General features: G+C 36.4%; 9 protein-coding genes and 1 pseudogene across 18 annotated transcripts in view; 8 read left to right on the top strand and 2 right to left on the bottom strand.

Annotated features, from left to right (window-relative positions):
- Positions 1–14558, bottom strand: part of LOC113055995 (dual specificity mitogen-activated protein kinase kinase 6) — a 26016-nt gene extending 11458 nt beyond the window's left edge. Inside the window, exon 1 of the mRNA XM_026222423.1 lies at positions 14033–14558. Within this exon, the coding sequence (XP_026078208.1) occupies positions 14033–14120 (88 nt within the window). The 5' untranslated portion in view covers positions 14121–14558. The remainder of the gene's footprint in view (positions 1–14032) is intronic.
- A 1713-nt stretch (positions 14559–16271) lies between these two features.
- On the bottom strand, positions 16272–21856 carry LOC113056531 (BTB/POZ domain-containing protein 17-like). Its single transcript, XM_026223307.1, has 3 exons — positions 21634–21856; positions 19549–19819; positions 16272–17605 (listed from the first exon to the last, which is right to left on the bottom strand). The coding sequence occupies exons 1-3, from the start codon at positions 21725–21727 to the stop codon at positions 16519–16521; spliced, it is 1452 nt and encodes a 483-aa protein (XP_026079092.1). The 5' UTR covers positions 21728–21856; the 3' UTR covers positions 16272–16518.
- Positions 21857–28029: 6173 nt separating this feature from the next.
- LOC113055994 (probable G-protein coupled receptor 142 pseudogene) lies at positions 28030–33787 on the top strand (annotated as a pseudogene).
- A 1944-nt stretch (positions 33788–35731) lies between these two features.
- Positions 35732–45715, top strand: LOC113055993 (G-protein coupled receptor family C group 5 member C-like). Of its 4 annotated transcripts, none has more exons than XM_026222421.1 (6): positions 35877–35933; positions 36063–36129; positions 40291–41339; positions 43955–44055; positions 44261–44371; positions 45130–45715. In XM_026222421.1, exons 3-6 carry the CDS (start codon positions 40304–40306, stop codon positions 45154–45156), a joined length of 1275 nt encoding a protein of 424 aa, XP_026078206.1. In that variant the 5' UTR covers positions 35877–35933; positions 36063–36129; positions 40291–40303; the 3' UTR covers positions 45157–45715. The 4 variants fall into 4 exon arrangements, with proteins under 4 accessions (XP_026078207.1, XP_026078204.1, XP_026078206.1 ...); XM_026222420.1 differs by having other exon boundaries at positions 35881–35933; positions 36058–36129; XM_026222419.1 differs by having other exon boundaries at positions 35741–36129.
- A 5885-nt stretch (positions 45716–51600) lies between these two features.
- Positions 51601–55748, top strand: LOC113055991 (oxidoreductase-like domain-containing protein 1). Of its 3 annotated transcripts, XM_026222417.1 has the most exons (3): positions 51601–52283; positions 53396–53656; positions 54548–55748. In XM_026222417.1, the coding sequence occupies exons 2-3, from the start codon at positions 53621–53623 to the stop codon at positions 54914–54916; spliced, it is 405 nt and encodes a 134-aa protein (XP_026078202.1). In that variant the 5' UTR covers positions 51601–52283; positions 53396–53620; the 3' UTR covers positions 54917–55748. The 3 variants fall into 3 exon arrangements, with proteins under 3 accessions (XP_026078202.1, XP_026078203.1, XP_026078201.1); XM_026222418.1 differs by lacking the exon at positions 51601–52283 and having other exon boundaries at positions 53001–53490; positions 54583–55748; XM_026222416.1 differs by lacking the exon at positions 51601–52283 and having other exon boundaries at positions 53004–53656.
- A 2618-nt stretch (positions 55749–58366) lies between these two features.
- LOC113055990 (retinal rod rhodopsin-sensitive cGMP 3',5'-cyclic phosphodiesterase subunit gamma) lies at positions 58367–60827 on the top strand. Of its 2 annotated transcripts, none has more exons than XM_026222415.1 (4): positions 58367–58486; positions 59584–59784; positions 60030–60070; positions 60343–60827. In XM_026222415.1, the coding sequence occupies exons 2-4, from the start codon at positions 59639–59641 to the stop codon at positions 60417–60419; spliced, it is 264 nt and encodes an 87-aa protein (XP_026078200.1). In that variant the 5' UTR covers positions 58367–58486; positions 59584–59638; the 3' UTR covers positions 60420–60827. The 2 variants fall into 2 exon arrangements, with proteins under 2 accessions (XP_026078200.1, XP_026078199.1); XM_026222414.1 differs by having other exon boundaries at positions 59469–59784.
- A 1709-nt stretch (positions 60828–62536) lies between these two features.
- LOC113055989 (nuclear protein localization protein 4 homolog) lies at positions 62537–74106 on the top strand. Its single transcript, XM_026222413.1, has 17 exons — positions 62537–62691; positions 63458–63538; positions 65749–65858; positions 65978–66205; positions 66431–66479; positions 67300–67394; positions 67476–67599; positions 67800–67979; positions 68377–68463; positions 68997–69068; positions 69160–69286; positions 69494–69654; positions 70166–70237; positions 70562–70654; positions 71623–71745; positions 71944–72046; positions 72364–74106. Exons 1-17 carry the CDS (start codon positions 62677–62679, stop codon positions 72519–72521), a joined length of 1878 nt encoding a protein of 625 aa, XP_026078198.1. The 5' UTR covers positions 62537–62676; the 3' UTR covers positions 72522–74106.
- A 1265-nt stretch (positions 74107–75371) lies between these two features.
- Positions 75372–105406, top strand: rnf213b (ring finger protein 213b). 3 transcript variants are annotated; one of them, XM_026222410.1, is made up of 63 exons: positions 75395–75856; positions 76625–77386; positions 77477–77638; positions 77834–78000; positions 78085–78353; positions 78447–78691; positions 78869–79057; positions 79156–79366; positions 79470–79525; positions 79626–79788; positions 79869–80012; positions 80205–80303; positions 80389–80517; positions 80700–80859; positions 81051–81218; positions 81307–81456; positions 81922–82538; positions 82630–82789; positions 82870–83087; positions 83271–83414; positions 83589–83741; positions 83909–85097; positions 85443–85627; positions 85751–85900; positions 86005–89907; positions 90154–90290; positions 90383–90481; positions 90589–90722; positions 90813–90929; positions 91245–91294; positions 91414–91570; positions 91692–91827; positions 92066–92254; positions 92339–92472; positions 92590–92765; positions 92861–93064; positions 93267–93445; positions 93535–93655; positions 93863–93963; positions 94184–94366; positions 94498–94643; positions 95816–95915; positions 96232–96343; positions 96679–96877; positions 96994–97184; positions 97298–97420; positions 98323–98424; positions 98653–98895; positions 99193–99277; positions 99370–99404; positions 99502–99750; positions 99936–100101; positions 100586–100671; positions 100784–101020; positions 101152–101284; positions 101384–101467; positions 101740–101920; positions 102070–102271; positions 102375–102452; positions 102602–102799; positions 102922–103011; positions 104092–104267; positions 104874–105406. In XM_026222410.1, the coding sequence occupies exons 2-63, from the start codon at positions 76653–76655 to the stop codon at positions 105007–105009; spliced, it is 15234 nt and encodes a 5077-aa protein (XP_026078195.1). In that variant the 5' UTR covers positions 75395–75856; positions 76625–76652; the 3' UTR covers positions 105010–105406. The 3 variants fall into 3 exon arrangements, with proteins under 3 accessions (XP_026078197.1, XP_026078196.1, XP_026078195.1); XM_026222411.1 differs by lacking the exons at positions 96679–96877; positions 96994–97184; positions 97298–97420; ... (13 more) ...; positions 104092–104267; positions 104874–105406 and having other exon boundaries at positions 75375–75856; positions 100784–100995; XM_026222412.1 differs by lacking the exons at positions 94498–94643; positions 95816–95915; positions 96232–96343; ... (18 more) ...; positions 104092–104267; positions 104874–105406 and having other exon boundaries at positions 75372–75856; positions 94184–94370.
- Positions 105407–105873: 467 nt separating this feature from the next.
- Positions 105874–124177, top strand: LOC113055986 (centrosomal protein of 131 kDa-like). 2 transcript variants are annotated; one of them, XM_026222408.1, is made up of 26 exons: positions 105874–106041; positions 106924–107118; positions 107685–107779; positions 110012–110123; positions 110315–110442; positions 111228–111332; positions 111471–111647; positions 111748–111961; positions 113043–113196; positions 113356–113453; positions 113543–113722; positions 114182–114373; positions 114462–114599; positions 114758–114883; positions 115537–115653; positions 116004–116033; positions 117090–117192; positions 117880–118081; positions 119410–119517; positions 120006–120123; positions 120999–121073; positions 121915–122057; positions 122498–122675; positions 123538–123734; positions 123844–123904; positions 124019–124177. In XM_026222408.1, the coding sequence occupies exons 1-26, from the start codon at positions 105889–105891 to the stop codon at positions 124088–124090; spliced, it is 3471 nt and encodes a 1156-aa protein (XP_026078193.1). In that variant the 5' UTR covers positions 105874–105888; the 3' UTR covers positions 124091–124177. The 2 variants fall into 2 exon arrangements, with proteins under 2 accessions (XP_026078193.1, XP_026078194.1); XM_026222409.1 differs by lacking the exon at positions 116004–116033.
- Positions 124178–129165: 4988 nt separating this feature from the next.
- Positions 129166–140796, top strand: LOC113055985 (alpha-N-acetylgalactosaminide alpha-2,6-sialyltransferase 2-like). The gene is made up of 10 exons (XM_026222407.1): positions 129166–129430; positions 131569–131932; positions 134925–135207; positions 135925–136090; positions 136710–136884; positions 137145–137283; positions 137516–137619; positions 137815–137898; positions 138603–138702; positions 139700–140796. Exons 2-10 carry the CDS (start codon positions 131781–131783, stop codon positions 139868–139870), a joined length of 1374 nt encoding a protein of 457 aa, XP_026078192.1. The 5' UTR covers positions 129166–129430; positions 131569–131780; the 3' UTR covers positions 139871–140796.
- Positions 140797–144179: the final 3383 nt, after the last annotated feature.

The following is a 144179-nucleotide window of genomic DNA, read 5'->3' as shown; positions in this document are numbered from 1 at the left end:
CTGACTCAAGCAATGTGTTCCGTGTTGAAAGCTCTAATCCTTAAAATCACACATGCTGACACATTACAGGCAGAAACCCGATAGCTTTCTTCAGGCTGATCACATCAGGGATGAAGGGAAAAGCCTGGTCTCAGTTACTGACTTTGCTAACTTTGTGAAAGCTGTTGCATAAGCAGTAAAAAAAAAAAATAGCCACTTAAGGTACTCCGAATATAACAAGTGCCCTACTATGTCACAATGCTCCCATTAACTACTGCAATTAAAGCCATAAAGTGACCAGAAGTCATTTGTTTTTATCAAGAGTTGACAATTAACGAAGCAGCTTGAGTGAACGTTGGCGATGTGACAAAGTTGAGCTGAGTAAAATAGCAAACAGTCCGGGACTATAGCGAATCCACAGCCCACAGCAATTGAAATGCGTCAATGGACAGACAAAACATAAAGGGAGATGCAAAGGAGGCTCTATCTACTGGAACATGTTCCGGCTTGTTGTACACACTGGAGAAGCTCTTTCATCCATGCTGAAGCCACCATGAAAATTACCAGCCGCATCTAGAAGAACTAAACACATGCATGCAGATAAACACATATTGCATTTATTTTGGTCACATAAACAACTCTGTTTGTAAATAAATCCTGCTGTTGAAGTGGTTGGCAATTATTGTTTGCATAACTGAGATAAAAAAGGTTTCATATTGAACAGAACCACTGTACAAATTGTAAAACTGAAAGGCCATGAGAAGTTCAAATTAGGGCTGTGCAACAAATTGACTAGTCACAATATTTGCAATGATTTTGCTGGCAATATTAAATTAAGTGAGCAAATGACAACAGTGTTATTTTGCATTAGCATTGCTTTGGCCAGCAAAAATGCAAAACAAAGCTGGATTCACAGTTTTGCATTTACAAGTGAATGCACTTAAATATATCAAACTCCGTGTTACTGTAGAATTATTTATATTATAGCCTATTGTATTACAGTACAGTAATCCTTATAGTATAACTTTATTAATATTTGAATTAAAGCTGCAGTCGGTAACTTTTGACGCTCTAGCGGTTAATAAACAGAACTGCTTGCGTCTTGCGGAAGAACATCGTAGCCGGAACTACTTCTCTCCGTTTATGTCTATGAAGAATCATTAAGGTACTGGGTTACTCCGCCGCGGTATCCCCGAAGCGATCTAAAATAGTCAGAATATAAACACTTATTATAGGTGCACCCTAGTGATTCAGGACAAGCTAAAAACACGGTTTGGAAAATGGATTCATGGTGTACTCACTTATTATATACATTTTTCTACATTTTGAACACAAACAAAGTTACGGACCGCAGCTCTGATTGGTTGTTTCTTAACGGGAGCGATGGAGTTTCTGCAAATGGCAATAGGACCACTGGGAGGAGCCAGAGGAGCTTGATTTTTTCACAGATTATCTGTCTCATATTCTACTGTCAGGACATAATGACAGGTTTAACAAATAAAAACATAAATTAAAAAAATATATTTTTTTACAAAAGTTACCTACTGCAGCTTTAACTTTTATATTTGCTATTTTAGTTATAGTGCAATTTAAGTTAGCTTAGTTTATTAATTACTATATAATTACTACATGTATCAGCTTTATTTTTTCATTTCAGTCAGTGAAAAGCTGGTTGCACTTTATTTAAAGGTGTCCTTGTTACAGTGTACTTATACATACAAGTACTGAGTAATACAATGTAATACATGTACTTACTATATGGTTAGAATTAGGGTTACTTGCATTTTACAACGCATAATTAATTGTTATTTTAATAGTAAGTACATGTAACAAGGACACCTTAAAATAAAGTGTTACCAAAAAGCTTTAATTATTGAAAAACAATTTTTAATAGATTTAGTTTCCTATAAGGAAATGCATTCATTGTTTTATTTCATAATTTTTTTTTAAGCTAGTCCAAACTCCAGGCTAACCAAAAACCACTGTTCCCATAGCAGTAAACAAGAAATGAAAAAAAACTAAACAAAAACAAAACATACACACAGGACCGAAAGCACACAATATCAGAACATGTGAAAGTGCTTGCTTAGAGAGAACAAGACAGTGAGAAAAGAGATCAATAGATTATATAATTACCCAGTATTGGCAGGAAACAAAGGTATTGTTCAACAAGTACACCAAGTAAAAATTGTCAACTATATAAAAAAATTTTTGCAAAAAATTGTAATGTGAATGCGAATACTAATATTGACTTAACATCATGTTGAAGGGTAGAGCAAGCGCACACACTAATTCTCATTTTTGCTGAACTGCACGCAGTGTCCAGGTATGTCAGAATATGCTTGCAAAATCTTCAAAACATGTATGAATAAATCAAATTCATTGCTTCATTTGCACCAGAGAGGGTTTGGCACAGAACAGCCACTGCCGATGTCTGACCGATCCTTTAGCGTCTGGTCTCAGGTGAACGTTAGCAATGCGAATCAGGCACAATTGCCATCGTGTTTCACGCTATGGTGTAAAATGAACTTTACTGCCCCCTAAGACCCCCTAGCTGTAGCTTGTTTGACTTGTGGTCGTCTGCTCAAGACCGTGTTTACCGTCCACAAAACCCAAGTCAAGCAGTTCTAGTCCTTCACTATCCCACTCCGAATTCCAACAATCCCAAGAGTTTTTCAATGGAATTTCAGGGACCCGGCAGAGGGCGAGAGAGAGAGAGAGAGAGAGAGATGAAAATAACTTCTCTTGGGCTGCCGGTTGACTGCACTGGCTGTTTGTAAGACACACTATATTTCCAAAGATGGCAGACCCTTTGGGTCACAGCAGCTGGGGACACAGCTTTAGAACGAATGTCGTCATTGCTTCTCACTGTGCGTCCTCTAATGCTTTCCACTTACATAGACAGTCCAGGAATGACATGTCATCCTCAGAGACAAATAAAGGCCAGTGCCTGAAAGTGTGCTCATGCATGTAAAACATTTTTTATTAAACATACAAAAATTTGAAGGCAGTAAAGATTTGTAGAACTTAATATAAACAATATTATTAATAACATATTAAAATAAAATAGAAAGACATTTGTTGAAAAAAAAAAAAGAAAAAAAATTAGGGCTGCACAATTAATCAAAATTAAATATCAAAGATAATAAATTGCGATTAGGCAGAAGCTGCGATGGTCATGTGCATCTTTCAGTGAAGCACAGTTTTGTGATCAGCAGTAAATCTCCATCCAAATTCTAGAGAGCGCTCTCATGCAGAAAATCCAAATATGCCCCAAAGAAGAAATCCAGGAATTCCCTATGGCTGCAGCTGATTTAACTGCTTCCATTCATTCAACGTGACTAATAAACACACGACTATGGCAATATATGGTTTATCTCTTATTATAATTAATTTTCATCATAATAGTATATCTATAATGATATGCTAATCAACATTATCACTGCTTAGAACACAATGAAATGAAATATCGTGTGCCTTAATTATTCGGTTGTAAGAAGTCACATCATCTCACAGAATGATTTATTTCAAACACTCAACTTACGTTATGAAGTGAATTTGGAGTTAAAACGTTATTAAATGTGGTATTTTCACGTGTTTTCTGATGGAGCAGCATATACAACACAGAGCTGTAGTTCACGGAGAAAATACGCAAACAGCAAAAGGTGAATGTGATTTTGCATAGCTTGTCAGAGAACTACGGCTCTGTGTAGTAAATGCTGCTCCACCTGAAAGCAGGTGATGGAGATTTACTACTAATCACAGAACCGGCTTTACTGTCAAAATGTGCATGACAATCGCGATTGATCGTGTTTGATGGGGGGTACTGTATTATGGCCTTTAATAATAATAAAAAGGAAAACAGCTGAAACGACTGAAAAACTAAAGAAAAAATATAAACACAAATATACATATACATACACACACACATATATATACACATACATACATACATATAGAGTTGTTCCGATTCCGATACTAGTATCGGAAATATCTCCGATACCACAACAAATTCTGGCATCGGCATCGGCGAGTACATGAACCCATATACCGATCCGATACCATTTTCTTAAAAAAGACCTAGTTATGACCGCAAGCTTTGCCTAACCGCTGCACGGTTCTTCTTCGCTGCTCAAAATGCATTGAAAACACAGGAAGTTGTGCTGTGTTGCCACAAGCAACCCCTGTTTAGAGCAGCGAAGAAGAAATGAAAACGCGTTAGCAGCCCTTATCTATATATGACTGGATCACTCATCACATTCTAAACTGCCAAAAGACAGTGAAGCCGCTACTATATTATAGATCAGTGGTTAGCAGTATGTCTCTGTAGTACCGGTAGTTACAGACTCTCGAGTATATTCAGTACCGGCAACTGCGTTCAGTCGCTTCCGTGTAAGTCAAAACGCAGGGCTCCAGACAGTAGCCGAATATATACTAGTGTCTGTGAATATTAAACTGCAAAATACTATTTAAATATTACTCCCGCAAAATCTACATCTCTGTGGGTGACTGGCACAGATGCGCGAGAGCTCGCTGTTTTGTAGTCTCTGCTGTGTGTCATGAGGACACGAACGCATAAACCGTCACTTCATGAGAATTTACCGTTTCATTTGAGAATACTGTCATATCATAAACACAGACACTCAAAGATCTTCATGACAGCCCATTAAAATAAATGTTTGGTTTACATGAGTAAATTGACAATATATAAAGCTACTGTTGTAGCCTACAGTAATAATAATACATCTCTATAATAATAATAATTATGCCTAGATGGTTGCTTGTTTTTTACTTGTTTTTTACTTTATCTGATTATCTGATTAATAGATCTTTTTTTATATTCCTAGACTTATTTGTTGCAGTTTTTTTATACAGTTATATTGTAAAACTTAAATACCTTTTTTAGTTTGCGGTGTTAGATTTTTGGCTGCATTTGAAGTTCTTTTTTGCATAAGAAAATAAATAATACTGTCAAATTCATGTTAGATAATAAAAATACTGTAATAAATACAGTAGTTCACCATGTATTTGTTCATGTTTTATTGAGGGATCTGTCTGAAGCACACCATAAAAAAATTCTAGCAATTTACACAGGGCTAGTAGTATATACAGCTGTATATACAGATATACACCCAGGTATCGGATCAGTACTCGGTATCGGCCGATACCCTGAGCCCAGGTATCGGAATCGGTATCGGGAAGAGAAAAAGGGTATCGGAACATCTCTACATACATACACACACACATACACACATATATATGCACATATACACACATATAAATATACACATACACATATATTAATTTTATATATATATATATATATATATATATATATATATATATATATATATATATATATATATATATATATATATATATTAGGGATGCACAATAATATCGGCACAACATCGGTATCGGCCGATAAAAGCTTAAAATGACCATCATCGGTATCGGCCAATATGAATATTTCTCCCGATGAGCCAAACCGATATTCTCAAAGTGAAATAATTGGCCTGTTTTTCAGGTGTGAATGTCTGTCTGCATTTGTAAAATAATACATTTATGGTAGAATCAGTACAGAAGAGATACATGGATTTATCTTCAGTAAAATTAAAGTTTAAATATATCAGGTGAAAATTTTTATATATATCGGTATTGGTATCGGCATCGGCCAAAATTATTTTGAAAATATCGGCATATCGAATATCGGCCAAAATCCAATATCGTGCATCCCTAATATATATATATATATATATATATATATATATATATATATATATATATATATTGGGGGGGGTGGTTGCTGCAGTACTGAAAACCTCAAAGAGTGACAGTGGTACTGAAAAAAGTATTTTTGCATTTTTGTAAAAACACAAATTATGCATTTGAATGGAAGGGAGGTGGAGCGGAAGGTGCACAAACTAAATTGGGAGCGCTTCATACTAAATGCTTTAACGTAGATCATACAGCTTTGTATGCTTTGCCGTGTGAGCTCTGACAGACTGCTGGTTGAGAGAAGTTATTCACAGTGTATAACTTCATACTGATATATTGCTGTAATTGTAGATGTTATGAATTCAAATTTTAGTTTGTTGTACAAGCATTACATTTGTACACAACTGCACACTTGTCTGACTTAAAGGGTGCATGGATGCCATTTGGTATAGGAGACCAGCCCCAAAACTGCAACACTGGTTCAATAAACCAACCTGTTTGAAAACAGTTATTTTTGCAAGAGCAATTGGTGAAGTTAGTGGCAGATAAATTTACCTTTAATCATAAACTGCAATCTAATAATTTTGCCATACTTGCATCGCATACCACCATTTTAGATGCATGCATCTTAGGATAAGAAACAAGCCCAACAGAACAACACTGTCTCAATAAACCAACCGGTTTTGTTTTTGCAAGTTAATTTTGGTGATGCTTTGTGTGCACATATTTTTGCATGCACATATTGCATGCCACCATTTTAGATGGATGAAGTTTGGGATAGGACAGCAACCCCAAAGAGCAACAATGCCTCATTAAAATAACCTGTTTGAAAACAGAAATTTTTGCAAGTACATCTGTTGATTTTAGTGGCACTTAAATGTAACTTTAACTGCAATCTAATAATTGTCCCTGCATATTATGCAGGCAAACAAGTTAAACTCTTGAATGAAATGAGCCATGATGTTTTTTGGATGATATTCTCCTCCAAGCATGGGAGGATACCAGGAGGTGTCCCAATTCCACAATGCATGATCCGGTTGGCAGAATTAGAGCAAGGCAAAGTGCTACCAGAGGGTGGAGTCCTCAACCTGTTGCTGTTGACACTCAATCTCTGCCCTGACATCTTCCATGAAACACTTCCGCAGTCACACTAAGTGGTTGGTATGAGATGCAAAATATTTTATTCTGCACTTAGCATAATTGGTTGTGACATACGCCATTTTGAAAACCAATCAGAAATGTTAACATAAACAAGGGCATCAGAAACCTTCACAACAACTACATAAGGTGTTTATCTCACCATTTTTAAAGATGCCACCTTTTTTAATTTAAGACACAAGCTGCAGCCTTCTGCAAATAATTCCAAATTTTAAGAAAAGCATATTGAATGTTACAAGCTTTATTACAAAATCTGTAAGGCTTTAACGAAACCATAAATTTCATAATAGTCAGTTTGAACAGAGATTAGCATAAGAAGAATCATTATGCACCGCAAGAATGAATGTGTCTTATTTGCAGAAAGAGATGTGAGAGGGTTTTTCACAAATGTACATGTGGAGCCAAGTAAGTGCTGCCTTAATATCGAACACATTTTGGCTTCATTGGATGACAACAGAAAGAGGTTTACTGCCCCCCGCAGAGAAGGGGCCTCCCTTGGGTGCTGTAAACTAAATCTTTTTTTAAATAATGATACATGACCTAATCACTCTCTACAATAGGATAATCACCAGGACCTTCACTGGTGCAGGATTGGGGGTATTGTGAATAATTTAATTGTTCATGGTGTAAGAAATTTCTGTACACTTTTTCAGCAGCCATAACTCTTCAGTGTCACATGATCCTTCAGAAATCATTATAATGTTTATTTGATGCTCAAGAAACATTTATCATCATCAATGTTGAAATTAGTTGTGCTACTCAATATTTTTGTGGAAACAATAAAATAAAAAAAAAGTAGGTTTCTGTAATCAGTAGAAAGCTCAAAAGTAGGGATGCACCGATCGATCGGCCAGGAATCGGAATCGGCCGATTTTCCTCACGATCAACCCAGATCGGTGACCGTCTTGCAGGCCGCAACAATAAGGACTGCCTGATGGCCTGGGTCACCGCAAAAAGACGTTCGGTACAGTAGACGGATTTGTCTCTTGCATGATCGGGAAACTGCATGAAAAGTCACGACATTTTATCATTTGCACATGTTTTTAAGTCTTGATAAACTTAAATACATTCAGCACTTCATACAAAACACAGCACGCTCACAGTCAGCCTCGTCATTGACATGTGTGAGCCGCCTGGATGGGCAAACACATACAAAAGTATACAAAATACCCCTCTTGGCAAGTAACTTTGCAGCTTTAATAATGATTAATCTCTATTTAATTTATACAGTGGAGTACAGATGCAGCAATCGAATGTCCATTTTTTATTTTTATTTCAAACTATCTTTTGTTAGGTGCATACACACACTGAAGACATTTTCCCAAATGCCATTTGTGTGGAAATATTACATTGTTATTATAATTAGTCTGCAAACGGCGGTTGCCAGATACTATGAAGTCAGACACAAAGAGGAGAAAATACTGCAGCAGTCAGAGCAAGATCAACGTTCACGATGAGTGAAATGTAGAAAAAAGACAAAACATTTAATTTTATACGAATGTTTTTCTGAGGAGAATGGGACTGTTTGCATAAATGGCGTTTTCTTTTCATTCTGTGTTGCGAAAAAGAAATGAGTGTTTAGTATTTAAATTAGTGTTTATAATCGCCACCTGCTGTCAGAGAGTGAATCTGCCTCTCATTCAGCCCACCTGCTGTTTCTATTTCATACAGATGTTTTATGTAACAATTTCTCAAAGCTTAAGTCAGACCACTCTGTTTTTGCTTCAGTTTTTGAAATTTTACAGTCTAATAAATTAAGTCTAATTTATTGTTGTTGTTTTATCATCATCAATTCATGATTAAAATGCAGTGGCTGCTTCTAATTTCAAATGGTCATGAAAAATCAAGGTGCAACACAGAGTGAACATTATGCAAATTGTGATAAAACCTAAAGCCTCATCTTTGTGCTATAGGTCTATATTTAATTGTGCTACTACTTGTAATTTGTTCACTTGTTTTTATTTACTGGCTGTCACTTGTCTTTAATGTTTAAAGAGCCAGTAAGATGAAAATTCTAAGCTATTAGAATGTATAAACCCTGTCCAACAGGTTTAAGTCCATCCAAGGTTAAAAAACATTGTCATTTTGTCAAAATATCATTTTAAAATTACCTCAAGTTTGAATCTGAATATCGCGTTCATCGCAGGGGCGTGGTCACATTAGATATAATGAAGGGAGACATGGAAAACAGACATCGCATTGTTTTCATATGGATTACTTTATCACAGAATATCTGTGATATTTTCGGCAGCACTTGTTTAGTTTTAAAGTAGACATGTCAAGCTTTCTATAGATATCTCTCTAATGTCTCTTGGTTGAGTATTCACTGAGTTACACTTCATTTTAATGACGTGTTTGTATATGAAGATCAGCGCAGACAAAAGCTGCAGACAGCACACATACAAAAGGGATTTGTTGTACTGCTCTGGTATTGTGGTAAAATATTACAATCTAAAAACAAATATAAGGCTTTTGAAGCAGAAGTTAAATTCACTAAACTAAAAATGAAAATAAATGAGAACAAAAGCACAGAGTTGTGTTAGGCTATTTTGATAACCCCATTATGGTCACATTACAGTCTTGTAAGTTAAATCCTACATCTCACATTTATTGTTCAACTATATATTATATTTCAGGACAATTTACATTTTAGTCAGAATTAATCCGCTCCTATTTAATTGAGCCCTGTCTGTTTAGTGCGCATGTGCACGTATGGTTTACTGTCCATGTCCAGAAAGGTATGAGGGTCAGTTAGAATTTGTTGAAGCATCGAAAATAACTGACCCTCTGATGTCACATGGACTACTTTGATGATGTTTTTCATACCTTGCTGGACATGGACAGTATACCTTACATTTTCAATGGAGAGACAGAAAGCTCTCGGACTAAATCTAAAATATGAAGCTTGTCACATGTTTAGAACAAACTGGATTATGTACTTTCTCCGCAGCAGTTCAGTCCGTGTCCAAAGCTGTTTTCAGATGCACTCATATCAAACTGCTGTATATCGATGTAAACAGTATTGCCTCATTTCAAATCGCTTATAAAGAAAATATTGTATATCATACAAACTCAATATACCGCCCAGCCCTACTTTATATTTATGTTTATTTTTGGCTAGTGATTTTTGCCATGGTATCAAAATTGAAAGTTTATTTACAGAAATTACTTTTGATAAAAATTAGATTCATATCTGTGGTATTTCTTACCTAATTAAAATCTTACTTGACCTCATAGCTCTCTTTATTCTATTGCATTTATTTGTGCTATTTATTTGTTCTTATTTTACTACTGACTTAATACTTTTTTTATGAAACTTTGTTTTGAAGAAAAGTAGATTTTTGTTTGTATAGGCTCTAAATTATATCTCTTAGAGAAACAGATTCTATACAGGTTATTTTATTTAGCAAGGGTGCTTTTAATTTATTTAAATGTAAAACTTGGAATTAAAAGACATTTATAATTTCAAAAGATTTCAAGTGCTTTTTAGTAGAGATGCACCGATCGAATTAGTTTTTTTTTTAATGATTTTTTGTTAGTATTTTTCAGATGATGGCAATAATGTGTAAATTGTTTAATCAACAAATGCATCATTTGAGTAAAAAAATTTTATTGCTTTAAAAAAAAACTACTATTTGCCCCAATATGAGGCATCTGAGGAGGTAATCTCCACCCTTTTTAGACATGTATTTCACACCCTGATTGCAATAAGCTAAAGGCGGTCCTTTCTTGGAAAGCAATACTGTTAGTAATGCTATGGTAAGAGACACCCTGGCGGCCTTCAACAGAAAACCCTAAAAGTAGTCAATTATTCAGAAGTCTGCAATAAGATGGATCAATGTCAGAATGCAATTCCTGCGACCCAGCATAACTCACGGCCCACAGGAGAGAGAGAGAGAGAGAGAAAGCGAAAGAGCGAGAGCATGAAAGACAGAAAAAAATAAAAAAAGACAGACAGAGAGGGGCCTCTAGACAGGGCCTCCCAGAGAGCCAATAGAGTCATCATACTGGTCACTCCCAAGCAATTCAGAAGGAGAACACTCCCAGGCTTGACATTACACCAATAAACACAGCTTAGCTGTTTAGAAAATGCATGCATTGTACTTCTTTCATTGATAAAGAGACTGGAATGCAAGCTTACCAACTTGCAGTCAGTGATTCGCATGGAAGAATAGTGGAGATTCCATGCCTTGAATTGCAACATGCATAAATTCATGGAAAAGCATGCTGAAGAGATGGAACGGCAACGTTTTTTTCTCCATGCACACAGCCAAAAAGTGAAAGGCCTGGGGGGGATCAGCTGCACAATGCTTGAAACAATCCTCATGCTATTGCATCAAAACATCACAGCAAGGCTGGACGGTCACCAACAATCGAGCAGTCGCATATAGGGGATTTAGTATCTCTGTGGTCTATTAGCAGGACAAATGTTACAATTCTGCATGACGGCAGCAGCACGCTGCATGGTTGCATAGCGGGGACATCACTTTGCTGTGTGTGCCACCAGGGCCAGAGCAAACTCCATGAACCAGGGACCAACAAGCACAATAAAGACCCCCACTGACATAAGTAGGGCTGCTCTTCCAAGAAAGCACTTCCAACCAGGAAAAGAGTTGCCAACTTTTAAAACAGTCTACGTGCATCCTTTTAAAAGTGTTTGTAATCAGTTTTGGAATCTGACTTTCAGTTTTCATTATGAGCTACGCATCTTTAAGGTATTTGACACTTCAGAATGCAGCTTTAGCATGCAAGTATGCATCATAACAACAAAAATATAAGCATGTATACGAAAATTAAGCATAAATTCTTAAAGGAATAGTTTTACACAAAAAAAGTTTTACTCTCCCTTAGGTCAACCAAGATGTAGAAGAGTTTGTTTCTTCCTTGAAAGAGGTTTGCATTACATCACTTGCAGTGAATGGGTGCCGTCAACAACAGTCCAAACAGTTGATAAAAATAAATAATAAAAAAATCACAATCTACAACACAACTCGAGTCAATCAATTAACATCTTGTAAAGTGAAAAGCTGTGTGTTTGTAATAAACAAATACACCATTAATAACTTCCAACTAAAATATGAATATCTTATCCATAACATTGCATTCTCAAGTGAAAAAGTCATCTTGTCTGGATCCGGAGAGAAATCTGCACAGATCAAGCAATGTTTAGTGTGAAAAAAAAAGTGAAACCATATATATATATATATATATATATATATATATATATATATATATATATATATACACACAAAAAACGCAGAAATTCGTTTAGGTTTAAAAGTACATGAGAGTGAGTAAAACACTGAACATTGGGTGAATTATCCCTTTATGCAGTACCCATTCAATACATTTATATTTAAGTTTAAACTAGTTGCACTATAAAGCAATAGCAAGCAGCCCTTAAACATTGCCCTTCATAATCCATTGCTCCTCGTGCAAAGGTAAAGGTAAAGCTATGTTTGTTTGCCTGGCGAAGGGGTTGGTTCATAAGGATTTAGTTCCTCAAATGCTCCTCAGGTGTGTCACTGTTACACAACAACACAATTACTGCTCTTTCAACGATGCACAATCACCTCATTAGGGCGTCAGAATAAAACATTCTTCAGCCTACCAATATATGATCCATGAGTGTTCTGTTCTCAGAACTGAAATGCTCCTGTGCTGCAGTCTGCCTCTCAACTTCGGTTGTGGATAGGAGTGGACCCAGTGTAACAGCTGCTGCCATAGCTTTAATTTGGGCTTGTGCATGTATGTCAATTCAGCCAAAGGTGTGAGAAACCTCACACATGGGCTCTATACAGAACTTCCGTGAAAAAGCAGGGATACTAGATATGTTACAAAGGCTCCATGACTTGTAATTAAGGGGTCTTAGCATGCGGAGCTGGGAACAAGGTTTTTTTGTCAGAATCATTATTATTATGCTTCTTTCAATGCATGCATTCCAGAATTCAATTGGTAGAAAAGTTTGAATAGCGCACCAGTGCTAAAGAGTGCTATACTACTACAGGTTTTTGATGCAAACTAGTTTGATTTTGAAAGGCAAATAAATAATTTAATTTATTAATATATTAGTACAAAATAAGTACTCTCAATATAGAACTGCAACCTACAGCAGCGTCAAGTTGGTAAAATCAATTTTTGCATGCCATTTCTTATATATTTTTGCAATTTTTGCATGCCATTTGACAATATAACGACAATTGCATAATTACAAATATGTCCATCAGCCAGTAATATAACTTGCTTCTCACATCATCTGTCACATAACTTGGTGATTCAATTTAAGGGCAGCGTCTGAAGCAACTTGCAAAGCTTCATGAGTGGAAAAAATTAAAATGCATACAAGTATCATGATTGTGCATGAACTGCTGAACGAATGCCAGTGATCTTGCATTCATGGGACACGAAACAATATTTTTCTGCAGCTTTTGGCTTGAGGGTTTAGGGATAATTTTGTATGGAGACTTGTGTAGCACATCTGAAGCCTTGAACTGTTTGCAGTAACAAAACTATATTTAGCCCCTTATTTTTGCAGCCTCAACCTATGCATTACTGCTGTAACAAAGCTTGCATGACAGAGCGTCCAAATTATTTTCCATTACAGCAACTAATAAAAATTATTGCATGCTCAACATGGCATGCAAGCAGACTGTCAGGTCCCTGTTTCCCCATAGCACTGCACACTCACCCGTCGGCCAAAGTTTCATGTTATCTAATGCACCTCGCATGCATCAACGCCATAAGTTGTACTAACTGATCTAAAGGTGCAGAACGACGCCGAGGCCGTCGTGACGTAACAATCGAACATTGTTCGAGAGAAAATCGCCTCGTGCGCGTGAATAAGTCGGGTGCGGACTGCGTTGCCATTGCACAATCACTTTTGCATTGCTGGCTAGGCAGTTCCTCAACGCGGAAAAAGGCGTTTCTTTTAATAATCGTGGCACAGCACGAATGCAAATAGCGCCCGTGCGAGTGTCTAAGGAGAGCATCGCCTAACCAGAAACTCTGCAAAAAAGGCAGATCATTAAAACAGCCATTGCAATTGACCCTCGCGAGCCATCAAACTTTTAATGCTTTGACCAGGATGAAGCTGCAGCCGTGCACTTTGCAAGCCATGCAACTCTCCCTGCATTTCCGAGGTTTTGCACGGATCGGTTGAGTAAAAAAAAGTACGTACCTGGTTTTGGCAGCGACATCTCCTCTTTTGGGTTGGGGGAAGGGGAAGCACAAAAGACTTTGCTTTCCTTGTCGCTCCCTCCTTCCATCTATCCCTCGCAGTGAGGCTTCAAGCGGGCTTGCTTGCAACAAAGGTGCAAAATACAAGCCGCGATCTTCATGCACTCGGAGCCTTTGGGCGTCGGGTAACTTGTTCTCCGTGCAAATGCTGGCCCTTCAATTGCACGCAACGAAAACAAGGGGATTTCTGCAACCGCTCTGCAAAGAAACCTCGGCAGCCACTTACATGATGGGCCAAGGCCAGCAGCTGAGAGCTCCTAACTTGGATCAGTGTGAGCCCCTGCTAACACACGTTCTTCCTGTCTGACGACGCCGGGGATCATGGGACTGGTAGTTTACACGTAATTGCTGTGCGCCGGGGAAAAAGGAGGAGCAGGCCTAATGTGACTCTTTCAGGTTACAGACCGACGAGGAGGGTGTGAAGTACTTGAGGAAGTGTACTTCATTATTCAAGTGTCATTACATCAAGTAATTCTGAAACAAAAAAAAATGATGATGGAAATTATTTCTTATTGGAAATCTAAGGAAATTGTCATCAGTTCTTGTTCCTGTTCTGAGTCTTCATAACTATTTCTGTCTAACGATTATTTTAGTCCTTTTTGGAGCATGACAGATTTCAACAGAACAGATGTTACAAAGTAGAAATCAGGTTAATACAGTTCTTTCAAAAATTATGTAACGTTAGTACTGTTTACACGGGCTTTTGGCATAAATGTGATAACATTTAATAATTAATTCTATAAAATATAACTGATTACAGCAAAACATCAGTTACTATACCTAATTAAATTGGCTACATAAGATTCGTGAGATTTAACACAAGCTGTTTTGACTAATTTATAGGTGAACCTGCTCCAACTGATTCATATGTGTTTTCGAGTCGCTTGAAAGAACCGGCTCATATGAATCATTAGATTGCGAATCCGACTCTAATAGTGGCGCTGCATATTGTTGATTCACTTAAAAGAACCGACTCACTAGACTCGTTCTTTCGTGAATCGAACTACAGTCATCTTTATTGATTCAGTGTAAAGAGCCGGTTTATAAAAGTGTTTTGATTGCACTGGTCGCAGTTTACTGTCTTGTAAGTTGTAAGAGAATATCTGTACACTCAATAAAACGTGACCTTGACCGCCAAGCATGACGAAAATTTGTCTACATTTTTTTGTCTTCTTTTACCTTCATCATCAGTGATAGATTCAAGCTTTTGTGAAAGCATCAGGCATTTTATTGTGTGTTGTACACATAAACATGCATCACAACATGCAAGGAAACTGATAGGCCTCTCAGAAAATATTATTATGGGCACAAAGATTGGATAATACAGAAAAATAACTAAGAATAATTACATATACTGTATAGCCTATTACATCACTTGCTGGTCTAAATAATTAAATAACTATCACAACTGCAATATTTCAAGACATTACAGGTTTGAAAGAGATTTGATATTTCTCTTTAAATTAACAATAGCACCTTGAAACTCTTTAAATAGCATATTAAAACTTCAAGCGTTAAGAATAATGTGTAATTGATTTTGAGATATACATTATGCTATTATTTATGCTAATTTCAACGCTCTGGTTTAGAGTCACGTGCACTTTAAATTTCTTTGTCCATTGAGTCCAGTGTGGACAAATGATGTTGTGGTTATTATACAGAAACTGGTTTTCATGAAAGGAAAGGGCTTCTGCCTAATCAAGAAAAAATACCTTTGATATGAGTTATATCTGGGACACTAGTGTATGTCATGGTCTACATTAAAGCAACACTTACTCAAAAATTACAATTGTGTCTTAATTTACAAAACTTTTATTTCCTTTCCTTCATGGAACGCAAAATGAGATATTTGTAGCAGATTTTCAAATCTGTTCTTCTCCATACAATGCCAGTAAACGGTGACCACAGCTAATAGTCAAGGTAAACTTTTCATCTTCAATTTCAGTCTGTTCTTCACACAGAAATAATCTTAAGAAAACTTAATGTAATGTAGTGCATAACTCATATGAATACTGTTAAGATGTATGTATAGTGTTTTTGTGCTTTTTAGAGCTTGACACATCCCGTTCTCTATCCACTTTCAATATATATAAAAGATTAGTGTTATCATTCTTCAAACATTTCCTTTTGTGTTCCATGGAAGAAAGAAAGTCATCAGGTTTGGAATGAAACAAGGGCGAGTAAATGATGACAGAACTTCACATTTTAAGTGAAATGTCTTACATTTTAGGTGAACATTTTGAGTGCATTTCACTTTTTCCCAGAGTAAACCTCTAACTTACAATACCCTACAATATAAGGACAGTAGAGATGCACTTCATTAGCGTTAATCAAATTATATCTAAATGTTTTCTTCCATGCATCAAAAAAAGTGTAGATCTTCTCAATCTAAAATCAAATGTATCCTACTTCAATGTGCTTGTTACATTATTTCTTGGTTGCTATGAGAGTCTGGTAGATAGGCTTTACAATGATCTGCAAGTACAGCGATCCATCCACCAGGTACTCAGATGTGTGATATTGCAGGTCCACTCCAGCCAAGAAGTCGCCCACCTCCTCTGTGCTTTGGTGGAAACTGAAGATATGCCGCACCGCAAGCTTGTTCTTCTGCTTTGTCAAGATGAGTATCGTCTTTTGGAAGCTGACACCTGCTAAATCTGCACTGGAAGTAGCAGGTGTAATGATGATACGCGGCTGGGCAATGCTATTTCCTCCATCGGGCCGCGGAGGCTGCACACTACCTTGCTCGGTGTACATGGGCCGCATGCTGAGAGGGAGCCAGCGGGGTGAGAACAGGGCGTTCCATGTCACCCGCTTACTGGAGTCAAAACCGCTCGGACTCAACTGGGTCTGGAAACTAGTGCTGCGGTCGTCCCGTGCTGGGTTACTTATGACCCACTGAGATCCCCACATAGATGAGAGATAGTTGCGGGGCACGAAGAGGCTGCAGTTTACATCGAAGAACATGGCGAGGTGAAGGGGTGAAGCTGAATGGAACTGGTACGACTTGTAGAGAAGATCACTCACTGACTCGTGGTAGCGTGTCATGATCGGCGACTGTTGCTGCAAGCGGAAGAGTTCGTGTGGAGGGATCATGGCGTAGCGCACCAGTCGAAGGGCGTTCTCTGCTGTCAAGGTATCCGGGTCGTTCCGGGTGAACCAGATTTCAAGCGCCTCAAATAATTCCAGCTCGTTCTTCAATACTAAATCGGAGCGCTGCAGAAGAGTCAGTAGCAAGTCAACACTAACCGACGGCCATTCGTCACTCTGAAGCACCGAAGACAGATTCCATGATAAAAACTGAAGGCAGCTATCTCTCAGCGCAGTGTCACCAACCGACACGGCATACTGGTACCAGCCCACCACGTGACCGCCCGGAGAATCACTGGCCAGGTTCTGGCTCATGTACTGGGTTAGTCCTTGCTGGAGGCTGGAGACGCTGTACTTGGCAGCCAGTCTGTGCAGTGGAGTGGCCTGGTCTAACTGTAGTGTGAGTTCACCACAATACAGATATCTGCAAGACAGAAGAGAACGGGTCCAACAAGGATCATATAGTCTATCTTACACAAATTGAAAATGTTTTAAAAATTCAGTTCCTGAGTTTAAAGGTAGCACACAATAAGTCGCAACTGTAATATTTTATTATAATTTTATTCTATTATATTATTTAAATGTATATTAATGTCTATTAAGTAGTATTGTTATAGTACTTTCATATATTTAATACTTTTTTAAATTAAATCTACATTTTATTTGATATTTAATAAATAACTGTTTTTACATGAATATAATTAATAATAGTAATTAATGAACAGATTCTTTCTAAATTAACTTGATAAAATAACTTTAGTTTTATAAAGTTTGCTGTCAAAATTGTGGTGAACGTTTGGCTGTATTGTTTGGCCAGATTGTTTTTAATTTTATTATTATTATTATTATTATTATTTGCTTTCCTTCATGGAAAACAAAGGAAGATTTTCACAGCAGAATATTCAATATTTGTATATTTATTTAATTAATTTAAGTTAGCTGACAACATTGTGGTGAATGTTTTGGCTGTATTAACTATTTTGGAAGGAGTTGAGAACTGGTTGAGAAAAATAGGATTGTTATATGTAAATATGGCATGTTTTACATACCAGGAAATAAATATGCATTATTCTTCAAAATATAATTACTTATGCTTATTTCTAAACTTGTGTTGTATGCGTTGCAGTTTGTCTTTCTGTCATTATGATTTGAATTCCATCTCAGCTTCCTGTTGGGTGTGTCTAATTCAATTCATATTTCAGATCATAAACTGTTGACATTTTGCTAACATTTTCTGCCAGCCTGGTATGTATTTAACAGGCTGTGTCAGATATGGCATCCATTGACCCTGTGAGTCAAATTGGATTGTCAGCTAATAAAATAATATGAATTTTACTCTTATGGCAATATAGACTTTTATAATAATGCATTTCGTTGTTGTGTTTAGAGCTGTAGTTTAGAGCTGTCAGTGACTTGATTTCCTTTTTTTAAAATTCTGATGTATCTGATTGTCATCTCATCCTTTGGATCCCTATAGAGAAAATAAAACCCCAAACAAAAAACTTCAGCTCATTCAAAATAAATGAGTAGTTGGCGTGTGTTCTTGTAACCAAAACATCTTCTCACGCTAGCCACACATCACTTTTGTAACATTACCCTATTTGGCCCTTCTTGTTATAAAGCTGATATACATAAGAGCAAAGAGTTCATTTTTTCTTTTTTTTATTGCTGTTGTGTTTCATTGATCTAATCTGCTTTTGGGTCTGAGCTGCTTTGACAGCAGGAAGGTTGCAGTTCCAGCACTGGCCTTTAGAGAGAGTCTTGGACATGTGTGGGATGGGAATGTTCTCATAACTGGTCATGTTCTAACATGTTTTAGGCTAAAATGTTGGGATGATGCAGCACAGGTTTTTTTTGCAGTTTAGAAAGTTTTCATGCAGTGCTTACAAATCTTCCATCTCAGATGCTTTTGTAAAGAAAATGTTTATTATGCTCTAGAATTATAGTTTAGGTTTATTATTTACCTTAATGAAATAAAGGTGTGTTCAATGTTATTTTATTTATTTATTTATTCAATGTTATTGTATTTATTTATTTATTTATTTATTTATATTTTGCAGTGCTAATAACGTTAAAGAGCATCAACAAAATCTTCCACCTCAGATGCTTTTGTAGAGAAACAACTTTTCTTTTCTTTAAACACACACACAAATAGATTTTAATTTTAAGTATACTATTTGTATCTGTTTTAAGCTTGGCAGTCATTGTCACTGTAATTGTTGTTGTATGGTAAAAACATATGTTTCAGAATTTTTCCTTTTGTTCTCCACAGAAAAATAGTATTTTATTTTCAAACATTAATTTATATAAATAAAAGATTAAATAAATATAAAAAAGAATACAAAAACAATATAAAATAAAATAAACCTGATGAATTTCTCAAACACGGCAGTGCATTCTGCTGTTTCTCGCAGCACTAGCGTGCTACTATTGCGGTTTCTCAGCATCTCCTCAAACACTCGGCTCTGCAGTGAAAGCACCAGCGTGTGGGCTTGGATAACCTTGACCTCATCCGCATCCACTGTTTCCACACGTAAGGAAATGTCACTGTTATTCCCCAGCACCAGAAAGCCCTCCAGCCGTGCCAATAGCCCCTGTGAGTGACTGATCACTTCTGTGGTGCCTTCATCCAGTCCCTCTGCGGAGTGAAGGGGAAGAAGTGTAATTATCCATTTCATGTGACTAATCATCTAGATTTAGTCTTAATTGTCGAATTGAAAGTGCTGTTGACTGTTGAGTGGAACTTGCTTCAAGAAACATGTATTTCTCAAACAATGAGTGAGTAGTAGTAATCCATTATATTATGCTGTACTGCTTCATAAAGCCTTGTTGACAAATAGGTATGAAATCTATAAATGAACTACGTATTTTAATAATAAAAAAGGTTAATGTTGTTAAATTTTCAAGCCACATTATTAGTATTTTTTTAAGATGTCTCTCATGCTCACCATTCATTTATTTGTTAGAAAATACTGTAAAAACTGTAATGTTGTGAAATAAAACGTTTTCTATATTTTCAAATGTATTTTGTAACTGTGATGCAAAGCTGAATTTTCAGCATCATTTCTTCAGTCTTCAGTGTTACAAGATCCATCAGAAATCATTATAATATACTGTTTTGGTGCTCAAGAAACATTTTGTATTAATATTTTTGTGGAAATCATGATACCTTTTTGTCAGTAGAAAACATTTAGCATTTAAATGGAATGGAAATCTTTGAATCAATTTAATGCATCTTTGCTAAATAAAAGTATTTTAAAACAATGTACAAAACAATGTTGACCCCAAATTATTATTATTTTGTTTGTTAGTTTTTTTTTTTCCAGAACTTTATGTTTGCTATACAAAGTGCTATATACCATATTTTTCGGACTATAAGTCGCACCTGAGTATAAGTCGCATCAGTCCAAAAATATGTCATGATGAGGAAAAAAACATATAAGTCGCATTTATTTAGAACCAAGAACCAAGAGAATACATTACCGTTTCCAGCCGCGAGAGGGCGCTCTAAGTCTTCAGTAGTAGACTACAGGAGCACTGAGCAGCATAGAGCTCCCTCTCGCACCTGGAGACGGTATTTTTTTCTATTGGTTCATTTCTCTCGGTTCATGTCAAATTAATTTTGATAAATAAGTCGCACCTGACTATAAGTTGCAGGACCAGCCAAACTATGAAAAAAAAGTGTGACTTATAATCCGGAAAATACGGTAAATAAAAGTGGACTTCTCTGTATATTGAAACAACTTTTACATGTTAAAATTTTACATGGTTAAAACTACAAATATAGTAGAAGTCTTAACCCTCCTTTTGCCCAGAAGGTTGCCAAGTGTTTTTAAACAGAATTTGTATTCATAATGGGCAAGTGAATCTAGTGCATTTGCTTGAACACTGGACTGGGTGTCATTGCAGAGTTCCCGGAAATGCCATGAGCCGCTTGTGTGCATGCTTGTGTTTGCATTGGTGTGTCTGTGTGAACAAACCACTTAGTGCCCCGCGGTTTCCTATTGTTTGTTACCACATAAAGTACAAGCCGTTATGAATCATAAAACAGATCTGTAATGAAATACAACATAATAATAGAAACAAAATAAAAGGCTCAATGGCTGATGAAACATTTTTTTGTCATCACATTTAAACGATATAATTCTCTTTTAAACCCAGACATGATATGTAATTGTCTTTGATAGAAAATATGTGGGTATTATTTATTTTTTTATTCTAAAACATGCTTTTTGTATTAAAAAATCTTGATGAATTGAAGTTCAGTTAATAGGTTGTAATCTATTAATCTCTTAACATGTAAGTGTTGCAAAGTGCAGACTTCAGACTCCAGACTTATTAATTTCTATCATCCAGTAGACGAAACTCAGAGTTACAAAACCAATACCTCTGATGCATTGTCCAAACAAAGCATCTATCATCTGGCAGAAAGCGCAAGAAAAGTCATCTTACCTCCATGGACAAGTTGCACATGAGACCTGGCGGCCGAAAGCAAGAAGAGCAGGTAAATGTGCTCAAGCAGCCCATTCCCAAACAAATTAGCCATCTTTTATTTTCCAATCGCTGATTTGATCTCCCTTTTTTCTGTCTGTATTCTATATTTTTAACCCTCTGATGGATGGTCTGTCGGCCACCTTCTCGGCACATAGGCTATGGTGCATAACTAGTATGTAGGTTACTGGTTGTTTTGGGTTAGTTCCACCCTCACGATATCCTATCGATCAGTGGAACCTGCGGGGGGCGGGGAGTTCGTTTTGGTGGGCAGGAATGGCAGTTGCCATGACAACGGCTTTGATTTTGACTTTTCCCTTTTTTAATGTTGTATGACACAGATCCAGAGGAGGCCTCAGCTGTTCGGGCAGAGCAAGCGTGCAATTCTAATCACATATTATAACTGTAATGGAGAACTGCAGGTGTGTTTATGCAAATGTATCTGCATGCATATATCAATACATGCTTTTGTTAGAATAGCACCTATTTTTATGCTTTACTGAAGAAGAATGGAAGTAAAACGTGCATGCATGTATAAGTTTGATGCCAGGGTGTTATGAGTGGTTATCAGGAAGTTGCTATATGGTTGCTTTTAGGGGTAATTCACTACTGGCAAGATAATAACACATTGCAGTCACAGTACAAACACGTTTTTACGTAAATGTGTTGTATTCTGGATAAGAAAGAAATGCAAACAGGTTTGGAATGGAGAGAATATCGCTTTAAAATTGCATAACTTGCATAGCACCACCTCCTGCTCATTTTAAAATATTATTCATGTCCGTATCACAAATGTTTCGTTCTTAGGTTTAGTGGTTTGTTCAAAGTATAAGAAGTAGACATAGCAATAGAACCGTCTAAACATGGCACCCAGAAGTATTTTAGACCCTTGTACTTGTCTGTTAAGCATTGAGCCAGTCGGACTGAACATGTGGATCCTATTACATGCTGTCCACACTCAGGATCAAAAGAAGGATTGGAGTCTATTTCTCTCTCTGTATGTAAGGACATCCACCGCTGCTGCAGAGTCCTCTAGTTAGAGGTTATGTCACTTGTTTACTGCCAGTCAAAGGAGCAGTGGAAATGTGCTGAGAGAGCCTGAACATTGGCTGTGTGACAAGGCAACACCAGAACAGATATGTGTGTGTGTGCTGTGTGTGTGTGTGTGAGATGAACTCTGAGTAAAAATTTGGGTAAATCATTTACTTAAGAAAAATCCTGAAGCTACAATCGGGCCGATCATGACCCTGATCTAGACTGATAGCAATGAATGGATTCCTCTCAAGGCTACATCATACAACATTTGGTTTGGTGAATATAAAAACTGATTGGAACTAAGCCCAGTCAGAGTTTAAAGGTAGAGTAGGTGGTTTCAGATCAGAAAGAATAGCAATAGCAAGGTTGCTTTGAACGCAAGATCCCACCTTCCCTGCATAATCACGCTGCTAAACCCCGCCCACTCCAAAACATATGAATGTGAACAGGCAGAGCAGAGCCTAATCAGCGACTCAATCACAGATGGCGTCGGTGGAGGATTGAATGTCATTCACAGATGAAAAACATTACAGTACAAAGCAGATAAAATGAAAAAACATAAAATACACAAATAAAATACTGTATGTAGTCAGCCAGGTAAGACAGCCTATCGCAATGTTCAGACCGAAATAAATGACTTACTGAACATTTTATGGTTCTACACATTCCACAGGTGATAGAAATACGTATTTAGTTCACTTAACTTATCGATTGCTATAAGGAAGTGAAAGGATTTTTGACCAACATAAGAAAACTTGTTTTTGAACCAAATCACCTACCTTGCCTTTAACAGTCTTGTGAAGGCAAAGCTGAATTTTCATCAGCCGTTACACCAGTTGTCAGTGTCACATGATCCCTTAAATATCATTTTAATATGCCGCTTAATATTTCGTGGAAACTGTAATGCATTTCTTTTTCAGAATTCTTTCATGAACAGCTGTATTTATTTCAAACAGTGATTTTATTATTATTATTATTGTCATTATAAATGTCTTTACTGTCAATATAATGAATCTGAGCTAAATTAAAGTATTAATTTCTTGTAAAAAAAAAAAAATTGCAAACTGTCAGGAACTGTCAGTCTTCTATTCTCTTAGTTTTCAATACCATGGACTTTTAATTTGTTTCATTTCCTGTTGTCTATGTTCTAGTTTCCTGCTCTGTTTAGTTAATAAGACAATTCATTTGATCATCACACCTGTCTTTTAGTTTGTTATCAGTGTATACTTAAGTGTCTTTGTTCCCTCAGTTCATTGGTGGATGCTGTTTGTGTATCATGCATGCTGCCATTAGTATATTCTTTTATTAAATACGTTCGTGTTGGAACTTTCTGACTCATCTTCTTTGAAAATTTAAAAACTGATACAAACAGCTGATATTGACCAGCTGATTGTACCGAATGCCTTACTTAAGGTTTGTTTTGTCTCATTGGTGACCTTTCCTAGGAACGGTCTGTATAGACAGTCTAATAAAGCAGTAAGCTTCCTCCAATAGCTTTCATATTTAGGTGAAAGATCAGCAGTCAGTGAGAAGCATAAAGGCCATATTAATATCAAGTCCACATTGGAAAAAATCTAGAGATATTCAAATTTTCACTCAGAAATTTTTTGTAAGTTTCACATATAAAACAGCAAGCAACACATTTAAATAAACATTAAATTTCAAAGTAAAAAGACTAAATTAATATTCTGTAAAACCCAATAATCTTTTTAAATTTTCCCTCACATTTTTATATTTACATGTTTAGAGCAATGATAAATGACAACATAATATAATATGACCACAGAACTTTTGATTGTTATTTTGTACCAGTAATTCATGCTCTAGTATTAAAGCTCTCAGTGAAGTGAAAGTCAGTCTGGTCAGCCTGCAGCTATATTGATTGATGAGTGTCAAAATCAATGATATAGTGACCCAGCAAGCCTAGTTCGATTCCGTATTTGTCCCACTTGGCACCTCAGTTTGCAGTATCTACTGCTCTACTGCCTTTCAATTGTATATTGTATTGTACTGCATATTTTTAGTATATTTCATTTGCAGTTAACTTATTAATTTGGTTTAAAATTACGTTGTCATTCACGTCTCCAAAAATCACTAGACTTGAATGGGTATTGTCACTAGAGGGCAGTATTGTAGCAAGCAAAATATGCCTTTGATTACACAGACATTTGCATTGCTGATTTGTTGAATTGTTGTTGTTATAGAGACAAAGAAACATTAATAATCCATAATTCATCACAAAAAGGTCCTCTGTGTTAATCTATGTCCATTCATTAATAGTCTGCTTTAGTTCACGCCACTTATTCATCTGTTGTGTTCCTTTTATCTTGATTCTCTCACTTCATCTCCCCGACATGCCTTAGATATTACAGATAGGTAAATTCACATTAATAATGTTATTCCACTCAGAACAATCACATTACCTGCTTTCATAAATGTATGAGTTTAGATGGAACAGAAAGACCCTTTACTTTAAGTGCTTATATGAATATGAATGAGTTTTTGGCGATTTTTTCTTCAGTGGAGCTGATACTCTGCATCCCAGCATGTTTAATGGCTCTTTTGTAAAGTTGAACAACAAAATAAAATGTTAAAAAAAATAAATGACAGAATTTATAAGCCTGTTTAGCATATAGCTGTACTCCTAAATATTAAACTATGTAAGCTGATTTTTGTAGGCCAAATGAACAGAGACCGTACACTTCCTCCAGCTGTGCTAGCATCTACTATTTTGATAACAAAAAAAAACAATTCCAAAAAGGAAAGAAGTACTTCTAAAACTTCTTTTTAACTCAGAGCTGCTGACTTACACTTCACAAGAGTGACTGTGCTTCATAGAAAGACGATTTGGAGTTAATATATAACAAATTGAACTTGTTAGTGGTCAAGTTGAGTGAAGGAATTGATTGAGAATGGTTTGGAATACAAACTTTGACCAGCCCAATAACAAATGTGGCATGTTTCAGATCTAACATGTTGAAGTGGAGCAAGCAAGCAATGCAGTGAATGCTTTTCTGGATCACATGACAAAATAAATCAACATTCTCTTCTGGGTTTGCCCCACACTACACTATGAAAACATGGATTCCAAGTTCAGACGGAACAAACTTGCCTTTCTTTTAAGATAAATGTTTTAATGGTGTATTGGTGTCTCTACCATCTAAAAATGTTATAGTGTGACAACACTAGGCCAATATTGAGCTCTGCATAACTCATGAATAATATATATATATATATATATATATATATATATATATATATATATATATATATATATATATATATATATATATAATTTTTTTTTTTTCTTGTATTAGAGAATGTTGTGTCACTGTCAATTGGAAAAATACTGAAATGCAAAAATAGGTTTGTGTTTAGTACATTTTTATTTTGTGGGAATTTTTTAGTGCAATATTTTATTCTTTTATTGCACTTTTATATATTAATTTTATGGATTTTATTGTATTTTTATTTTTAATTTTGATATTTTCTGTTTTGCTTAGCATTTTCATTTCATTTCAATTATTTACTATTTTAAAGATTTTTTTTTTTTTTTTAAGTAAAATCCAATACATAATTTTACTAATTAACAAGAAACAGTTTTACTGTTATGCAACTAAAAGTGAAGAAATGGTTGCTTGAGAGAGAGAGAGAGAGAGAGAGAGAGAGAGAGAGAGAGAGAGAGAGAGAGAGAGAGAGAGCATCCATTCATCCCAGTTGTCACTTTCTCTCCTCATGTCCAGATGGTGGTGTACATGTACTTTTTGTTCCAACCATTTGGAGACGTGTGTTGCTGGCCAGTGAGGAAAGCTAATTCTTCAAGAAAACATTTAATACATATATTATTAATACATTATTTATCATTATTAAATGAACAAAATGTACTGTAACAGTACCAATGTGCTGGTAATACCAAGGTATTTTGATATTGATTACATGCTAAGCCAAAAACTTTCAAGATTACAGTGATTCTACCATCGTAGGTAAAAAACAAAACAAAACAACAACAACAACAACAACAAAAAACGGTACAACTAAATAAAAAAAACAGTTTTGAGTCAGATTTTTGATTGACTTCAAATTATGTGACATTTTGAGCAGAGTTGTTGATTTTAACTAAATTATTAATATTATTAAAACTGAAATAGATATAAAGGTTACACTTTTAAGGTGTCCTTGTGACAGTGTAATTATAAGTTCTGAGTAATATTAATTAACTACATATACTTATGGTTAGGTTAAGGATTTGGGTATGGCTTATGGTTACTTGCATGTAACTATGCATAATGAATTGTTTTTATAATAGTAATTACATGTAACGCGTAACAAGGACACTTTAAAATAAAGTGTTAGCGATATAAAAGCTATTAATCTATTTAAGCTAAATAGAAATATTAAAAAAATGAATAAAATGACAAAAGCACATGATGACTAAAACTTAAATTGACAAACACACACACACACAATCCTCAACAAAATGATTCAAACAAGATATATATATATAAATAAAAGCTCATTCACAATGCTTTTAAAAATGCTAGCATATAAATAACACTAACATGACTATTTTTGAGGTGTGCTACAGTAAGTGATCAGACTTACAATTTTCTTCTGTTGGATCACTAAATAAATGATGATGAAAATACCAAAAAGTTACATTGAAGGATTTATTTACATATTTACATATTACAGACCAGAATACTGGACTCTTTTGACTTTCCCCTGCAAGCATCCATCCAGCACACCAAAGCAACCAGCAACTGCATAAAAAAAGTGCTAAAGACCACTGGTAACACCCTAGCAACCCCATTAACCTGGCAACCACCTTAGCATCATGACAGTGAGTTTTTCACAGGCAAGGACCATTGACATTTTCTTCAGTAAATGTACAAATCTATTGATTCAAATGATTCAAGCCTAAAAAGAACCTCAGAAGCTATACTTAGGTTTAAGTTTAATGTACATTCACATCACAGCCAGAGGAATACTATAAAGGGCACTAAGAAGAGCACACAACAGATAAGAGCTCCCATGGGTCTGAAGGCATTGCACCCTTACACCCTTACACCCTTCTCCTCATGTGTCTGCACTATATTGACCTTCATTCTCAATGCTACACCCATTTACCAAAATCCTCCCTATAGAAATCAGCCTTGCTTAACCCCTCCCTCCCTCTCTCTCACTATCTCTCTCTACTTCCATAACCTCCTCCCGAACTCGCTCTATGATTGCAGTTATGTGTCTGTTATTCAAAGACCCTTGTCCAGTCTCTCCCTGTCCTCCTCAAGGGTTGTCTGGCTGGGCATCGGCGGCTAGGAGTCAGCGGAAGAGTCCACGGATGGGGACCCGCAGCGATTTGTGAGGGTAAGAAAACCGGTTAGACTATGAGCTATCAGTCTCTATCTGATGGATAGCTTCATTTTTATTAAAGGATGTTATGTGAATGTTTTAAATTGACAATCGGTGACAGTTACACTTATTGTGTATGCTGTATTTGTAGGGTTTTTTTTATTGAATATTTCTTTATATTGTTATGCAGTAGAAATCTTTTTAGCTATTTAAAATGGTATGAATGGGCAAAAAGGCTAAGCAGTCGTATTTTAAAACGATACCAGTGATGAATTAGCATCAAGAATCACAAGATCTTTGTCATTCAAAGTGACAATACACAGTATCAAAATGTCAAACTCAAAGTAAAATTCATCATGTCAATTAATTAATAATTAATAATTGTTAATTTAACATTTACGCCATAAGACTGTGATAAGTGACTATACTTTTTATAAAATGAATGTTATATAAAATACATTTATATATCAATTTATAAATGACTAATATATATATATATATATATATATATATATATATATATATATATATATATATATATATATATATATATATATATACACACACACACACACACACACAGAAACATAAATAGTTATACAAATATACATGTATATATAAATGTAAAATGTACTCCATAAAACCCCTGAGACTGTGGAATGTGAATGTTTTATTGTTATTTAATATATTTTTATAAAAAGTATTTAAAAACATATTAAATTAGTATAAATTGTGAAGTTTTATACATTATTTGATATTTTATTAATTTACATTTATAAAAAATAAATTTTATAAAAAGTATTTAAAAGTATATAAAAATAGTAGGACTCCAAAACATCCATATGCACGAAAACAATAATATTTTATTAATGTTCATACAATGTGCACTTTCCACAGTTATTTACATCCTCGCAACTTTTTAAAAACGAGTTTTAACCAGTTTGTTCTAAACATAAATCAGTTATTTGACGTGTCGTGTCCTCTGTGTTTTTGTAATTTTTATATTTTCTCCAAGAACTACCGGATATCCAGAGGTCAGCTCTGGAAGTCATAAAAGATTGTTTTAAAAATGTGTGGCATTGTTTGTGGGGGCCTTTTGTAATCAAGAGACTGAATTTCAAGATTTCTGTTTCTGTGTCACTCTCATGTTCTCTCTTCCTTTTTAAAAAAAACAATGAAACTTAGGCTCTTTTCCCTGCGTGTCCTGATATGGACGATATTGCTATACCGTCATCTTTGAGCAAATACGTCTCAGGTGTACCGGCCGAATATGAATAACTGAGCATGTTCATTTGAGCAAAAAGTCCAAGATCTGAAACCTCTCACACATCGATTCCTTGTACATCTCAGAATGGAAAACAGAGGACATTTATACTTCGCAGTGTAGACAATGTAGTTTATTATTTGGTGAAATCAACTCTTTTCATTATTACTGTTTGACCAGATATGGATGCTTGGATGGGTAGCTGCTCTGAGGCAGGGGGCAACACGTGTGAACTGGTACAGTAATGACTGACATTGGCATTCACATCATTTGGGCTGTGTTCTTGTTCTTGTTGCACATGAGACCAATTAAGGCTTTTGTTTTAAGACTTAAATTGTGAAAATCTGAATAAACTTAATCATTATATATAGAAAGAATAGCACCAGTCCAAACAAAGACTCCCACATAAATCCCCAGTAAAACAAAGACAGATTAAGTAATTATAAGGTGACAGGAGACCAATTACCACTGCCTTGTTCAGTTCTCACCCACAGCATGAATTATCGCATGTAAGCAGGACAGTTGATGAAGCAGTCCCATCATAGCAGGCAATCATGTTCCACAACATAAACACTCTCTTATATTGTTTTTCGATAGGAATAAAGAATGAATGGCTTATGAATAACCCACAATTCAATTCCAATAACAACACCAAAACGGCACACTGCAAATGCGAGATGCACACAAGAAACAACAAGGTTAATTTCACATTGATTTCAGTTGTTGGGCAAAGGTTTAGGGTCATATTCAGATACTGAATTTTTAAGGTTTCCTTCCTGTTCTCTTTCCTTTTACAAGGGGAACTCAGATGCCATGATTGATTGGCCCAATGGCACAGCGCCCGGCCAGCGGGACGATGAGAGCAGCACTCAGGAGAGGTCAGAGTGTGTGCTGGCTTACATCCCTGTCGTCTACTACAGTACTCTTTTGTGTGTTGGAGTGCCAGGTATGAGTTGTGCATTTTAATACCTATTAACATGGGTCAATTAAGACCAGAATGCTTTTTTGAGAATGCTTTTAAAGTTAAGAATCAAGATGTAATTAGGGAAGTACGATGGAATAGAATGAAAAGGTAGTTTTTAATTTTTTTTCTATATAAATTACCTCAGAATGTGCAGTATTTCAGTCTGTGAAGTTAATTGTTCTTTCGCCATTTTACATAAAATAGAAGTTAATTTATTATTATATATACTACAAATGACCATATTTTAATCAAATGGATTCCTCTATCAAAATACTCAAGGTGAAGATGACCTTGAGTCTTTTGATAGAGGAAGGTCATGGTATTCATTCATTGAGACCAGTCGATAAATCATTAAGTATCCACAAACATTTTACTACACCAATAGGAGAGACTGACAGAAGCTTTAGGAAAAGAAAGGAGATCAATAAATCCACTAAAAGCCATAAATATCAATACAAATGCCAATTAATTAGAGACTCATTTGAAAGCCAAATTGCTACTATAAATCAGATCAGGGTCACAAACAGATGCTTGTTCACAACAGCCAATTCAAATCCGTTTAATAGCAGTCTAATATAAGATCACTTTTGTTTACCCCAAAATTTTAATTCTGTCATTATTTCTTACGGCCATGTCATCCTAAACTTGTAAGACTTTCTTACTTCTGCAGACATTTTGAAGAAAGTAAAAAAATGTTTTGTCCAAAACATCATTGCATGGACACAAAAATGTTCTATAATCCTTCTTTTATGTTCCACAGAAAAAAAAGTAAGTGATATCAGTTTGGAACAACAAACTGTAAGCATGAATTTTTGGTTGATCTCTCCAAAGGCTTTTCTAATGAAAGTGAAAAAGTGACATGACATTCAGCCAAGTATGGTGACCCATACTCAGAATTCGTGCTCTGCATTTAACCCATCCAAAGTGCACGCAAGCACGCACATACGGAGCAGTGGGCAGACATTTATGCTCCGGCGCCCGGGGACAGTTGGGGGTTCGATGCCTTGCTCAAGGGCACCTAAGTCGTGGTATTGAAGGTGGAGAGAGAACTGTACATGCACTCCCCCCACCTACAATTCCTGCCGGCCCAAGACTCAAACTCACAACCCTTCGATTGGGAGTCCGACTCTCTAACCATTAGGGCACGACTTTCCGTATGTGGTATGACACAGTAAGTAAAGTTTGATGGAAATAATAACTGCACATGGGTTTGGAACACAATAAGTATGAATGAGAAGAAATCATATTTTCATTTGATTTGATTCAGTTGAGTTAAATTCTCCATAGTTTTATCCAATTTCATTCTGCTGTTCCTTAGGTAATAGAGACATGTTTAAATCTCCTGTTGTGTCAACCAGAAAAAAAAAGAAAAGAAAAAAAAAAACATGGCTGCCATGTTCAGTAAATGTGACCCCCTTATCTTTTACTTCCCATTAGTCCTGCTGTGTCAACTCCCTCCATGCCCTTGATTTCTATCTCAGTCTTCTGCCTCTCCCTTCTCTGGCCTCATTCCCTAACTGTTTATGCCTTGTCCATCCTCCTCTACCTCAATTCTTCTTTCTAATTCCAGTTGCCTCCTTTCCCTAGTGAACATCCTGACATTGGTGGCTCTTTACCGGCTGTCTGTTCGTACTCAGAAGGCCCTGTACGTGTATCTTCTTGCTCTAACTGGCTCGGACATCCTCAGCCAGCTGTTTATCATCTTCGTGGGCTTCCTGTTGGAAACGGCCATGTTTCACCGAGACGTCCCTGTGCTGCTGCTGAGGTCGGTCAGTATGATGGAGTTTTCCGCCAACCACGCATCCATCTGGGCCACCGTACCCCTCTCGGTTGACCGATATGTTGCTTTGTGCCATCCACTACTCCATCGGCAGATCAGTTACCCGGCACGGGCTCGGCGGATCATTGCAGTGGTGCTTACATTGGCGCTAGCATCCGGCGTGCCGTTCTTCTGGTGGTCGGACATGTGGAGGGTCAACCATGCGCCCAACAACTTGGATACTGCTTTGATTTGGACCCACGTGACTATTATTTATTTTCTTCCATGCTGCATCTTCCTGTTGCTAAACTCCTTGATCATCCTGAGGCTCCGGAAGAGACAGAGACAGCAGATGTGCCAGGACAAGAGCGGGCAGCAGCTGGCAGTGCCAGGCAAGCTGGGTAAAACCACAGCTATGCTCCTAGCAGTGACTTCTGTGTTTGCTGTCCTGTGGGCACCTCGTACCGCAGTGGTGCTCTACCATCTCTATGTGTCATCGGTGCACAACGATTGGCGGGTACATTTAGCATATGACTTAGCCAACATGTTAGCCATGCTAAACACTGCTGTGAATTTCTTTCTGTACTGTTTTGTCAGCAAACCTTTTAAAGCAGCAGTGAGGGATGTCCTGTTGTTTCGGTGGGGACCATTGCACCCACGTCGCCCACTACATCACCAGCGCACTGCTGCCAATGCCTCCACCACCTGTGTTTCCAGCTCCAAACATTCCCAACGAGAGGTCACCCCTCTCTCTCCCAAAAGGGCAGATTTCAAGTCCTGCTAAAAGGGATGTTCTGTTATCATTTAATCACCTTCATGTTGTTCCAAAACTGTGACTGTTTTTTTGTTTTTGTTTTTTTTGTCCATACAGTGACAGTCATCAGGGTACATTAGGAAATTCTTCAGAGCACTGAAAGAAAGTCATAGAGCTTTCGAATGAAAGTTTAAGTTGGTATAAATGGTCACAGCCTTACAATTTTGGGGCAAACTATCCTTTTAAGACCCAACAAAGCATGGTATTTTTCTTTGAATTAAGTAGAAAATAATTCAAATTAGTGGCTTTTATGGTTATAAGTTAAAAGTGTGTTCACGTTAGTGAAATGTTGCATGCAAAAATGGTCCATTGTCTATAGTGAAGCTATGTATGAAGCACAGCTCACGCAGAATTCACTTTTAAACCAAGCAGCATTCTGTTGGTCAGTGCTGCAAATTCGTTAGACCAACCTAAATACGAGCAATATCGAATCCTATTGTCATGAGTGGATTTCATCCATGAAATTTCACAAATGTTTTGAGCCATAGTAAATGTCACCTCTGCATTAGTGTATCATTTTGCATGACATCACCAACAGAATAGAAAAATACTGACTTGTTTCCCATGTATAATCCTCATGAAGCACAGTCAGTCATCCATTCACCACAGGTACTGTATCTGAACAATGTCTTTTCTGACCTCTGGTTAGTAACCTGAGAGATCACGGTTTACACTTATTAAACAAAAGCTGAATAATGCAAACTTTGTCTTGCTGATAAGAAAAGTAAAGTTTGCAGGACATCTGCCAATCAAGACATAACCATTTAAGAAAATAGTGTGTTTTGCACTTATCTACATACAGTATGTGTTTTATTTATTGTCCTGCCCCCTGTGGGGACCAGCAAACATACTACAGTATTTCTCAAAACAAGGATAGGCTCATCAAATGAGGATTATATATTGTCATTTTTCATCATTTCTACACCTTTGTGTCAGTCCAACTTTTTTTTTTTTAAACACAGATAGGTAGAACACACTTTTTCATATTATTGAAGTGAATGTAAATTGTGAAGTAAATGTAAAATAGAAGTGATGCATGCTATCAAGTGGCACAATGACAAAAAACAACAAACAAACAGCATAAAGGTATTGTTAATTTTTTTTAAAGCCATATAAGATAGCTTTGTGTGAGAAAATTGCTATGATATTGTAATAAAAAATTGCTTTTGATATTGTAATAATATGTGACATCAATTTAGTGCTTTTTATAAATTTTGCTCACTTTGCAGATTAATGAAGTTCTTTAAACACATACAATAGTGTTTCATTAACAGTATTCTCTCATTCATTTATGACCCATCACCCCATACTATACCTTTCTTTTTTCTTTTCTTTTTTGGTAGATTTGAAGCCATATTAAATCTACTCAAGACATCTTAACGCACTATACATTTTCCATTTTAATCTAATTAGTATTTTATAGTTTATTGATCAAACTGAAGACATGGTTCCATAATGTTCATAACAAATGTTCATATTGTCATGACTGAGAGCTTTATTGCAGCTGTAGGTTATGTTGCATGACTAAATGAAACCCTTTCAGAGCCCATCCAGTGAAGCAGAGCAAGATGGCTGACCTTTTTAACCCCATTGTGCAAACTGCACTCGCTCGCTTAGATGTTTATTTTCGGTGCATGGAGACTGGATGAGGCTTTAAAAGGGGCTACGATGTGGGAACACGAGTGAAAACACCACTGGACAAACAGACCCATCTGAGGAGCTCAGGCTGAACTTCTGAACAAAGCCGGCCTTGAGCTTCTGTGCACCCATGCAGCAACAGCAAAAATGTCCATTTACTAGAATTCACCAGGATCACCAGAGATATGCAGGGGGCAATTATATTACTCTGTATTCTATATTCCCCCATTTTTTCCTTCTGTACAAAAAGTAAAGAAAACACACTGTGCAACAACTACAGTATCCTGTTACATGAGCAGAACAGATTCACACCTCACACCAGACAAGAAAACAAACAATGAGTCCGGTAAATCTCTGTCAGCAGTATATCATAATTGTAACAGAAATGGAGAAAAGTCCTATATAGAGTACTACACCATACAACCAGATGTAGATTAGGATGTATATATAAAACAGAATATTCAGCTGTACTGAGCTGCAATCAGATACATAAATATAAGGCTTTATTGGTAGTGCAAAAGGGGATCAAGATGTAACCTTGAGCAAGTTATTAGGCCGCAGGTTGCTCCCATGCTGTCTTGTCACTGCTGGAATAAACAATACCGGAATTGCAATTGCACAGTAGGTCTACACGTGAAAAAAATATCAAACAAACTAAATTAATCTGTAGAAAATGGTTTTGGAGTCGAGCAAGATCCACGAGATCAATGTTAATGATTATATAATGATTTTCCACTAGGTGGCAATGTACACGCACTTTTAGAAATATAATTCCCACATGATTAAGTTTTAAACCTGTTACTTTTCTGTTTGTGATTGTGAAACGTAGAAAACATAAATATAGATTTGTAATATTCATATAGGTTTGTAACAGTGCAGAGAGAAACTAGAAATGTGTTTTGAGCATATTTGGGCATATTTCAAATGGGCAGCATAAGCAAGGGAAGATTTAATCTGTCTTCGTTTTGTGCCTCGATTCTTTTTGAAGTTTAGACTGTCTTTTCATCTCTGTTCAGACCCAGAAGAAATCACAGAAAAGATAAATAAAGCTTTTGTCAGCTTTACCTGTGTAGACTGGTGGAGGGGAAGAGCAAAGCTACTCTGCACTGAGGCCTCAAATTACCAAAACCTACAGTTAGTAAAGGCTCTTGGGATGTGCTGTGTGGATAGACAGATGAAGCTGAAGCTGACAAAATACTAACTCCACCTTAAGTAGCTCACTAAAGTGCCACTATGATACTCAGCTCCTGTTTTTTTTCCAGGTAATGAAAGCAGGCGCGCTCCCGACAGTGACAGCTAGAGCAGGAGAGCTCGAGAGGGACGTGCAAGCTCGTGCGCGCGCGAGAGAAACTGAGGGTTTGGGTCACATAACTGGCTGCTGAAAGCTATCAAAACTCGCCAAGTGTTTGCCCTCGACTATCCTTGAAGCCTTTTGAAGGTTTGTTTGCCTGGAATACAAAGGGAACATTGTTTTATTTTCTTTTTTGAGGGTTTGAAACCTCACCTCAGCTCTGTGGCACGTTGGCGTCGTGATGTCTAACTTATTTTCATGCACTTGCTAGAACAGGTAAATTGTGCTCATATACCAAAGAGTGACAGAGCAACGACACCGTGTCTACGTCTGGCTGTACAAGGTGAGCTTGTTTTGTTATATTCTTGTGCACCTCCGTGATTTCGTACACGGATTTGCACTTTTACAATATGTTTGTTTTGTACTTTCATTTGTTGTGTTGTAGCTTATTTATATAAATTGCATGTGCTTTGTTTATTATTATTATTATTAGTATTATTAGTATTATTATATAAATGTGCTTGTGCTCACATGTGTTGGTGAAAATAACACGATATAGACACCACTCAGTAATGTTTTGTTTTAGGTGTTGCATGCCATTTACTGCAGTTTTTTTAATGCTGTTAGGGATATCAATAAGCTCAAATTCAGCTTCATCTGTCAAATTATCCCGTTATATTTAAGCAATGAAGATAATCTTTGTTCACCTGCTCAGGTGAGACGCCTGTCTGTGCTGCACTCTGATTGGTGCGTTGTAACGGATTGAATGATGTGATAGGCTCAAACAGTTGTATGTCAAATTTGTTCGTTTAATTGCATTAAAAACTTGCTAAAATGTGTGATGATTTTACTGAAAATGTCATATTTAACCACTACATTTTATATGTCTGTTAGCACTGTATATTTGAATGGACGTGTGATGAATATTCTACATATATACGTAGTATGTTAACGCTAAATTAATTTATTTTGAAAGAAAGAAAAGAGCATAGTATGTAAATTAAATGCACTAGTAGGAAGTGCTACAAGTAACACAGAATAAATACTCTTCACTGGAACTTTTTCCCAAGAACGTAGAAAACCCCACAAGCCATTAGAATTTTCCCCCCTCCTTATTCTATTTTAGAACTTAAAATAGAATGCTCGAATTTACATATTGTTAACATTTATGGTAGAATATAAGAAATGCAATGCTGAAAAGCTGTAATCCTCTGCTGGAGCTTGACTATAACCAGAACATTAGAGAACTCCTTGTTTCAACCATCCAGAAGGTGCACAACTCACAGATCTTGAGTTCATGTTATATTATTTTTAAGGCCCTACATCGTGTTCAGTTAAGCCACTTATTTTACCTTCTATGCATTTGTTACTGTTGTGATTTTCAGAGAGAGTTCTTCCAGTGCAAGAGTCAAACAAATAAAGTTTATGAACTAATACAAGTACCGTAGTCTTTATCCATTTAATATGAAAACACTTGGCTTCAGTAAAGCACAAACTGTACTGTAGCAGTTCTCGAAAGTGTACTCTGATACCTGAGGGGAAGTATTGATTAAGTAATGAAATCAGTATAATGTGACAATGAATGGACTCACTTCTAGTTTGTAATGAGATTGTGTTAACAATTCATCAGAACTCAATTCATTTTGGTTACTCTTCACTACACAATAGAAAATGAAAGTGGTGTTGGAAATATTTAGCTTTCTTACCGAGTACTAAATGAAACTTTGAAGCTCTAGCCTAAATGTATGGAAGCATATAGGTAGCAAAATTCATTTTGAAATGTAATTTGCAAAATGGCAATGCATTTCTTTATTTAAATTTTCCCATACATATGTGCAAAATTTAAATGAAAATTAAATTATATAATTTACATTCGGCACTAGTTTTAATATGTAAATTAAATACCTATTTTAATGATTTATAAGTTGCAAAATTAAAATACAATTTTATTACCCACATTGATTAGATGTTTAACATGCCCAAGCAAAAACTGTAGCAAAATTATAATTTAAATGCCATTTTTCCTAAATGCATTTAGACTTGCGTGGAGGACAGTTGCATTATCATTGTGTTACCGCAATATAATTGTAACAATTTGCAGTGTGAATCTCAAAATGCATTCTGATGCATTCGGTGCAGCAAAATGGTTGCAAAAAAAGGTGATTTACATGTCTTTTATTTTTCTTAAATGCATTGACACTTAAGACATTTAAAGTGCATTTTCATTAAATACCCCGTGATTATGTAGTTAAAATTATTGTGGATTTGAAAATGCTTTCCGATCACGCCCCTGGCCTGTCAATCATTATATCAAGGCAGGGCTCTGGCTCGGCAACAAGAAGCACAGAAGGTCAATATACACCACTAACCAAACACTTTTCACCTGCCTCAGCTTCTCAATGCTTTACACTTCAATTGATGCACATAAGCAAACAGACAGTGCAGCTCTACACTTCTTTATATTTAAGCAGTGGACATAATCTTTGTTCGCCTGCTCAGGTGAGACGCCCAGACAGTCACACACAAGAAAGCCCGCCTGTGCTGTGCTTTGATTGGTGCATTGTAATGGGCTGAATGATGTGATAGGCTCAAACAGTTGTATGTCAAAATTGTATGTTTAATTGCATAAAAAATTTGCTAAATGTGTAGACAGACAGTAAAGTTCTACACCTTGCCACCTTACACCGTGGTTACACCAGACACGACAGTTGTGTCGCATCCAATGTAGACAGCATCACTGATTATAATGGGTTCAATACTGTTGTCCGCTTGGGTCTGGTGTAGACATGGTGTTGTCTTCCTCTCTTCTAACCCATAATAGAGCACACGTCCCGTGGCACCTGAGCATCATGTGTGCCTTCATATTCCTCAGTCTGTTTACATTCCGACTGATGCCCGTGACCGTACAGAAAACCCTGCTGCTACTCCTGCCTTGCCCTGATGACACTTCACCAGTCAGATCTATACGCAGCTGTCACAGAACATGCTATATTACAGATTAGAAGAATAACAAAATATGATGTAAGGGGGTAATTACATTAGAAATGCACTATTTAATCACACGCATCACTCTGAGTGATGTGTGACACACCTGCAACACTTAAGTGCTTGGGGACACACAATCTATTAAATGAGAAGAAAAAAGTATGGAGGATGGTGCACTGTCCATTTACTTATGTGCATCAATCGGAGTGTAAAACTGTGAGATGTTGAGGGAGGTGAAAAGCATTTGTTTACTGGTGAATATTGACCTATTGTGCATCTTTGCCGAGCCCTCCTTGATACAATGATTGACAGGTCGGTGGCGTGATCTTGGGATGCATTTTTCAATCCACATTTACCTTAACTACATTAATGAAAATGCAATACAAATGTATTAAGTGTAAGTGTCGATGCATTTACGAAAAATAAATTACCTTTTTTGCAACCATTTTGCTGCACCTTTGGCTCAGAATGCATTTTGAAATTCATACTGCATTTGCTACAATTATCTCGTGGTTGCACGATGAAAATGCAGTCTCAAGTGTCCTACCACCTAAGTCTAAATGCATTTAGGAAAATTGGATTTAAATGATAATTTTGCTACAGTATTTGCTTGAGCATTTTAAACATCTAATCAATTTGGGTAATACAGTTCTAATCAATTTGGGTAATTTAGTTTTATTTGTATTTTGTAACTAAGGTTTTTAATTTACATGTTAAAACTAGTGTAGGAAATGGAAATTATATAACTGAATTTTCATTTTGCACTAAATTTTGCACATATATATGGGAAAATGAACATTTAATAATGAAATGCATTGCCATTTTACATATTGCAAACATTTTGTATATTTTTCACTACCTGATACACTCTCTACAAGGTTTTAAAAATTGGAGCTAAGAACATCAGTATTTTTTTTTATTATAATTAATTATTAACAGACAAATCTGGATAAGCTCCAAATGTAGAATTCACTTAATGATTAATATTTGCTTTTCATGTGTGGTCACACTAGATAAATCGGACCCATTCAGGCAGTGAATTTGAGTTTATAACTGAATTCCTCACTAAACGATTTATATTTTAGACATGTCAGATTCAAACTGAACCAGGAACCTGTAGAGTGATGTGCACATTAGGTTTGTGAGTTTTAAATCAGTCTGGTTACTACACCTATATTCTCAATAATTTATAACCATTAAAGAAAAAATTAAGATATTTTACATTAAGATATTTAATTTAGTTTAGATTTCAGTTATGTAATCCTGTTGCCCATAATCATTGCAATGTCCAAGTAGTTTTGCATGCTCAAAAGTCTAGAGAGTTCACATCTTTAGAAAGCCAACCTAAAAGGCCATTGTGGAGCATGAACCTGTGAGTGAAATTTTAATAGTTTTGATATCGTCACGATCTGGACATTGTCACTCCCTCACTGGGTGTGTAACGGGACGGTTTTGAGCCAATATCACTCAGTATCTTATAACTCTTAATTTTATGCTCATTCTTGCTGTTCTCTCTTAGGTGCTGGGAAACCATGGATCACCTCACTTTCAAATCCCAATGTTTTCATCATCTGCTCTTCATCATTCTGTGTGTCTTTCCTGGATCACTGGGCCAGACTTCAATCCCCAGGGGCTGTGGAGATAATGTGGACTCCTTGTATTTTAAACTCTGTGACCTGACAACAGTCTGGGGTGTTATAGTGGAGTCATTTGCAGCTGCTGGTTTGGTGGCCACCATGATTCTTCTGATCGTGCTGCTAGCCAGCCTACCCTTCGTCACTGACAAGAAGTGGCGCAGTTCATTAGGGCTTCACACAGGGTTCCTCATCTTCACGTTTGGACTGTTCGCCCTCACGTTCGCCTTCATCATCGGGAACAACTTCGCCTCATGCACGTCACGCCGCTTTCTGTTTGGTGTGCTGTTCGCTGGCTGCTTCTCTTGCCTTCTCATGCAAGCTGTGAGGTTGAACATACTGGCCAGGAGGAATTCGGCGCCCAGAGGTTGGGTTTGGTGCTTGGGGGCTCTGGGGCTCTGGCTGGTTGAAGTTGTCATCAACACAGAATGGCTAATCATAACAATTGTGCGAATCCCAACTAATGTCACTGGAATTCTGGCTTCTGCTACTCCTGTTCCCTGTATTATTGAAAAACAGGATTTTGTCATGGCGCTCATTTATGTTCTAAATCTACTATTGGCGGTTGTGGTGGCATCCTTACCCATATTGGCAGGTAAGCACAAGCATTGGCGCAAAGATGGAGCCCTCATCCTGGTCACGGGACTGTTTTCGGTGGGCATCTGGGTGGCGTGGATTGTCATGTATGTGTATGGGAACGCAAAGAACGGTGGGTCGACTTGGGACGATCCCACATTGGCAATAGCATTGGTTTCAAACGCATGGGTGTTTCTGCTACTCCACACGGTGCCAGCGGTGTGTAGCCTGAGTGAGGAAGATGAAGATGCAGCTGTTGGGGAAAATCTGTTCCCCAGCGGAGGGTACGAGGACATTTTGAAGGAGCAAAGTACACATATGGAAAATAAGGCCTTCTCTATGGACGAGCGCAATGCAGGTAAATGCAAGCTTTTGAGTTTTTTCTTTGTATTCGTCTAAACTTTATTATCTTTGCTTTGAAGTTATCTAACTTTACAAACTAGTTTTTATTGGGGATCCATAATATATCTGTATCCATATCAACTATCAGGCTAATTGTAGCCAGATAAAACATTTTTTTAAATAAAGATATAAAAAAGTGGCAAACCATTAATTGTATTTTTACTGTATGTTTATTAATCTATGTAGTTTATTAATCTTTTTATCAGATTTATATAATTTTTTTTTTTTTTTTACGATGTTATTGTCTTCGTTGTCACACGATCGCAGTTTGGATTTCACAGATGCAATCCTGAAATTACCTTTGTATATCTGTGCAGTTTTTATATTCAGTACAAGTATTCATATAGATAGTTCTAAACAAGTATTTATTCACGGTGCAAGTACTGTAGTTGATCTGTAGCAGACAGTTTACGCTGACTAACACTATACCACCTCTTGTGGAAACACTGAAAGTGTAAAGGATTCTTGTTGCATCATGGGATATGTTTTGACATATTTCTTTAAAGGTAAAAGTGTCTGTTTTCACATTTCACATAAATACTTTAGGCCATAGGACAGGTGGCTCTGTTGATGAGTGCAGATATTCCAGAACTGTTAAAGGTTTGTTTAAATAATGAATTCTGAATTCCTAGCTCTTAATTACTATTATTTAGGTATCTGAAACATTTTAGACATTGTGTACAGCCATGTAGTTTGGCACATTTAAATTGTGCCCTTTCAAACACTCCATGCAGTGATTATGAATTAAACTAATCGTGCCAATTATATAATCCAGAAACCCAATATGTCTGTGTATGCTAGCATACACTGAGAGGAGAAGGAGCGTGTGACTTTGAGAGAGGACAACGCTGCAGAACATGCTGGAAAACGGGCTGAATTTCACAATAACTTCTGCTTAGACCTCTGAATTTGATATGCTGATGTTTGAATCCACTTAGTCTTATATCTGATCATACCACACTGAACATGCTGTTCATCTGTCCTCTCTTCCTCTCGCTCACTGTCTTCTGTCCCTGCCTATGTCTGTTTCTCTCTTTATCTTTGCATCTGCGTGTCCCCTTTAGCTAGCCATCATGCAAATGTCTTTGCTGCCTTCTGATGTCCATGAACTTGAACCCAGGTAGCTGAGAGTGTCCATGCATCTGTGCATTCAGAGCTATGGGTTCAACCTTTCTATTGTGAGTCAACAATATCCAACCGTGTTTACTCAACCAATTACTCACAATGTAGTCACATATGTTCAATCATGTATCAATAGCGTGTTATTGATACATGACTTGAGCAAATATTAATAAAATTTCCTCATCTTCAATATCTACATAGCATCTGTGGTTTTGTGATGTAGAAAGAATGCTTCTGTTTGTATTGAACAGAGAGTGCTGAAAAGTTCAGGAATCATATCTCACTAGTAAATGAACACCCGGAGCAGAATGGAGGGCCTTTCCTACCCTGACATAAGTCAATAGAAGCACATGCTACTCCTATCTGACTCTCTGTAGAGACCCTGAAGAGTGTGTTTACTTAATCATGTCTCCACGGATACTGCGGTGTGGCAACAGTATCATCAGTGATAGGCGTTACACAGAGCTGCCCCACTGCATCATTTCAACCTTATCAAAGCGCTCTGTGTCTCTAAATGCACATGATATGGTGGTTAAGATACTGTATACTGAGATATTTGCTAAGTGACTGTGATAAAAGAAAGGTCTAGTTTCTTGGAAACATAACATTGTTTTATAGTTTGCTCTTGTCCTTCAAAATAAGCTAATAAAATTGTCAATAATATATATATATTACACACTACCGATACGAAATTTGTGATCAGTGATTTATTATAATTATTTTTATTATTTTTTTATTATTTTTTGTGTGTGTGTGTTTTTTTGTTTTCAGCAGGGCATTCAGTAAACTATTTTTAATAAAATGTAATTTTCTGATGGAAAAGCTGAATCTTCAGCAGCCATAATGCCAGGTTTTCAGAATAATTGTGACAGTTGAAACATTTGTGCTCTTTAATATTTTTGTGGAAACCGTGGTACTTTTTTTCGGAATTAATTGATGAGCAGAAATGATAACATTTATTTAAAATGGAAATCTTTAGTGACATTTATAATGTCTTTACTCTCACTTTTAATAAGTTTAATGCATCTTTGCTGAAAAAAGTATTTATTTTAAAGTTACTGACCCCAAATTAATATATATAATCACAATTAGTTTGATTTAATCTGTATATATTAAATTTATATTTGTATTTTTCTTACATTCATATTTATTTATTTTTAAATAAAATATTGTTATTTAAGTATCATAAAGATCCTATTTTTTATTAGTATTTGATTTTGGGGGGTAATTTTGTTGTTGTTTTAATTGTCAATTATATATTAATTAATATAATATGCTCCCCTGAATAACTACTATTATTCAGTGGAAAACAGGTTATCTATTTGCATTTATCGTATATAGCATCTTTGCCATTCTCTGAAGTATGTGTATAAGGAATATCGTGTGTCACAGAGGCGCCATACTCAAATCCAAACAGCTAACATTTTTGTTTTACCATTGTATTCTCAGGTAATACGCCTGTGTCCCCATACAGCGACTATAACGGCCAACACCGAAGTTGCGTTTACCAACCGACAGAACTGGCCATCATCACCAAAGGAATAAACAAAGTGAGTGCACATATTTTACTACTGATTTGAATATGCATAAAACCACTAAGTCTTGTGGTCGCTTTCCACAAACAAAAACTATTTTAGAATTTGTACAAGTCCTCAAAAGAACCTTATTTGCATACAGTATGTGTTGTAGCCACCAATGTTTTTATGCATTTGTGTGTTCACATGCCATGTATATTTGGACTGCTTTCGGCTTTAGCAAAAGATGGATTCATATGACAATATAATTCCACGAGCATCCACACGAGCCCAGAACGGCCAGACCAGCCCCTCCGCACAACCTGATGACATGAGACAAATATATACAAATGTACGTGGAGAATTGTTGATGCTGTGTTTGATTGCACTGGCTCTCCCTAGACTATCGTCCTTTGACTTTTAGCTTCCATCCTTTTAAAGAGAATTATTTTCTCTTTATAATGATCTTATTGATTCCAGAGTTTCTTTCAGTTTTGTGTAAGGGTGCTGTATGAATACAAATGGAAAATATTTGTATTATATTAACCATTAATGTGGTATTTTTCATATATAAAGGGATGTTTATGATATCTTGAAAATGCCATTCTTTCAATTAACAGATAAATGTGCAAATTACAGATTTTTAGATTAAACTCATAATCACCCACACAAAACAACATCATCTTTCCTTTTGGTGATGGGAAAAAAAAGTCTGTCCTTGAACTTTACTTCTCGAATTTCTGGTGCCTCTCATTCTGTCTGTCTGTCTTGATTACACATGTCTGTCGGGAATTCTTCTCTCTCTTTGCCCTGTCATTCATTCTTTCAAGATCTGTTGGAGTTAGGGTTAGGGTTAGAGAGTTAAGGTTAGGGTTAGGGATGCTAGTTTTTAATTTATATATATATAATATATATAAGTTTATTTTTGTTCATTTAATTTTTTTTTTTTTTTTACATTTTATTTTGTTATAGTTAACTTTATTCCATGTAAATATATATATTGTGGTTTTAATTTTAGTTAACTATAATAACCTTGACTTTTAATTTAATTCAAAATATTTCCATATTGATTCAGGTGTAATCTAATATTTCCTCTGTTTCTCACTGCAGGGAAATTACATCAGAAGACCCCAGTGATCAGCTCACCTAAACTAGTTTTTATTTATGTTTATTTTTTTCTGGTGTTTCTAAATTAAGATTTGTGATTCTGTTTTTCTTTTCATCGCTGTGCTCGACCGCATAGACAGACTTCTGTGAACTCAGACTGAATTACCAACTAATAGTTGGTTTGCTCCACTGAAAGCCAATGTATTGGGTTATCTCAACTTTAATGAACAGCAGAAGATGTTGTACAGTATGGCTTGGTTGTGCATTGGGCACATTAAAAAGATCAGTTGTAAAAATTATTGTATAGACTACTGCAATGCTACCAATTGTGTTTACTAAGAAACACAGATAAATGATGGTTTTCTGTCACTTTTCCTATATAATGAGTTTTGAAAAGCTGCTTCTGTATACTTAGGTGTAGCAACACCATACATATGCATAAGCTTGAAATTACATGTATAAAATGCGCAATCACAATCATTTTGGTGCAGCAGCAAGACTGATTATTTCATTATTTTCCCAAGTGTGTATTTATTGTGACTGTAAATTAGAATTAAACTCAAGCTGAACAGAATACCTTTTCAAACCATATGCAAATGTTCTGCTTATTGATGTTAAAAAACAAGGATATTTATAAATTGAAAAACACAAGTTTTCAGTTCTGTAATATGAGACTGTTTGTGCGTATACCAGGTCATAGGGACATAATCAGGATAACATCCCAGAGGGAAGTTAGTTGAATGGAAAATGCACTTCATTGTAACTAGTAATGACATTTACATAGGTACTGCTGATAAGTTCCTGAGTACGTCAGCCTGAGCTGCAGGGTTCCTGGTGGAGGGTTGTTAAAGGTAGCCACTGTGTCAACAAAAACCAAAGCACAGAACATAATGCACACTGTTGGTTTTTGCATTAGTGTAACTGCATTAGCAATATACTGATATATGTATACTGAAGTTTGGGGTCAGTATGATTTTTATTTAATAATCGCAGCAATAATTTTTTAACATCGGTCCAGAGTTGTTTTAACGTACTCTGCAAAGCCAAAATTCTCTGAGAGTAAATAGTACAAAGTACAATGAGACAGTGAAGTATGAGCAGGTGCATTAAAATTATTATGTCTTTAGGAAAGAATGCTAAATGATTGAGTGTAGCTTCAGGACTCCCTCATCTAGTAATGCAGGCTTTTCATAAAATGAGTTTTCAAATCAAGTTTCACAGACCGTTCTTTCCATTTAATCACAGTTATACAAAAGTAACAGTAGCATAGTTGTTGTTTTTTTTTTTGTTGTTTTTTTTGCATACAGTAAATTGTCAGCGGCTTTTTCTTCCAGTAAATGTTCACAGTACGCAAATGTACCACCAAATTATTTTATATACTGTATCAAGGTTATCAATGCATCTCAGCCTTCTGAGATAGCAAAAGATGTCGTTGTGTTTGTTAATGGAGCTCAGCATTGTTTGGATCCTGAGGTTGTTTGAAACATCATCTTCATATTGTAGTAGTAATTATTAACTTAGATTGCAGTATTCTGGTCATCATACATATTCAACAACTCTAGCATCTGTTTTACATTTCACACTGGTCCATAATAGGAGCCTCCCAAAATTAATTCACAATAGAAACACAACCTACCCTCTTGGTTTTATGATGTGAGAATGATTTAGGATGCATCTGAAGTCTCTAATCAAGTTCAACCCAACTGCTTTCTTGTATGTCTTCCCTGCAGCCTGTCCTGAGCATGTATCAAATGTTAAACGCTGCCGGTAAAATCTAGATACTGAATCTATAGGTAATATGATAAGCCTTTACACCTCACTGTGTGCTGAGTATTTAAGGAGAATGCAGACATAAAAACCTGTCCTTGAGACACAAGTGTCCCTTCTACAACAACAATGTAAATCATGTTTGTGGCAGTTTGGTATTCTATTCCAAAAGGACATATGGCACATTAAAATAATGAGTAGGTGTTATGGATGTATCAGCTTTCCTCATTTTCCACCCATTTGGCTAAATTATGAGGCATATCTGATGTAAATAAGAGAACATGTTCGCAATCTGTCGGTCTGTGTGGTTTAACAAGAGACCTTTACTGAAATAACTCTTGAACCAGGACAAATTAATTTGATAATGCTACCATGAGAGTCAGACATCTTCAAGGCTGTCAAAGTTTACATGCACAGATTCTTTTTTTTTATTAATATCAATTTCCTGGTCAAGACTTTTCCAAAAAGCAGGATGTATGTATCAGAGATATTATCATTAACTGAAAGTAAAACTAAAATTATGAAAAACATTTTTGCTATCTGATATATAATTAATATATTAGAAGAAATAATAATAATAATAATAATAACAATAAAGAAAATTTAAATAAGAAAAGTTGCATTGGCAACTAAAGATAAATTAAGCACTAAAATTACTAACTGGAAATAAAACTGATATTGAACTTAAATTTAAATAAAAAATAAGCCTATTATACTAATTGCTAATAAAAGTTTCCTAAAATATAAACTAAATAATACTAAAATAACACTATGTGTTATAATATATAATCAGCGTATTTAATGGCAAAAAAAAGGCTTTACCTATATCAAATATTACTTTAATTTGTCCAAGAGCAAATAAATATTTAAAATTTCAAATAAATATTTCATATTGCACATGGACAAATGAAAGTAATATGTGATTATATATTAATGTAAAACATTTTATACTGAGTACATGTATGTATTTTATGTATTTATTATATAATATTTTCATAAATTCACATATACAGTGTGTGCGTATATATGTATAGTTAATATTTTTATTAATTTTAATTAATTATTATTATTATATAGTACTGCATATATTCTGAATAAGGCCAAACATTGCATTTAGTACAGGATGTCAGCTGTCTTATTTGGACCTTTGGACAAAATGTTGACTTTACTGGATTATGTCAATATCTTCTTATGATAGCCTTATCAGAATATGACATTTGGAAACTCGGTGTACATTGTTTGCACAAATGTTCATCCTCATAAAGGGGTGGCATTTTATTTGCCTGTACCTGTGCTGATCAATAATTCTTTATACTTGTAAGCGAGTCTCACATTACAGGCACAAAATTTATATATATATATATATATATATATATATATATATATATATATATATATATATATATATATAAGTTCAAGATCTCCTGAAGTGAGGATTTAAGCCATTTAAATTTATTTAAATGGCTTAAATCCTCACTTCAGGGTATATTTTAGCATTAAACCCAGACTAAACTCCAGCTGAAACTGGATCTTTGTTTACAAATAGATTTGCATCATCGCATGAGGTATTCAGCCACTTTCCTGTGCAGGCTTACAATGACCTAGCTGTTCTCATCCAGGTGGGGAGAGGCTTTAAAAGAGATCCATGAGATTGGTTATCTGGTTTATGGAGTCACCACAGTGCTTATTAATACTGACTCTGACGATTCCCATTTTCTTTATTATGCAATTTTCAAAAGACTGGTCAGTTGTTATTTTTGTTTTACATAAGTTAAGTATCTCTCTTTTCCCCATGAAGTTCAACTGATATAGAAAAACAAAGGTTTAAATTTTAACCAAACTGGGCATGTCATGTTTGCTAAGTGTCTTCTAAAAGTGTCTGCTAAAAGCAGTTGTTGTGAAATATACAAAACTCAGTAAATGAGTCCATCTGCGAACTCCTGTTCACTTTATAAAGCGTTGTCTTCAGGCTGAAAGAATTTGAATCAATAGAAGCTGCCTGCTACACAGTAAGTGTTTTTAAGGTGATATTTATGTTAGCAGCTAATGCTAAATTAGTCTCTGGTCAACATTAGATGAATGAATGTATGCAATGAATGAACAAATATGTTGCATTCAAACTTTAATATTCATCACTGTAAAGCATTTTTTTCAGGGCAGATACTTAATGTCTAATTTGGGATTTATATATATGCTTTCATTTACTAATATGTACATTTTAGGTATTAATATATGCCATTTAGGAGTACTTTTGAGCTTTCTTCTTTTTTTTTTTTAATGTAAATGCATATTGTTGATCTTTGTTTTCAATGATTCAAACTTAATTTTGCACAAACGCTCCCCATTCCATACAATCGACTGCAAGCTGGCTTTCAAATCTATCCAAATGTCCATTAGAAATCTACATACTGATGTCCTGTTACACTGTCAACAGCAATAAAACTATTAGAATTAAAGAAAGAATATATATATATATATATATATATATATATATATATATATATATATATATATATATATAGATAGATAGATAGATAGATAGATAGATAGATAGATAGATAGATAGATAGATATATTATATTAAGTCCTTAAAACAAATAATGAATGTGAAATTTGGAGGTGTATAAACTGAACTTTGAACACCTCCTTTCCTTGATTTATTGAAAAACAATGAACAAAGAATAAAATAGAAAAAGAAACATGCCCAATTTCCACCTTCTATGCATTAATCAGGTGATTTGTCTCTCAGTCTTCTTATAACTTCAGGAAGGCGCCTCGAACTGATTTTAAAGGGAAAACCAAAATTCCCACAAGAGCTGATCGTCTCTTCATTTGGCCTTAATTGGACCGTTCTCATGACCCTAGGCCTTGTTTACCTGGTTGCCCCTGCTGGGATTCAATCTGTTGTACCTTGTGACTTTTAATGACACCAAACAGCCTGATGACACAGGAAGCTGTTGTGCAATTATTATTAGCAAAGACTTCAAGAGCTCACACCATAAAGCATGCTGGCCAACAAAATATGCAAAATGTGTAATTATTTCCCACCTCAAGTCCAAGAGATCAATGTCTGTTTGTATTGTTCAACATGTTTGCATAAGAGAACAATACATCACTAGCACTATTTTCGATATACATTTCATCCCATTGTTGGACAAGATAGAAGAGCAGCACAACTTGTCACAAAGGTGTCATTCTGTGACCGTCTCAGCCTGCCTGTTGCGAAAGGAGGGGAACAGTGCCGGCTTTGTGCAAACTGGACAAAGTTGGACCTGTGTGAAAGCAGGTTAATGTTCCTCTACACTGTTTGGAAGCCAAGGGCATCTGAAGGACCCTCACACAAACTTATCCAAACCTGCCTCTGGATTCTTCTCTCGCTCTAACACCTGAGTAAATCCAAATGACAGGACAAAACACCCACGCTTAACAGTGCTGACACAGTCCAAGCCAATTAAAAACCTTCTATAGTACAGAGAGATCCAATTTGTAAGAAAAGATCTCAGTATAAGAGGGGTGGGTGCTGAAATGGCCCAAGTCTGCATTCAAGTATGGCATGGACTGGAGAGCTATAAATAACACTTGTAGTGCAGACAATTTTCAGTTTCTCAGAATTGCTAAAGAACTGTTGACACATGGAGAAGTGTGTGTGGGTGGCAGAAAGCATAATGACTTTTCCTGAGGCACGCACAGGAAAGAGAGTCTCGGAGGGTTTCAGGTGTTTGTCCATAATATGGGTCTCAAAGCTTGTTCTTAAAGAGAAATTGTATACATTAAAGCCGACATATAAAATGAAATACATGACAATAATGTATAATTTTTGTTCTCATGGCTGTTTCCTCTTTTCCTCATAGGAGCGTCAGGAATGTGCAGACCTTGTCAGAAAATTTGCCAGGATTTATTTTGCTGCAAAGAGCATTTCTACCGCTGGGATTAGTGTATTTAAAATTCCCCAGACTGATTTGGGGCTGAATGAAAGAGACACTTATGTATTAGAACATGTGACATCGAATGTCTTGTTTTCATATTTGTGTGAGCTTTCAAAGCGTCCAACCATTTGGCCAAAGGTATAATCCACCGCTGTCATAACGCGTTTAAAAATAATCTAGCAACTGAGTTTGTATGTGCGCTAACTGTGCTTATTTTGTGTGTGTGTGTGTGTGCGAGTGTGTGAAAGCATGCTCAAGGACCTTTCCTCTTCTGGAACTGTGGACATACTCAGATGCCAAGCACAGTTACTGATTCACACGGTCAGAGAAGCTCGCAAGAGTTCAGTCCAGGCAGCAGTCCAAATGCATATTAAAAGCTCAGTTTCTATAACATACTGTTTTACACAGTTTATTTCCTTACTCAGTGTCGATATGGATAACAAGGCATGAATGAATGTCATATGTAAATATATTTATGTTGAAAAACACTGTGTTTATCCAAAACTTTAAACTTACCCAAAAATGAAAAAGGACTCACCCTAAGGCCTTTCAAGATGATGTGTTTTTTTTAGCACTATATCAGTGGACAGTGAATGGGTACCACCAGAATGAGATTTCAAACAGCTGATAAAAACATCACAATAATCTACAAGAAATCCAGACAACAAATTAATGTCTTGTGAAGTGAAAAGACTATGTGTTTTAAGAAACAAATCCATCATTAAGGTGTTTTTAACATTGTTTGTTTGTTTGTTTTATGGATACAATACAAGTCCATAATAATGCTTCCTCCGGTGAAAATGTCCAGTTGTACTCTTACTTTAAAATCCAGCAGAATAATTGTTTAGAACATTTTTCATTTTTAAACAGTGCTTAACAGTGCTTGGGCATATTTCTCTCCTGATTCAGATGAGTTGACTTTTTAACAGGAGGAAACAAAAGCTGGATGAAAGCTGGAAGCAACAGTTTGAAGTAAAAAACCATCTTGATGGATTTGTTTCTTACAAACGTGCAGCTTTTCACTTTACACGATGTTAATCAGCGGACAGGAGTTGTGTGGATTATTGTGATGTTTTTATTAGCTTGTTTAAACTCTCCTTCTGGCGGCACCCATTCACTGCAGACTTACTATAACAAGATCATTCAGCATTCTTACAAACACATAGACTTTTCACTTCACAAGATTAATTTATCATCTGGATTTGTGTGAATTACTTGGGGATTATTGTGATGTTTTTATTAGCTGTTTAAACTCTCATTCTGGCGGCACCCATTCACTGCAGACTTACTATATAATAAGATCTTTCAGTATTGGACACACCTGTTCATGCAATCATTTAAACATTTCTCCCTCTAAGCCACACCAATCTCTCCTCTGACAATGTTGTGTTTCAGACCCACCTATGATTTTCCAGACCCCAGTTTACATGACTGTCTCCATGATAACGTCATCACTAAGGACAGGTGTGTATGTTAATATGACATAATGGCATTGCACAATTTTTAAGGTTAACTTGTCGGGCCAGTTGCCTGTTTAATAACTACTTTTGATATCACATTGTGTTCACACCTAAGAGAACATGAATAAGCTTAAAAATTCCTCCCTTTAAAGTAAAAATATCATCAACTAATTGTTTGAAAGGCATACCTTATTTAGTTTTTCCAGACTTAATCACAGAAAAGCCAAGCCTAGTTTTCTCCAAATTGTAAAACAGGTTTTGCTCATGGGAACACTTGTAAAATGATTCTGACTCATCAGTATCTGTATTCTGAAAGATGTAAATATCCTGAATCAACATTTTTTATTTTTTACATGTTTTATTCTATCCTGAACTAGTACAGAGGGTATAAAATGCAGGTATGTGCTTAACATTAATAGTGTCCATGCATGCAGAATTTGCGTAGGTCTCAGGAGCGGTGTGTGTTTTGTTTCTATGGACGTGCCTCTAAAACACACAGTCCGGTGGAAATGACTGGATAATTACATGCATCACTGATATTTCACAATCTAGCTGACCATAGAAGTGGTATATATATATTTTAAAGATACTTTTAAAGACAATTTTTCTGTGAGCAATGCAGTCTGTCATAAAATGGGTAATTTAAAGTGTATAATTTAATATTAATAATAATGCACTAATTCAGAATTGGATATTTTTTTTTAAACTGCAAAATATTTTTTTTTTAGAAACGGTCACAGTGGTTACACATTATATTAATACAAATAGGCCACACAATTTACATCGCACAACATTTACATGTAAAATGTTAGAGTATTTCTTAATTTGTGAATTGTATTTATTTCATTATTGGTTTCTATTATTGCATACATCAATTTTTGTTAGTAGCAGCAGTAGAGGGAATAGTAGTGCATTTCTTGTTGTTCTGTATCTTATCTCAACCTCAGCACATCTTCTGTGTAATGGCAGATTTCTCATGACAAATGTAGGATTATGTTCCATTACTGACATCCTCTGGATATAATTGTTAGTGCTGTCTGTTTGCGTTCTCTATAAACCCCGCCTCCTATGAGCTCTCTCTACTTCTAATTGGTTCAAATAATTTTCTCTCTTCAGTCTGATTGGCTAACTGGATTCGCCCTAGTCACGCGCACACAGAGGTCACGCATGATTCCAGTATGGCCGCGTCCAGTTGAAACGCTACTTGCTGTGTGAGTTTAAAATAACTGTTAAGTGTTTTTATTACTATTATTTCACTCAATCTGTGAAAAAAGTGAATGCATTCTAAAACATAAGGACGACATGGCGATTCCTGACGAGACTGTATGAGCTACTTCTGCGATGCCTTCCCTCAATCCTATGTCATGTTTGCAAAGGGTGAGATTGAAAATGTGTGTGTGTGTGTGTGTGTGTGTGTGTGCTCTTGTTTTTGTGACATATCAGGACACAACTCTGTATAATGACATGGGTATGACACAGGTATTACAAGGAGAGGGTGACTTATGAGGACATAACCCATGTCCCCATTTTTGGAAACGCTTAAATCATACAGAATTAGTTTTTTTGAGAAAGTAAAAATACACAAAGTTTCCTGTGAGGGTTAGGGTTAGGTGTAGGGTTGGTGTAGGGCCATAGAATATACAGTTTGTACAGTATAAAAACCATTACGTGTGTGTGTGTAACCATACATTCTCAGCTATATTTTGATATACAAATACAAATCAGAAGATGAAATAACAGAAAAATGCACCGTGCTCATTTATTTATTGTTTAACATGTAGTAGAAAAGGGATTTTTTTCAAAGTTTCATTAAAATTTAATACAGAAAATATTAATGTAAAAAAAATGATGTAAGCTAACATTTTCTTAAATAATATTTTAACATGCACTTTTGAAATCTGTAATTTTAAATATATATTATAAATTATATTAAATAAGTTTATCATTTTTGTATATCAACTTATATGTTAAAATGATAACAATTTAATATGAACAAATTGTATACATTTTTGAATGTATGTTAATTTAGCGTTCAAATAAAATAGAATATCAATCTAAATATTTTGTTCCTTTATTACAGTACTTGTAGTTTATCACTGTAAAAAACATTTTTTAAATACAAAGTAGAAGTTATTGATCAAAAGTTCCTATTTGAAAATTTGAAAATCTCAGGAGGAGGAAGAGGCTGTTAAAATATAAATAGTTCACATCCTGTCATATAAACTCACAAATAAACTGCATAAATCTGTTTGTAACTCTTTTATACAGTTGCACACCTGCTACAATGCTCTCTTCAAAAACAGATCCCATCACTGGACTGTGTTTTCTCAGAGCAGAGCTTTGCTCTACACTTCCTGTGAGCGGCAAAGCTCAAGCCCAGACTCTTCTTCAACCGTCAGCAGTGTAAAACAGACACAGACTGTCCCAGAACCTGCGGACGAGGGCCCTCCATCTCCCCCCATCCACTGCTGCATGAGCGGCTGCCATAACTGTGTGTGGATCGAACACGCTGAAAAACTGCTGAAATATTACAGCGATGGTGGAGACAGAGCTCTGGCAGCCATTGAGGAGAACGTTCTCGATGACAACCTGAAGGCATATCTTAAGATGGAGATCAAGTTGCTGAAGAAGTCCTGATGATAGTGAACTTGGGTGGAGATTTACTGAGAGCAGATTCAGAGTATTTCATAGCAGCAACTGTTTGGATGTTTTTAATGGCTAAGTTTGTCAAAAACACATCCCGGTCATATAATTAGTAAATTTGTATAATTCCTTACATTTATATAGTGCTTTTCTAAGCACTCAAAGCGCTTTACATAGTCAGGGGGTATCTCCTCATCCACCACCAGTGTGCAGCATCCACCTGGATGATGCGACGGCAGCCATAGTGTGCCAGAACACCCACCACACACCAGCTTACTGGAGGAGAGGAGACAGAGCGATGAAGCCAATCAACAGATATGGGTTGTAAGGAGGCCATGATGGTCGGAGGCCAATGGGCAAATTTAGCCAGGATACAGAGGTCACACCTCTACTCTTTCGAAAGACATCCTGGGATTTTTTTCAATGACCACAGAGAGTCAGGACCTCGGAAATCAAAATGAATCAAAATACACCTCAAATCAAAATGAAGAACATATACATTACTGTATGTATATCGCACAAAGATTCTAAGAACATAAACTCTTTTAATGGCAATTGACAACTTTCCTCTGAAATCCTCATTTTTGTAATGCATGTAGATGTTTTATTTATGAGGGATTTTTTTGTAAAGTCTTTTATAGTATAGATTTGAAAACAACGATTTGATGAGATTATGGCATTTGTTTTCTTTCAGTATTCTTCACAGAATACAGTACAGTTTATAATCATGGAAAATACATATGCAAATGTGAATTTTTTTAGGCAGTGTTCAATATTACTGGTTTATAGAACTGACTGATCAGACTATACCCATGATACAACTTTAAAAAAAAAAACATGTTTTTTCTTTAATATTTCGAAAACAGTATTAAATGTTAAAGATGTTATGTATTTATAGATAAGTTTGATCCTTTTGTATATTAAGAGTGTACATTTTCTTATTTATCACTTATTTAATGTGATGTGTAACTATTAGTCTCTTGTGCTCACCAATGATGTATTTATTTGACACTAAATAAATTATATTAAATAAATTGTTATATAAATTGTTATATATATATATATATATATATATATATATATATATATATATATATATATATATATATATATATATAAAATGTATTTAGTGTCAAATGAATGTATATATCGTGACAATATTGTGAACATTTCATATTTTATAAAAGGCCTTTATGATGACTTAGTAAACTTATGAGTAAATCTCGATTCACATCTCAATTCTTCTAACCAATAACTGTACCCATCTGCTGATTAGAATGACACAGGATCATGTGTTTCTCTCTCTGATCAGCTCTTGTGGCATTAGAGCCCACATTGGCTGGCTCTGAATAGTCATCAGGGTTACCTAGCAGCATATTTGATCATGGTATTTGTGGGCATTTGTGGTTTCTTTGACGACAATCATCCTGATCTGAGTACCTGTGAGTCAGCATATGAAGGCTTGATGCCGCGTGCCGGGCCGAGGCATAAGAGCAGAGCTGTGATCCAGCAGCTGCTTGAAGGATTTGTGATGAATGACGTGAAGAGTGGTTCAATATTCTGAGGACAAGATGTACAGAAGACAGTGTGACACTGATTCATGGAGGTCATTAATGGCACTGAAGTTAGATATGTTTTCTTCCTCTTCGACTTTGAGCAGAATTGAGCATGCAAGCATAAAACAATTCCTCTGATATATGAATAAAAATATTTATTTGTGCGTCTATGTATGTGTGTGTGTATTCTATTCTATTACTTTCAAAGTGTGTTAAAAATAGCAATATAAAAATAAATACTGTATACATTTATAATACAATATTTATATTATACATTAATTAATATATACATAGATATACACCCACACACACACTTATTGTTGATACTGGGATTATGTACATTTATTTAGCATTTTTTAAGATTTTAAATTCCAGATATCCAGAGTATATTTTTTTTAATTATTTAACATTTTTAACATCAAATCAAAGTGTCAGTTTGAATTGGTGTGATGGTTCAGATAACAAGCAGAGATAAGAGTCAGGTGTTTATTGTTTATTGATTTGGGTCATCACAGTAATCTCACAAGCTAATTATTGATTGTTAGAGCACCTGAACCCCACTAACCCAGTAGATTTCTGTAATTGATCGATTCCTCTTTTGTGCCTCTTCCTCAGTCCTCATATCTCATTAACCACAGACGGGACAAGGGGCACGTTCGACCTCATGACCTTGCACTGAGGTTTTGGGGCCAAATTCTGACCCAAAGACAATTATGTGCAGCCAGTGACCCATAAATACCCCTTTAACACATCAACACATTTAATTTTTCCTGCTACAAATATTTTATATGTATCTTTTATAGCTATTTATTATATTATATTGAAAGATGACAAAAGACACCTAAAAAGATGTTTTGCAAAATGTTATGTTCTGCAGATAAAAATGAACTAGATTTACTCATCCATAGCAAAGGACTTTTTGAGCTGTAGTTCATCCTAATCACAGATTTCATATTATTTAACTGACAACAGCTTGTCAATAACAAAGACTCTCATTATCAACAAAGCAATACAGATGGCCAGATGCCTTGATGAAGCTAAGTAATCCTGACTGCAGATCTAGACGATATAATCAACTAATTAAACCTCCAAACTGTAATCTAGTGTGTTCAGCAGTAATTGTTTTTGTGCTGTTGAGTCACTAATGAACTCCACTGGGTAATGTTATGGACCCCCATGGATGTGGGTCTGTTGTGTAACAATGATAGAAAGTTGCAGAACAAAGAAGCTCTAGAAGAATTCTACCTGCTAAACACTCATCAGTTTCTGGATATTTCCATTATAATATCAGGTGTAATTCGATCAGCAAATCCCATCTCAAAAGAATTAGCCTATTCTAGAAACCTTCTGAAAAGATTCCTGTTTGTGGCCTTTCATGTATATATATATATATATATATATATATATATATATATATATATATATATATATATATATATATATATATATATATATATATATTCATAATTATATTCATAAATATTCTCCTTTAACATTAAGTAAATTCTTCAAGCACTACATTTATGCAGAATGCGCTGCATAACCTCCACCTCAGAGGACCTTACAAACCACTTTTAGATCGTCCAAAAGTCAGATTCGATTTTCAACAAAACCAAACCTGTAAAACGTGGCCTCATCAAGTGCAATAATGTTTTATGAGTCCAAATACTGTCTATGCAATTTATTATGGATATGCCTATATGTTGTTTTATTGTATTCAAAATCTATAGGATATGAAGTTAATGCATAAGTTGTTAAAAGCACAAGGTGTTACACAAATACACATTAATGCATGCATCCATATTTTGTTCATCTTTAGTCGAGGGGATCAGGGGAGGGAGGTGTCCCTCTCCTAATCTTCTGAGAGGCCCAGAGAATATAAAAGGCCTATAACCCCAGCACCGCTCGCAAAGAAAGCCGAGTGTTCACATCCGCTCCTCCACTGGAGAGACATACATAAGAAACGGTGCAGCTGCACCCAGTCAACAGCCTGTCAATCAACAAACCGGTGAGTACAGCATTTGAATATTTAAGGAAATAAGGTTGTTCTGTAATAAGATTTTCTAACAATGTGTCAAAAGATAAAAGCACTGTAAGGTATTATGGGTCTTGAAGAGGTTTTGACTACAGCATGCCACTTATTATGTGGGTACTTAATGAGTGTATTGAATTGAGTTTAAATTATTTTATTTGAGAACAGTGGACCATTGATGCATATAAAAGACATAAAAAGTTGCCTGGGATAAGTCATTTATACAGTTTAGTGATAATTTTGCATAACCACAGAATGCCAGAACTGACTGAACATAATGTTCCCAAAACAATTATTTTCATACGGAATTTCTGTATGATATCAAAACTTTAAATTGAAAAATTTCAATTCATGATCAATTGATTATTATTATTTTATTTATTAATACTGTTTAAGTGGATAGGTGGCCATAGGTATTCAGAAATTAGTTTAATGTGGTAAATGTGTGTGTTTGTATGTATGTATGTTTGTATGTATGTATGTATGTATATATATATATATATATATATATATAAAGAGCAGTAACAAACAATTGTGCAACAGGCATATAACTGAAGGTCATATTTTGATCTTTTCTGTTTGCTCAGCATGTTTTGGTCTTATCCCTGCTCTAATAAGATTAATCCAAGTGCAGATTGCCACCACTGGGATGGGGGACGTTTATTAATCCAAGCAGGATTACATAAAATGGGTCACCCTACTCAAGAAACATTCCCTGAGCTCATTTCTGGGAGCACGGGCCATGCTAGACATTCAGTTAGAGTGGAATATGTATTAGGATGTGTGTATTAATCACCAGAAAGAAGATTATGGGTATAGTTTTCTCAGTCTGGATGCCATGGATATTCATTAGGTGTCAGTTTTACCTAACCTTCCTGGCCTAAATGTGTAATTTAAAAAATGTATGTGTTTTAATGTGTTTGTATGTGTCACAAAGTCCTACATTTTTCTTTTCCAGAATGCAGCCAAAATCCATTTTACACAAAAAAAAAAAAAAAAAAAAAAGGAAATTCTAGATTTCATTGGGTGTGAACTATAAACTCACTCCAGTCTTTCTGATGCATTTACATCAGCACCACATCACGGGTAGCGAATATAAAGAAAAACGACCAGCCGTGACAAACAGCCATGAATCTTGAGCCACTCAAACCAGAGATCAAATCAGTCACCCGTGTCACCGGTGGTCCTGCCACACCACGCAAAGGACCGCCCAAGTTCAAGCAGAGGCAGACTCGCCAGTTCAAGAGCAAGCCGCCAAAGAAGGGTGTCCAAGGGTAAGAAACAGTAAAGTCAAAAATCTAAATCTTTATGACAATGGCTTTGTGATATTCCACACTTCAGTCATGCTTTAATTAAAATATTAAATATTAAATAATTTGACAACATGACTGTTCTAAAAATATACTGTATTTTAAAAATATCTCATTTAATTTAACCAAATGTGTCTAATTCTATCTCTTTTTCGATTTTATTTCATTTATTTTTTATTTGGTTTTATTGTATTTATTTATTTTAATAGTTTCGGAGATGACATCCCTGGCATGGAAGGTTTAGGCACTGGTAAGTATAATCTGCATTTCTCCTCACGTGTTTTGCCGTAATGACAACATCACATACCATCTATTCTATGCTGTATTTGTCTGAAATGATTAGTCTGATCAGATGCATGCATGTTAGACAAGCCTTTCATACTGGGCATCATCAATGATCCTATATGATATCTTCTGACATTACTGTGATTAAACAGAACTGAATACTAGCTGGCCATCAATCTGCTTAAGTTAACTCTTTGAATGATAGATGAACTCATGTTCCTGTGTTTCTACCCACAGACATCACTGTCATCTGCCCCTGGGAGGCCTTTAATCATCTGGAGCTTCACGAGCTGGCTCAGTATGGTATCATCTGAGCCTGTTACCTCCCCATCATCCTCTGTGCAGTTAAGACCCTTCCAGTCATGTTCTCCAAAGCACCTGCCTCCATCCCAGCCATCGTCTCCAAGTGGACCGTTCTTACTTTTATAACATAATACACACACAAAACAGCAACATTTATAAAAATAGGAAAACTAAGAAAAATCAACATGAAAAAAAATCTATCTGACTATCCATCCCTCTGGTTTCTTTTCTTTCTTGCAGTCCAAGAACACTTTCTGCTCAAACTATAGAACAGAGAAGATCCAGTCAGATTGCATTCTGTTTACTTAGAAAAACTTCTGCTCCTTTCTTTGCTCTCATCTTCTTTTTCTACTCTCCCTCCCTGTTTTCTTCTGGAACACGAAACATACGGAAGTAACACAGCCTCTGCGTGAGTAAAAGCAAGACACGTGCCCGTGAAATGCCTGGCTTCTCATTTCACGTGCCTCGGTGCCTCCTCTGTCCACCTTTGCCGAGTTCATAAGAAAAGATCGAAGTCCTGTAGAGGTGAAACACCCTACTGGCCGACAGTACATTTCCAAAACTTGACTTCATCACACTATTTCCCCATCAGCATACCCAAATGGGTCATTAATGCAGATTTTAAAGTTTCAACCTTTTCACTCCCTTTTTCATTTCTTAGTATTCTATGTAAGGATACCCTGAGGAACCATTCATTTTTTAATATCATATTTGCTTTGTGCTCTGCACCCCCGTCATTAAGTGCGTCCATATAGCACACATACAGGCATGATTTCATTTTCTTATTTGTTTCAGTTAATCTCTCGCGTGACTGTAAGGGAACAGTGTTGGGCTGTCATGTCTTGTGTTTCTTTCATCCATGATCATTTTGTGTAGTCATTTCATTTTTCATCACCATCATCTGTCATCCTCATAATCACATCCCTCTTTATCATTGTGTCCCATTTTAGTATCATTTCTATCTAATGTATTCATTCCTTTCCATTTCTATATTTCATTGTTTAATATCATTCATTATAATTTAATCTATTCATTCAAATGTCCTGTCTCTTTCATAAATGTATGATTTTCTAGCCAATAATTCTTCTAAATATCTTTCACTTTATTGTCATTGTGTCAAGTATGTGTTTATTTCCCCATGTTTATGTATCTTTCACTATTGTGCTATATGTTAATTCATTCATTTGTTCATCCATTAGTTTGGTCACATTATAGGTTTTTCATTTTTGTAAAAAAAAAAAAAAAAAAAAAAAAGCCCATTTCCTGCACAGTCAGATCTTCATGTATCCACATATAAGATGATATATCCAAAGTAAATTCTTTGAAAAGATGTGGTTTGCACAAGCATTAACATATGTTACTTTTTTTTTGCACAGGTCCTTTAAATGTGTTAAGATTGTGTGTCCTTCTGAATCCTAAATTTCAAAGAGTTGTTCAGGCCTGTATTTTGCAGACAGTTTTTTCTGACAGAACATGCATCCGTTTTGAGGGTTGACAACATCAGTGTGTAAAGTGAAGATTTCTCTCTACAGGATGAGATCAAAATAAAGCTTGAGAAAAAAGAGAAAAAATAATTTGCTTGTTTTTCATGCCTGGGAAATAAAAAGGCAGAGCCGAAACTTTGTTTTTAATAATATAACCGATTGTTTGAATATAATCAACTTAGACTATGGATGAAATATTTTAAATGTATTTATTTATTTATTTATTTTTCAAATGTAATGCATTAGCTGTTTAAAGAATCAACTCCCACCTGTTGAATAAAATGTAAACTAATATAGACTTAAAAATGTAGCCTATATAAGTACTTTTATTTATTCAGAGAGTGGTTTGATTTCTACTTTAGTACTGGATGGGAATCATCTATTCAAAACATAAATTAAATAAGCAAAATATAGAAACTGTTTATAAATAAGACGTTATAAAAATGTCACCGAAGAAAATATGTGTATTCTATATAATGCATCTAGATAATCTCTAAATGAAAAATCTACAGCAACAAAAAATATGTATATATTATTTAAAAAGTGTTTTTAATTACTTAAATAACAATAAACAAACATAAACAGGAACACGACATTTATCTCTTTGTTTCTGTCCGTCGACGTTAAGCAGGATCCCGTCATAGCCCGGACTCATTTAGATGTAGCACCGGCTCTATGAGTTTGGCATCGCTGCATAGATCCGAGCAGATCATATAAACAGCGATATTAAAATACGTCAACTCTCATATCAGCGACGTCAAGAGGGACAGTTAATCCCATCAGCATGGCGGAAAACATAGTAAGTGTCAGTCTGCGTGTGCATTAAGGCAGTTTAAGTGAAGTCTGTCATCCAGTGATGAGGCAGCAGAATTGTTAGCATGATGCTAATGATCAGACTCAGCCAGAATAGTTCAGAAACACATTAAATACTAAAATACAGCATTTATGTGTGTGCTCACCACTCATCTGACTGATTTAGCTTATGGTTTACAGCTGAGTTTTGTTATTTCGGCTGGGTTGACTTTATTTAGCTTGGCACAGGTTGATGAAGACAAGATGTGTCAGTGCAAGTTCTTCTCAACTGCTTATTAAAGTCTAATTAGATGCAGATTTTCACTTGAATAAATAACGAGATACTAAAATAGAAGGTAATATGATTGCTTATTTTTCCGGCTTCTTGTAGTTTTATATCTGGGAAGTGAAGTGACATTGAGTAACTTATGAAGTGCTTTGAATGGCAAGTGATGTTTTGTTTTGGTTTTTGTATTAAGAAACAAAACAGTGCATGAGTTTGGCTCTGTGTTGTCATTCAGTGGGATTTTCGGACTTCGATTCATAGACCTCTGTGGCAGTTTAGTGAGCGTCAGATGTGTTTTCTCTTATTCATATTGGCTTGTTTTGTGCTGATCAGTTTTGCTCTCATCTTATTTGAACTTCTATCCTGTCCTAGTAATACTGTTCTAGATCTATGTGAGAAACAAGCATATGATTGAACAACAAACATACTTTTTGTAGTAACCATAAACTTCCTTTCCCTTCCCTTATTAATGTTTATTCATTGACAGATCATCCGTGTCCAGTCTCCAGAGGGGATGAAAAAAATCGCCTCAACAAAGCGAGAGACGGCTGCAGCTTTCCTCAAGAAGGTATAAGAAATAAAGATTTTGCACTAGACATAACTCTTTGCTATTTTAAAAGCTATTATTTATTGTTGCTTAATTGACACTGACAGAGTAGGTGTTACTATTCACCACAGATAGCTTCCATTGTCATGCCTTTGCACTTATGCAACGGTAAAGTCAAAGCCAACCTGTCTGTAAAGAAGCTGAGAATAACAGTCCAACAAAAGCACAGCAGCAGATCCTCTGAGTCATTAAATAGTGCTGGCACAGACTCTTTTTCCTGCTGAGTGCCAAATGTTGATTTATTAATGAGACTGCTTTTAAAAAGGAGACCTATGTCCATACGCCACAGTTTCACACATATGTGGTCCACTGTGACATGCATTTCTGCCGCGGTGCATAGCTTGATGGGTGGTGTGCTTGCAGCAGAGGCAGGAATGAACAAGGGCTTGGGGTCAAAATGCCATTGAAAGTGAGCAAAACTCCAATATAAAATGTAGGGCACTTAAAGTTGATTTACATTTTTTTATTTATTTGCTATCTAACGATTGATGCATCTCATAAAATTGACTAGTTATGTTTATTGTAGATAATAAATCCAGAAGAAGAGAAAGGTAGTTACCTAATGTCAATCTTTGATTATTATGTCAGTGGGTAAATTGTATTATAATAGAAGTCATAGGGAATTTTGGCTGCTCTTTTGAGACGGGCTGAGGGTTTGTGTGTGCCTGATGTAGACACTGCAGGGCCCATTAAAGATTCATGTCTCACAGCGGGAGGGTGGAGAGCGAGCCGGCGATCAACTGAGACCGTCTCACCATTTGATTTTGGGATTAAATGCCAGGAAGGAGACAGGGAGAAGGTCTAGCTTTGAAAAAATATGTGCTTGTTCATCCTGTGTTCTGGTGCATGGATTAAAATTTTTTTTTAAAGGCATCCATTTTTTTTAAAGGTATGTTACAGTTAAAAGTTAAATTTAGGAGATAGTGCCCTGAGTGAGCAGTAAAAGCTTTTTCTGATTGAATTAGTAAAGATAGCGGTCTTCTGCTGGGTTTTCAGTTCCCTAATGGACAGTCATTTGGACATTTGTTTCTGAGGCAGCACTTTTTTAGAGTACTGTTCTCGAATTATGTTGTTACCAGAACCATCTGGTTTTTATCAAGTTTGGATTCGGAACAGTCTGTCATGCTACGAATGAGTTCAACTTGGACAAGTGTTCTTTGAAATGAGTTCTAAATGAGATGATTCTTTAGATGAAGAATTTAAGAACTGGATTTGCTATTATAATGGCATCACATCTTTGAAAGATACTCAGGGTTTTGTTCGAGGCACTTAATAAGGGAACTACATATTTACATACACCTGTGTACTGCCCGTTTAACGTTTTTGTCGTAAGATAAATTTTAGGAAGAAATGAATTAACTGTTCAGCGAGGCTTTCTTTTCATCAAAGTATTCTGAAAAAATGTATTGCAGTTTCCACAAAAATATTTAGCAGTACAAATTATTTTTTTTAATATACATTTGTTTCTAGAGCATCAAATCAGCATATCTTAATAATTTATTATGGTTCATGTGACACTGAATACCAGAGTAATGGCTTCTGAAAATTCAGCTTTGCCATCACAGAAATAAATTATGCTTCAAATAATATTAAAATAGAAAACTTAATTCATAATATTTCACGCTATTGCTGTTTTTACTATATATTTGATCAAATAAATGCAGCCTTAGTAAGTGCAAAATAATTTTGCCTTATTATGCAGAGAGTCTGACTACGCAATTTATGCATTCCACTCGTTTTTGAGTTTAAGATTCGGAAGCTTATTAATTGGTAAATTGGTGGATTTTTCTTTTGATCATAATCTCAGATACTTTCTTTTCCTCTTTCTCTCATGTACTCTACTCTCATAACCTCATTAGAGTTTATTGAATTTGAACAGCATGGCTTTAGAGACTCATGGTCCTGCAGTCATCACTCACCTGAACAATCTCTGAAAGGCAAACAATCAGGAATGCCGCTTCACATTTAAAATGTCTGTATTATTTAACAGATCCACATTTTATCAGCTTATTACTGGAGGCTCCAAGACAAGGATAAGACAAATGCACAAGGAATGTCCAATCGCAGCAGTAATGTTAGATCCATCATTTCCAGGAACAAAAATGAAAGATTTGTCAGCTTCTTGTTTCTGACAAGGCTATTTACAAGCTTCTTTGCTGCCTTCTTGCCAGGTTGCCAAAGAGTTTGGGTTCAGTTCAAATGGTTTCTCTATCTACCTGAACCGGAACAAGACTGGAGAGATTCTGTCACAGAACAAGACCCTCAGCCTGCTGAAAATCAAGTAAGTGCACCGTTGTGAGAGATTGGGATTGCCCAGTTGTGCACATGTGGGTGTGTGTCATGAAAAGATAATTTTATATGCATAAGCTTGACGTAAACTGTTTTTTCTTTGTCTTTTAGGCATGGCGACATGCTCTTTCTTTACCCATCCTCAGCTGGACCCTCCAGTGAGAACATGGACACAGCTCAGCCTCACACCTCTTCTTCCTACCCTTCCTTCCCTTCATCCTCTTCATCATCATCTTCCTTATCCCGTTCACACTCTGCACCACAGATCCAGGAGGACGAGATCGACCAGTATCTTTCCAAACAGGAAGGAAAGATCTACAGAAACAAAGACCCCCAGCTGTAAGTCTGCCTCCTTTTCCACACTGCCTTGCAAACAGTTTTTTTTTTTATATATATTGCATATATTTCCAGAACGTGGTCGATTTTTGAAGTTATTTTCTTGCCATACTTTGGAACTATTGCGTTATGTAGCCTGTTGAATAAGTCATTGCAATATAAGAACTACAGAGTACTCGAGACATATCTTTATATGTTTATAAAGCATTCTTTGTCATTGTTTCTCAGGTGCCAACATGGTCCTATGGGGAAATGTGTTCACTGCGTACCTTTAGAGGTAAGAACTTGTGATCTTTCCCTTGAAACGCAAGAATACTGATGGGAAGATGGGTCTAACCTAGTGATTCTCAACCAAGGCACCTCAGCAAACTCTCAAGACTTAAATAAGCTTTAATGATTTAAAATAAGCTAATATGTGACCCTGGACCACAAAACCAGTCTTAAGGTGCTTGGGTATATTTTTAGTAATAGCCAAAAAAAACATAGTATGGGTCAAAATTATTGATTTTTATTTTATGCCAAAAATAATTAGGATATTAAGTAAAGATCATGTTTCATGAAGATGTTTTGTAAATTTCCTACTGTTAATATATCAAAACTTATTTTTTAATTAGTAAAATGCATTGCTAAGAATTCATTTGGACCATTTCAAAGGAGATTTTCTCAGTATTTAGATTGTTTTGCACCCTCAGATTCCACATGTTCAACAAATAGCTGTCCGCCAAATATTGATCCATCAATGGAAAGATTATTTATTCAGCTTTCAGATGATGTATGCACCTCAATTTTGAAAAACTGGCGCTTAAGACCAGGTCCAGGGTCACATATAGCTTAAAATTAAGTTGAAAACCATATTTATTTATTTGTATTTGTTCCCTCAACAACTATACTTTTTATTTATACAGTCTCTGAAAAATTGGATCTGTAAGGAATTTTTAAAAGTGTGATTTCCAGACCTGGAGGAGTCATGGAAAATAATTAAAATCCTAAAATGTCGTGGAAATGTATAAATGTAATTATTTTAGAGTAAATTTGCTGATCCACATAACACAAAAATACAATGTTGCCATTTCTTCATTCATGTTCTGTTTTAATAGCCTTTCGATGAAGACTATCTGAACCACCTCGACCCACCGGTCAAGCACATGTCCTTCCACGCCTACATCCGGAAACTCACTGGTGGAGCAGACAAGTTAGCACTTTTGGGAGCTCTCTACTCTCACTTAAATGAGACTTGTGAAAAGTGATTTAATGAAGTTTTCCTGTCTCTCAGGGGGAAGTTTGTGGCTCTTGAGAATATCAGCTGTAAGATTAAATCTGGCTGTGAGGGACATCCGCCCTGGCCAGAGGGCATCTGTACCAAGTGCCAACCCAGCGCCATCACCCTCAACAGACAGGTACACTGCTCCTCTCAGTCTGTATCATAAACATCTTTAATTTCATCTTACTCTTCAATCGCATACAGACAAACTCCTCACTAATCAATTTCTTGATTTAAAAATAAAGTAAATGAGCACTCCCTGAGGAGCAGCGTCATATTTCTGTCCATGTTTTGATCTGTTGAAACTGCAAAAAAAATAAAAATCTTGTGTTGCAGAAATATCGACATGTGGACAACATCATGTTCGAGAATCATACCATTGCGGACCGTTTCCTCGACTTCTGGAGGAAGACGGGTAACCAGCGGATGGGGTATCTGTACGGACGCTACACAGAGCACAAAGACATCCCTCTCGGCCTTCGAGCAGAGGTTGCCGCCATTTATGAACCTCCTCAGGTGAGAGACTCGCCTGTTGTTGACTGTTGTCAGAAGATATTTGTTTTGTTTCTGCTAAAATGACAAAACTGCTGTCTATCAAACTTTATTTAACGACACTAGGAATTGCAATATATTAAAATAATTTAATAAAATAATAATTCAAATAAAAGAATATTTTAATTCCAGATGTTTTATTTCATATTAATGAATGTAATAAATTCAATTCAAACCAATGATAAACTTTGATTTGAAGAGCTCACTGACCACGTCTGCCATTTAATCCAAATCGAAATTTAGTTTAAATTGAATTGCTGTAGTTTAATCATGCATGTATCAAATTATTTGATTCAAAACTGTCAAGTATTGTTTCGCTGATTTGTGTTCTCTTCCTTTCCACTTGTGTGTTTTGACTTAGATTGGAACCCAGAACAGCTTGGAGTTGATTGAAGATCCCAAGGCAGAAGCAGTTGAAGAGATTGCTGCAAAACTGGGTCTTAGGAAGGTAAGTCTTTTTCCATGCCTTTTTAAAATCGGGGGCTTGTCCGCGATAAGTAAATAGCAGTTTATCAGAGAAATAACATTTTGTTATTTAAAAAGTTGTTGCAAGTTTGCTTCGGGGGAGAGGAGGCAGCATGATTGCTTTAAACAACAAAAGCACTAAACATACAGGGATGGCTCCCATAAGTACCATCTATCTATCTATCCGTCTATATTTATTTATTTATATTAAATGCATCTATATCTTACCTATCAAGGTGGGAGGCTGAATAGTTTTAGTGTAGATCTGCTGTACGTAGTGAGGTCATCCATCCATCCCATGAGGCTCTCTGATGGGATTCTTAGACTTCCTCTCTCTTCACACCTCTATGGCTTCCATATGATACTTTCACATTACTGTTTGATGGGACGATAGACGTGACCTGATCAGTCGGTGCTGTTGTTACTGCCTGAACATGTGGAACATCTTCCAAATGTAGTTGTCCAATAGAAAATGTGAAGCTGTTTTTCATTAGTAATATTGGCTGATTTTTTCAGGTGGGGTGGATTTTCACAGATCTTCTGTCAGAGGACACCAGAATAGGCACTGTCCGCTACACCAGAAACAAGGTCAGTTGGCAAACGAAAGATGAGCATTTAACTATCTACATGGGGTATTCTGATATGATTATTGATTAGTGTGATTGTATCACCTGTCCAGGATTCATTCTTCCTGAGTGCTGAGGAGTGCATCACAGCCGGTCACTTCCAGAACCAACATGCCAACGCGTGTCGGCTTTCCCCGGATGGCCATTTTGGATCCAAGTTTTTCACAGTGGTGGCAACAGGTACGCAGGATTTTCTGCTGCTGTTCAGTTTTCCAGTATGGTGATAAAATGAAGGCATTTGGTTGTCAAAGGCCTTCATGGTATATTTAGTTCAAGGCCTCCATCTCAGTCTATGACTTTTTTTGCACAGAACATTTTATTGGGTCCTCCTGAAAATAGAGCATGTTGCTACATTTGACTAGCCTTTTTTTTTTTGTCCATTGGCAGGTGGTCCCGATAACCAGGTGCACTTTGAGGGGTATCAGGTTTCCAATCAGTGCATGGCTCTGGTGAGGGATGAATGTCTACTGCCCTGCAGAGATGCTCCTGAACTCGGTTATGCCAAAGAGTCCAGCACAGAGCAATATGTCCCTGATGTCTTCTATAAGGTACTGGACTAAAACACTCCTGCTACAGATGATCAGTCACACAGCATGTTACTAAAGACAGATGCTTAAGGATGCATGCACATACACTACTCTTCAGTGTGACATGATCCTTCAGAAATAATTCTAGTTAGGTGCTCATATAGCAAATATATCAAAATATAGTTTTAAATAAAATAAAGAAAAAATTATTGAAATAAGTCTTTACTGTCAATTTTGAATAATTTAATTCCTAAAAAAACTGAAGTGTACATTTTCTCATTTTTGTTCCAGCATGTAACTGTAACCATAATCGAATCACTTGTAGGGTTTGACTGATGTTTCTGAACAGCCTGAGCTTCCTTTTACTTGAGCGTTTCACATTTCTTAAAGCAAAAAGAAATGAAAGTTAATATTTCTAATATTTCATAAACAGTCTTATCAGTTTCAATACTTCCCCAGGAATACAAGGGATTATTTGTCAGCGATGCATGAGAAGGTTCACACATTTTCCAATCTTTTTCTTCACCTCCAGGATAAAGACAAATTTGGCAATGACATCACATATTTAGCCCGACCACTGCCAGTGGAGTACTTGATCATTGACGTGAGTAACAACCACACACTTTCACACTGATCTAGAAAAAAAAAAGTCAGTGTTGTTTTTATACTACTAGATCTTTCAATACTACTAGACATAGATCTTATCCTCTCAGGTTTGATGCAAAGGCATAGAGTAAGTGGATAAGTGGTCTCTAAAACCCATTAGAGAAGCATGTCCAAATGATGGGACATGACATTAAGCTTGCAGTAATCAAATGGCCCATTCCTAATTGGCCCACTGAACCTTCCTTCATTGTATGCTATAATAATAAGTTAACATTGTCTTTGTTTTTTGTTGATTGTTACTATTTAACCCTGTGTTTTTCAGATCACCACCACTTTTCCAAAGGACCCTGTGTTCACTTTCTCCTCTACTCTTCGCTTCCCCATCGAAAACAGAGATGCTCTGGGAGAGACCCAGGTACAGATTTAGCGTTAGAAGTCTCTTTAGTCTAGGAATGATGTTTTAGATGTCATATCTGGAGACATCTAACAGCTTTTCTTGGTGAACATGAGCATAAAACTCTTTGGCTGCATTTACACTGGCATAAAAAAAAAAACAGATTTTTTTACTCACATCTGACACACACTGGAATTTGTTGCACACGTGTAAACACACAAATAAGAAAAAGACAGGATTTTTTTTTTGACACATCAGATCCAAGCAACTTCCAAATGTGGATTTTAATCGGAGACATATCCGATATCTGGACATCTGACCTGTGTCTAAACGCACATATCCGATTCCCAAGAATTCCAAATGCGAGGGCGACATGTTCGACCATAAAGATAGCGTTTTAATGCCTGTGTGCTGCTGTATGCGCTCAAATTTATTGAGATGGAAACTTAAAAAAATAAATGAATTGCACATTCAGGACCTCGTTTTAAACCCATGCCCATTGAATTTTATCAATAAAACAGCTTCGCTACTAAAAGCAACATTATATTTCGTAGCAGTTAGGCGATAACTTTCACTTGTTTGCAAGCTTCACACTCGTTTGCACGCTCTCTCTCTCTCTCTCTCTCTCTCTCTCTCTCTCTCTCTCTCATTAATTCATTCCAATTCATTTAATAAATATAATCTTGGCACTACGTTATTTCACTAAATAATTCTACCTTTACTGAGCTGTCGCTAAAATAGCATACCATGTGCATCTAAAGCGATCACTCACAATCAATTTGGGCAGGAATTATGTAAATACAGATATCGGATACCAGTCGTGTCTAATTTATATGTATAAGAGATGGGCCAAAAAATCAGATATGGATCTGTGCATCAATGCATTGCAGTGTAAATGCAGCCTTTCTGTTCTAACATCAATTACTGTGGTCAAATGTACCGTTCTTTTGAAATAATGAATTGAAAATAGTTTATTTATGTGTGTGCAGGACTTCCACAGTTTAGCGACATATCTTTCCCAGTGTTCTTCCTCCTCCTCCTCCTTCCTGGACATTGTCTCAGACTTCCATCTGCTTCTCTTTCTTGTCACCAATGAGGTCATGCCCTTACAGGTGAGTTTTTCATTGTATTTCTCTATATACCCACACATATTAGTTTCTAACACTTGACCTATTTTTTTTTTCTTTTTTTTTGGTTCTTCAGGTTGTCATGTTTGGTTTTTATCTTGTTTTTTTTTTTTTACTAATACTTAATAGTTTGTACTTGTATTTTGCATGATGAATTTATCTCCTTCTCTCTGATGTCTCCAGGACAGCATTGGACTTCTGCTGGATGCAGTGAAGACATCCAATGAGGAGCTGGCTCAGACCTGGAAGAAATCTGAGCAGTGGGCCACAATCGAGCAGCTCTGCAGTGAGTTGTCCTAAACATTGTTTTTTAAGAATGTAATAGTTAGAATGTATATAATGTTAATGTTTCTGTACATTTTTTGAATCCGCTCTCTATTTTATGTTATCAGTTTTTTTTTTTAATTTGCTTTATATCATTTTTGGTGAGCTTTTAAATACGATTATTTACGTTTAATAAATTTTAGTTCTAGTTCAATTTAAGTTTATTTATTTCCAGGTAGTAATTTTAGTGTTGTGTTATAGCTTATTTCAGTTTTTCAGTATTTTTTCAATAGGTTTTACTAACTAGCAGATCATTAATTACTCTTATGTTAATCCCAGGCACAGTTGGAGTGCAGCCGTCGGGATCTCTGGATTATGCCATGGGCGGCCCAACTCTCCCCCAGGCTTCTTCAGCTGTGTGGTCCTGCCTCCACTGCACATTCATGAACCAACCTGGCACCGAGCACTGCGAGATGTGCAGTTTGCCCCGCAGCTAAACCCCCACGAATCCAGGCTGCACTGTACATCCCACCGGGAACAGCAGTGAGAGTGGGCGTGCTTCCCTGTGTTCCTGCCGTTTTAGTATGCCTAATTCTTAACTCCTCCCCTCCCTCACTGACTGTGTCGCATCTAATGCCGATGCCAGCCGTGTGCCCGAATATGCGCCCAATCCAATGCTGTGAGCTGCATCACTTTGATGATGATTGCTAGCCGAAGATGATGGATTGTACCCATGTAGCACTCTCTGTGTGAGCCCAGTGCATTCTGGGACTTTTATTTTGACAAAGCACTTGGGTGAAGCTCCTTCCACCCTCCTTATTTCCCTTTGCGGTCCAAAATAACCATTCAGCACCACTGGTGAAACACAATCAGTTTTTCTGATATTAAACGTCTTTCCCTAACTCTCACTGATGTTGTTGTGTACATAATAAACCGAGAAGAAATAATACTCTTATTTAAGTGCAAAAGATTTTATATGTTGAGGGAATTTACTTTTTCAAGCCCAGTTTGAAGTGAACATGCAGCTGAAGGAGCTTTGTTGTTTGCAGCACTTGGTTTGCATCATCATGGTTCACACTTTCTTCACCCAGTGTGCATGCTTGCTTTATTTTCTTTCATTTTTCAAAAGACTGTTTTGATAGACGATGAGTTTCTTTGGGTGTCAATACTGAATGCTTGATTAGATTGAAGGCGAAGGGTTGGCTTAACTGCAGAACCAGAGAGCGGTTCCTTTACCCTCAAGATTGTAATTGGTCGTTGACTTCTGAAGGTTAAGAAGCTATGCTTTGAATGGATTGGTTGACGTATGCTTTGCAAAAACTGTAGCCACTCAACTTTGGTGCTGGTACCCTTTTCTGCACCTCATCATCCTCTCAATACAAATTTCCCCTTCCGCCCCCTGGAGCTTGTCCAGAGTTCGTTTAGCCCTTAAGGAGTCTGTATCATTGCACCTTTTAAAGGGTTCTGTCAGGGCTGTCTTTGAACATGCTCACTCGCCTGTTGGCCTCACATCTGATTGATTGATAGCGACAGAGCTACAAATATAAAAGCAAAGTCTAATCTTAGTCCACTTGATGGATGTCTTTGCTTTGGTCTTTTTGTAAATCAGTCTCATGATCTTCTGTACTTGTCTGTGTAGTTCAGCAGACAGATTTTACTGGCTGGAAACAGGGTTATTCTGTCTTCTGACTGCCATTTCCATTTGGTCATGACTTAGTGTTTTAATAACCAGCCCAAAGACATCTCTTAAATATGCATTCAGGACAATTTCAGCCCTCTGAAATGATCTAGATGTTTACATTTGTGTTATGTTTTCTGGAGTTTTCTTTTTTCTCAAATTCACCCATAATTTCAAACTCTCTAAAATTCAGTATATCGGTTCACTTAAATGGGTGCACACTGATCAGTGTTCACAGAATGAAATCAGATTTTTGCTTTCAGAGCTTTGAGGTGCAGATTGCTGTGCTTAGGCCCCATTGGCACAAAACACAGGTGACCTTAGTTGTATGCTTTCAATTGGTTTTGGGGTTTTAAATAATTAAAAAAAAAGAATTGTTCAACAATAAATCAGATTCTTTTGGATATTGTAGTCTTGTCTTTTTTTATTTCCTAAATTTGTGTTTCAAAATAACTTATTTAGGTTTCAGCAGCAACTTTTTGGTTACAAATGTTTGCCGTTTTGGTCCTAATGATTCATTATCATTGATCAGGCCTGTGCTGCGTGACATGATCCCATACAAACTGAGCATATGGACTTATTCAATGTGGTTCAAAGTATGTTACACAAACCAGTCACTTGTTAGCATAAATATGATTGTATTACCTTGAAGGTGAAGTTTTAACAGAGTGGTTTTTAAAAATGTCTATGATAATTTATGTTTGAATGATTCTTAAAGGTAAAGGCTGAAGAAGTTTCCCCTCCAGCTGATCAGAAGGACCTCATGTGTGGCAGATTATCTTCCTGAATTTCTGTGAAGTTAAATCTGCACACTCATCTGGAGTCTGTCTAGTCCTCTTCATTTAACACTTTCAGCTACTCCACAGAAGTGATGACCAGTTTTATGGGACAGATCCTTAGAGATACTACTGCCAGTTTTATTTTGTTTTTACCTTTGAACTCAGTTTCTGGAAGAGGTGACTGACATGTTGTTTATGTCAGTATGGTTTTAGCGGATGTGTACATGTGTGAACATCCATGTCAGTGAAATTAGTTAGGTATAGAAACCTATACATTATATTTGTAATATTAATTTAGCAATTAAGTGATATGTTATTGCATTAAAGAGTATTATTATTTTCTCTGTTTCCTAATAAGCTTGCAATGACCTATTAGATTTTTTTTTATTATATCTAATTAAATTATTGGTTAGGTAAAGTGAATATGCATGAGTAAAAAAAAAGATGGCTCCTTAATTTATAAAAGCTATTACTGAAAGATCACAGCACAGTGCTACCAGACTATGAAAGGTGTATTTAAATCAATCAATATATTTTTTATGAAAAATATATTAATAAGCTTGCTCCATCTCAAGTTTTTTTTTCTTCAGGGTTCAACCATTATCTGAAGCTCTAAATGACTTGTACAAGAAATGTAATTTTTTGAAAGAGTTGTTTGTGGATGAAGCCCGAACTGGCAGGAGTCACACACCTCCTCGAGCAGAGCCTCCACCTCCTGAGGGAGACGAAAACCCACCCAAGCCGGGCACGAGATTCAAGTGTTTATGTCTATCCTTATGTTAAGGCTATATCAGGTGACTTTTTTTTTTTTTTTTTTTTTTTTTTTTTTTTGGAGCATTTAGCCATAAGATATGATAAGCAATGGTCAAGATCAAGCTATACGTCCACGTTAAACAAACGTGGCAGACTTGTTACTTTTTCAGATGATAGTATCTGCTGAAAATTCTTACTTGGGTCATATATTCCAAGACGTAGGCTAATATCCACACCTGTGCGGTGATTGACTGTCACACACACATACTCCTCAAAACATTAGATTCATCCGCGCTGGAAGATAATTCCACAAACAATTGCAAATGAAGGTTTTCAAACAGAGATTGCAAAAAGAGGGGAAATTTAAGGACTGCAGCTTTAAGGATCAGATTAATATTCATCTTGAGTTAAGATTGCGTTAGTTGTGAGGCGGGAACTGCCAGGGAATAGAAACCAGCCGGTGAAACGAAACCGAAAGTGTAGCGAACGCAATAAGAAGCAGAACGTAGGAGAGTAACAACACATAGTTCGGTTTTTCTGACAGGAGTGAACACTGTTCAGGGAGAGCGACTCTCCAAAACATGCATCTTTCGTCTTTTTACAATGCCAAGGATCAACTAAGGTATGTCATCATGTATTTTGTTGTTAATATTATAGACAATCGCTTTTTTTTTTTTTTTTTTTGCTAACGATACTGACAATGCTACAGTATATGGTTCATCTATTTTTTTCTAATATATGCAGTTTTGAATTATATATTCTCAAATTTGCCTACATTTAACTGTATTTAGACACTTTTTACATTTCTCTTTTAAGGAAATGTGTGAGGCAGTATTATGTCTGATAAAGGAAACCTAAGAGAAGTTATGAGGAAGTTATTGATGAGCGGAGATGGTTATAAGATTGAGTAAAGAGCTGTGAAAAAAAACAATGAATTTGAGATCTGTCCTTGCAGTCACTAAGGCTGTGCAATATTCTGTGATTCCTTATGATGAAATATACTCTATTCATTGTATAGAAACCATAATTTCACTGTAGTTTTCGCAATAAGATCATATAGGCTAATTACCACAGGTAAAATTATACATGGCTCCTTGCCATGGTTAGACAATGGTTAATGTACAGCCAACTATGGCATAAGATAGCATAATCATAACTATTCTATAATATTGAAAATCATAACTTAAATACATTAAAAACAATACTTGCAGCAGTACCTTCCTCACTACTGATTAATAAAAGTAGACCTAGTAAAACCAAAATGATTGTTTTACATTTATAAATGCATACAATTGATTATATAATTATGTATGTTACATTCATATTACATACATATTAAATATTTATCTTTGAAAATCTTTGACTTTTGAACCTCTTTTGCAATGACCAGGAAGCAACAAGCTGTGAGAAGTTAAACAATGACAAGGAAAAGAAAGAGTGGAGGGAAAGGAAAGGCAGGTGCACAGAAGCAAGGGGGCCAAAAAAGAGATGGTAGCACATCATCATCCAGAACACGTTCACAGAACCAAGCAAAAGGCAAGCAAACTAGTCACCCAAGCCCGGCCAGATCCAGATCCAGAGACCATGGACACCCCGGCACGGGTGCAGCAGAGCCAGAACCGCTGAGTAAAGAGGCTCAGACGCAAACAAGCTCAAGTGGGTTTGAAAACAAGGAGACTCAGACAGAGGCTGTCAGTCAAGCAACACAGCAGACACAAACAGAGCTCAATGCCAACACAGAGACAACAGAAGCCTCACAGCCAGCAGAACTCTGTCCTGAAAATGTTAAGATGGAGGTGGAAACTGGCCTGTCAAGAAAAAAAGGAAATGAAAGTGATGGAGAAAAGAATGAAAGTGTTGAGAGGAAAAAAAGAAAAGTGAGTGAAACAAGGGAAACTACCAAGGAGACAAAAGAGGGGGCCAAACTATCAGATTGTTGCAGAGAAAAAGATGAAGATAAGCAGAAAGATGCAGACACAAAGGAAAAACATTCAGGAGGAGATTCGCAGAAAGATTCAGTCAAGTCAGGAACAGAAGAGCCAAAATCGTACGCAGCAGCCGCTGCAACAGGAAATACTAAAGAATCTAAGGAGAAGAGAAATCAGACAGCAGAGAATCAGGCCAGCTCAGTGGAAAGCAAAAGAGCTCAGAGGTTTGTAGCCTTGTGCTTATCATGTCAAATTTTTTACTTAAGTAGATGTATGACTTCTGATGCATGCCTTCTATTTTTTTCTTTTATTAGAAATCCTTCCCCGGCGAGGCATTCCGCTGAAGGACCAATGTTCACCTTCTACATTTATGCTGTTCTGGACAAAAGATTCAGATTTAACAAAATCTATGATTCCCTGTCACTCATCCCCTTTCAATGGAATGAACCTATTAAACTAGAGATTACAAACTTTAGGTAAGTTTCTCTTTCATTTCCATTTTAATTTAATTTCCTATATACAGTACACACACACACACACACACACACACACACTTGTCTATAGTGTAGACTGACAAGTGCAATATGTATGAGAACTGACGTTAAGGAATGAGATTTTTGTGTTGTAAAGTATAAGTATATTTTATGGTCATTTTATTTTTTGTTACTTAGGGGCCTACGCCACGATGGGTATTTCATTGAAGCAACATTTTCAGTTCCAGAAAGCGCTGTAAGGGGTTACAAAATAGGATATAAGTATGCAGTGAATCAGAGACAAAAGCAGACCATGGAAATAGCAGGGAGATTTGTTGAGATCCCTGCTGACAATACTGTGAAAGGTACCAAAATCTGAAAATTGTTTTTTGGACTATTTCCTGTACATGGTGTGATAATAATGTCTCATCTTGTTGTTGCATTTCCAGAACTTCACCTTTATGAAGGCTATATAAGCTGTTCAAACCCAGTATCTGTTCCAGATTGGGTAAAGAGTTGGTTTCAGTCTGAAAGAAAAGACATTTGCAAAGGCTGGGAGACCTCTGCTCGTGTGTTATTGGACAGTGTTTTTCAGAAATGGCAGCCATCTTACCCTGAGAGGAACAAGACATTTATACAACAACTAAATGATTACAAAAAAGGTTTTCAATCCAGGTGGGTGCAATTCCCTGAGGGACTTGCACCATTTCCAATAAAAGTATGTGTGAGCTCTTTATAGATTTATTCCTTTGAAAAAAAAAAAAACTACAGCAGAGTAAAATGACTATAAGTGGACTCATTTTTGTTTTAGGTCTCAGATCTAATTTCTGATAAACTAAGTATAATTTTGAAAGGAGCTTCAGAATTAAAAAAAACAGAGAGCATCACTGGGCTCAAATCATTGGAAGTGGCCCTGTCAGTGTTCCAGGTGTGCCAGGGCTGTGGTGAGGATCTCAACACAAAGGATTGGGGTAAACTCTGCCAAGTTGTCTCTAAATTGACTGCTTCTCTTGGAGAAATGCAAACGACCTTTACAGCTATACCATTAATTGACTTGTGAGTAAGGTTTATTTGACAAATATATGGTTTCAGAGAATATGATTTTATTTGTATCCCTTAATACACAGTATAAAGCAAAGGCTTTCCAACTGAATAGATTATATTATTTCCATATTTAGTGGGTATATCTTAAAAGACACCACAATAATCATCATAATTTCTATGTCTTTACAGCACTGTGGTGGGACTGATGAATCTGTGTGCAAAGAAGCTGATCTCAGAAGTGGTGTTACTTGTTCCTGTCCTTCATTTACTGAGAAAGCCAGGGGCAAAGTCAGAGAACGAACAGAAATGGGCAGGGCTTGAAAAGATAGAGTATCCATCATTTAGGGAGAGAATTAGAGGACTGCCTGACAAAAGGAGGTTTGTATGAATACTTTTAGAGGAGCATTTTTATTATCAAATTTTCATAATGACTTGAACATGAACATGAGAGATGCATGTCTTCCTAAATTTTGCAGGATGGTCCTTCAGCTGATCAAAGATAACTTATCAATGACCAAGGATAATCCTTACTTGCTGAAAAGCTGGCTTTCCATTGTGGCTTTTGAGGATGTCCCTGAGTTTGTCCAGTTGACAGGAATTGATCCTGAACTCCTGATCCAGAGCCTGATGTATAGAATGGAGACTGAACAATACACTAATTCCAACCGTACAGACAATAACCTGGAGGTATCTGATTAAAGACATATACTGTAGCTTAATTTACAGGTTTTGGATTTGGCACAGAAAGAAACATTTTCATACCAACAAATGTTTGCTTTTTAAATTGTAGGCGACTGAAAAGGTTCTGAACCTCTTGTTGAAGAGGGTTGAGGAGGACAAAGAACGGTACACAAGTTTATTAAATGTGGTGTTTTTTTTAACTTAGTAATCTTGTTTTTTTATTTTGATATTAGGCAGGTATTAATGAGAATTTCTTTAATAACAGAATCACAGAATCCAATTCATCTGGCCTAATCCTTCAGTGTTGCAGAAATGTTCACAAGAGCGCTTGCAAAATCGCTCGACTTGTCCCACAATACAGAGTCCCAGTGCTCTCGTTACAACTTCTGCTTAAAATGGCTGAAATTTGTCATGATCATTTTTCAAAGGTACTGTATTATTGAGATCTTCTTGAAAGTAATTTTAAGGGTGGGTTTGTGTCTTTGTAAGAAAAGTGTTTATTTTGCAGGGTGGAGAGGAAATGAAACAAAAGCAAAGCCAGCTCCTGTCCACACTCACTGACATTCAAAGAGATTTCAGTAAATGGAGAGATGGGCTGCTACACAATCCTCTGATGCAGGAGTCCAGATTGTCTTTCCCTAAAGAAATACAGGTGTAGTAATTGGTACACTTGATCAACTTAAAGTTTATGCTAGACTTTAATAATGTGGAAAACTTCTTCAGACACTGTTCACTGTTTTTGAAATCTACCAAATATCTTTGTACTATACCAATTTTCAGGTCAGAGAACTTGGTAGGGGACTGGAACTGTAAAATAGTTTTTTTTTTTATATTCTTCTTTTAGTTGTGGAATGATTTGTATGGGATTGAGTGTTCAATACCAGTCGTCTCTGAAAGCTGGAAGGGTTCATTAGACCGAGACCTGAGACAGAGACTGTCCCATGTAAGATAAAAACTTTATTTTTTAAGTATATACACATTGAAAAATTGTAAGTAATGTCTGTCACAATCCTCCATTTGTTTTTCAGATTTCCAACACTGACAAGATTGTTGTATGCTGTCTGGAGATGTCAGCAAAGACTATCGAGAATAGTCATGCAAACCTTCAGTCTTGTTTCAAAGAGATGTGTCAGGCTGCTATTAGGATCCAGTGTCAGGTAATTTCAACCTTTCATGCTGAATTTTTATGTATTATTATTTTTGCAGTATTGTTGTATTGCAAGTCGTTCATTCTCTTTTTTTCTGTTTGCAAAAAAAAAAAAAAGTGGATTGTTGTATTTGTAAGTACCTGTACATCTTGTTCTGGTACCTTTTTGTATTTGTTTCTTTTTTCTTGCAGGCGAATAAGGAAGGAGACCTTTTACACCGTCTTTTTACCAAGCCCTTTCCATGGCCTGTTGTGTCCTCCATTATTGTGGAGTCAGCAGCTCGCTTTGGAGAGGATCTTGAAGGTTGTCTACTGGACTCACAGTCAGCAATCAACTTCCTCTTGTCTCAAGGTGCAATGACTGGGTCTTACAAGTTACATGGTTTTAATATGGTCTAACAACAAAGTGAACAGACAGAAAAAGCACACTTGACACAGATTAAGAATCCTTCATTTATATACCTAAATACATATATACCTAAAAAAAAATATTATGGGCAGCAGTTGTTTGTTAACATCGTGTCTTATGTTTCATTTTCACAGACAAATGGAATCAGTGGGAGTTGGAAGATGATGCTAGCCATTTAATATCAGATAGTCAATCATTCTTAGGTTCTCTAATTCAGACCCTTTGCCAGGGAAGTATACCTCTGGGCCACCTGAAGACCATCTTTAAGTCTAAAAGTCAATTTGAGAAGCTTTACAACCAGTGTAAGTGTTATGCACTTATTATTATTACAACTTATAGAGTTCTCTTTCAGCACAAGCTTATTCATAATTTTGTTTATTTTGAAATTAGATAAGAAGAACAACAAAGAAGAGAATTTCTCAATCAATGTGTCAGAGCTTCTCAGTCAAAGAGAAGATGACTTTAAAGCCTTTGAACAACAGAAGGAGTACATGACCAACCTTATTAAAATGCTGGGGAAGATTACTGATGTCATAGATGGTAAGGAAGTTAGGACTGGGGTTTTCAGACTTTTTCAAACCAAATATGATGTACCACTTTTGAGAGACTCCCTCCCTAAACTATAAAGACCCATTCATACTGTGTCTGAAGAGTGTGATATTATAAGGACAATGTGTTTCCAAAACAAAATAATTGCCATTTTTTTTAGTGTTGCATTACCTGTAGAGTAGACAAAGCAAATTAATTTTACATTTTCTGTAAATGATTTACTTTGGTTTAAGTTGACAGTGAAAATGAGTTTAAAAAAAGATATGTAATTTTTAAATTCAATTTCAATTTTTGTTTTTGTTTCAATTAGTTTTTTATTTCTTACTGTTAAAAATGAAAACCATCAATAGAATCACAAAAAATAATTTCATGATCTCTGAATGAGACGACATAAATATCAAAGTTGGTATTTGTATTTACACTAATTGCATTAAAATTGTCATGACTTTGCCTCAGTACCAGAGGTTTCTTCCCTTGAAGCCATGGTCAAAACCAACCTGCAGACTGTAGCTCTGGACAAACTGGTGGAAGTGCAGACATATTTCTCCAAAGAAGATCTTGGCAAAAAAAACACAAGGGGAGTGTTATTCTACAATGTTGATCCTCAAGTCCTAGACATGGCACGGGAGATGCATGATGTGAAGACCAGTAATATTATTCTATCTTTATGGCGAGAAAAGGCAACCAAATATTTTATGCCTGGTCCTCAGCTTTTATCACTAGACCTTACAGAAGTCCATGACAGAATCTGGAATCCTTGTCTCACTGACTTCCTTGAACTTGGTCTGCGGATTGCAGTTGGAGAAACTTGTTTTAAAGAGGTGGACCAAGCTTTGAAATGGTGTGGGGACAGGGGTGAAGGAAATCTTTTACAGAAAGAGCTAATTTTGTTGGCCAGTTTGTTGAAAAGCCATGAGTATCTGGAAGAGAAGTGGCCAGAGCATCGTCTCAGTCAGATTCAGGAATACAGACGCCTTTACAATGCTGCGGAATCTGCTGAGGTCATACTGAAAATTAAAGATAGGTTGGGACTACAAGGAGACTTCAGCCATATTCATAGCCTGATTCAAGTGGTAAGAGACCAATCAGTATTGTAAATTCATTATATTAAGCGTTTTTCTATTTTTGTTTATTTTTGTGAACATTTTATTCTTCTGTATATAGAGAGATGAATCATTCAAAGAAAACACTCTGGGTTCGCTGAGTGATGACCTCATCAGAGCCAGACAAAAACTCGAAGATGTCAAATGCCAGCACACAGCCTGTCTAAAGGCATTCTTGGATTGTGATGCTCTGATCAAATGGGTCAAAACGCAAATTCTAAGTAATTTTTTTTGATTTATCTGTTTTATAGTGTTGAGTAGTGAGGGGGAAAAAAATTCTTATTCCGTGTGTTTCATTTAGGTTTAAGGGACCTGAAAGTCTTTATGGAACTGGCCACAATTTCTGCTGGAGAGAATGATGCAGACATTGATAGGCTAGCCAGTTTTGAGACTGTTGTGATGGGCTATGGCCCTTTGCTTTACTCACTACCAGAAAATGCAGGATTTGAAGAGTTTATTGACTGTGCTAAGCAAGTATGGCACACCCTTGACAAAGATGAGAAACTCCTGGACAAATTGGTTGGTTTCTGCAGACACTTAACTGATACAATAATTTAATTTCAAGTGTTTTGGACACCTCTAATCTTCCAATTAAAATTAGTTAAATTGTACTTATTTCTAATGCAATTTAAAAGTCACTATTGTGGAACATGTCCATACATGCTTTTGAAGAAGTGTTGCGATGTATAATCTTCTATACAGGTAGACTCCAATCGGTGGTTGGATTGGCTGAAAGGTTTAAGGGAGACTCATGGCTCTGTTGAGCAATCGTCTTTGTCCATGGCCTCAGCTATCAACACTGCAGGCGTGTATCATGTGGTCTGGCCTAAAGATTTCAATGGGAAAGTGAGTAGACAGTAGTATAACAAATTTCAGTGCTTAAAGACTTTTTTACATTTCCACAAAATGTTTTCTTTAAAACATTTAAAGCATTATATTAAGCAGAGATTCTGTGCAATAGGTGAGTTTGTGAATATCTGTTTAGTAACAGAACAGTTTCTTCTTGTGATGTATTTGTAGACAGGTTTGGACAATGTCTTATATGTGAAGGTGACAAAGAATGAACAAGCAAAGACATACAATCTTAATGAACTCTCAGAGCTGCAGAATAAGCTCATGCTGATGTCTTCTAAAGGGGAGCATGGAAGGGAGCAAGTCAACAAGTTTACTCAAGTAGGTCCATTATCCCAATTGTTCAACAGCCTTTTGTGAGAACTATTAAACTACTGGAGTCTAAACACACCAAAGTTTCAATAAAAGACAATATTTATATATTTACATTAGTTTATTCAAGGAAATAGGCATTCGTTTTGTGAAGATTTACCTCTGTTTTCTTGTAGGTTTTTGAAGGAGCCCAGAGGATGGGCCGCATCCTCCTTCAATTGCGCACATCGGGTAATATGCTCTTTCGAAACTGGGGGGCAAAGATAACATGCAACCACCAAGATCAACCCAGCATTCAAGTAAGCTTTTCCCTGTTGAGCAAGTGTGTTGAGTATCATGGCGAGGTTGAAGAGGAGCTTCAAAAACTGTGTCGCTCTCTGGAGAACTTTCATGAAGACTGGTGTAACCACTTAACCAAGATACGCTCTAAGTACTACACACTGAATCATTACACTTCAGAACAACTGGTCTTTCTTTGTGAATGGATCTACAGCGTTAGCATCAAAAGGAAACCTGTGCCACAACAAATGTGGCTTCTTTTGACCCCTATTAAACCAGACTGTACCTTAAATGACATCAGAGAGGCCTTTGAAAAAGCAAATGAGACACAATCGATGGTACAAGATGAGATAGAGGAATACATACAAAACAGTGATTTTGACCTGCCTTTGAGCTTCAGTTTACTAGATGTTGGTACTGAATGCTTAGAGGACCTGTGGCAGCAATTTAAAGAGAACATGTCCAGATTCCTTTCCCACCATGTGGATGTCGAAACACTTGGAAGATTCCTCTCCAATCTGTCTGCTATGAATCAAATACATGTCAAACGCAAGATTCCTCCTATTCTACAAGAGGGAAGGCCAAACCTTGTCCAATGCCATGTTGTGGAAATGATTAGCACAACTCTGTCTTTTTACACAGAGAGTCCACAGCATCCTCTTCCAACAACTGATGAGGTATTAATGTGCCAGGAAGAGACAACTGCAGAGGAGGTGGAGATCTTCCTCCGCCGATGTCTAGGATTCCAAGGCACTGGAAGCAATCATCAGAAGATTTACACTCTGTTCAATCCAGGTTCACTGACTTATGATGTGAGCGTGGCACTGGTGGAATGCTTTGAGATGCTAGAAAAGAGTGCTGGGCCTCATTACCATCTAGTGATGGTCTGTCCTTTAAACCAGGATAGATATGTCCCTTCCTTCTTCAGCAACTATAAAGTACAAACAGGTCTGAGAATATCTGCAGAAAGAATTAAAGACTATCTTGGCCATCATTTCCGTATCCCATCTGAGCTTGCTCCCCACTCAAAAGTCTATCCAAGGGAACTGTCTGTCTGGATGATTTCATCTGAACGTCCAGCTGTTGGTATGTATAAAATTTTTGTATATTGAAGTGAACATGAACAAAATGGACTCTATTTGCTTTTTTAATGCATTTTCTTGGCTTAATGTGCATGATTTAAAGGTGCATGTTATAGAAAAAAAAGTATTTTATCAAACTCTATTAATCTGTTTCTTCATTGCTTTTGAAGCAACATTATTTTTTGGGCTGATGTCATGAATCCCTTTTATTTTTAAATCCCTTTCCTCCAACCATTTATTGTCTTAAGAAGTTGTTATTGATGATACACTGTAGAAGTAAAATATGGTGAAAACATTACCAAACATTATGCTGATACACTTTTCTTTTTCTTTCCTATTCTTGGTGCAGGAAAGTCACTAAATGTCAGGCGTCTATTTGAGCAGTTCAAAAGACGGTTTCCAACAGCCACATATCTAACATTTAGACCCATCGAGCCCTGCATTGATATGGATGGATTTGTTCAAACCCTGTCCGAAAGACTGGCTCCACTGAGAGAGCAGGACCCTGTCCTTTTGCACATCGATGCTGCAGCAGTATGTTTTATTTTAAAAATTGTAGTCATTTTTTTCAATATCATATCATGCACTCTTATATAAAGTACCAACTGTGGTTCACTGATTGCATAATTTGTCTCACTACATTTCTTTTTACATCAGCTGTGTCACGGCTTGGAGGAATTCCTATTCAAATTACTGATTCTAGGATGTCTTAGTGACAGGAAAGGAACTATATGGAGAAGAAATGCAGCTCACTTGGTGGCGATTGAAGTACTTCAGCAAGTTCAAAAGAGTCAAACCCAGAAGGAGGTGCAAACCTACTTTTTCCATTCTGTTAACTTTGTGTTTTTTGAACAATTGTTAAGATACAGGCATTAACCTGTATTTCTGCATTTCTGTTTTTCTTTTTACAGATAACACATGGGTTTTTGCATACACTACCTACTATCTTCTGCAGACCTCCTAAAGATGTAAAAGATTTGGAGATAAGGAGAAAACAAGGGAGGTACACATCTTTAGATCCACTGATGGATAATGAAGAGTTTAAAAGTGAGGCCATTCAGAGACCCTACCAATACTTGAAGAGATTCAACAGAAATGAGAACTTGGATCGTTTCAAATATAAAGCTCAATCTGTAGAAGGTGATCCTGTTGACTGTCTCCATCATCTTTTATCAAACTATGGCTTGAAGAACCCATCATGGGCAGAATTAAAGCACTTTACCTGGTTTCTTAACCTGCAGCTTAAAGACTGTGAGAATTCCCTGTTCTGTGATCCAGACTTCCTTGCTGACAATTTAAGTGGTTTCAAGGACTTCATAGTAAAATTCATGATTCGCATGGCTCAAGACTTTGCCTCTCCTTCCATTGACATCTCTGATGAGAGCCCCTCCTTTTTCCCTGTGAACGAAGATGAGGAAGATATCCTAGCCAAACTATCAATTCGAAAACGATGGGAAAATGAACCTCACCCATACATATTTTTCAATGCAGACCATTTCACCATGTCTTTCTTAGGATTCCATGTTCAGAAAAATGGGACAATTCTTAATGCAGTTGATCCAAGAAGCGGAAAAGTGTTAATGGGAAATGTGATGACACAAGATCTCTTTTCAGACATTGAACGTCAAAGAATTAACCTTTCTGAGAACTTTGATGACCTGTCCAGAGAAGACAAAATACGAAAAATTTCCTTTGTTGTTGGTGCCAAAAAAGGCTGGGAAAAAGGAAAATTTGATCCAGATCCTACTTATGAACTCACTACTGACAATGTCATGAAGATGTTGGCGATTCATATGAGATTCAGATGTGAGATTCCAGTGATCATCATGGGAGAAACTGGCTGTGGGAAGACACGGCTTATTCGCTTTCTTTGTGATCTGCAACGGGAAGGCAGAGATGTTGAAAACATGAAACTTGTCAAAGTTCATGGAGGTACTACTTCTGAGGTAATCTATAGGAAGGTGCAGGAAGCAGAAGAACTTGCTCTGAACAACCATCAAAAATATAAACTTGACACAGTTTTGTTTTTTGATGAAGCCAACACAACCGAAGCAATATTTGCCATCAAGGAAGTACTATGTGACAAAACTGTACAAGGGTACCCTTTGAAGAAAAATTCTGGCCTAAAAATAATTGCCGCCTGCAATCCATACAGAAGACACACACCCAAAATGATTGACCGCTTGGAGCGTGCTGGGCTAGGATACCGAGTGAAAGCTGAAGAAACAGAGGATCGCCTTGGTAAAGTTCCCATGAGACAGCTTGTGTACCGTGTGCACCCTCTACCCCCAAGCATGGTGCCCCTGGTATGGGATTTTGGACAATTAAGTGATTCAGCAGAACTCTCTTATATCCGTCAAATTGTGCAAAAACAAATGACAGATCATAAATTGCCCCGTGCATGCCAGGGAGTGATCACAAATGTTTTGTCTGCCTCTCAAAGATATATGCGTAGACAAGCAGATGAATGCAGCTTTGTAAGTCTTAGGGATGTGGAGAGATCAATGTGTGTCCTAGTTTGGTTTTTCAACCACAGGGATGATCTTTTTCCAAAACGCAACTTAATTGAAATTGAGCTGATGACCTTGAAGTGCCTGGTGCTTGCCGTGGGTGTTTGCTATTACCCATCACTTGAAGACAAAGGGAAATACTTAAGAAATATGAGCAAATGCTTTCCTATTCCGTTCAACTCCAAAGAGTCACTGGAGCAGGAGATAACTACATGCCAAGACTTTTTTCTTGAAAAAATCCAAACAAGAGATACAATTGCCAAAAATATGGCTTTAAAAGAAAATGTCTTCCTCATGGTTGTCTGCATTGAGTTGAGAATTCCACTCTTTTTGGTTGGCAAGCCAGGGAGCTCAAAATCTCTTGCTAAGACTGTTATAGCAGATGCAATGCAGCGCCAGGCCTCTCACTGTGACTTATTCAAGAAATTCAAGGAAGTTCACATGGTGTCTTTTCAATGCAGCCCTCACTCAAGTCCTGAAGGAATCATTGGAACCTTTCGGAACTGTGCCCGTTTCCAAAAGGAAAAGAATTTAGATGAGTACGTGTCAGTAGTTGTTCTGGATGAAATAGGACTTGCAGAGGACTCTCCTCAGATGCCACTGAAGACATTGCATCCTCTTCTAGAGGATGGATGCATAGACAGTGATAACCCACAGCCACATATGAAGGTTGGTTTTGTTGGAATCTCAAACTGGGCTCTCGATCCAGCAAAAATGAACAGAGGTATTTTTGTTTCCCGTTGGGACCCAAGTGAGAAGGACTTAGTAGAGACGGCCGAAGGAATCTGCTCATCCTCCCTTAGCAGTCGTCTCAAAATAAAGCACCTCTTGCCAAAATTAGCAAAGGGCTACCTAGACATCTGTAAAACTGACAGTGAACAGTTCTTTGGACTCCGAGATTATTATAGCTTGGTGAAAATGATGTTTGCAACAGTCAACAGTTCAGATCAAGAGCCATCTGACAGTGAATTGGCAGAGGCTGTGTTAAGAAACTTCAGTGGACAAAGAGATGATTTTGATCCTCTTGGTTACTTTCGGGACATCTTCCAGAACTTAGAAATTCAAAGGCCAAGTACACTGAAAATGATTGAACAAAATCTTGACCGTCACAGTGACAAAGAGTGCCGGTACCTTCTTTTGCTCACAACTAACAATGCTGCCTTGTATATTATCCAACACCATATTTTCTCCAAGGAGAACTATACATGCCCGGAAATTGTTTTTGGATCAGGATTTCCCAGAGACCAGGAGTACGCCCAGATATGTCGCAATGTGAGCAGAATAAAGGCATGCATGGAGACAGGTCGGACTGTCATCCTATTGAATCTCCTCAATTTGTATGAGAGCCTGTATGATGCCTTAAATCAATATTATGTCTGCTTCAGTGGACAGAATTATGTTGACTTGGGACTTGGTTCACACAGAGTAAAGTGTCGAGTTCACAAAGACTTCAGACTGGTTGTGGTGGAGGACCAGGAAAAAGTCTACAAAAGGTTTCCTGTTCCACTTAAAAACAGACTGGAGAAACACAAAGTTGATAGGAGTACAGATTTGACTCCTTGGCAGCACAGAGTTTTGGAGAAACTCAAACAGTGGACACAAGAGTTCTCAAAAGTTCAGCAATCTGAATCTACTGAAGAAAATTTCAGCTTATCAGATGCCTTTGTTGGTTTCCATGGGGATGCTTGTGCCAGTGCACTTCTGCAGGCTTTAGAGAAAATACAGAAACGGAGCCATGATAAATCTGCTCAAGATGATGAACTCCATTGCATTTCTAAGTCTGAGAATGAGATCAGTGTACCAAGTAAAGAGGGCTCTTATATTAATGTGGCTAAGGACGTATACATGAAGAAAGAGGAAAGTGAGCCTCATCACATTGATGAAGATGAAGATATGGCAGAGTCTCAAGAGGAAATGAACAAATTCCCTGAAGAGACACAAGGAGAGGGTGTCCCAATGGAAGTTGACAATGATCTACAGAATGCAGAAATTCATGAAGATCTTGAGAACATTGGAGATGCTTCTGATATTTTGGAAATGGACGGAAATCCTGTTGACATAGAGACAACAGACTCAAACAAAACCATGGATGAGGAAGAGGAAGTCTATGAAACTGCCAAAAGCTTTCTCTTGAATTGTGCGTCACCAGACTCTGTACTTAGGTTAAAGTATTCAGACTTTGGAAATCAGGAGAGAGATAAGCTTCAGAAAATGTATTTCCATCAGCAAAGCCATCAATCTCTCAGAGACCTATTGGACAACCATCTGAACAAAAATGATCAGGAGAAGAGCAGATTCTTGGAGGTAATGTTTGTAAGACTTTTAAGCATCATTTGTTCTTGATTTAATATCTTACAGTGTGTCACAACAGCATAGAAACTATGATGATGATGATAATCTCAGATGCTAATTATGTATCTGATTGGCTCTGATTTTTGATTGATTCTGTCACGTTGTGTTGCTGGAATCTTTTCATGCCATGTCTGGTCAGGACATGGTGTTATATCTACCAATTTATCTTGCAAAACCAATGCATATGTTTTCTGTTAGGTAACCACGTTCTCCGGTCTTCTCACTGAAGCTGATGTGAGAAATCTTGCCCCGGGCTTGGGTTTGTCCACTGAGCGGTTTCTTCTGCTCTCTTTACACCAATTTGACACAGAAGCTTCTTTTTGCAACAAGATACGGTAATGTTTATATTATTTTTGGTGACTTTATTCAGTACCTTTCACAACAAATGGTCAACAATTTTCAAAACATTTTACTTATTTTTCTAAAGTTCCTTCCTGAGGGTATCTGGACTTTCTCTGCACATTCTTTTGGTTCAGATGGACATGGAAGAGTCATTGTGCAAAAATGAACTTATTGCTTCGGCAAAGTAAGTCCTTTTAATGCTGGTTAAATCTGATTTCAGTTTATTAAGACCCTGTATAACATGAGCCAAATCATCTTTAATGACATTTTATGTGACTCCTCTTACCTTAGATACTGTACCATAAATGAAATCCTATCCATAAAATCAGATGAGTGCAACGTCTATACTGTGTTTATCACAAAGCTTTCCCGCATGGGGGAACAATGTAGAACAAGTGGCAACAAGTACATTGGCTTTCAAGGAGGTAAGTTTATTTTTGGCAGATGAAACATTTGCAGTGAGTTTAGATATTGCCAAATAATTATTCTTAACAAGTATATTTTTTTTACTAAAGGAGTATGGCTATCAGCACATATTGATGACCTCAGAGATTCTGGTGACATGAGCTTAAATCTTAAGGCTTTTTGTGGAATACCTATAAGTAAACTCATCTCCCAGAAAGTAGAGTCAGGTATGTAAGGTACCAACAACCAAACGCTAACATTAACTTGGACATTTAAACAATCCCCTTACCCTTTGTATTAAAACATAATATTTGAAACATAAAAGTATACTTCATATCATGCAGTTTGTTGAGGTAAGGTCTTAGTAATTAATCTTAAAATTTCTACCTGATGGACAATAGCAATCACACAGACTTGCACTGAAGGAAAGACCCAAGCCATATTTAGGGTTTAAAAATACCTAGAACACCACAATACATGTATTGTAATCATAAACTTTGCACATGAAAGCACAATATTTTCTTAATTCATTTTTTATACAGATTTCAACAAATCAGAGGAAATGGATACAAGTGGACCAGAAAGTGAGAGGGTAAAATCCTTTAAGCTCGCAATAGATTGGTTTAAACATATACTGTACATCGGAGATGTGCTATATCAAAAAGAATTTCATACCTCCTGACAGAAATACTGTGTTTTATTGGTTGTCAGGGAGATTCAGTGCATCTACACAGTTTGTCTCTATTGAGATCCTGCACCCAGAAAGCTGTTTCATTGCTGAGAGATACATGCCAAAAAACCTCAAGGAGTATGGAGCGCATGAACATATTGCTTGGCCTTCTGGGAGGTGACCCTGGGCGGATAGGAGGTCAGCTGGTTTTATATCCATTATATCCATTATATCCACTATATGTAAAATTTCAATGAAAATAGGAACCATGAGAAATTCTAAGTTTAAGTCACAAATGCTCGTTCATGTGTATTTTCAGAACGGTTCCAGAAAGTGTTGCTAAGGAGGCTGATGTTTGCACTGATGCAGAAGGAGGAATTCATTCCTAACGCGGAAGACTGGATTTATATAGTCGCAAAGAACCGAGAAGCTCTGCAGGAAGGTGGAACACTTAGGTACAGCAGTTGTGTGATGCAATTAGCATTAAAAATCTGTTATCGCTATCTATCTCAGATTTTTAAAAACAGTGATGATTTTATCATGTTAATCAAAATGGGTTGGATAAAAGATAACTAAAACTTGTGTGGAGAAAAATAATGGTGTTCAACTACTTTGAACTGGAGAATAAAATTTCATCAGCCGTAGATTAAGAGATGACTAACAAAATAGTAAAACATTTCTGTGTTTGTTCAGGCACACTTTGTGGCGCAATCTTCAGGGTGTTTTGACCCCAGTGTTTGCCCGAGTTTTAGAAGTTTTGGACAGAGACCGCAACCTGTACCTACTGTATGGAGAAGGGCTCAGTGAGGGTCTGACCCAGTTCTGGCTGCATATCTTTGAAGATAAACAGCTCCTTGACCTAACCCTTCCAAAAAAAGCCAGGTGTTTTTTAATTTTTTTTTAAATTAGGTTTTTAATGCTTTTAAATATCTCACTGTAACTGATGAAATAGATTTCTTCTTTTAGCGATCCGGATCAGGAGATTAATGTGCAGTGTCACCTGTTTATTGGAGAAGTAGAATGGCCTTGTGCTGCTCCTTTTAGCTGGCTGATAAAAGCATACTGCCAGAGTTTGTGGGAGGAATCAGAGTTTGTGCGAGGTGAGGTCTTTTGTTTTGTGTTTGACTACAGTTGGCCAGTTAGCTAACCAGATACTACATTCACTTCTTGTACATAGCATTTCTGCAACTACTCCATGTTTTTGCATTTTCTCTCAGGCTCTGAGCAAGGCAACAAAGCAAGGATTCAGCAGTTTGTTAGTGCTGTATCTGGCAGTGGACTGGGTGGCTATATTCAGAAACTCTCAGAGGAAGATAAAGTCGAGTTGGGTCAGCGATACTTGACCGATTATGTCCTTCTGTCATTCAAAATCCACTCTGAGGAAGAGCTTGGGGTACATAGGTTTAACAGTTGGAAAATGTATTTTCAAATCTAATGTTTAGTGTCCTAATGTTGGTGTCTATGGGTGTGTGTGCATTTTTTTTACAGGTCTTTCGTAGTGCAGTGCTGGGTTGTGTGTTTGCCCTGCAGATGGAGATGTCAGTAACTCCTGAGCTCTCTCCATCGTGGATCCTTGCTGCAGCTCAAATCTACAGCCCACGCCTGGATACATTATCACATGCCCTTCAGATCAACCCTCAACTGGACTGCATCATCCAACAAGAAAGACTGAAGAGAGAAAGCCCTGATATGGTGAGGAGCAGTAGTGCAGCATGAATTTTCATGTCTAATTATGACTTAGATTGCAGTGCCTATTTAACCTACATTTATGTAACAAAATAATTACCAGTAAATAAGTGACCAGTATGTGCAGTCAAACTTCTAAATTTATACAAATGAAACAATACTGAGATGAGTTCAAAGAGATTTGTCTTTTTGTTCTGTTTTATGACAGTGTGAGGACATTCTAGCTGTTGGTATCTGTGTTGAAGAAGCAAAGCTCCTGCCGGTGTCATCAATAAGTGAATGCCAGACCTTCTTACAAAGAGTTGAGCAACTTCAGCCGTGTTTGGAGAGAGTGCTTAGTCCTGGCTACAGTAGCTATGGCTGTCTTAAGCACCTGGACACTATAAAGTGAGCTATGAAGAATGTTGTAGATGTAGAAAATAGGATAATCTGAAAACATGAAACATAAATTCATAAAAAATCTGTTATTTCCTTAGGTCAGTGTGGCAGGGGATGCTGCTAGTGGCTGCGTTCATTGAAAAGGTGGTCATCGAGATGAAAGACGGAGATGAACGGATTAAAGTTCTGACTCTGAAACACTGCAGTCAGTTACATGGGGTGAGTCTAGAATTATTGTCTGCTCTGTTCATTACGCTTGTAGGAGACATTGGTGTACGAGAAACCCCTGTAGGCCCCTCACTTCATTATGAGACTATAGTAAGATGGTCAAATATGTTAAAATTTGATAGATGCTGCAACAAAGCAACAAGTTTAGAACCCGAAAGGTCCTTAGCATATATGCTGCTTTTATTTCCTCTCTCACAGCTAATGGAGCGGTCTCCTGATTTGAGGAGCAAAGACAATCTTCAGCAAATCATCCGCATACTCAATGATTATCATGAGGAATCCATCAGCAGAGAACTGCGGTACACTTAGATTGAGTTGTATAATTTTATATGCTATGACTGGTTTTATTTTAAACTATGTGACAATGTTGAAAACTGCAGTTTATTGACTAAGAATAACTGAACAACATTACTGTTTTAATACACTTATAGTATTTCTGTATTTCTTTGTTTAGCATGTGCTATTCCAAAAATAAACCTTATGATTACTTATTTTCTGTACACTTTGTTTTCTTCTCAGATATGGAGTGAAGTGCTCTGTCTGTCTGTCAGATCTGACGGAGCCCACTGTGCTTCCTTGTGAGCATGTGTTTTGTCTGTCCTGTCTGAAAAGATCTACAGAGAGAGAAGGAGCAGCCTTCTGTCCCAAATGCAGGTTACCTCTGTCAAACAACTATCGTCCCACTGTCTCCAAGACCATAGAGTGAGTATAAATTCTTTGTTCTTGGTAACTTCAGATATCCATTTAGACAGAATAGGCATGCAATGAACAATAAGCTTCTTTACTGTGGTTAATTGATTTGGCTGTAATGTCTAAATTTGTTTTTATTACAGCTTAGCCCTGAAGCAGCATAAAGAAATAAGAAAATGCTGTAATGCCTTCTTCCTGGAGGTGGTTTCTCGTTTCTGTCTGACTGATGATCAAGATCCACCAGAGGACCTGGTGGAACTGCTTTTCTCTCTCCTAATTTCAGCACAAGGTGGGTGGATTTCCTTGTGGAATATTTCATAAAATAATTACATTTCTGTACATGGTTGTTAAAGCTTTTTTGAAGCTTTGATTGTGTTTACAGTATGCAATATAACATGTGTTCATGTTTCGCGCGTAAAGAAACAGTATTTTTCACACAATTCACCTATCTGTATACCGCTGTTAATTACTGCAGGAACTAGAGGGCTGTAGTCCAAACGGGTCGTTTTTTGTAGTTGAATTCTGTTAAATAAAATATCTCGCTTGGCATTGAACTTTGAGCTTTAGAATTTTACAGATATTATTTATACTCTAACAACAACATTACACACTAACTAAAGTTTAAAACATGGGATCACGAAGAAGGGGACCTTTAATTTGAGAGCGGGAACTTCGAAAAAGACTTACATTTAAAATTTAAATATCTGTCAGTGGTTCATGCGACTTGCATTCCATATTTCAAGTCTTCGTCGGACCCGGCAAATTGCCGGAACATTGCCGGGTCGCCTTCTGTGTGAAAGCAAACACGTCCTGGGATTGATTCCAGCATTAAAACCCGGGTCGGGGACCAAGTAACATTACCGGGTTCAATCCTGGGACGAGCGCTGTGTGAACAAAAGCCAGATCTAATGCCGTGTCGAAGTGATGACGCACATTATCGCGCGACTCTTTTACCGGCTGTTTTGAAGGAAGATCAACTTTCGCAATGAAAAAATATGTGCAAACTTTAATGAAGCAGAGATCAGTTAGTTCCTCACTTTCCACGCTGACATTGAGATCGTTCACTTACTTCAGTGAAAGTATAACGTGCCTAACGTTTTCAACTCGTACATTACACGTCACCCCCGATGTCACTTGTCATTACGGGATCTTTACGGGTTGTGTGTGAAAGCACGCACATATCCCGGGTAATCACTGGCAGTGTGAAAGTCCAAAATCTAGTGACCCGGGAACAATTGCCGGAACACTTTACCCGTGTATTTGTCGGAATGGCAGTGTGAAAGGGACTTTAGTGGGACAAACAGGACAAAATTTAAGTAATGAGATCATTGAGTTTGAGAGCGACTCATTCAGTCTAATTCCGTGAATCAAAACAACCAATTCATTGAAAGGATCTAGAAAGAGCAATTTAATCTATAATTTGCTTTTATGTATATGTTTACACGACTGTTTATATTATAGGAGATGTTTATATGACTAGAGAGCTCACCCCATTCCTGGAGTGTGTTGACCAGAGCCCTGTGGTGCGCTCTGTGCTGCCGAAACTTCTTCTGCAATACAGGTGCTGCAATACAGACAACACATTACCACATCCGGGCGACCTTTTGTTTATGACTTTAAATATGCTGTATTGGCTTTATGAAGTGAGTCTTGAGAGTTTTGCTTAAGGCTAATTCACACTGCGCCAACAGATGCTGACCAACGGCAACAGACACTTTGTTGGGTTTTGTCACATCTGTTGACGTTGGTTGGCATTGTTGTTTTAGGCAATTGAACATGTTTACTTGGCTTTTGTCAGGTTACAGGCGTCTGTCGGTGCAGTGTGAATTGGCATTTACGCTAATCAAGAACATTTTGTAATTAGATAATCTCTTCAGCTTTAAACAGGTAGAGAAGCATATACAGAAGTACTTAGAAAACCTGGAGAACAAGCTTCTGGACCAGGAGGACAGAACTGAACTCTACCGCCTATTTGTTAACTGTTTCCAGGTGTGTCAGTGCATGCTGAGCCAAGTATCACTTTTACTATTGTGCTGTTTTAAGTGTAAAATGTTGGCGCTTAACCCATTTTGTACCACTGTCATGAATGGTACATCAAGTGTGATTATTAAAATCCCCTGGTCCCTATTTTTTGTTTTGGGCCATTAAGCAAGTACATATCAAGATCTTAGCAACCGCCCAAAGTATGCTTAACAATGCATTACAAACCTTTGTCATTTTTTACGAGGTATAATCATCAACAGTTGAATTCCACTTTCAGCCACATTCATTTCTATTTAAAATCTGCATGTTTGTTTCTAAAAGCAAATTTGTTGTTTATCCAGGATTCCCTGTTTTGTTCTGGATTAAATGGAGATGAAAGACATCTGAAGGAGAATTCAAACTTCCTTAGTCGACTGGCTCGTAAACAGACACCTTCCAGACAGAACGACCCAGCTGAGTTTCTGCTGTCTATGGCTCGCCTCAGAATGTGTCTGGACTCTGTTGCCTGTATCCTGTCCAGAATTATTGGCAAAAGAACCGGTACGAGTAACTTCTGGTCTGACCAATTCATGGAAGTTAAAGTATATTGCTTAAATTAATAGCATGTCTTTTTATGTTTTATTCTGCAACCTTTCCATATGTTTGGTGTCTTTCAGACAATTTTGAGGAAGCTGAGCTAAAGCTTTTGGAGCAGATGAAGGCTGTGTGTGAATATGGTAACAATGACTGGTACAGAGTTTACTTGCTTCGAGCAATCAACAGGCATGCTGGCATGGACTGTCTGCAAGCACTAATCAGCAGCACTGATTATGAATGGATCTTCCCTGCAAAGATGCTACAGCTTCATGTATGGCCATTCAAATGTGTTGTGTTAATGATTTTTTTAAATATTGAAGACAAGCAATAAAAATTTGTTTTTTTTTTAATGATGATCACTGTTGTTTGTTTTCTCTTCTACAGAGGTCGATCCCTACAGAGGTGGATCGTTTCTTGTGTTGTGGTCAGTCATACCGTACTCTTAGAGATGGAGTTGGAGAAGCATTGCAAGAAGGCACAACAAATGGCCTCAGAGAAGCACTACAGGTCAGAGTCTACATCTGTATAAAAAAAAAACACACACACAAAAACTAAATTTTCAGCAGCCAATTCGCATCTGATCTCATGTTGTCCCAAATCTGTATTCATTTCTTTCTTGTTTTTGAGCATGTGGGTAACCAAACAATTTACTTTGATAGTAGGAAAAAAAAAATACTATGCAGCTACTGGAGCCCAGCAACTATTTGGTTACCAACATTCTTGAAAATAACCTTTGTTCACCAGAAGAAAGAAACTCTTTCAGGTTTAAAACATCTTAAGAATGAGTAAAAGATGACAGGATTTTCATTTTTGGGTGAATTAATTTAACTAATCTCATTTAATGTTAATCAAACAACAAAACACAAAGAGAAAAATCACTTTAGCTTTACTTAGAATCAATGCATAATTTATAAATTGAAGAATATATGCTTTATTTTTAGATTTATTAAATTATTTAATTGAACGCTACTGCTAAATATACCTACTGTGACTGAAAAATTAATCACTGTTTGTTTTATTTGTATATTATGTGTATTTGTAATGTGTATCTTTGTTCTTATTTTTTAATAACAAAGATAAAATAATGACAAAGATTAGACTTTGGCCTAAATGTCCGCCATTCTTTTTTATTTTGCTACCTTGTAAGTTTTGCTTTTAAAATAGGGAAATTAGTCTGGATGTACTGCTCAGACTACTTGCAAAATAGTAAAAGCTACATTACAAGGAATCGTGATAAAATCATGAATCGTGATTTTACCGAAAATAATCGTGAAAAGATATTTTTGACATATCGTCCACCCCAATGGAAATTCATCTTTGATGAATAGAAAGTCCAAAATAACAAAATATATTTGAAATAGAAATGTTACTGTCACATTCGATCAATGAATCAAATTTTTTTTTTTCAGGCTGGTGATTCAGGCCCTTTGAAAAACGTCCTGCTGACTCTAGCTGTGTTCAGGCAGGTCACATGTCGCTTCATGTCACCTGATACATATCCTCAGGCACAGGCAAGTGTTGGTTAGGTTTTATAATTTTATTAATCACTAGTTAACATCCAGAATTCAGAATATTTTATAAACATTTGATTCGCATAAGCATCATTCTGATGTCAATTAGAACTTCACCCGCCTGCAATAGTAACATGTTTGAGCATAAATGTTTTTACTTTATGAGATTCAGACATTCAGCCTGGCAAAACTAAACATGTTCATTTTTCTCTCTCTCTCTTTCACCAGGAGATCAGACTCTTAGAGGATGTTATTAGAGAAAACATCACAGGACATGCCAGAGAGCTCTGCACTGCTCTCTTATCCAATAAGATTGGGGGTCCAGGATCTTACCTGAGTCTCCGTGTAGGTGTACCTGCTAAACGCCGTCCTGTGCTGGAGCTCCTGGTGCATGCAAGCTCAGTGTTTTACAGTGGGAACAGGCTGCTGAGTCCCCTCTTCAATATTGCCTCTCAACCTCAGAACATGACAGTAAGGACTTCTTAATGAATAATATACATTTCTGGAGTGAGTTTAGAGCAGGGGTTACCAAACTCAGTTCTGGAAGGACACTGTCCTGCAGAGATAAGCTCCAACTTGCCTCAACACACCTTTCTGGAATGCCTAGTCAGACCCAGATTAGTTGGGGATAAACTTTGCTGGACACCAGCCCTCTAGGACCGAGTTTTAGGATGACCCCTGGTTTAGATTTGCATTTGATTGTATGCTTTGGTTTTGAATTGATTGTGCTGATTTTTAAAACAGCTATGTTTCTCTACTCATCCTTAGGGAGCCTTTCTACCCACAATGCCTGATGACCATACCAGTGAGGCCCGGCAGTGGCTCGTTGATGGGAGAAAAATGAAGATGTACTGTGAGTGTGACTTTTGCATGAAGTGAAAAAAAAACATGTTTCCTTAAATGCCTCCTGCATATCAGATTTTGTCTTACTTCCCTACTTTACAGTCTGTTCTAATGGTCATGGATGCTTTGTGGGAGAGGTGAGATTTAATTTCTTTCACTTTTTCACATTTAAATGAACTGGTATTATTGTCTGTGAAACTGATTATGAACATTGATTTTTCTCCTCTTACTTAGTGTGGCAAACCAGTGGCTTTGTCAAGCTGTGCCACTTGTGGAGTCCCTATAGGAGGCCTGAATCATAAACCAGTTGACGGTTTTACTGAAGCTCGTGGAATCCCTGACATGACACGGCCTGGACATGTACTGGGACACGCTGAAAACCGGTCTGAAGCACCAAACAGGAATCACAGTTCAGCACAGTCCTGTCTCCTCCGTCTCTGTCTTCACCTGGCCATGTTGCAAGGAGCCATTCACCACCAACAGGTAAAAAGGTTTGAAGGAACCCTGAAAGTTTGCTTATTACCTGCTGATAAATGTTGTCTTGCATGCCAGCTCCATTTGTTTTTTGAACAATTCTCTATATAATGCCAACTACTGAAATTCAGTTAGTGGACCACGAGTGTTAGAAAATAAAAACACTATTTTCTAAAGGGCTTGATTCTTCACAGGGCATCAGAAATATGATCCATCCAAATGTTAATGATGTCCACGGGTTCCTCTGGCAACATCTTGAGAAGGACATGGAGGTTCTTGGGAAGACTTTAAATCTTAACTTGGATGACTCTGCCATTATAATTCATCTAATCTTCAGCAGTTTTCTACAGACCACCTCAGGTATCCTTTAATCTCGACTAAATTTAAACCTGCTTGAACTTTTCATAGAGTCGAATGCATTTTACTTATATAATAGTAACAAAAAAATAGCATAACGTGAACAGAATTAATTTATTTTAATATTTTTTATATGCTGTTGTAGTATTTATAAATATTTAGAATTATCTTTTGTTTACTTTTTTATTTATAAAGTTTTAATTTTAATTTTAGTTTAAGTTTGAGTAATTTTGTTACATGCGTTTGTCCTTTCTTTCTTTTTTTTTTAAATTGATATAGCTTTAATTCATTGTATTCCATTTTTAGTTATAGTAATTTTAGTACTTCAACTTTAACATTTTTATTTCAGTTTGTTGCCATTGAAATATTAATATAGTATTATATTTCAGCTTTTCAGTTACTTAAAATTAATTTAATTGACCATAACAAAAACACAATGAACTGCACAACCAGGAAACCAATGTTTGATATTTTTTCTCTTCGCCAGGTGCCGGTGTGGATCTGGCAACACGCAAGTCCAGAGAGCAGTGGGAGACCACAGTCTGTAAAACCGTCATCAATCCTGTTTTACAGGTCAGTCTTGATACTGCTGAATATCTAAATAAATAGATGGAGTAAAAATTCAGTCATATAACCACACTGAATGCATATAATTCCATCAGTCAACATTTGTCTCTGTTTTCAGGATTTGGAAAGGACATTGGGCAGGGCACAGGATCTGATTGCAACTGATAACCAACTTTCTAACAGTCCCCTGATGAATGTCCTGAGAGGAGACCCTCAAAAAATGCTTCATCTCCCCACTAACTGCCCCACCCACCACTCTGCCTTCTGGAGCCCCTCACCTGTCCTAACAGTGGAAAGCTTCTCACAGCAAATAAACCAGGGTCAAGCACCCCTGCTCACCCTTTTTATCAATAAGGTTTGTTAACTTAAAACATTTATAAAAGCCTTTGTGTTACATTATGGAAGTTGAGCACACGGTTTCATACTGACTTTAAGAATGTTCCCAAACTTTCAGTATATCCATAAGTGTGTGATTGTGTTTATCAGGTGCACTGCATAAGACAGCTGATCCATCTGCCGTCGCTTGCTGCTCTGCTGTCTGATCTAATAAAAGTGCTTCCTCCAGGCTCTGAGAACCAGACCCACACCATCGCTTCACTGCTGCAATGCATTCCTGCTGGTTTGTCACACTTAAACTCACTGGAGATAACATGTTGATTTATTTTTGTATATACTGTATGCATTATTACTGTACTCTAATTTGTGTTAATCCAAATAGGCCATCAGAAGAAATTATTGTCGGAGAGAGTAGAGATCTTCATGAAGGTGTGGAACCAACTCAGAATGGAAATATCCAATAACGGTAAGTTGCTAGAGGTATACATCTGTAATTTAAAAGATGTTTTTATCCAAAGCAACTTGCAGTGCCTTCAGTGTTTATCCTTATGTGTATCATGTGTGTCCATGATAATTATTAAACTGGCTGTTAAAAACTGCTAAATTAACAATATTTAAAATTATATACTGATTATATACTGATAAAAAAACTCTTCAAACTAAAATAACAAAGTTAAATAATACAAGTGAGTCATTGTAACCTCATAATATTATAGTGATATTGTTTCATTATTTCAGCTTCTTTGGGTTTGGATTCTACACTTTGTGAAAAAGACATAACTATGGAAAGCTCTGGGCAGTTTCTCTCCCTGAGTCATCACGGACCAGGCTCATGTCTTCACGCAGTCATAAATCTCCTGTCTGAGACTCACAACAGTCTTGTGCGAGAAGCCAGAAAACTCTGTCACCAGGAAGACAGGTGTGTATTTGAGAAGGAGTGTACACTATTGATCAAAAGAACAAAGGAAAAGTGTTTATTTGAAATAGTTTTTTGAATAAATGTCTTTACTGCCACATTTGTGTTTCAAAAATTGTTTACATGTCAGATGGTTACGTTTCCTCTTACAGTGACTATAAAGTGCCCTTGGCAGCACTGTCCAAGAGCCAACTTGCCCTGTGTCACCCAGAGAAGGAGTTGCTCCCCCTGGTGTTAGCTAACTGCCATTACAAACTAGAGAAGGGTCAGCAAACAGTGAGCTCCAGTGATCATAAAGCTATTGAGAGAGAACTCAGCAGACGCTTTTTTGCAGGCAAACCACGCATTCAAACAGTGAGTCTACACGTTTTAAAACGTATTATCATAAAAGTGTTAAATATATGACCAGATTCATTAGTTACTACAATGAGAACTCATAGTTACAAATTTTTTGCAGGACACTGATAAATATCTGAGAAGACATCATCAGAATTTTATAGAAGTCCTTGATGAGGTCAGAGCCAAAATACCTCAGGTAATTTTCTTCAGTGTCTTTGCACTTCGTTCAGTTTACTAACAGTAGGTCTCGGAGGAGCAAATGCTTCTGGTTTATTGGTGACATACTGTAGTAATATCATATAATCTATAATTATTAAATTGAATACATTTTCTTCTGATTTACAGGAAGCACTCAAGGCCTCTGTGCTCAGCTTCATGAGATCAATGCTACGTTCATACACTGATGTGTGCGACGCAGTTTACGCTGTGGAGATTGGCCTTCGTTTCCTAGGTAAAACCGGTGGAGAACCACAAGTTCTGCTGCTGTCCTATCTGACAGACTCCTTGAAAATGAACCAACACATCACAAGCGCCATAGCTGAGGTGAGGCATGCGTTTAAACTAGCAACTAAAAGGGAATTTGACCGAGCAGGTATTTTGCTACAACTATCAGTGTATATAATCTGTCTGATCCTGTAATTTTATTCCACGCTGCTTGGTTTCAGGCTTTAAAAGAGAACCGACTTAGTCAGTGCACAGCCACATGGCAGCTTCTCACCTGCTGGAAGAGTGAACAGATGATGAGGAAAGGACAGGTAATTTGACATTCAGCTTTTGTGACTGTATATCATTAATACCAATCACATAGTATTTTTACATCTAATCTCTTAAGTAATTACATTCCAATTTCTAGGATTTGTTTTCTTCTCTCACTAGACTCTACTTAAGTTTACATTGAGCCTATAGGATGCATGCTTCATTATTATTTATTCAGCTAGAATGCATTAAATTATTTTTAGAGACAGTTAAGACATTTATGTTAGAAAAGATTTCTGTTTCAAATAAATGTTTATCTTTTGAAAAAAATTTTTTATTAAACTACTGATAAAACTGCATCATGGTTTTTTTCAAAAACATTAAGCAGCACAACTGTTTTTCAACATTGATAATAATAATAAAAAAATTAAAGCAAAAATTAAAACAGCATATTCAAATCACTTCAGAAAGATTTTGTGTTTTGGAAGAATGGAGTAATGACTGCTAAAAAATTAGCTTTGCGATTGCATGAATACATTAAATAAATATATATATATATATATATAAATAGTAAATATTAATATGATTTAACAATATTACTGTTTCACAACATTTCATTGTTTTTACTGTATTTTTGATCAAACAAGTGCAGCCTTAATGAGCATAAAATTCTTCTCTCCAAAACATCAAATAATAATAATAATCTTACTTACCCCAAACTTTTGAATGGTAGTGTATGCGTGAATAACTTAAGACAGAATAAATGTTTTCACAGAGCTTATTTCTAATTCCCTCCTTCTGCTCAGCTATTTAGCCTTTCAGTAAACTGACCCCATTACTGCTGACCTCTGTTGACCTCCTCTGATTGACCCTAAACAACATAGAGAGTGGAAGTACGAGGGTTATAAATCCAAGGGAATTTGTTGGTCAAAGTGTGCCAAGCGTGTGCCACCAACAGTTCAAAGACGTTTAACCCAAGCTTTTCTTAATAGCTGGACAATATTGCTTATTTAAATAATACATTAAGACATTGTTTAAACTTATTCCCAGAACATATTCATGAGGTTTGCATCTTTATTGGTCAGGTATATTATGATTTCTGTTGTTGACTTTAAATCTTTCAATGCACAATTTTGCAGGATCCATTCCAGCGACTGTCTAAAGACTTCAGAGATAAACTGACTTCAGAGGAAAGAATGCAGGTGAAGGTTTTCCTTGGGATCACAGATACTGACCTTTTCTCTTTGGAGCTACATGAAATCCTTCAGCTCAAGACCAACAGCACTGCTGAAGAAGGCTTCGCTCCGCACTGGGAGTAAGAACTGATCTTATTGTTTTTTTATAGTTGTAAATAATTTACCCAGCATTCCAGCCGTCTGGAATGCAGCCTTCTGGACTCACCATTTGTGAGGGCGGGTTTCGATGAGGCAAACTGGCCACAAAAGGCAAAGTTGGCCTTTTTCACAGATGTCTGACATTTGACTTTTTAAATGTACATTGAAATCTAGTTTGTGATTGTAAACATTAATCCAATCGTGAATGTCATTCAGTGTTCTGGCATCCAAAGCAAATACATCTAAAATGATCCTATAGCATGTAGCACCAAGTACTACAACATTAAACCACATAAGGGTCTTTTAAAGTTTTTACTCACTTTCAATCACAACAATGCAGACCTCCCAGACCTAGTCATTCCCCGGAGACATGTGGGTTCTCAGACCCAACAGAGGCACACTTTGACCTCTCCAGGCTCTCATCTGTCATTGTGCCCCGCTCTAGTCATCTATTGAGCAGGCAGCTGGTCAGAATGAAAAGGAATGAATGCATGTGCTGAGAACAATAGAATCCAATGCTAACTGTTGATGTAAAGCACACCACTGAACACCCTTCCTCCTCTCTCTTTCTGTGTTTCATAACATAGCATCGGGTCCACCATGAAATACCATTTGGAGAAAAAGAACATCACCTCTTTTCCAGGTCTAGACAGTCTTCCAGAGGAAATTACTTTGGCTAAAGCTGCAGAAATCTGGAGGCTTGCAGTGGAGTTCAAACACTGAAAAGTACTTCTGAATGAGCCAAACCAAAATGAATAATATAAACGTGAAAAGATCTGGACTGCTTTGTTATTTCATTTTTTATTTTTTTGTCAGTTGTTGCTGTCTTTGTCATGTCTTTTGTATAGGACAGATGTATGACTCATTCCAGCACACTAAATCACTGTGTTTATATTGTTAATCCAAGTTTATTAAAAAAATGTATTTTTTACTCTTTAGGGCTTTGAATATGTCTTCATATTGTTGAGCACTTTATTGTTTAGGGATTTGTATGAATATTTGATTCAGGGAACAAAAGTTAATTAAATTAAATAATACTGTATTGCAATTTTGCTGTAACACATTTTGTCTCTTTTAATGCTCCATGCTATTAATCTGCCAAATAAAGTTGTATAATGGATCAATAGTGCATTTACTTTTTTTTTATACAGAATATATGAAAACGTGTCCAGTTATTTAATAGCATTGTACAATGGTGCCTGAAACTAAAAATAATAGTAGAGTTCTTTTTTCTTATAATTTTAAAATTTAATTTAAATTATTTCATAAAATATAACATCTAGTAAGTAAATTGACTTTTGTCATGTTAAATAGTTATTATTGTTAGTTTAATTTGTATGCCACCTTTTAAACTCCTTTACACACAATAATTCATCTTAAATTATTTAGCACTGTAGCTGAAATTGACGCCACATCTGCCCAAGTATCCCAGAGTGCAGTCTGCACTCTGGGGTTACTCCATCTGCCGGCGGTGCAGCACGCCTGCCAGCCTTGCCGTTTGTTCACGCCGCCTTCAGCCATCATGCCAAAAAAAAAAAAAACACATCCAACCAGCCAATCACATCACTAGAACGCTCCGCGCACCACCAATCAGAGCTCTCAATGGGCGGAGTTCCTTTATGTTTTCTGAGAAGATGTTGCGCTGTGGAGTTGGAGACAGATGAGATATCACTGTCTTACGCTCCGAACTGGAATAACGACGCTCTTATTTGTTTAAAGACCGTTTCTTCATCTGATGTGGACAATTTAGTAAAGGTAAGCAATGGATTGACAGTTTAATCCAGCTGTAATCATCGTGTTTAACATGTGAAGCCAGCAAGAAGTGCTGCAAGAAAGACAGTTTCGCCATAGCTGAACTAACGTTAGTGCAATCCTGTGGTAATATACAGGACCTATTCACTTAAACATATATGTTCATATTTTTGCCTATTTCTCAAAGGCAGTGTATTGCGTATTGACCTTCATCAGGTTTGTGCTGATACTGAAGGAGGCCTTGGGTGTCTTTGTTTTTGTAATTTTGTAAATTATCATGATAGAAAGACCTATGAAAGACTGTTATGTTAAGATGTGTATTATTATTTTTAATAGTAATATCTTATTATTGTATATATAGATAAAGAATATTATAAGCTATTTAGTTGTTTTGAAAGTAGATATATGATGGAAAGTGTGGATGCTTTGAATATGTTTCCATAGAAACTAATTTTTTTCCGTTCAACAGCAACTTTCACAGTATTTTTGTTAATATAAAATGCTGACTTGCTATTTCTTCATGTTTTCCACCTGCTTCTGAACCAGTCATGGAAAACCTGGAAATATAATGGAAATGTAATGGAACATTGAGATTTTTGGAACATTGAGATTTCCAGGGCTGGGAAAGTTATGGAAATGTGTTCAGTGAATATAAATGTTTCTAGTTATGCTCCTCTGTAAAATATTTCTTCAGTGTAGATATAATGTATATACAATTGTTTTATTTAACAACTAATTTGAAAATATCTAGAAATTGAAAAACTCATGGAAAGTCATTGGTCAAAAGTTGTAGGAATCCTGACTTTATCCAGCATCACATGTAGTAACATCTTGTGGATTTGTCTTTTTTTTTTTTTTGACTAAATCATCTTCTCCGTCCATCAGTTTAAGATGCATACAACTCGCAGTCCACTGGCATCCATCCAGACAGGGGCAGCTGGAGACGCTCTGGACCTCGGCCTGACAGGCTCCCAGCTCACAGTGGGCCGCAGACCCAACAGTGCTTCACCTGCAAAACACTTCTCTCGATCCATATCTGTGTCTGTGGCCTTTGATGGCCGTGGGAAGCGAAACACTTTGGTGAGTCTGGCTAGAAGATTCTGTAATTATCCAGAAGATGGTTATACAAGTGTCCCTTGTATAAATTCATTGAGTGATGGTCTTACAAGCAGGTTATTCATGCGATAACCATGCAAATTAAAGCATGACATTGGACTGTCACCTTCACCATCTTCACTTGGAGACTGGGATTTGTCATAAAAGCAGCTTTTCTGAAATGCACGATGTTGTCTTTGCCTTTTGAGACTCTTTTATTAAGATTTAGTCAATCGCAAATCAAGATATTTCACTCTTATTATACTTATTCTTTCTTCGTTTGAAGTAAATTCAATTCTGTTATTATTTTTTTGTGGAAAGCATTACATTTCAAGCTGTCTGAACCCATACGATAACTTGGTCTAAGAATGGACAAAATCAATAAAATATGCCATTTATTGTGCATTTTAGACACCAGTAACATCTAATTCCATTGGTTAGCTCTTAACCAAATGTCATAACTGCATATGCGAGTTGCTCCATTTCAAACCAGTTTTTAGTCTTCAGTAGGCCTAGTATTATAACTGTTCTGCGCTTTCTGTTGTTGGCAGACTGATGCTGGATTGGGAAGCTCACGAGCAATTAAGAATCTGCGTCGGTCCAACAGCACCACACAGGTGAACCAGCAGGCCAACACAAGCCTCAGGTACAGAACCATCTGTCATTCCTTTGCATGCCATTTTAAAAGTTTGTCTCTTCTGGTGCTGATACTGGGAATCGTACAAAACTTGTGAAGAACACATCCAGGCGACCAAAAATATCCTAAATAAATCCAATACAATTTTATCAGATTGTTTTGATCAAATTAAGCCTGTTCTAGGATATGTTTAGGATCTCTTGTGATATTATTTTCATAACAATTAAATACATTTTCATTCTCATTCTCATCAATTCTCATTACCATCAATTTGATATACATTCCTATAGAATATTTATATAATATTTAATGCTTATATAATAATAAATATATATTAAATTGTATAATACTTCTACAATATGGTATGAATTACTTTCAGTAGTTTATGCTTATATATATTATAAAAAGCATTGTATTACAATATTCATTTACCATAATACAGTTTTAAAAATATGGTAGTGCACTGGTAAAAATCTAATGGGTAAAAAGCTCGAAATTTTATAAATATAGTGGAAAAAAAAAATCTGAATATATTAAAGAAGTACAATAAATAGTATTTATTTTTGTATTATGGCAAGAATAAAGAGTTTTTTTCCCCAAAACAGTAATGACAATTTTCTAAATGGTCCTATGCAAATCTTGATCCTAAAATTATCTTTATGTAAAATATTACTTATAAGTTCTGAATGAAATTAATATGTTTTTGTGAGATTCACTCATCAACATGTGCCAGCTGTCCTATTCAGACTTTGAGAATGGACTATGCCCAAGGGATGTGAGTGAGAGGTTAGCTGACAACTTATTCAACATATCTGACTTTTTTAAAGTAATGATGGCATGTTTGTGCACGTACATGTCTTGCACACATGCCTGCATGCACTCACTTCACACAAGCTGTGGTATGTCTGGTTGATCACCTCCTAAATGTAGTTGGGGGTATTTATCCTTAAAGCAGCAACAGCTGGGGTTTGGGTGGTTTTGGTTTTTCCCAGACAACAGCTATTGTAGCCTGGCGGCTGCAGCACAAGCCAAGCAGGAGGGGGCTGGGTTCTCTGATTTCGCTTGAATGAGGTCGCAGTGAAAGGAGAAGTGTGCACTCTGAAATTCTTTTGTCCGGCAGCTGTCAGTCCTGCCCTCCCGTCCCACTGCATCCTGGGATGCCACTGGGGGTTTAAATGAAGGAACAACCTAATACCCCTCCCCCCTTAATAAATGTAATTCCGTGACCTTTCTTCCCTGGTGAATTGCTAAAAAAGAGGAAACGTGGAGGAATGTAGTTCCGTGAATTGCTTTTCATTGGACCAGCTGTCGCTAGGTGCCCCTTACACCCCCAAAACACTCACATATACACACTGAAGTTGCTAGCACAGATGCCGATGGGTCAGACATAGGGGTGAGCATCGTGTTAAACATTTTATGCAATTTAAATGTGGAAGGATGCGATTGCCATATGCCTGTGGACATCTGTCCCTTTAAAACCAGCCTCCGCTGAAGCATTCCTCTGCTGTGAACCAAGTGCAGCTGTCATCATCTAATATATCTATCTATCTTTCTATCTGGTTGTTTTTACTGGAGATAAATCTCAGGTCGTGCACTGGATTTTTCTCTATATTTGTTTCCAAGAAGGGAAACACAGATTAGGTATTCCTAATATTTCTAAAATGCAGTCCCAACAGTATTTAGTTATAGCATAAGCATTTAACTCGTCCTGTACTAGCTGTGCTATGGACACTATATATTTTTTCCAAGTCCATTCAAAAGTTTGGGGTGAGTATGATTTATAGGAATATAAATTAATACTTCGTTCAGCAAGGATGCAATAAACTGATCAAACATGACGTATATAATTTATTATAAGAAAACTGTTTTCAACATTGATAATAGGAAGAAAGTTTATTTTTGGACCAAAATCGGCACATTACAATGATTTCTAAAGGATCATGTGACACTGAAGACTGGAGTAATGATGCTGAAAATTCAGCTTTGCCATCACAGGATTAATAATACATTTCAAATTGTACAAATATTTCACAATATTACCATTTTAACTGTATTTTTGTTCAAATAAATGCATCCCTGGGGAGCATAAGAGACCTCCTTTCAAAAACAAAAAAGTCTTTCAGACCCCACGCTTTTGAATGGTAGCTTAGGTATTATTGGTCTAGTGTTGCGTTTATATGTTCCTCGTGTGTGTGTGATACTCAGACCTTCCTTTCTTTCCCTCTCTGTGTCTGATTGCAGTGAAGGCCTCACAGAAGACTTCCTGGCTCTGTTCAAAAGCAGCTCTGATGGACGGAGAAAACTAGCCAGCTTCTCCAAGACATCCAAAGACCACACTACTTGGAACATCCTGGTAACTCCTCTTCAGTCATTGGATCTTATTATACTTGTAAATTATATGTGGGAAACCATGATAACTTTTTTTTGACATACTATGAACAATATCTTAAACGTACGAGCTTAGCCCTAAACAGCATTACATTATCATGGTGGTTTTGCTTGCTCTTGCTGCAGCATTGGTTTAAACTGATATCTTGCTTTCAGGATGACCAAACGAGAGCTTTTCCTGTGCCCTGCAGCTCTCACAGTACCTGCAGTATTGATTCTCCTACAGGCCTGAAGAAGAGGGAAGCTGGCGTCTCTCTGGCTTCCAGCTTCACTGCCAACAACAGGTGGGAAGCCATTTCTCCTATGGCTTGGACACTGCTGTGTCCTAATGAGTAGCTTTCAAACTCTTGTTGCCATGAGAACAGTGTGATAGACAACAGATTCACCTTACGCCTTTTTTTGTGCTTGTCAATCAAATCATTAGTATGCCATTGGGAGAAGAGCGCTAGAATCCTTTCGTTTTTATTGCCTTTAAAATACAGCACCAGTCAAATGTTTAGAGACACTTGATTTTATGAATCCTTTCAACTAAAAGTTCATGCTTGAATTCTTAAAATTGTTTCTAAATTGTGAGTTTCTTCTGTTCAAAAGTTTGTAATTAAGGTCAGTAATTTTTTTTATTATGATTATTAATATTTTCATTCAGCTAGAATGCAATAAATTGATCAAAAGTGACAGTAAAAGACATTTATGCTATAAAAGATTTCCATTACAGACAAATACTGATTCAACTTTCTATTCATCATAAAATCCTGAAAAATATATCATAGCTTCCACAAAAATATTAACCAGCACATCTGTTGAAAACGACAGATAATAAAATATATTATAAATAGAAACCAGTTATTTTAAACTGTAATAGTATTGCACAATATTACTATATTTTTGATCGAATAAATGCGGCCTTGGTGAACCTGAAATGCTTCTTTTAAAAAGACTGCATATATATTTTACATTTTAATTACAGTATTTAATAAGTGCGTTTTCATTAATTAATTTTATTATTGCAATTAGTATGGTATGTAAAGACTAATTTAATTATGTAGAATGTCTTTGTGTTGGCTTTCAGGAGCAATAAAGCTGCTGTGGGTAACTCTGTGACCACCATCCTTCATAATAACCACTCAGAGAAACCCCTCACCCCCAAGAGCTCCAATCAGAAACCCTCCTTCAAGTAGGTTCATAATGACGTTGACATCTGTGTGAGATAATCTTAGATATGACTTCTCTAAATAAGGCTCTATCCTGCTCGAGTGTGCTGTTTCTAAGCCTACACATTTACAGTGATTGCCTTCTCTCTGTTTTTTAACAGCAACATAATTAAAGCCACCGTAAATGATGATGTGACTGTGGATCTGAGCTGTTCTCTTACTAAGTCTCAGAAGAACTTCTCCTCTGCGTCATCAAGCTCCAACAATATTGCCCCCCGTAGCCCCCGAAGCCCAGGTCAGCCACGCAGACAAGAGGTGACCGAGGAAGAGGCCGAAAGGTCAGCAGTGTTTTTCAGCCCTCAGTTGTTTCCAACCTAGCTGTGATCATCTCTGTGCAAATGTTTGATTGACCTTTGTGACATTTCAAACTGTTTACAGGTATATTCAGCAGGTGAACCATGCTGCTATTATCATCCAGCGTTGGTATCGATGCCATGCTAACAGAAAGAGAGTCAGTGAGAATACAATCAAACACCTCCTCATATCCAAAAAGAAGGAGGAGAAAACCGCTGAATCACTGAAGAAGAAAGAAGATGATCGAAAACGCATCAGGGAGGAGAAAGCTCATCAGGCTCGTCTTACCGTCATACAGGTGCAGCAGTCTTCAGAAATGATATACAGAACTAATATACACTATGGTTAAAAAGTTTGGGGTCAGTAATATATTGCGTTTTTTTAAAGGAAGTTAGTACTTTTATTCAGCAAGGATGCATTAAATTTATCAAAAATTACAGTAAAGACATTTATAATGGTACAAAAGTTTCAGTTTCTATTCTTCAAAGATTCCTGAAAAAAAAAAAAAATCCACAAATATATAAAGCAGCACAATTTTTTTTTTTCTACATTTATACTAATTTTGAATAATGTTGTAAACACCAATCAAAATATTAGAATCATTTCGAAAAGAATAAATTAGATATGTGACCCTGGACCACAAAACCAGTCTTAAGTCGCTGGGGTATATTTGTAGAAATAGCCAAAAATGCACTGTATGGGTCAAAATTACAGATTTTTCTTTTATGCCCAAAATTATTAAGGATATTAAGTAAAGATCATGTGCAATGAAGATATTTTGTAAATTTCCTACTGTAAATATATCAAAACTTAATTTTTGGTTAATAATATGCATTACTAAGAAATTAATTTGGACAACATTAAAGGTGATTTTCTCAATATTTAGATTTTTTTGCACCCTTAGATTCCAGATTTTCCAAATAGTTGTATCTCGGCCAAATATTGTCCTATCCTAATGAACCATACATCAATAGAAAGCTTATGTATCGCCCTTTCATATGTTGTATAAAATATGTCTAGTTTTGTGGTCCAGAGTCTCACACACACACACACGCACACACACACACATACACACACATATACATATACTGTATATATATAATTATTATAATTTTTTTATATATTAAAACAGTATTTTGCAAAATTACTGTTTTTGATCAAATGAATGCAGTCTTGTTGAGTATTGAAAAGTCCGTAGCACTTTAATTTACAGTCCTGTTCCTCATGTACATACTATGTACTTATTATAGTAATTACAATAACTATGTAATAACTAGGTACTGACTCTGAACCTACCCCTAAACCTAACCCTACCCCATGTAGTTACCTTGTACATTGTTTTCTGACTTATTAGTGTATCATTTGTGGATCCAAAACAGGAGCTTCAGCAGAAAAGAGCCCAGCGTGCTGCAGAGGTACAGCAAATAGCAGAGGAGGAGGTAGAGACACTAAGACATGCAGGGAAAGTGGGGCGTAAAAAACTCACCAGGAGTTCACCCACTTCTTCCTTTGACGACAAGGCTAAGAATACAGGTGCGTACTACTCTGAGTCTGATCAAACTCAATATACTGTACCTAATTATGTCATTTAAAAAAAAAATACTATATCGGTGAATATCATGAAAACATTTCTTTCTTCAGTCACAGAAAATCAATCTTTAGTAGGAATACGGTTTGTCATTTATTCTTCAGATTCTAATGTGAACGTGGTGCCTGTTCTGGAGGATGTGACACATCTGAGGGCTTCATCCCCCACTCGTTCTGCGTGCAGAGGATCTCAGTGTTCTCAGGTGTCCTCTCGCAACAAACTGGTCCTGATTCCATCAGCTGTGAAGATGAAATGAATGCTTTTGCTGATCACATCACTTTATTCCCTCAGGAGATCCTCCAGAGGTCTGTGAGCATGGAGGCCCAGCGACAGGGGGCGTCATCCAGCAGGGCACAGTCGAAAACCACTCTAAATGACTTGCTGGACACACTGAAGCTCTTAGAAGAGGCACCAGAGAGACTTTCAGAGCCCAAGAGCTACAGGAAGGACAAGTATTCGTGGATTGATGAGGTGAGTTAACTTATCTAAGTGTACACAGTTATTTCTCTCTCTCTCTCTCATATATATATTACACAATAACATTTCTTATGCTCGTGAAGGCTATATTTATTTGATCAAAAATACAGTATAAACAGAAATATTATAAAATATTATGACAATTTAAAATGCCTGTTTTCTAGTATTGTTTTAACATGTAATTTATTCCTGTTATGGCAACACTGAATTTTCACCAGCCGTTATTTCAGTCTGCAGTGTCACATGATCTGCGAAATGATGATTTGATGCGCAGGAAACATTTTCAAATTATTATTTTCAAAGTTGAAAACAGTTTTCCTGCTTTATATTTTTGTGGAAACCTTGATACATTTCCTATTAGGATAAATTAATGTATCCTTGCTGAATAAAACCATTCATATCTTTCACCCCAACTTTTTAATGGTGACTTTTTTGTTTGGCTAATTATTTTAGGATGAAGACTCCAACTCCCTGACAACAGATAATGTGGAACGGCACAGGCAGCTGAGTCAGACCCCAGCACTACCAGATGGGGGCGCTCTGCTCTCGGAAGCCAAACTACAGAGCATTATGAGCTTCCTGGATGAGATGGAGAAGTCCGAGCAGGAGAGACCACGCTCAGTCACTTCTGGATCACACAGAGAGGTAAACATATATATGAACTGAACTTATGTAACACAGTTTTTATGCTGTATCTGTAATGAAGTTTATATTCATGTGTATGCGACTGTAGGTGGTGTTGTCCGAGGAAGATCTAGCGGTTGTAGAACAAGCCTCAGCCACAGCAGCTGAGGTCACCGGCTCCATGATGAGACTCAAACTGGAGCTGGATGAGAAAAAACGCACAGTCAATATGCTACAGACAGCACTGGTAAAACAAACATATGCACATTTGTATATATTATCATTAGTATGGTTCAATATGCTCTACACCTTCAAAATCCAATGATGTTACATATGTGTATTTACAGTATGCAACCATGAATTGTGTTGTCATAGACTAATATAAAGGTGAATGTGTGTCTGTAGGCCCAGCAGAGGGAGCTGACGATCCGACATGTGAAGGAGACTGAGAAAGAGCTCAATCATACGTTCCAGTTACAGAAGCAGCAGTATGAAGCTACGATACAGAGACACTTGACCTTTATAGACCAGGTATTAATCTCAACACACTTCAAATACAATTACAGTGGACGCATTGAAGGAAAAACTGGATAAAAGATATGCTTAATTGCCATGATAAATAATGTCATCAATGCAAAAAACAGTCTTAAAAATATAGGCTTCATTTACACATCAATTTTTACATAAATGTAATACTGTAAAAAAAATTTAATGGAATATAAAATATGTACAATAATGCATAAATGTTTATATATATTTAGTTTCTTCAGCTCCAAATCAGCATATTGAATGATTTCTGAAGAATCACGGAAGACAAAAATAATATATAATATAATGTATAAAATGTATGTATATGTATGTATAAAAAACATACATATAAAAGCAGCAAAACTGTTTTCAACACTGATAATACATCAGAATATTAGAATGATTTCTGAAGGGTCATTTGAAATTTATTATGATTTAAAATATATTACATTCGAAACACATATTAAATTGCAATAATGTTTCACAATATTACATTTGTTTCTGTATTGTTGATCAAATAAACGCAGCCTTGATGAGCATAAGACATTTCTCTAAAAAGCATTACAAATCTTACTTACACTGTCATTCAGAAGTTTAGGATATGTCAAACTAGTAGATGAGGTTGTACATTTTTACTATCTCTCTTTCTCACTCAGCTGATTGACGATAAAAAGTCCCTGAGCGAACGCTGTGAGGAAGTAGTAGGAGAACTCAAGCAGGTGGATCAGAAGTACACTAAGAAGATTGCTCAGATGCAGGAGCAACATGAGATGGTGAGATTGATGTTTTGGGATGCTGGTGTAGTGATAGGACTGATGAGGTGTCTCTGAATTTTTGCATCAGCTTTGACCACATGGGGGCTATCGAGCTTTAAAGGTCTCCTCAAGTGTTGCAGATCAGTGTGTGTTGGTTTCAACAGCTGTTGTTTTTACTGGTTTGTGGTTCTCTCTGCTGCTGTCAGTAGCTGTATCTCCGCACATTATCTTGAATTATGTGCGTTTTATCTTGTGTACAACATCAAATGCATGTTCGCTTGCCGTGTTGCTTTGCCACTGCTAACTGTTTCTATTTTCTGCATTTGTTGTGCGTTTCTCTCTTTGTCTTTCCTTCCGTCTACCTGTAGGTTTGGCAAATTCTGGGTCCCATGTGTGAGGTAACTCTTGTTTTTCTAATCTAACGAAAGCCCTCGTCACTCCCTTGTTCTGTCATTTCCATTCTTTTATTCAACTCTTATCTAACACAGACTTGCAGACTTTTTATTTAGCTTGAAGCCATTAACTTTGCATGTTTTTTTTTTAACCCCAAGGAAGCATCCATCTGGCTGTTGATGACATACTGTAATAACAAGAGAATTTCAAACGTATTTCATCTTTTTCCCCATTTCACAGCTTGTGTTTGTGCGAATGATGTGTGATATCATTATTATTTAAGTAAAATTTTGAATGATGAACATTCCACCGGTGTATTTTGGTGTTCCTGTTATACACGGGAAGGAGTTAAGCCCATGTTACTTTAATTTGCTGCACATTTCAGACGGAAACAAAATACAAAAATAGCCACATAAACAGAAAAGATTGAATAACTTCTGTACTGAATAAAGTTTGACTATCTAAACATTGAACAGCTCTGCCTGAATTAGTTTTCTGAAGTTTAATACTTTTATTCTTATACTCCATTCATTCATTATTCATCATGTTGTTCAAATGAAAAGATTCTTGCAGAAAATGCAGAAATGCAACTTTTTACTAAACTTTAGTTGGAATACACTAAATACACTGGCAGTGGGCACCTTGGCACGTCAGTGAGAGAAGTAGTGACGTGCAATTGATTCTTTGTGTTGGATTTTTTGATTGAATCAATTGATCCAGTTCACAAAGGCCATCTGAACAACTCGCTAACAAATCAGACCTGGTTACGACTTTCTCTCTCATTAAAGTTCAAATGTTATGACTTTGGAATTAGTTTTATGATACATCCGTAGTGTTTTCACATCTTTTTAACACTAGAAAAAGTCAGACCATCTCATTGTAATTAGACAATGTACGTGACCGGTGCATTCTGCACATTTTCTTCTTCTTTGTTCCAGTAAAACAAACACTTTAAGTTTGGAAAGTAAATGATTTTGAGTAAATGCCAACAGAATTTCCACTTTTATGTAATATATTGTCTTTCTGTTTAACTCTCCTTCCATCTCTCTCTTTCTCCACAGGAGATTAAGAAGCTGAAAGAGTTAATGAGTGCCACGGAAAAGATCCGCCGGGAGAAATGGATTGATGAGAAGACCAAAAAGATCAAGGAGATCACTGTAAAAGGTCAGCAGAGTTCAACAACTTCACACCAGTGCTACATCTCTCTGATCAGATCACATCACTCTACAGCCCAGCCTGCCCGTCTATCTAAACCCAGCTGCCAAATTATATCACACATTTATGATTTTCATCTGTGGCATCAAGAAAAGAATCAACTGGATTATAGATGCCACACCTGGGGAAAAATCATTATGTTCTTCAAGTGCCTTTGCGTAACCTTGTTTACAAACAGAAGATACAGGCTTTTGGTACGTTAAAATACTGTGTATGAAATAATAAAATAAGGTATGATTTATCATTTTGTGGACAATATCCCTGTTTTCAATGGTGCGAACCTCGCCATGTATGTTTAGTTTTTTTGTAAACAGTTATCTGCTTGGAAAATACATTCATTTGACTAGAAACACCAGAGACTTGAAATGTAAAGCGTTTTGGTTCAGTATGATTCGGGGTGAGGCTTCAGTGTTCAGGAAAAAGGTGGATAATATCTGATAAAGTAAGGTTTATAAGCGCAGAGCTGCTTTGTGTGCAGCCATTACTGGGGAAACCTGCCATTGTAAATCAAACATTACATCTGCAAATAGTGAGAATAGTAGTTTTATCCTTTTCTTTGAATTCCGATAAAATTTCCATGATTATTTCAATGCTATTGCAAACATTTATGTTATTTCTCCTCCTGTATGCTCTCAGGTCTGGAGCCAGAGATTCAGAAGCTCATCTCCAAGCACAAGCAGGAGCTGAAGAAACTCCGAGTTCTTCATGAGGCAGAGCTGCTTCAGGCAGACGAGAGGGCTGCCCAGCGTTACGTCAGGCAGACCGAGGAATTACGACAGCAGCTGGAGAGAGAAAGAGATGAGCAGTGCCAGAGAGAGAGAGAACTGGCCAAACAGAGGTACACATACCCTCTCATACTGTGTCCAGTGCACAGAATCATCTGCTCACAGATCTGTTCATCACAGATCAAACCAGTGACAGAGACAACGTGATCACAAATGTTAGAAAACACAAGCACATTTACACTATGAAAAAAGAAAGGGAGACTGGAAAAGTGCTATAGAGGAAGCTGACAAGACATGATCTCAAAGCTAAATACTGCTTTTGAAAACACACACACACACACACACACTTTATCAGAAATGTATCAGTTATCAGAAATGAGGACTAAAGTGTCTGCTGTTTTTAAAGAGTCTAAAAAATCTCTTTTTTTAAGAGATGAACCCTGCTGTATAGTAAACATGTTGTTTTCTGCTGGTGTTAGTGTATTTCCTGTCTATTAAGGATTTTATTTAAGTGGCAAAACTGAATTTTCAGAAGCCATTACTACAGTTTTCAGTGTCGCATGATCTTTCAGAAATCATTTTAATCTTTGATGAAAAGCAGTTTTGAAAATCTTTCAAAACCCATTTCTTACAAAAAAAAAAAAAGAAAAAAAAAAGAATTAAGGTTAAGTAGTTATTTACTGAGAATTTTCCCTCCATACTTTGTGTCCAGCCTAAATTTATGTCCAGATGTCAAAATGGGAATTGTATTGATGTGAACAAATGTGATGTCACACACTAGTTTTGACTATTTTTCACTAAAATCTTTACAAAAAAAACAGCATAAACATTTTGAAACAACATGAGCATGAGTAAATAATGACGTTTTCAATTTTTGCGTCAACTATTCATTGAATACTTGTGTGGATCGTGCATAAAAGTCATAGGAATAAAGTAAGTTTGGCTTTATTGAGGAGGCATATTCTTCACATTCCATGTATTTCTCCATTCAGTCCTGAAACTTGCATAAACCCCGGAATTTGCACACGCCTTCTGCATTGCTTTTTAACATTGTTTCACTTTATGCAAATCAGATAATGCACACTCCCAAAACTGAGTGCTGTTTTCATGGAACAGTTGTATCCTATTCATAAAATTAAGGCAAGTTAGTGACTGAAAGATAATTTCAGGCCATGAAAAAAAAATCTATTACTATTGCCAAGATCAGTAAAAAATGTACACATACACACCTCTTAAATAAACATTAGCTTCTCTGGGTGTTAATTGCTCCGTGTTTACTGTGGGTATTATGTTAATAAAGGTTTTGCTTAAGTCCATACAGTAAGTACATACAATAAGTTTGTTTTGTATATAAAAATTTCCAACGCATTGAATTTTAAGAACACATAATCATTGAAAGTCTATGTACAACTGAGAAAATAAATGTGTGTTTGTGTCTCAGGTTTGAGAAACAACAGCAGGAAGAGGAGAACGCGCTGCAGCATCAGAGGAGACGTCTGTATAAAGAAGTGTCAGAGGAGAAAGAGCGAATCACACAGCTGGCAGCCAGGTCAAATTACTATCTTACTAGCCAAGAATTAATAATAAATATTATATCAATAATAAGTTCTAAATTAATAATTATTTATAAAATAATGAAAGAAACCTCCATGTGTTTTCATGTTGTAATAATTGATAGTTGATTTAATTTTTATTTATTTATTTATTAGATTTTTATCCAGTGTTTCAGCAAAAATATTTAAAAAAGATAAAAGATTTAGCTTTTTTTTTTTTTGGCAAAGATCACTTAAGTTATTCAGATTTATACTTAAAACAAGAAAAAAAATGTTTTTGACAGTTGAGTAACAAATATGTTAAATATTAGGTAAAACAAGTCAAAATAGTAATTTCGTAAGTCTTGTTTTAAGAATTTAGCAAGACTTTGCTGTCTCAAGTACTGGTTAAGCCTTTTTTTTTTTGAGTGCCCAAAATAGAGGAAATACAGTAGATTCAAAGTTAAGTTATAACTAATTGGAAATTGGTTTGTGTGTTATATAGACAGCATGCTGAGCTGGAGGACTTAAGGAAACAGTTGGAAAAGAACAGCTCTTTGGCTGCAAGAGCATTGAGAGAAGAGCTGGAGAAGAGCAGAGAAGAACAGGATAGACGACACCAGGTAAAACACATGCACATCTGGTCAACCTGTACAAACAATCAGATAGTTATTAAAGCATTCTCTCATAATTGTACTCGCCCTCTTTCTTTCTTTATTTCTTTATTTCTTGCGTCAAACAAAAAAAGCATACTGTGCAATCTGTTTTTCGGCCACACAATGAAAGTTGGCATGTCTAGTCATCATTCACTCTTATTGTATGTAAAGAAAAAAAAAAGCAGCTTGGATGTTGTTGTTGTTTTTTTTTTTTTTTTCATATTTTTGTATTCCACACAAGAAAGGAAGTCGTACATGTTTGGTGAGGCATGAGCTTAAGTAATTATGGACAGAACTTTGATTTTGTGGTGAACTATGCCTTTCTGGCAGTGTGTATGACTTTGAGAAATAGTAACGCATCAGATAAGTTTTTGTTGTATAACTAATATTTTTTGTGAGCAATACCTAAATAATGTACAGTAATTAGTCATACAAACCACTGCCAACCAATTAAACAGCATACATGCATTAAAACATGATGCAGTCAGTCTTAATAAACAACAAACCATCAACAAGAAACACAAAGCAAGCTGTAAATGTGTTGCAACTTTCATTTATAGTGATACCAACCGGTTTTAAAGGTTTCGGGAAATGTCTTCGAAATAAAAGTTACTCAATCTTTTTCTCCTTCCTCGTACTGTGCATCATCCCTTTTCTAAACCCTGGTGTTGTTTTTTTTTTTTTTGCTTTAGGTTTTCTGGCACCTAAATCAAGTGGCGTGTCAGTTTAAACGTGTGCATGTGTTTCATGCTGTAATGTTTGTAAAGGTTACATTTTTTTTTGTGGTGATATAAAATAGTATCTCATCTTTTTAATTGATTCATGTCTGTGTTTCTCCTTAGGCTGAAATAAAGGCCCTGAAGGAAACACTTGAGGTTGAGAAACAGACATGGGAAGAAAATTATATGAAAAAAGAGGTACTTGTTTGTCATCACAAGTCTATCTAGCAGAAGTGTACATATTTTACACAGTTTACATATTTCATCCTGTTCTATGCACATTTTGCATATTAACAGTGAGAGAATGCATATTTGAGAAGCAATTGTATGTGTGTATGCACATGTTTGGAATTTGGGCCAAATGTAAATCTTGAATTCTCAGGTTATTGTTAACTGGGAGTGAAATTACATAATAGTGGCCAGTTCTGAGACACTCAGCTGTGAAAGTTGGCCAATTTACACTTACAAACCGTGTTAAGATTTTTTAAATGTTTTTGATTTTTTTTTTTTACAGATTAATGCTTTTATTCAGAGAGGATGCAATCAAATGTGACAGTAAAGGCATTTATTATGTTACAAAAGAGTTGTTAAATGCAACCTATTTTTAATTTCTTTGCTTTAAACTAGTCAGAATTTCATAGAAAATGCTTTGCAAATTCAAATGACCTCCTTTATAATCCATCATTCTATCGTACGTCAGCTAAGAGTTAAAGGTGGTGACAGAGCATTTACATTTAGTCATTTATCAGACGCTTTTATCCAAAGCGACTTACAAATGAGGGCAATGGAAGTCAACAGGAGAGCAATGATATGCAAGTGCTATAACAAGTCTGGTACCTTAATTCCGTACATGTAGCAAGGTTGTTTTTTTTATTGCTATGGTGTAATTTCTTAGATTTAGTGTTTACACACCCCTGGGTCAAACAAATGCTGTAAATATCTCTATATTACAAAAGTCACAGAAGGTTTGCAACTGCAAGTGCACGTGAGGTTAAAAAGTCCCTGTGGTGGTCTCAGAACACTGTGTTGCCCCTCACAGGACGCATGGCTGCTGAGCAGAGAAAGGGAGCTAAAAGAAGAAATACGTCGAGGGAGAGACCAAGAGATCGAGCTGGCCATTCAGAGACTAGAGCAGGACATCAGAGGGGCAAGAGAGGAGTGTGAGAGAGTTGCTGACAACCGGTGCGTTTCCCCTTCCTGTTTGTGTGAACTTAAATGTCTCCTGAAATTTAGGATATTATAGTTCTATCCACGTGCATTTTAGAGGGATACAGCATGGGCTTTGCATTTCCTGGCTGATCAGTTTGCTTGTAGACCAGTACTGCTGTTCATCATACTGAGTTCAATTCTAATTAAAAACATACAAATATACTGTATTTTTAAAATGATGGATTGTAATATACACCTTCAGCATATCAGAATAATTTCTGAAGGATCATGTGACACTTAAGACTGGTCTTTTGCTTTGATTTTCATCGTGGGCCATCATCTTTCTAGACAATGTGCACTCTGGATATAATGCTATTTATATTTAAGCATATCTATTTAATATGCGGCGGAAGGACTGTGTTTTTTTTTTTTTTCAACCGAATGTAAAAAATGTATGGTATGTGTTTGTGCAGGATAAAGCGTGTGAGGGAGAAATACGAGGCTGAGCTCAGAGATCTGGAGCGTTCGGAGCGGGCAGCACTGCAGAGACAGCAGGAGATGAGAGAGAAACACAGTGAGATGGAGGCGGAGCTCCTCCAGCAACACTCACGTTTACGAGAACGAGAGCAAGAGATAAGCAACCTCACCCAGGTATCCGTCCTTATAGTGCCACTACTTTGTTTGTCGACACTCATTGATGCATATAGGTTACTTCTAAATCTATTGTAGATACTTTGGTAGAGAGGGGAATCATAGAGATTCAGTTTAAAAAGTGACAATTCTGGCTCCCTATTGATTTTATTATCAATAATTGATCCTAAGTGTATACTAAACAATACTTGTCAGTGATTAAAATTGAACTGTATAAAGTTATTAGACTGATTTAAGTCTCACAAGCTGAAAATACAAATAAAATTAAACTAATTAAAAAAATAGTTTTAGTTCAGTAAGTCATTCGAGATAAAAAGCTGGGGAACTTGTTTTTCTGGAAGTGTGATGAGCTGAAAGACCTTTGACCCTTTCAGTTTGACGTTACACCTGAATGTGAGTGCCAGTTTGTGAAATGAATGAAAATTCTTTACTGATTGAGTTTAGATAACTTACTCAATTAGCTACGGGGGGAATATTATATTTATATATCACCCTAAAATTATAATAATTTCATAAATCAATGAAACCTGTTTTAAAGGAATAATTTGCCCCAAACATTAAAAATAATTCACCCTTGGCTCATCCAAGATGTAGATTAGTTTGTTTCTTAATCAGAGGAGATTTGGATAAATTTAGTAAGCTCCAGTGTATCAATAAACGTTTTATAAAAAAGTGAAAACCAGTGTTTTTAATAAACAGATCTAAGAAGATCCGTTGGTGAGCAAGTGATGCAATGCTAAAATTGTTTCATGAGATTTACCTTCATAGGAATTATTTTGTATCTTGTTTAGCTTGTTTTTCTGGGTTTTCAGTAAGCTTTATCATGCTTTGTCTCTGTCTCTATCTATGGTTTGGCTCAAAGGCTCGTGACAAGTTGTCGGATGAGCGCCGCTGTCTAGCAGAAGTGATCAGACAAGAATTTGCAGAACGGCTTGTAGAGACGGAAAAAGAGAATAGGAGGATGAAGATGGAGGTTGCTGAGGCCAAGGCACGACTCCGCTTCGAAGTGGAGCGAGTGACCAGAGAGAAAGAAGAAGAGCTTGCGGAGGTGCATCAAAGGTCAGAGGCAAAGACGATTTTTCTTTTAGATTGGAAAATAATTAGCTTTGGACTATAGCTGCAGATGAGGAGTTTACTGGGTGTTTATTGAGATGTTTGTCTTATGTAGAGTGAAGTCTGCTATTTTGAAGAAGGAAGAGACTGTTAATAACCTGCGCAAGCAGCATGAGGTCAGTTGCAAAACGTCTGATTCAATCAATTTGCTTATTTCAGCAAAAGCAATGCTTGTTGTTCATAGTTTTTTTATTTGCAACTAACTTTTTTGTTTCTCCTCTGTCTTCCAGGCTGCAGTGAAGAGATCTGATCACCTTGAGTCGTTGTTGGAACAGCAGAGAAAAGAGCTGTTAGGGAAATGATTAAAAAGTTAGGGCAGTGAAACCCACCACAGCCCCTAACCTTCTGTCATACGCCCTCCTGCAAAAAGAAACTTTCTCTTTGTTTTATTTTGTAGAATTTAATCTTCTCCAAGATTCCTGGAGAGGCTTTTGTTTTTCACAGATATGACCAAATTGCAGACACATTTCAGCCACCGGGTTCACACAGTCAGTTGAATTTAAGCATACAGTTTCCTCACTAGAATTTTGATCTAGTATTTAGTTGAATCTTATGATCCTCGCCCCATAAACATGTGCGTATTTCACCCCATAATCAAAATATGCCAGTAAGAAATGTCTTTAAAAAGTAAATTAGGTTCATTAAGCAAAAATAAGCATAAGTTTCTATGTTGCAGAAAATATGTATTTTTTTTTAAGTTGTTAAATATTTATTCAACGTGTTTTTTTACTTTTAATTTATGGTTGTATTATAGTCATTTTTACTTTTGTATGGTAGAAATGGAAATCTTAAGCGAATCACAATTGAGATTAATGGGAGTTGTAAATCCCACAAATGTAAATCAATAATGACAGTTTGCATTGTGGAAAAATGTGATTAATTGTCATGGAAATTGTCACAATGCAAAAAGGTCCACAAAAATAAGCTTCATTTTCTTAATGCAAAATGGTATATATATTTTTTTTTTTTACATTTTAATATTTTGATTTGGGGGTAAAATCTGTATGCTTTTGTGAGACTCGCCCAAGGAGTGGAAAGCCGGGCACAGAGGCATTCACAGTGTACTTCTCCAGATGTTTCTTTAACTGCATACCCTCTTCGTCTTTCTCCAGCACCGGAATAAGGGAAGTGGGTGAAGATAACATGGGAGAGGTAAAGGCAATAACCCTTTACATTAAAGGGGAGAGACCTAACCCCCTAACACACACATTCACACTGCCCCTGCTTTTTGTGTGTTGCATAAAGATGCCTTTGGTCCCAATGCCCTACTGGGCTATCTCTATATTACATGAGAAGTCCCAGAAGCCCTAGACATGCTCACACAAAGCCCTCAGTGAGGCCCAGTTCTAGTTTAGACATCAGAAGGTTTGTTAACAGCAAAGAAGTAGATGGTGAAGATAAGTATGGAGTGTCTCCTTAGATTTATAGGGACTGACAGTAGGTTGAACAGCTCACAAGGTGGTACGGTGTGCAGCCGATTTGCACAAAGCGAGGTAAGAGACCTTTTTGAGGTTGAGTTGAGATGGATGTAGAAAGAAGGGTAGATAAAAATATCAGATGAATAGAAACTTATGATTAGGGAAAACCGAGCTGGGCTAAACATTGGTACATAGTGACTGTGATTTGTCAAGTTAAGTCCACTGTCATGGAAGTGTCAGGGACAGAGTCTTGAAAATAAAACCGTAAATGTATCCATAAATATATACTTTTTTTCTGCACCAGAACAAATATTTTGAGTAAAAGTGGCTTGCAAGCAGTGTTGACATATAAGCAGTGTTGATCTATATATATATATATATATATATATATATATATATATATTTTTTTTTTTTTTTTTCATAAAATTTAAATATAAATATTAAATGGAAAACTAAAACTAAACATTAAAAATTAAATTTAAAAAAACAAAAGCTAATAAAAAAATGACAAAACTGCTAAAACTCAAAATACAAATTGAAAATGTATAAAAAAACAAATGTATTTATTTTAAAAATGCATAAGTTAATTAAAGATTCAAACATTCTAAAATTATACTATAAGCCTGGGGAGATGTAGCTTTACTGGTATTCGTTCTGTGGTTTCAAGCACAGCCAAAAGCCCTCCAGTCTCTCTTGTTCTCTCTCCTCTCGGTGTAAACCAAGCTAGAGAAGAACATAAGAGATGAATGCAGTTCAGCAGGAGTTGGTGTGGCATGATGGGGGAGGTGCTTCAAAACTCTAACAAGTCTCCATTGTTTCTTGCTATGAAGTCCCTACATTTTTCTTCCTGAACCTTTGGTTTTATTAGGAGATTTTTTTGAAACCTTTTCAAGTGTACAACAATGGCACAGGCCAGAAAAGCAGTGAATGTTAGGCCTGTTATTTGGGGAAAGTTTGACTCCGATGTTTAATCTGATAGGGCAACTTTAGGTCTTGTATCCAAAGAGAACTTCCTTTTAAAAACTCTTTATCTACAAAAATGAGATGTTGATTTATGTGCCAAAATGATTTGCTTATCAAAAGTTGATCTATGTGAGCGAACCGTAACCAACTTCCCAATGTGAGACTGTTTTCTTGTACCATTTTTAAATGGATTTTGTATATCAGATTCTTGCTGCTGTGTGAGCTGTTTAGTGGATGCAGGCACATCCGAAAGGTCAGAATGAAAAGTGCCTCATTCCTGTTCTCTAATGAGAGGATCGGGTGTCTCATTTCAAGACGGTGAGTGAACACCAGAGTAAGCTCAGTCTGTCCTCACTAGAGACCATTTGCAGAATACAGCAGACTCTGTATTGTGGTCAACCATAAACACTGAGAATTCTCTAAGGCATAATTTCGTGAATCACCTTTTGACATCACACTTAAATGTGTACAAAGTCATTTGGATGCATTTTCTCAGAACCCCAGTGTGAGGTTTAGAACTTTAAAACATTCTGAGAATGTTTCAGAGGTGTTTGGTGAAGGTTAGAAGTCCAAGTCCATGGCTGTCTTGTCAGTCCAACTTCTGCCAATGAACAATTCCTTTGTGAGTGTAGTGTTTAAAATCCAAGTGCCGTGTCGCCATTTTACTGGTCTGGAAAAACACTACTTTTATTATCTTAATATCTGAGATCATTTTACCATTCCCTTTTCATGGTTTTAATTTTTTTTTTTTTTTTTTTTTGTCATGCCTATGTTTTTAAAGTAATTTAAATGTGCCCTTTAACATGTAGCTCTTCATTTGATTATTTTACCAACAAGTTTAATAGCCCTGTTTTCAAAAATAAAGAAAATAATCTTGTCCATATGAAAATAAATCTTGAAAATTATTTTGTTGTCTTTTTTTTTTTTTCTTGTTATACCCCAAAATTATAGCCTAATCATCCGCTCTGCATTGTCCACACCCTGAGAGTTTCAACTTTAGCTTGAGACAATATTAAGCTCTGGTGCATTTTGTTGGCTTTTTTGTCCCCTTGCAGTTGTTCCATTTCTTCCATTCAAGTTGTTCCACAGTCACTGGTGGAATGAGCTGAACTTTTATTGGAATTGCAATCCAGTGAAATCTTATTTGGAAGCAATTATTGGTCCCACTTTATATTAGGTGGCCTTAACTACTATGTTCTTACATAAAACAATAAGTACAATGTACTTATTGTGTTCATATTGTATTGTAAAACACTTTTGCTGCTATTGAGGAGGGATAGGGGTAAGGTTAGGGAGAGGGTTGGAGGTATGGGTAAGTTTAAGGGGTGGGATAAGATGTAAAGTATGGGTCAACAGTGTAATTATAAATGTAATTACAGAAATTAAATACAGATGTAATTGCATGTCGTTTTTTTTTATAAATATAAGTACAATGTAAAAACATGTATGTACACAATAAGTACATTGTACTAAATTATTAATTAAAATGTAAGTACATAGTAGTTAAGGCCACTTCATATAAAGTGGGTCCCAATTATTAAACAAGCTTTTCTACTGTTCTGCATTTTAAGTTGACAAATAATTTGTCATTGTTAAATAGTTTTGTACAATATTTAATTATCTAAAACGGCTGTATAGTGTGACATATATGTTTCACATGCTATGAAAAAACTGGTCTGTGCAATTAATAAATGTACCACTATAGCACACAGTTCTGGCTCCTCTGTATCAATATACTGTACAATGTGACATACTGTACTGTACATTCACAACAAATGTTAACTCAGCTGTAGAGTTACACTCACAACCACAAAAGTACATTATTTGTATTTGCTTTAAAGCCTTGTCGGTTAAAGCTTGTAGTTCACCTACTGTTATAACATGCACTTTTTTTTCTGAGCGTGAACAATGCCTCCCTGATTACTAGACTAAGTTGTCTTTCACATCTGGTTTATTTTGCATCTACTATAGTGTCAAAAACACATAAGGTTTATATAAACATGGTTGAAAACCGAGAGAAACGGATGCATGTAGCTCTTATAGCAACAGAACTAAACATGCTGCCCCTTCTCATTAAGGAATAATTCAAAATTAAATGTCATTATTTGCTCATTCACATGATCCGTAACCTTTATTAATTTCTTTCCAGTGCTTAACACAAAACATATTTGAAGAATGTGGGTAACCAAACGATTTTCTATTAACAAAGATAAAAAAAATGACAAATGACTTTGGCCTAAATGTCTGCCATTCTTTTATATTTAATATTTTGTTGAGGTGTAGGAGGAGTTATGTTTCTGCACTCTTCTGTTTTTAGCAAACAGAGAAAAAACTTTAGTCTTAAAACCATTTTTTGTGGTGGTTTGTATTTTTTCTGTGCTCTGTATGAAACATCAGTTTAAGTCATGACTCAATTGTGTTTGTTTTCAGATATGATAAGAAACATTTTATTTGTGTGCTACAACTGTTTGGCCAGTGCAACAAAACTTTCACCGGTGCTATGTGCAAAAAAAAAAAAAAAAGTTAAAAGTTAAAAAAAAAAAAGCCCGGTATAATGTATTATGTAGTTTAAGACGTAATCGGAATATTTGCACTTTTAGAAATGTATTTGTTTCATCACAGGGCTATTTAAAGCTATCGAGTAAGGGCAAAATGTTTTTTTTTTTTTTTTTAAATATTTACTTTCCCTTATATACATACACAAATGTTTGTAAAGACTCAAGAAATATTTTATGTTCACCAAGGCTGTATTTAATTGACCAAAATATACAGTAAAACAGAAATCTTATGAAATATTTGTACAAATTCAATTAAATAACAGCATTTATTTGAGATCTAAATTATTTTAGAACTTTATTAAAGTCTTTACTTTCAGTTTTGATAAATTTAGTGCATCCTTCTGAATTAAAGTGAAAGCTACTTATGCATCCTTACATGTATTGTTTGATGTCTGAATACTTCTGTTTGCTCATTCCAGGTCTGTCTTCGAATGTCAGTTGACTTGGCACGGTTTGTTTGGTTATCACTGTTGTTGCCTTGGTCTGTTATCACCCAGCCATGAGTTGAGAGTAACCAGCTCACTCTTCTTCTCATTGGTTGTGTCTTCCTTTGTGGGCAGAAGAGTTGACCAATAGCTAGCAGCTGTTCCTCATTTCACATTAGGGCTGCCTCTAGAGCTCAGTGTGTGGACGAGTGTGACTGAGAGCCGTGTTGTTAAACCTGACATTCACCCCTCATTGCTTAACAGGTGTTTCCCTTCAGGTACGAGACTTTTAATTTTTTTTTTAATTTTTTTACACCTTTTACAGTTCTTTTCTCTGTCTATTCACATATTCTGTCAGTTTTCCTTGAGCTAAACGGCTGCTTCAAGTCTACTGTATTTGAATGTTGCATAAGGTGACAGTTACTTTGTGTCATGTGAAGCTGGTTCTTTTTGTGTTTTAAAAACATTTTTGTCTTTTTTTAAAATTCATTTTGGTAGATTTATGTTTGGATTTTATTTATTCAATTCGACTTTAATGCTTCTAAAGAAAAATTCCATGCAGTTTCACAAGAGTTGGACTTTGGTTTATGGATTAATTGAGTTTTTAATCCGAGTAAATGTTAGTGGACCATTTCTACATACCGAAACAGAGGTTCACAAACCGCATTCTTGCCATTCCACATATGACAGGAAAAAGAATAGCAAGAATTGTGAAGACCAAAAAAAAAAAATTCAGCTTTGCTTTAGAGCAACTTTTAGAAAATTTGTTTTGTTCCTTATTTAGATTTTTCACTGGTAGCTATGTCTTGTGAGTCTTTAGGGTATTTTACTGACTCATGAATGCTGAATAGCATGCCTAAAGCTTAGACAGTTAATGTTTTGCTGGGCAACATTGCTGTCAATGGCAACCAGGTCTTTGTTGCCCATTCTCAATGAAGAAGTGCCCAAGCAACATTGCTCAAAAAGTGGTTGCTCTTTGGTGGGAACATTGCTCAGAAAGTTATGTCCCGTGTATCATCATCCTTAGGCCATGTTGCAAAATTGTAAAGTTGCATTTCCAGTTCTGCTTAAATTATTTCAATTAGATATTATTTTATATTTGTATTTAATTTAAAATGACAACACATAGGGCTCCAGACTCATCTTTCCCAATGGTTGGTCTTCTGTGACCTTCCCAGATGGTCGCCAACTTTTTTTTTTTTTTTTTTGCTACAACATGGGATTAATCAATGCATGCTTTATCACAGTTTATAGCTAGCTTTATGAAAATGACAGTGGTTAACATTTAACCCTGTTCTTTTTCATCAGTAGCATATTATTTGTCATTTGAACTTGGTGAATGGGAGTTCTTCTTAAACTACACTTGCTGTTGGTCATGGTGTCTGCATGTTTTTCCCCACATGAATATCAACATGTTCACCCTCTCTGGTTTAAGAAGCAGTCTTTTACTTTACTTTATCTTGGAAACCATCTATTTTTCCCCTTGATATTTGCATCATTTTTGTTGCGCATACCTTTGCGCTCGTGCTGACGTGGCGAGTATAAGCCAGGCTCTACATGTGCTACACAGTTCAAAAGAGTACCGCGGTTTCGTTATCCTTTCAGTTTTGTTTGCTGGTTGATGTTTCTCATATGCAACAGAAATGGCAGTGCCTATGAGTTGAACAACGTGTTGGTCGCGCCAGTGCGACCGCACACAAAATTTAATCGCAAAGGCAGAAAAAATTTGCTTATCGCTTGTTAACAAGCAAGCTACATGATACAGAATGAGACCAAACACACATTACTTCTGTTTTGCTGTAGTGTGTCAGTAGGAAATATCAGTTTACATTTCCAAATATTATTTTTGCCATTAAATGTAATAGTCCAGTGAGATTTTTGTTTGCACAAGGAGTCTGACGGCAGCCATTGCTCCACACAGAGATCTGATCTCACCATCATCACAATCAATGGCAAAAACTACTGACATACTACAGATTTTTTTCTTTTCTTTTTTTTTCTAAATGATCTGAGAAGTTACGTGATTCCAGAAACATCAGATGCACATGGGGAAACATTTCCTGAGGGAGTAATGCTGGTTTCCTAGAGGAACCGTTGCTTGGTTTGGGAGTTACTAACAAGCAATTTTAGCTCAGTATCTCAGGTTTTCCTCACCCTCTCCTTTATACGACCCCGAAAACAGACTGTGTGGTAATTTCACTTCTGTCTTTCACCCATTTCCTCATGTTTCTTCCTTTGTCAAATCCTGCATACTTTTTGACACTACAAATCAGCATCTAAAATGCTCTTTGAGCAAAGGTGCGCTTTGAAACCAGGATCACATCTTCCTGGTTTTCCTTTCCTTTTAATTAAAGCTGGACTACTGAAAAAAAGCCATGTGGAGTTTCACTCTGTTGTGTTTTTCCTCCTTTCACAGAAGTCTTGGTGATACCTGAAGACTCCCACATGTGAAAGCCGGAGTGCAAAACTAAGTAATTAACAGGCAGCGTCCCTGCCAACCCTTTGCCTTTTAAACTCAAGTTTCATCAAATCGCTTCTCTAACCCTTCTTCGAGAGGACGCTCATGTGCTTACAAGGTGTCCGGACGTTCTTGGGAACACCGACTCACAACACAAGGAAAGAAGAACGATGACAGGCCGGCTGCCCCCGAGGCTTCTGCTGTGGTTCATTGCGTTGTTAGGCATCGCGTTATTGACGTTATTCATGGTTTGCGTGGCTTTGCAGATCCAGGTGCCATGGCAAGTGACGAACCTCCAAACCTTCCCAAGTAAACATTTCAGGTAAAGTAAGCATCCTGCGGAAATCTTTACACTACTAAATAAATAACGATTTTAATATTACATTACAATTAAAATAAATGGTTTGTGGATGTCACAGATTCTTTTTCAAAGCAGGTCCCAATAAGGAACAAATCAATTCATATTTTTAATATTTTTTAAATAAGTCATGGAACAAATCCATTTCCAAAAGTTTATTTATTAGTGGAAACTGGTTTATGTTATAAGATAAAAAGCGTTCTTTTAAGAAGTTTTTCACTGAAAGGTGCATATGGGCAACCACTAAATGATTCTTCAATGGCATTGCTGGGGGGAAAAAAAAACCTTTTGGAAGGTTTTTTTATTTTTTTGAGTGTATTTTTTTAAACTTTTATATAAACTATGCTTTTAAGTTGATTCAGTATTAAAAAGTAAGGATTCAAAAAAGTTTAAAATAATAAGCATGATTGTGAGATGCAGACTCCAGTGTTTGATTTTATGTGAAGTGTCAACTCATGATCACTTTATCGCAGTGATCCCCATGTTGCTAGACATTTTGCTCATAGAATAAATTCATCATAGTTGACTGTTCATAGAGCAGTTCTACAGACACTGGATACTTTAGCATGATGCTGCATGCATGCCGCTAAGTGTCAAAGTCCAAGACAGCTGCCATATTGAACAAAAAAATAAATCGAGTGCATAAAAAAGAAATAAGAGATTAATAACAATGCAATATTTTAATTATCTGACTGCCCTGTTTTAATGCATGTCCATGAATAACAAATGTTACTAAGAAAGTTGGGCACTGTCTGACCGATTTCAAATGTTCAAAACTCATCTTAAAATCAAAGTTAAGGTTACTTAATTAGTTTTCTGTTTGTCAGTTAGTCAGTCGCTCAGTTAGTGATGTCACCGTGTGCATGTTGTCATAGTGCACACTCATTTGAGCATGCAGATATGTTTGGTGTTGCTTGGAAACGAGTCACATGTTAAGAAAGTGATTTCATGTTTTGTTGCTCACTTTTTTCTTTAGTAGTGGAGGATTTCAATTTCAGCTTATTTGCACAGCAGTGTCCACAATAGCCTACATATTGTTTTGAAACAACTTCACAAAAAATAGAGGCTTATAAATGTGCGAGTGCAAGGAATTAAATCCCTTAGATGTTGAACTCGTTTGGGCAGAAACCTGTTGTGATCTCACGTTTCCTTGGTAATCTGCTTTGTTCTCCAGTAAGGGACCGAAATGAACAACAGGAGATCTACGGCTTTGGTTCTGCTCCTTTAGTTCAGTCAGGCGTAGAATCTCTCTGCTTTGGAGCGATCATTGCTCTGAATTATGTGAAATGTAGCCCAGATGCTTTTAAAAGGGCAGAGCTCTAATTTTAACACAAGCATGGTAAGAGGGGGGGGAAAGGTCAGGAAGTGGCATGTTATTCTAGATGGCATTAAATCTTGTCATTCTGGTTGTAGTACTTCAGGTATAATAAAAAACATTCCCTTGGAAAACCTGATATACTGTACCAGTAACTTAAAAAAAAAGTTTGAGAATAATGAATCAGTAATTAACTGTTATTAAGTGTTGCATAAATGTAAATCTTTGCATCAGAAATTGCATTTGTGTGTGTGTGTGTGTGTGTGTGCGCGCGCAAATGTGTATAATGACATGGGTATGACATAGGTATTACAATATATAGGTGGTTTTTGAGGAAACCCTTCCTGTTTATCTGTAATTCAAAAGGCTTAAAAAACATACTAAATGGTGTTGTTGTTGTTGTTGTTGTTTGAAAATCTAGAGATTTTCTGAGAGATGTATGTTTAGGTGAAGGGTTGGTGTAGGGCGATTGGAAAATGCCATTTGTACAGTATAAAAACCATTACACCTATGGAGAGTCCCCATTAACCACCAATAGCAATATATATGTGTGTGTGTGTGTGTGTGTGTGTGTGTGTGTGAGAGAGAGAGAGAGAGAGAGAGAGTGCGTGAGAGAGTGTGTTTGGTTGGTCCTAAAAGAATAATTCACTCAAAATTGAAAATTGTCTGAAAATGTTCTCAGCCTCAGGCCACATTGTCTATGTTGATGTGTTTTTGACATCACTTGCTCACCAATGGATTCTCTGCAGTGAATGGGTGCCATCAGAACAGCTGTTGTTCCACAGTCACTGTCCAAACAACTGATTAAAACACAATAATCCACAATAATCCTCATGACTCCAGTCCATCAATAAACATGCTGCATGTTTGTTATAAATTCATCTTTTAATATTTTTTAATATAACTTCAAAACATTTACTTCTGGCTAAAATCAAAGTCCTCTATCTGAAATATTGCTTTCTCCAGTGAAAAAGTTAGGATCATGAGAGAAATATACACAGGTTAAGTACCATTGATAAGCAAAAATGATCCAAAACAGTGAGAGGACATCAAGGATTGAGAGGTAATATAAATTATGGACTTTGGACAGAAGCAATGGATGTATTGTATTGTAATGTATTAATAAAGGATTATTTTTTTCTTACAAATATGCAGTTTTTTTTAACTCAAGGACTGGAGTCATATGGATTGCTGGACATTTATTGTGTTTTTATCAGCTGTTTGATGCTCATTCTGACAGCATCCATTCATTGCAGAGGATCGAGTGGTGAGCAAGTGATGTAATAATACATTTCTCCAAATCCTGTCCAGATGAACAAGCAAACTCATCTGCTGCTTAGATAACCTGAGGGTGAGCAATTGTTTTTATAATTTGGGTGAACTATTCCTTTTTGAATTTTGAAGTATGATGCCGCGCTAATCAGTTTCCCAACACATTTGCAAAATTTCATCAAGCACAGTGAAGCAATAATGGAAAAGGCATTCAGGCATTTTATATTTCTCTTCCTTGTGTTTTCATTTGATTTATACCTCTGCTTTATTTCTGCTTTTTTTTTCTCTTATCAGTCACCTGCTTTTTATTGTCTTGGACAATGAGGCAAAGTGAAAAGCCTTGCTTATTTTTTCTTTTCTCTACGACAGGCTTTTTTCTGACAAGAATGACAGCAGTTCTTTGGAAAATGAATTGTCTGCTGAGAATGAAGTGGACTCTTCTGAAGAGTTGGCCCATGATTCATTGCAGCAATCCGATCCCCAGGATTCATTAGAGTCAGGAAACGACATAATGTCTAATAAAGCAAAGTCTGATCATGCAAAAAATGATACAGCAAATGCAACCATAATCTCCTTAAAACCAGTGGCAAAACCCACAGAGCCAGACTTTTTTGGTGACCGGTATGCCACAGAGGACTTTCCTTCACAAACAGTGAGTGTTTTTTGGCTTAGGATTGTGTTCTATCATGTCTGTGTTAGTATCGTGAGTGAGTGTAATTTCCAGAAGCCACCTACTTTATATTCAGCTCCATTAAAGTGTTTGTAAAAAGCAGTGGGCATTCAAATGTAATGGTCATTCAAATTCAGCGAAAAGCCAGCGGAAGTCTGGAAAAAAAGCAAAGCAGTCTGTGGTAAGCTAAGGTTAGTCCGTCACAACAGAACAGCATCATTTTATTCAGCTGACACTGAAAAATAATTATGAATACATGTTGTTCATTTAAACTTTCTGTTAATAGAATCCTGAATTAACTTTTTTTTTTAAATAAGCAGCTACTGTTCAAGTCAACTGTTTTCAACATTGATAATAATAAGAAATGTTTCTTGAGCGCTAAATCAGTATATTAGAATGAATCCTAAATGATCATGTGACACTGAAGACTTGGAGTGATGGCTGCTGAAAATTCCATCTCGGGAATAAATTACAATTTAAAATGTATTACAATAGTAAACCTTTAAACCAGTTTAAATTGTAAGATTATATCACAATAATACCCTTTTCCTTATAAAAACATTAATTCATGTAAAAAAAAAAATCATATTAAAATGACTAATTTAGTTTTTATTTGTTAGCCATTGTCGTTTAAATGTGAAAAACTGTTCTTAACTGCCCTGAAACATGCTACCTTCTCCATGTTTGTCTTTATTACAGAACTGTCCCAGCAACATTAGGAAGCATGTGCCTCAGACTCCGTTTGCTGAGATGTTTCTGCACAATATCCCGGTGCTCCAGTGGGCAAAGCACTTCACTCCAGAAGAGTACCAGCGGTTGAGTCAGTACAGTGGAGCACACGGCTGGGGAAGTGTTAGTCCCGAAGGTCTGTTGTTTTTGAACTCACTAGTCTTCTAAAACTTCAAATTGACCTGCTCCGAGTGTTTTTATTGTCCGAGGTTTTAGAGTGATATAGCCATTAGCGTGCCATTACTTTTAATCTCGGGTATTGTCAGTATTTTTAGATAATACAATTATTTAGATATGTTTTGCAGCAAAAAATAAATAAATAAATAAAAATCACCTATAAATATCTGATCCTAAATATAAAAACAGGCTACACAGAAATCACTATTAATAACAAATAAGAACTTGAACTTATTATATAAATAATTAATTTTGGAATTAAATTGTTTTACTAAATAATGCTAATTATCAATCTGGTTATTAATGGATAGATTAAATTTTGATCACATTTAATAATGTATTTATTTTTTCCAGGTATTTTTTTTAGCAATTTTACAATAAATACCTACATTTGATTTTTAGACTTTTAAGTATTTATTAATTTAATTAAATTATACCATACTAATAAACTACATGTATTGAATGTGTAATTATTTTGTGGTGTTACTTGTAATTATATTATGCTATACCTGCAGGGATTAAAGTCGAATAGTACACCTAACATGAACCAATGGTTTTGTGTGTGTTGTTATTGACAGTGTTGAACACCACACTGGGAATTTTAAACACAACTGCAAATCGGTTGATGTTTGATGACTGGGAGAAAAGAGCAAAACGATCCAAGTGCATTAGCTGCGCTGTGGTGGGAAACGGTGGAATACTGAATGATTCGAGAAAAGGAAAGGAGATTGATGAACATGACTATGTCTTCAGGTGAGGAGGTTGATCGTCTAGAGATATTATTATTTATGTCGGTGCTCCTCAAAGTGATGCAAATCTCAAAACGACAAAAATAGCAGGTCTTTTGCACTAGACTGAAAGTCTGACTGATTTGTATAATTTTTTAAATGGTGTAGTGTTCCCTTAAATCAGTTTTTCAGGTTATTTTTTTATTATTTAGACTCTTCTCTCTTTCTAAAAACGAAGGAAAGTCACGTTTGATTAATATCACAATAATTCTCTCCCATCTTTAGAGTAAATGGTGCGGCTCTTAAAGGGTTTGAGAATGATGTGGGATCCAGGACTTCCTTCTACACATTCTCAACCAACACAATGCGAAACTCCATGCGTAGCTATGCTCGCGTAGGCTACAGAGGTCCACCAATATCCAAGGTACCCACTGTTGTCTATGTAGTACACTACCGAGTAAAGATAAGACACCGCAACTCCACTGTTTGTCAGTTTGTTATATTATATTGAGTCATTTGACTGTGACAGAACCTGTGATCTTTGCGTTTATAGTGCCTTGCTCTACACTTTTGCTTCGGAAGCTGTGTTGATATTGAGGTGTGATGTTGTTTGCTGACAGATGTCTCTCTATCTCTATTCATATCCATCTGTATAGGAGACCAGGTATATATTCCTGCCGGACCATGACAGAGATTATATTCTTATGAAGGCGGCTTCCACACACACAGCAATTGATAAAGGCCCCGAGCGCAGCAAAAAGTAAATATCATAAAAAATTGAAGCAAACTGACACCTCATCATTGCTTAGGCATATCCTTGATCACTACAACTGATAAAGTCTGTCTCTCACGACATGCAGCTCTCGATGTTTTGTTTCCTGTAGATAAAAGATGCTTTTATAATATTGTACATTATATACACAATTAATTTAATTATAATGCATATCTCTTTCAGACCCCCTGAATACTTTGGTACAGATGTGACGGTAGAAAAATTCAAAATCTACCACCCGGACTTTATCCGCTACCTCAGAAACAGGTAAGCTTTGCAAACATAGACTAAATGATAATATACACTCAGATAGTAATTACTGCAAAATGAATTCCAGACAGAGAGATCAAGAAGTGGCTAACTGCACATTATCCCACTTATTAAAGACTGCTTCCAAAATACACTAGTGTTTAATTGGAAAACTTTTTTTTATGTCTCTGCGCTAGTTCAACACAGTGAAGACTGTAATGTTGTTACATTGTTTTCTATTTTGATATCATTTAAAATGTCATTGATTCCTACGATGGCAGAACTGAATTTTCAACAGCATTTAATGTGGTCTTCAGTGCCTCATGAGCCTTTGGAAATCATTCTAATATGCTGATGTGCTGCTCGATAAACATTTATCATTATCAGTGTTGATAACAGTTGCGATTCTAATTATTTTTGTGGAAACCGTGATAGGTATTTTCAGAATTCTTTGATGAATGGAGAGTAAAAGAACCATTGAAATTGCATAAGAAAAAAATATCCCACAGAGTAGTAAGATATACATATGTATATGTATGTATACATAAATCTAGCACAGCTACAGTGGAAATTGGTTGCACGGGTTAGGTCAATAATTCAGTGGCCATCATACATGAATATCTGACCACAGATTATCTAGAAGCCGATTGGTGATTTAAATATAGCATTTTTTTTTTATGTTTTGGTCTCCGAAGTTTAACACTTTCCTTTTCCTCATCAAGGTTCCTGCATTCCAAACTTCTGAAGACCGGCGCAAGAAGAATCTACAGGCCGTCCACAGGAGCAGTAATGCTCCTCGCTGCTATTCATACATGTGACAAGGTTTGCTTGGTGTTTTTATTTATTTATTTTTTATTTTTTTTTGTAAATGAGATTTTAATGACGCCCAAAAGGTTCCTGCTTTAAAATGAATACCAACACCCATACACTTCTCAATCTCTTTTGTGTCCCAAGTGTCACAACTGTTGAAACATAATAGGTGTTGTCAGATCACTGCACCTGAGATTTTATTCAAACACCTACAGTTGCTTTACAAGATCAAAGGTTGAAACACTCCTTAATGACACTTATTCAGCATATGTTAGATATGTAGTCTATACAGACAGGTGAACCTGGTTGGAACTATTGAAGACGGGATTATTGCTGTCATAAAACCAACCCAGTCTCAATGAAAAAACATTCAAAGTGTACCTATACATAAAATTCCCTGCTGTTTCCAGTTGAAATAACTTTTATTCCTTCTCACGTAAATTATGATTACAAGGGCAGATTATCTATTAACAAAGTATTATTTGGGTGTGGTTCCTTGCACAACATTGTTAGGACCGCAAACAAGCTTGACTATAGTGCATGATTTGTTAAGAATTATGATATTTGTATCAGATGTGTGGCTTTCTCTGACGTAGGAAACTTGCTGAACTAGGTTCGTAGCATTGCATTATCCTGTACAAGAAACATGAGTCATGATAAAAACGCTCAAAAGACTTGTAGAAGCAAGGTAAAATTAAATGGTTGCTTGAGGAAATGTGTTTTCATCTCGCAGTTGCGTTTGTTAATACTACCACTAAAATCAGGTTTTAGTGTAGTTAGTACATCATTTTCAAACACAATGGAGCATTCAAATTCATTTATTCATAAAGCACGTTTTATGAATAAACAACCACCAGACTGGCCAAAGGGCTGAACATTGAAATCAACGCAGAAAGAATACAATGTATGAATTTAAAACCAGAGGAATGACAGATAAACAAGCTTGAACCTTTTATTCTTTTTTTGTCTGCCAAGAAAATTAATGATACGATTTTTGTTTTATTAACAGGTTGATGCTTACGGGTTCATGACCCCTGACTACAGTACGTATTCAGACCACTACTACGACAAACAGTGGCGTAAAGTGCATTTCTATGCCAATCATGACATGCGAATGGAAATGAGGCTGTGGCAAGAGCTGCATAATGCCGGACTGATTAATCTCTTCATGCGCAAATAAGCTCAAAAGGATGTGCGCTACACATTGTATAGGGTGTTTTTTACTGTCAGTACTGAAAAACATTTGGAAGGTGTGTACAGTACAAACCTGTTATACTCCCCTCTGTTTTAGACACTTGCCTTTGAGGGGAAAGTTCATAGTGTTGAACAACCAAAAGCTATGGGCTGAAATTATGTAGCTGATACTTTAGACTGATTGTCTTTTGAGACAATTCATGAGAGACAAATGGCTGACTAATGTATAATAGGCAGAGCAAACATGGATAGAGTTCAGAAATAACCAAATAACTCTTGGGTTATTGGCTGCAATTTGTTCACACGCATTGACATGTCAGATCAACGCCGGGCAGGATGAATCATGGCCGTGCTTTGGCCCACGTACAGAGATTCTGTAAAATGTGCCTTAAGACATCTCAAATAATGGACTGCCATGTTGTGTGAGAAACAGTGGGAATTTAAAAGCTTCAGAGAATCACACTAAGAGCTAAATATTCAACCAAATATTTTATTTTATATTTTTAATTATGTTCCTTTAAAATGGTGTGTGAGTGTTTATAGATGGTACATTCGAAATGGACTTGTTTCCATGTTACATCATGTGTAAATCAAGAAGGGTTTTCTCTTTTTAAGAGACTTTTTTTATGCCTTTGGCCTTTTTTTACTTGGATGTTTTAAAGTGCAATATATTACAGAGTTCACAAACTGTTTGAATCAAAATGTGAATATCTTCTGTGATTTTGTGATCCTCCTATGGTCTGTTTGGTCACATGATGCTGTCTCTTGATTGTATTTAACAAATCTTTCACAAATTACCTGGTTCACCACACTCCTTTTTAGATTTCAAAAAAATCACTCCACTTTTATTAAAATGGTTAAGGATTTTTGTAAACCGATACTATGTAATAAAAAAATTGAAAGATGGTCCTATAGCAGTGTGTATTTTAAAGTTCTTTTGAAATTGTGTTGTTGATTATAAATGATATGCTTCCATTTAGTCTCAGAATGTTGTGAATATGGCTTTATTTAAAGTGTAGAATTTGTGTTTGCTTTTTAATTTCATTTAAATTGGTTAGTCCATCATGCTGGTATTGTTTTACTTTTTATTGTCTCCATTATATTTATGTTTCTAATACCTAAGGGGTGAGATGACATAAAATAATGTCTATTTGCTTATTGGAGCTAAATATTTGCACCAGTTTTAGCACTGTACTTTCGGTTAATGGAAATAGTTTTTATTGTCCCTGCCATTAAGGAATATTTGGTTTTGATCACATCTCTGGCCACAAAGAGAAAACTGTTTTCTTTTGTGTGTGTGTGTGTGTGTGTGTGTATGTGTGTGAAGAACATTTGAACGTTTGTTTTGCTTTCTTAATGAGGACATTGAGTACACAATACAAGTACATACATACACACACACACACACACACACACACACACACACAAATGGTCCTCACTAGTTAAAAAGGCTTATAAATCGGCCAAAAGATGTTTTGATGTTCTGCATGTTTCTGTGATATATCATACTTTGTCATTTACACAGAAGTTTATTATATATAATGTAATTTATATAGAAATACATCAATGTCACACACTTTTTAAATATTTTTTTTCAATTTTTAGTAGTAGAAGCAATTCCAGGGTGTGTGTGTGTGTGTATATATATATATATATATATATATATATAATCATAAAGACTCTTGCATGTAATTTATTTTGACAACATCCTATTCTAAAGTTTGTTGAGTTGCTCTTAAAGGTTGCTCCGAAACTAGAATTCTGATAAGGTTGCAACTTGTGATTTGCAGTCCCTGCCTTGCTCTCTTCTGCCAGTTAGTGTTGAATGTTCGCAGTTGCAGCCGTATTCATTATACGAGTACTAGCACTTGTGTGTGTGTGTGCACTTCAGTTTAGTACATTGTCTGTGTAATGAATGGTTGAAATATAAGACCTGAACACATAGGCACTGAATGGAGCTTGTTTACCTCTGAGTTCGAGACGTCCATCTCTATCTTCTTCTTCTGACTCGATAATGGCTTATGTGTCTTCACCTGACAGGGTGTCTGGGGCACAGAGAATGGACAAAATATATTCGAGAAAGATGTTGTTTCCCTCTGAAATATGCACACATAGACTGACAATGTAAAGGTGGGCTGTGAACGCAAACGAAAGGCTTGTGATGAATTTCACACTGTTAAATGACTGTTAAATGAAGTGTTTCTCGCTTTATCTATTTGCACTCACTGTTCACTGTTGTCTTTATTCAACGTCTGAAAGACCTTTTTAATAGATTCCTCCAGCACCTCTGAGGATTTAAACTTGGTCATGAACTCCAGAAACGTATGTAGTTATATAAGTTCCCATTTCATAAACTTCAAGTGCCTGTAAAAACAAATGTGTTTTGTGTTACATCTGAATTTGATGCTGCGGTTACAAGAACATGCACCATTGATTACATATTTTCATGTAGTTTATCATCAAATCCTTTTCCTTTTTTATTCTTTCTGGCAACTGTGCGAATCGTAGCACTGCCCAGAAATCGATTCAAAGAAACTGAAATTAAACAGAAACAGAAAAAATGTTATTGCATTTATCTAAATAAATATGAATTTAAAAAAAAAATGTCCACGGCATATTATCAGGTTCATTACAGGCACTTTACAGTTAAGAGTTTCATTAAAAGCACTGTCCAATTAATGGTATAATTATCATGCAGTGAATTCTCTGACTCTCAGATTTGATCAATGTCTTTCTCACTCAGATTCACCATCATGCCCAGAGCAACTTCATCTGCAGTCCAAAGCCATCTGCTGTTGTGTAAGCTCTCTACATGCTTGTGTAAGCACGCAAGCAATAAGTAATAATGACTGAGGCAGAGATATTATCATAAATGAGTTTTTACAGGAGAGGTGCATTAGGTTTTAATAAAAGTAATGATCATTAACTCACTTGAATAGTCAGGGAAATTAAGTCTTGGCTATGGCTCTTCTGAGAGCAGCATCTTACTTCCCCAAAGGCACAAACTTGCAATATGACAAAAAAAATGTGACCTTAAAAAAAACGTGGTTAGAGACCTGAAAGACAGCATTGTTGTTCTTGTTTGAAAACTGATAACCTGTGAATTTCTGTAATGACAGAGTGTACTTTGTACAGAAGGAACAGTTTAAAGTTAAAATGCCTTGTGTTTGATTAGTTTCTTACAAATCAAAAAGCTTTTCATTTTTTCAAGACATTCTTTGAATTCTCTTTCTGACGGCACCCATTCACTGCAGAGGATCTATTGGTGAACAAGTGATGTAATACTAAAGTACTCAAAATCTGTCCTGATGGAAAAAACAAACTCATTTAAATTTTGGGATGACCTGAGGTTTAGTATATTTACATCAAATTAAAAATTTTGGGGTGAACTATTCCTTTACACCACCATCACTTCTCTGTTTTTGAACTGAGATAAAAACATCAGAAGCTGTTATAACTTATTTGTATTGGGAAATATGCCTAAAATAAGCAGTAAGTGATTTCACTGGCTATTTATAGCCAGTTATAAAAAATGAGGAATATTATTCTTTGTCATATTCGTGGTGTTATGCAATGTCAGTTACATAACAGAGCCATAAGCAGTAACATGCAAATATTAGCCTTCAAATGATTCGTATAATGTCTTATCCATTTTTTTTTTCTTTTGTCTTGGTTTATCCCTCACATTCAGAAGTTGTATTCCCTCAGTCTTTTGGTAGTATTGACATGGCAGAACACAAGCATCTGTGCAAACACAAATTGAGCTGATTTAGTAGCTGTGTTTGCTCTCTCCCGATTCACCTCAGCTCTAGACTTCAAAAAATGACAGCTCTGATAGTTGTTCACATACACACACCGTGATGTGCTTTAGGTTGTGCTCCTGTGTATAATCACTTTACTGTGTGTCCAGCTTTTGGTTGGCTGTTGCAGTCGGTTAAGGAAGAAGCATGTAATCGAGTTAGATGGCTATTTGCCACACAGCCAAGTGGATCAGAACAGAAGAGGGAAGATGACAAATGGGGGAAAAGGCTAAAGAACACTCGGGGGCTTTCTGGTTTAAATTCAGCATCCTAAGACACAAAAAAATGTATTATGTAAGCTGTTATGACTCGTAACATGCAGATCCGTCCTGAAAGAAATTAAATTTCTCCTTTTAGAAATCTATGCATGCCTCATAATGAAAAAACACAGCATTTGTCATAGCTGTCACAATATGCAGTTTAATCACACGTCACGTTGTACCATCAAAACTGTTTTTACAAAAAGAATTGAATGTGTGTTTAAGTGCATATACT

Source organism: Carassius auratus, chromosome 37, assembly GCF_003368295.1.
Source record: "Carassius auratus strain Wakin chromosome 37, ASM336829v1, whole genome shotgun sequence".
In the NCBI taxonomy this organism is placed as follows: Eukaryota; Metazoa; Chordata; class Actinopteri; order Cypriniformes; family Cyprinidae; genus Carassius; species Carassius auratus.
The sequence above is the reverse complement of the archived record's forward strand: the minus strand, read 5'-3'. Positions and strand labels throughout refer to the sequence as shown.

Excerpts from the sequence above, each read along its gene's own strand:
- LOC113056531 (XM_026223307.1), bottom strand. The coding sequence starts at position 21,727 with ATGGCTAATTTGTTTGGGAATGGGCTGCTTGAGCACATTTACCTGCTC. Across the intron at positions 19,820-21,633 it reads TGTGCAACTTGTCCATGGAG|AGGGACTGGATGAAGGCACC; the intron begins GTAAGATGACTT and ends TTCACTCCGCAG. Across the intron at positions 17,606-19,548 it reads GTGTTTGAGAAATTCATCAG|ATATCTGTATTGTGGTGAAC; the intron begins GTTTATTTTATT and ends TCTGTCTTGCAG.
- LOC113055993 (XM_026222419.1), top strand. The coding sequence starts at position 40,304 with ATGGATCACCTCACTTTCAAATCCCAATGTTTTCATCATCTGCTCTTC. Across the intron at positions 41,340-43,954 it reads TATGGACGAGCGCAATGCAG|GTAATACGCCTGTGTCCCCA; the intron begins GTAAATGCAAGC and ends TTGTATTCTCAG. Across the intron at positions 44,372-45,129 it reads TGAGACAAATATATACAAAT|GGAAATTACATCAGAAGACC; the intron begins GTACGTGGAGAA and ends TTCTCACTGCAG.
- LOC113055991 (XM_026222417.1), top strand. The coding sequence starts at position 53,621 with ATGCCTTCCCTCAATCCTATGTCATGTTTGCAAAGG. Across the intron at positions 53,657-54,547 it reads CTATGTCATGTTTGCAAAGG|TTGCACACCTGCTACAATGC; the intron begins GTGAGATTGAAA and ends TCTTTTATACAG.
- LOC113055990 (XM_026222415.1), top strand. The coding sequence starts at position 59,639 with ATGAATCTTGAGCCACTCAAACCAGAGATCAAATCAGTCACCCGTGTC. Across the intron at positions 59,785-60,029 it reads CCAAAGAAGGGTGTCCAAGG|TTTCGGAGATGACATCCCTG; the intron begins GTAAGAAACAGT and ends TTATTTTAATAG. Across the intron at positions 60,071-60,342 it reads CATGGAAGGTTTAGGCACTG|ACATCACTGTCATCTGCCCC; the intron begins GTAAGTATAATC and ends TTCTACCCACAG.
- LOC113055989 (XM_026222413.1), top strand. Across the intron at positions 69,655-70,165 it reads TCCCTGATGTCTTCTATAAG|GATAAAGACAAATTTGGCAA; the intron begins GTACTGGACTAA and ends CTTCACCTCCAG. Across the intron at positions 72,047-72,363 it reads CACAATCGAGCAGCTCTGCA|GCACAGTTGGAGTGCAGCCG; the intron begins GTGAGTTGTCCT and ends TGTTAATCCCAG.
- rnf213b (XM_026222410.1), top strand. The coding sequence starts at position 76,653 with ATGACAAGGAAAAGAAAGAGTGGAGGGAAAGGAAAGGCAGGTGCACAG. Across the intron at positions 83,415-83,588 it reads CTAAAGATTTCAATGGGAAA|ACAGGTTTGGACAATGTCTT; the intron begins GTGAGTAGACAG and ends ATGTATTTGTAG. Across the intron at positions 85,628-85,750 it reads TGCACATCGATGCTGCAGCA|CTGTGTCACGGCTTGGAGGA; the intron begins GTATGTTTTATT and ends TTTTTACATCAG.
- LOC113055986 (XM_026222408.1), top strand. The coding sequence starts at position 105,889 with ATGGGCGGAGTTCCTTTATGTTTTCTGAGAAGATGTTGCGCTGTGGAG. Across the intron at positions 106,042-106,923 it reads ATGTGGACAATTTAGTAAAG|TTTAAGATGCATACAACTCG; the intron begins GTAAGCAATGGA and ends TCCGTCCATCAG. Across the intron at positions 117,193-117,879 it reads CAAGGAGATCACTGTAAAAG|GTCTGGAGCCAGAGATTCAG; the intron begins GTCAGCAGAGTT and ends GTATGCTCTCAG.
- LOC113055985 (XM_026222407.1), top strand. The coding sequence starts at position 131,781 with ATGACAGGCCGGCTGCCCCCGAGGCTTCTGCTGTGGTTCATTGCGTTG. Across the intron at positions 135,208-135,924 it reads AGGACTTTCCTTCACAAACA|AACTGTCCCAGCAACATTAG; the intron begins GTGAGTGTTTTT and ends TCTTTATTACAG. Across the intron at positions 136,091-136,709 it reads GGGAAGTGTTAGTCCCGAAG|TGTTGAACACCACACTGGGA; the intron begins GTCTGTTGTTTT and ends TGTTATTGACAG.